Below are 144,179 nucleotides of genomic sequence, written 5' to 3'. Positions count from 1 at the left end.
AGCTCATTATCTATGGAACGTGTGCAAATGAACTAGATGGAGCCACAAAGCATGATGGGTGAAGTCAAACTACACCTACTTATCTCAGCAAGAAGTTATTTACATTTAATCCTAAACACAAACAAGGAATTGAAAGGCTATTCTGTAAAGTGAAATGACATGAACTTAGATAAAGCTTTTATGATAAGAATCTAAGTCATGTAAAATGCTGTATGTATTTTTGTGTGAAGTACTGTAGTTTCTACTGTATATGAGTAACAATAAGAAAACTAACAGGAAACAGATTGTATCTGTATTTATGATGTAGAAATATTAAGTATTATATATATATATACGTATATACAGTAGTGTTCAAAAAAATAGCAGTGGTTTTAAAAAAGTGAATAAAGCACAAAATCATTATGATAACTTTTATTTCCATAAATGCAAATGCACTGAAAATACTCCACTTTCAATTCTAATTCAAAACATTAACAAAATGTAGCCAGTTTGTGTTCATCCTTTACAGAAAGTTAAGAAAAATGAATATTAGGCTGTTTAAAAAAATAGCAGTGCCAGCATTTTTCTTTAAAAACTCAAAAAATTTATCTATAAACTGAAAAAAATGTTTGAGGTTTCACTTTACTTTAATATTTAACTAATAATAACTAATATTTAGTGGCATAACAGTTGTTTCTGAGATCTGTGTTGCATGGAGTCGACCAGCTTCTGGCTCCTCTGAACAGGTATCCAGTCCAGGATGATTACACTACATTCCACAGTTCTTCTGCAATTTTTGGGTTTTGCCTCAAAAAAAACGTGTTTCAGATGTCAGAACACAAGTTCTCTCTGGGATTGAAGTCAGGGGATTGGGCTGGCAACTCTATTACCTCAATCTTGTTTGTCTGAACCAGGATGGTTTGGGTCATTGTCATGTTGAAACACCCATTTTAAGGACATTGCTTCTTTGACATAGGGCAACATGATCTCCTCAAGTATTCTGATATATTTAAACTGATCCATGATCCCTCGTATGTGATAAATAGGCGTAACACCATGGTATGATAAACATCCCCATATCATCATTTTGTACCACCGTGCTTTACTACCTTCACAGTGTACTGTGGCTTGAATTCAGTGATTGGGGGTCGTCTGACATACTGTCTACGGCCACTAGACCCAAAAAGAACAATTTTGCTTTTACCAGTCCACAAAATGTTGAGCCATTTCTCTTTGGACCAGTCAATGTGTTCCTTGGCAGATTTGAACCCATTCAGGACACGTCTTTTTCTTAACAACGGGACTTTGAAAGGAGTTCTTGCTGGTAAATTGGCTTCACTTAATCATCTTCTGTACTCACTGCTAACTTCAGATGTTCCTTGATCTTTCTGGAGGTGATCATTGACTGAGTATTTGCTATTTTGGCTAATCTTCGATCCATTCGAACAGTAGTTCCATGCTTCCTTCTGCGTCTTTCAGGTTTTGGTTGTCACTTCAAGGCATTTGAGATCATTTTAGCTGAGCAGCCTAGAATTTGCTGCACTTCTCTGTATGTTTTTTCCTCCACAATCAACTTTTTAATAAAAGTACGCTGTTCATCAGAACAATGTCTGGAACAACCCATTTCACCCAGTATTTCAGAAGGAAATGCGCTATGACCAACCTGTGCGACATTTGCCCCCCTCCTACATTAAATAAGGGCCAAAATGGACACCCGTTCTTCTGCAGAATGAATGACTTCACCAATTAAACTCCTCACTGCTATTATTTTGAACAACCCACTTTCAATCAATGCTTCGATTACTCAGAATGAGTGGGATGCATGTCCTAATTGTTGGGTTTGTTTTGTTGTCATTACTCTACTACACTTTCAAGTAAATTTTTTGCTATGTAGAAATATCACTTCTACTAAAAACAGTGATTTATCAGGTTAATGGTGTTGGACTGCTATTTTTTTTAACACAACTGTATATATATATAAGAAATATTTTAAACACCTTCTACATTCTGAGCAGTGATACGAGCTCACTGAGGAAACATAAAGATTAATAAAGAGAAGGAAATAAAAACCTGAAAATAAGAGCTTTACCTTCCGTTCAAATCCTGTTAAAACAGCTGAGAATGAGAGCAGTTCATAACTACAGGAACACGGACTGTACTTGTACTCGGTCTGTTCACCTCCAGCAGCAACTGCCCCAACTTTATATGCAGTTGATTTGCATAACAACCGATCACCCGCCATTGCATAACAATGGAACCGGTGATCAGGTCCATATGCAATTCACAATTGGGGTAAATGTGTGTCTTTTTCCCCAATCATGTGTAAAAGACACACATGGCCATTGTCATTAATGGTCATTGTGAATTGCATATGGACCTGATCACCGGTTCCATTGTTATGCAATGGGCGGTGATCGGTCGTAAACATAAATAAAATTTAATTAAAAAACAAATCAAACAAAACCCTTTGAATGGGTAAAATAAATAGAGAAGAAAATGATGAACCTGAAATAAAAATGAAAACAATAGAAGTTGAACAATGCAAACTAAACCATTCTATAAACGTTTACTAGGAAAAGTGAAGGTGCAACCTAAAGCTAACACATACTAAGCTACAGCTTACAGCCACACCTGAATCAGATAAAGACAGACCATGGGAACCAGGTGATGATTGCAAGCAGGAAGAGCAAGGAATGATTTGTTTTTGAGGAACTAGGCTTCCACATATTTAATTGTTTGCTGAATAATGAAGGCAAACACAGAGTATCACATCATGGCCACAAGTTCTTTACTGATATTTTGGCAGTTTTGAACAGGAAATACAGACTACACAACAGTCTTAGACTACTAAGATTATGTATAAAGTTATAAAATTAGAATAAGTACAAATAATCATAAATACAGTAAAATTTTAAAAGTAGATGTATTGTGAGCTAGTGTGAAGAACGTTTGTTTCCAGATGTTCTCCTTGATTACATGAATTTGTTAAATCACCAGCACACTTAATTTAAAATAATTAAGTGTTGATTAACCAAACTAGGTATTGGATGATAACCACAAATAATATGAAACTATGCATTCACATACAGAAAAGTATACTTACTGTATTCATGTTGGTGGTTTTTATTCTAACATTAGTTTTTTTTCTGAGCAAATAAACTCTTACTTTTAAATAGTTTTATTTTTATAACTTTTAAAATCTTATTTTCTCAGGTGCCTAAAACGTTTGCACAGTACTGTATGTGTTTCACATTTCCTATTTAGTTGTTTGCTAGAAGACAGATTGAGAATAAAATATAATCACAATTATCTATCTATGTTTGCTTTTTTCTAGATATTGAGCAGTTGCTCAGTCTTAGACCGAGTTGAGGAACACAAAGGACTCGAGAGTGGACTTCCAATCCCAAAGACTACACCTGACCAACATGAGTTATACCCAAACAGTGGACCAGACTGGCAGCAATTCAACAGGAGGCAAAAAAAGGACTTGAGGGTGTGAGGAGTGCATCAACTCTGTTACGTTTGGAAAGCATGGCAAAGAAGAGGCTGGATAAATCCAAAGTAAATGGAATACTAAGTAAGTATCTTTTCTCATTTCATACTGAAGCAACCTTATATGTACACAGTGTGGGTAGCAGTCATTGCATTGTGGTCAGTATAGCCAGTATATTAGTGCTGTGGACTCTTAGGACTCATTTATAAAACCAATCACTGTACATAAGTTTATTTTCTACTGCAGCTTATACCATGATCTGTGGTAAACTGCATGGATGGGAACCAGTTAAGAAAGCCAAACTGAAGAAAGCCGTTATCAACAAATGTCGTATCAGGGCCAAGTCAAAGGCTTTATAAAGTAAGGGGAAAAAAGGACTCGAGGTGCTGAAACATATATGGACTAGATTTAAGATGATTTCACTTGTGAAGATGTGATGTGTGTTATGAACATAAGATTAAATTGATATTAGCTAAACATTTTAGACTGTTTTCTGAGGTGTTTATATGGTGTGAATAACTCAGTTGCTTTAGATTCTATCTGATTTATTATTGTAAGTTGTTTTGCTGGGAATATTGTGTTACTACTACTGTCAGCTGTATAACCCATTTATCTGTTGTATAATGATTGCAGTCCCACACTACATACTGCATTCTTGAATATTTGCTACTGTTCAGTTGTATTCAGTTGTACATTGAAGTTTCAGCACCTGAAATTGTACTTCAGCTGTTATTTCTGTAATATGTTATTTTTTTACATTAGCTCTGGCTGCCTCGACTGTGAAGAGACTCGTTGTAGAGTCTGATAGTGGTGGGTAAAAAAGATCATTAAAGATTTTATTGATTTTACTGTTTTCACTTCAAAAGAAAAGAACCAGATCCTGAACCAACCCCTATTTCTTCCCCTATGAGAATATAAAGGAGCAAAAATCAACAGCTAAAAAATTATGAATTTTTACACCTGGATTTTTACCCACAAATGCATGCACTGACTTAATAAAAGAAAAAGAAGTAAAAAAATAAATAAATAAAACAACAAAACCTTTTAAATGGATAAAAGACATTAAGGAGAATAAAACAGGCGAAGAAAATGATGAACCTGAAATAAAAGTACAAATGAAAATGAAAACAATAGAATTGTTACTCAAGTATTATTGTAACTCAGTTCATAATGTAATAATACAGACCCTGTAGCGGTGGTCTTGCTAAAAGAATCAAGAAACAGTCATTGGATAAAAGTTTGGGTTGTTCTCAAACATACCACATTTGTATGGTATAAAGTGAAATATATCTTCTGGAGAAAATAAACATTACGTTGTAATAAAATGTAATTTTAAAAATCAAATCTCTCACTCTATACAGGCTCATTGTGGAGGCAAATTGGTGGATAAGTGGGCGGGTCTAAACTGCTGTAGGCTGAATGAGCAGAGATAAACTGATATAGGCTGAATGAACGTACCACAATACAAATAACTATTTCTGTGAAATAATCTAATCCCCTCTGAAACCATCCACACGTATCTAAGTTCTGCTGTATTATTCCTCACCATGTGCTGGTTTCACTTTTAAACTTGTGTTTTAAAGCTCAGGAGAAGAATGTGAGAGGTGAGAATCAGCTTCTCCAGTCTAAAACACCTCATGTGGCATAATGTACTAAACAGCTGTCACGCTTGGAGCCTCAGGGTGATCCTGTGCTCCAGTGTGCCACGCCCTTCTCTCCCCAGTCTCCAATTAACTAATTAGCCCCAGCTGCTACTATTTAGGAGAGGCTCAGGGAAAGGCTGGTTGGAGATTATTGAGTGTAACTCTGTCTGTTTGCTCCTGGTAATTCTGTCTGTTTGCCCCTGGTAATTCTGTCTGTTTGCCCCTGGTAATTCTGTCTGTTTGCCCCTGGTAATTCTGTCTGTTTGCCCCTGGTAATTCTGTCTTTTTGCCCCTGGTAATTCTGTCTGTTTGCCCCTGGTAATTCTGTCTGTTTGCCCCTGGTAATTCTGTCTGTTTATGTTAGCCTGTTTAGTCTGTTCATGCCTTGTTTAGTCTGTTTAGTTCTTGTTTAGTTCTGTTCATTCCATGTTTCATCTGTTTAGTCCTTGTCTAGCCTGTTTAGTCATGTTTACCTGTGTAGCTTTGTTAGCTTGTTTAGGTTAGTCCCTGTTTAGCCCCTGTCTGTTAGCCTAGTCCTTGTTTGTTAGCCTGTGTGTACTAGCCTCCGTTTAGCCTTTGTTTAGTCCTGTTCAGTCTGTTTAGTCCTGTCCAGTCTGTTTAGTTCTGTTCAGTCTGTTTAGTCCTGTCAGTCTGTTTAGTCCTTTTAGTCTGTTTCGTCCTGTTCAGTCTGTTTCGTCCTGTTCAGTCTGTTTAGCCCTGTTCGTCTGTTTAGTCCTGTTCAGTCCTGTTCTGTCAGTTTAACCCTGTCTTGTCTTTATTATTAATAAATATAGTTTTTTCACACATCTCCGCGTTTGTGTCCGCCCCTCCTGTCCGTCTAGCCCACAAACCGTTACAACAGCCTAGGAACACCAAACGTCTCTCAGCTATTACTGCTCATAAGCGCTCGCTACTGCTGAAATGACCAACCTGTGGTTCAAAAGGAAAATGATCATTTTTATAATAAGATTTTTCTTATAACAGACTCGGGAAGAAAGAAGTTTAAGGTGAAAATGATCACATTTACCATTTTGTAATGTACACATTTTCTTTTTTAAGTTTTTAAATATTCAGTTTGTCTTTTATTTAATTTAATTTTAATATCTGAATCCATTTAGATGATAAATATTTAGAGAAAAGAAGAAATCAGGAAAGGGGGTAAATACTTTTTCACAGCACTGAATAAATGGTGGTTAATAAATTGAAAAAGAAAATCTTCATAAATGTCTCACAGATTCTAAAATCACCCAAACAGTTTAATGTTACACTTTCATGTAAATTTTACATTTAATTTGTTAAATCTGACAGTTTCACTTTTGATCTTAAACCAACTCTAAACCCCGGGTAGAGGGGCTGAGTGAACGTGGTCTGAACTCTGTGGAAGAGCTTCATTGTATCAGAGACGCTGTAGAAGGACAGAGTTCCTGCTTCATGATCCACATACACTCCTATTCTAGAGGAACTCGGCATTATGGGAATTTCAGTCTCTTTCTTATTGTGCCAGAATGAAAATCTGGATGGAGAACAGAACAATCTCCAGGACTGATCATTCCGTCCAAACGCACACTCATCACCACCTCCCTTCCTGCTGATGCTTTTATATGACACTGCTATATCAACCCCATCATTCCCACTCAGCTCAACCTCCCAGTAACAGCGTCCACTCACACTCTCTCTACACACAACCTGCCAGTAAAAATCAAATCTATCTGGATGATCAGGATACGACTGTAATGTTCCACTGCAGGTCACCACTTTGTTCTCCTCAGACAGAAGGAGGATTTTATTTACTGTGTTTGGATCCAGTGTGAACCGACAAACATCTGGAGAGGAAACACAAAATAAACCAATTAACATAGAAGAGAGAGAGAGAGAGAGAGAGAAAGAGAGAGAGTGTGTATAGTGTGTGTGTGTGTGTGTGTGTGTGCGTGTGACACTAAACAAACACTACAAATACAAATTAATACTCACAAATACTACTCAAACACACACCAATGCTACACAAACACACATGAACACTACACATACAAAATCACACATTACACAAACACTACACAAATACACACAAACACAAGTACACACAAACACAAGTACACACATACACATAAATACTACTCAAACACACATGCATGCTACAAAAAACACTACACATACACACAGACACTACACAATTACACACAAACGCTACACAAACACATAGAAACACTACATGTACACACAAGCACATTACACAAACACTACATAAACACACAAACACTGCACAATCACACAAACATTGCACAAATACAAACACTACACATACACACAAATACTACTTAAACACAAACTCATGAACATACAGTCACTGAACAGGCATACAGATACACTGCACAATCACACAAACACACAAATGCTACACAAACACTACACAAACATACACATACAATATACAAACACTGCACAACCTACAACATACACACCAATACTACTCAAACACACACAAATGCTACAAAAACACACAAACACTACACAGACATACACCAGCAACACACAATCCAACAACAAATACACAGTCATGCTAATAAAGGTCTTTGAATTGTGTGTGTGTGTGTGTGTGTGTGTGTGTGTGTTTCATTGTGTGTGTGCGCGCATGTATGGGAGTGTGTTTGTAACTGCTTATGTGCACGTGAGAGTGTGTGTAAGAGTGTGTAAGCATGTGTGTGAGTGGGTGTGTCTCTGTAACTGTGTCTGTGTAAATGTGTGTTTGTTTGTGTGTGTGTGTGTGTGTGTGTATTTCAGTGGTTTCTGTAACTAAAAGATTGGGACTCATAAAATCTCCTGGATCAATAATATGCAGACATCAGTTTAAATGATTGTTTTACTTGTTTCAACTTCATGACCTCTGAAGTTCTTGGTGATTTTAAATAACTATTGAAGAAAAGTACACGGAACAGTGGTCTTTAGCAAGGTCCCAAAATGTCCCTAATCCAAGGCATGATCACTGTCAGAACCACGTCACCACTGTCCAAACAAAAGTAATTGCAATACAGGTCCTTCTCAAAAAATTAGCATATTGTGATAAAGTTCATTATTTTCCATAATGTAATGATAAAAATTTAACTTTCATATATTTTAGATTCATTGCACACCAACTGAAATATTTCAGGTCTTTTATTGTTTTAATACTGATGATTTTGGCATACAGCTCATGAAAACCCAAAATTCCTATCTCAAAAAATTAGCATATCATGAAAAGGTTCTCTAAACGAGCTATTAACCTAATCATCTGAATCAACGAATTAACTCTAAACACCTGCAAAAGATTCCTGAGGCTTTTAAAAACTCCCAGCCTGGTTCATTACTCAAAACTGCAATCATGGGTAAGACTGCCGACCTGACTGCTGTCCAGAAGGCCATCATTGACACCCTCAAGCAAGAGGGTAAGACACAGAAAGAAATTTCTGAACGAATAGGCTGTTCCCAGAGTGCTGTATCAAGGCACCTCAGTGGGAAGTCTGTGGGAAGGAAAAAGTGTGGCAGAAAACGCTGCACAACGAGAAGAGGTGACCGGACCCTGAGGAAGATTGTGGAGAAGGGCCGATTCCAGACCTTGTGGGACCTGCGGAAGCAGTGGACTGAGTCTGGAGTAGAAACATCCAGAGCCACCGTGCACAGGCGTGTGCAGGAAATGGGCTACAGGTGCCGCATTCCCCAGGTCAAGCCACTTTTGAACCAGAAACAGCGGCAGAAGCGCCTGACCTGGGCTACAGAGAAGCAGCACTGGACTGTTGCTCAGTGGTCCAAAGTACTGTTTTCGGAAATCAAGGTGCCAGAGTCTGGAGGAAGACTGGGGAGAAGGAAATGCCAAAATGCCTGAAGTCCAGTGTCAAGTACCCACAGTCAGTGATGGTCTGGGGTGCCATGTCAGCTGCTGGTGTTGGTCCACTGTGTTTTATCAAGGGCAGGGTCAATGCAGCTAGCTATCAGGAGATTTTGGAGCACTTCATGCTTCCATCTGCTGAAAAGCTTTATGGAGATGAAGATTTCATTTTTCAGCACGACCTGGCACCTGCTCACAGTGCCAAAACCACTGGTGAATGGTTTACTGACCATGGTATTACTGTGCTCAATTGGCCTGCCAACTCTCCTGACCTGAACCCCATAGAGAATCTGTGGGATATTGTGAAGAGAAAGTTGAGAGACACAAGACCCAACACTCTGGATGAGCTTAAGGCCGCTATCGAAGCATCCTGGGCCTCCATAACACCTCAGCAGTGCCACAGGCTGATTGCCTCCATGCCACGCCGCATTGAAGCAGTCATTTCTGCAAAAGGATTCCCGACCAAGTATTGAGTGCATAACTGAACATAATTATTTGAAGGTTGACTTTTTTTGTATTAAAAACACTTTTCTTTTATTGGTCGGATGAAATATGCTAATTTTTTGAGATAGGAATTTTGGGTTTTCATGAGCTGTATGCCAAAATCATCAGTATTAAAACAATAAAAGACCTGAAATATTTCAGTTGGTGTGCAATGAATCTAAAATATATGAAAGTTAAATTTTTATCATTACATTATGGAAAATAATGAACTTTATCACAATATGCTAATTTTTTTAGAAGGACCTGTATATCAGTCTGGAAAAAGCTACAAAGCCAGTCCTAAGGTTTTAGGACTTCAGTGAACCACTGTAAGAACCATGATCTCCAAATGACACTTGGAACAGTTAAGATTGCTTCAAGAGCTCATCAATGTCTCATCAAGGAAAACATACAAGAACCCAGACAAACATTTAGGAAACGACAGGACCTGCTGACCTCAATTTAGATCTGATTTAATGATTCCAGTGTAAGAATTACAGTATGGACCCAATTATTATAGTTTTACCTAGCTGCACTCAATGGCATTATTATCATTATCAAGGTCTAAACCAGGGTGTCTCTCCCCAAAGTTGGTGAGAACATCTGGCTAATTTAGCATATGAAACAAGAAGAGCAGAGACAGCTCTTACAAGTTCTAACCAACTTAAAAGGATTATTATAATAATTGATTGACAGCCATTACAGACAGCTGGAACTGGCCTACACATGAAAGTGATTAAAGACAATTAGATCAATTAAAAGTGATGTGACGGTTCCATCTTGTCTGCACTCATTTTGATAATACTTGTGTACATGCTGTGTTCTTTAGTCACTAAAATGTAAAGTCCAGCTCCGCTGATCCCAAGTTAGACTTGTGTATCTTGCTACTGCTTCCTGTAATAAAGATTCAACATTTTCATCAAGTTTGGACAGGCATCCTTCCTCTTTTTTTTTCTTACGCCAGTCTTAGAAGGAGACTGAGCAAAAATAAAATGGGAGAGTCACGGGTAAAATCACTGTAAACTAAGAGGAACATAAAGCCTCGCCTCTCATTTACCAATATAAGAACCTTAATGACTCTCTTTTTGTACATGATGTTCTTTGAATTGATGAGTCAGAATTCTTATACTTGCAATGAAGCTAAAACAGCATTTTACAATAAAAACACAACAATTCCAAATAACAAGAGCAGATCTTTGTTCAAATAAATCTGAGGTAATAAAGTTTAGGTTTTGGACTTAATCAAATCTGGACTTAAACCAAACTGAGCTGTTGTAGTAAATCTGAACTAGTAAAGTGTGACAAATATGTAAAAATACTGATAACTGGGGGTGCAAATACTTTTTCACTGCACTGTGTATGTTTGTGTCCTTATCAGAAACTTACATTGTAGAAAATCTTTTCTGATTTCAGGTTCAGGAGGTGAAGTAATCCGGACTTTCATCACTGCAGAAAGAGTAACAGTACAATCACTAATCACAGTAAATAAATATTTGACATGTTCTCCCAGTGTTTGTCTAAAGTGACCTTAAGTCTGAGAAACTTAAGTGTTTTTCATTTAACCCTGGACTCATTGTGACCATGACCAGTACTGGGTTAATAAGTATATGAATTATGTTGTTAGATGTAAAATGTTCATGTTGGTGGATTTGATTTTTTTGTTTGATGTTTGAGTACCAAAGCATTTTGGAGACAATGGAACACTGAGGGCTTGAACTCACCTTCATCTGGTATCTTCTCACACTGCTCTTTCCAGAATTCTTCTACTTTCTCTCTCAGCTGAGATACAGACTTTGTAACATCATCAAATGAGAGGAAAGGCCCGATTGTGATGGCGGATGATTCTACAGATCCAGCAGGAGCCGAGAGAGACTGAAAATTCTACATCCAGACAGATAATGTTCACAGAGAAACAACAACATGATGATGAACCATAAATGATGGATGACAGACATGAGGCACAGAGTGATGTTTCACCAAATAACATTAACAGTATTTCATGATCTCTCGGAAAAGCTGATTCTGATTCTCACAATTTCTCAGAACCCCGAGTGTTACGACTTTATGGGTCATATTGTATTTTGTGTAGGAGGGTTTTCCCTATGTTACAGGTTTGTGGAAGATGCACGAAAATGCGCAAAGCTACCACCAGGGGGGAGACGCCTATAAAAAGGAGACCTCTGTAAAGACAGGAGAGGATGATTTTCTTGTGACTCTTAAGGGGATAGTTACAAGTTACCGCTGTAATTTATTACTTGGACTGGTGCAGCAATAATAGAATTATATTTAGTTCTGTTACCTGGAGGAAATGGACGGGATCCTCTGTGTGTGAAAGCTGTTCCAGTTCAGCATCTTTCCCCTTCAGCTCTACAATCTTCTGCTTCACCTGTTTGAGGACTTTTTCAGCTTGACTTACTTCTGCTGTCTCTCGATCTCTGATCAAATCTTTTAGCTCAGAGCATCTTCTGTTAATTGAGTTGATTAGTTCAGTACAGATCCTCTCAATGTTCTTCACTGCTGTCTGTGCAGAACACTGTTAGAAGATTCAGAAAGAGGAAACGTTTCTCACTCAGATATTTGTCCATCCTTCACATTTATATGTATCTACTGACCAGACTAAGACTTTCATCACTCATAGCTTGGTGATGGTGCTAAATGGCTTGATTTTTCATACCCTTCAAAATGTTACCATTATCATCATGTCCACATGATGCAGTATTTGATACTCTACTTCCCAAATATAAGAAAGTTCCAGTCTTCTACCTTCCACCTTAAACTCCAGCACTTCTTCAGTGTTCATCATCACTTTATCAGCATGTTATATTTCCTCACAGATTTTCGATACAACACACCTGCTCCTGTATGTCCTTAATTCAAAATGATATGTGTGGATTAAATCTAATAAAACCTAAAAACACCATATATACTGTAAAATGTGCTGGTGGTAGCATACTGTTACAGAATTTCTTTTGAGTGTCAGGAAACAGCAGCCTGGCCAGGACTGGGAAATTCAATGTAGTGATCTTCTCAAGTCTTTACCAGAAAGCTTATACAGTCATTTATGTTTAAGCATCTTGATTCAAAGCAACAATCTATAATCTTCTTGGGTGGCTCAGTCAAAGTCCTAATCTGATCTTATCACCCTTATAATTATCACAACCTCAGAATTGTTGTACAGCATCAATCAAAAACTAACCAGGCAGAATTTATAGATTTTTTTAAATTCATGAACAAAAATGCTCCATCACTTGCAAAGTTACCTGAGATATAAAATATCTCATTTTTAATGGAGATTGGTTTAATGGAGGAGAGTCGGACTGATCCTGAGAGCTTTTTTGTTTATAAAACTTACCTTGTGAGACTCCACAGCGTTTATCAGCTCACAAAGTTCCTTCTCTCTGTTCTGGATTTTCTCCTGGAATTTTCTCTGGATCTTGAGCAGCTCCTTCTACACAGAATAACAATTTTGAATTTACTTGTATTGTGAATGAGCACCACATAAACAATGTCATTGTAAATGCTAATCTGAAGCTGGGCCACCACCCAAAAATTGCAGTGAGGGGAAACAAGTAAATAACACTTTCATTTTTGTTATTTGTTTTATTAAAGGCTAAATCGGAAAAATCCACAGATCATTTATTTATGGTGTCTTGTTTTGTTTTGCTATCATTTTACTGTCAAACAATACTTGACCATGACTTGACAGCACATTCCAACGTGAAATAATTTATTTAATACTCTTGTTATTTATGTGTGGCTTAAATACCTGAACTTCATTAGGACAGATGTCCACATACTTTTGGCCATATAGTGGTTATGTTTGGGGGTGGAAACATCATGCTTTGGGGCTGTTTTTCTGCAAAGGGGACAGGACAACTGATCCGTGTTAAGGGAAGAATGAACGGGGCCATGTATCGTGAGATTTTAAGCCAAAACCTCCATCAGTGAGAGCATTGAAGATGGAACGTGGCTGGGTCTTCCAGCATGACAATGATCCCAAACACACCGCTCGGGCAACGAAGGAGTGGCTCCGTAAAAAGCATTTCAAGGTCCTGGAGTGGCCTAGCCAGTCTCCAGACCTCAACCCCATAGAAAATTTGTGGAGTCCGTGTTGCCCAGTGACAGCCCCAAAACATCACTGCTCTAGAGGAGATCTGCATGGAGGAATGGGCCAAAATACCAGCTACAGTGTGTGCAAACCTGGTGAAGACTTACAGGAAACGTTTGACCTCTGTCATTGCCAACAAAGGTTATGTTACAAAGTATTGAGTTGAACTTTTGTTATTGACCAAATACTTATTTTCCACCATAATTTACAAATAAATTCTTTACAAATCCTACAATGTGATTTCCTGGATTTTTTTTTCTCATTTTGTCTCTCATAGTTGAAGTGTACCTATGATGAAAATTACAGACCTCTCTCATCTTTCTAAGTAGGAGAACTTGCACAATCAGTGGCTGACTAAATACTTTTTGGCCCCACTGTATGTACAAAATATAAAGATATGTATAAAATATAAACAGAACTAATAAGTTGTTACTTGTTAAAGAGAGCTGTATAATATTTTTTACCTGTTTCTCTGTTCTTTCTGCTGCAGCTGATATTGTATCATGTCCCTTATGATCATCCATGGTACACAACACACAGATACACTGCTGATCAGTACGACAGTAAACCTCCAGAAGTTTATTATGCTGAGAGCAGATCTGATCCTGGATTCGCCTGGAGGCTTTAACCAGCTTGTGAGTCTTATAAACAGGAATTTGATAATGAGGCTGAAGATGAGTTTCACAGAAAGAGGCCAAACACACCAGACAGGATTTTACTGCTTTGTATTTTTTCCCAGTGCAGAAATCACACTCCACATCTTCAAGTCCAGAAGGAAATGAACCATGGGCTTCTCTCTTCTTCAGGTCCTCTACAACTTTTGCCAGAATAATGTTTTTCCTCACAACAGGTCTTGGAGTGAAGGTTTGTCTACACTGTGGACAGCTGTATGTTCCCTTATCATTCTCCTGATCCCAGCAGTTATTTATACACACCATACAGAAACTGTGTCCACATGATGTAGTTACTGGATCCTTCAGTGTTTCCAGACAGACTGAACAGCTGAACTCATCCTGAGTTACTGAAATTTTGGACTCAGCCATTTTTCTACGAAAAATCAACTTAAATTATCAACAAAACTACAAACACAGACACGGAACAGATCCACACTCGAACAGAACAGGATCAGATCAGTTTCACTTTTGCTGAACTAAAGGAGAGAGAGAGAGAGAGAGAGAGAGAGAGAATATTTTATTGTGACATCATCTTTTCAGTAAATGTTACAAAAGTATACATATCTCTCCATATATACACTTATTTACAAATAAATAAATAAATAATTAGATGTATAAGAGTCAAGTGATACTTAAATAAAAATAAATACAAATATTTTATAAAAGATTCTTAAGAACATCATATGGAAATTAAGCAAACTCTGCTGCAAAGAAAACTTCACCCTCTTATACTGAGCACACCACCTCCCCATGACACCACACTTGTTTAGAACAGTCCAGGTCATTCATGCTTTTATAGAATTTAAAGTCTATCATTATTCTTGTTTTTACTAGCCGTGCAAAGATTCTTTTTGCATCATAGTCTGTGTTTTGAGTTATTTCGTTCATTCGACTAATGTATATTGCAAATTTTGCTTGACCAAGGATGAAATTAATCAGCTGGCACTTGAACCTTTGGCCTCGACTGTATTTAAAACCGAGGATAAAAACCTGTGGTGTAAAAATAACATTAAAATGTGTAAACAAGCTCCGTAAAATTTCAAAAAGAGGATGTAACCTAAAACAATGGTTAAAAGCATGGAACACTGTTTCTCTTTGCTGGCAGAATGGGCACTTGTGTGAAATCTCAGGATTTAAAACAGATATAAAAAAAATTCCCAGAAACAATACCATACAGGATTCGCCACTGAAGGTCAGTAATTTTTTTTGGCCAGTGGTGGTTTGTAAAGAACCCTGCACTCTGGTTTTATATTTTCATTTAACCCCAGCTCAGTGCCCCATGGAGTGTCAACTTTTCCACCCAGTCTTTTTTTTATTGAGGGCCTTTACACAAGCTCTATACAAGAGCTTACCACTTACTCTTAGGTCACTTAGGTTTGGGGTGATGGCACATTTAGGGAATGAGTCTCCATCCCTGGGTTCGGTATCTTCTGCCTCATGGTCCTTCAGTAGTGTTAGTCTGTGAGTGATGATCTCCAATTTCTCAAGAGCTGTTGTGTTACATGTAGCGACCTCATTCCCAGTCGTGCTGCCAAATTCTCTCCATTAGTGAGTTCAGGTCCTGCAAGGCCCACCGGTGTAAGACACCGCCATCCGCCCACCGCTAGGGGGCGATCGCGCGCTACACCTAGGGCGAGTCAAGCTAATTGACATCACCTGGGCAGCACTTCTTAAAAGGGCTTTGCACGGCTCACTCGGCGCAGAGTCTTGTGTTAATCGTTGTTGCCAGACCTCGCCGGTAATTTTCTGTGGGTTTTCGTCGTAAAAGACATTTCCTCTTCTCTCTCTCGGGGAACAGTTTCCCCAAAACCCTTTCTCTGTTCCCTTCCTTAACGCCATTCAGGGTGTCCACGTTAGACGTTGAATGTTATTCCTTTTAAAAACCCTCACACCAGCGTTGAGGTTCCTTTTAGTTCCGGCCAAACTACCCGACGGCCAGCGGGTAGTTTGTTAGTTTTCTTTTCCTGGGTTTGCGCTCCTTTGTTTGTTTCTCTGAGTTTCCTTTGTTTCGCTTCCCGCCTGTTTGTAGGCGACTCCCTCGTCAAGCGATTCAGGTCGCGGTTTTCTCAGTTCGTTCCGCAGCATAGCGGTTAGAGTGACAGGCCCTCGCCCCGACGTCCGGGGATCGAGACTGCACGTCTTGTGTTTTCCTTTCTCAGATCGTGCTCGCCACCGATCTCATTTACTTTATCCCGTTTTTGTTTCTCTTCTTTTATCACACACTCAGTCCTCGTGTGTATATTCATATCCCGCAATATCTCAGTATCCGCCGCCTAGCGGACCTTCGCTTCATAAACGCTCAGTCACAAGCACTCATTACTCCTCCATAGCGCACGGGGATAAGCGCTGCGCATCCACGCCAGCGATCCCGGTTCAAACCCCGCTAACTGCGAAACTTATGATCTGCTTTTGAGTCCACCCAGTCGGTTGGTATAACAGCTGGGAATACAAAACTACACGAGATCACCGTGTCTCGTAACAACCGGTTTTCGGAGCATTGTAATTTCTGAAGATATCAGCTTTCAGGACAGAACGTGGGTGGTTTGAGTAACAATATTTATTCGAGCTCCATTGATGATTGGTTCTTAAGGAAGCCAGTAGTATAATGAACAGCTTTCTCTTTGCAAGTTAAAAAAATTTCATATTTTAAAGAAACCTGCATAAAATGCTGGTAATCCAGAAAAGTCTATTTTTTTTTACTATCCATTAAAAACAAAGTCCTGTCTATTCCTAGTCCCCTCACTGATTTTAAAATTCTGCATACAACAGTTCTCCACGAATTGGATGAAATACATTTTTACTGTAGGAATTTAAAATAATGGGATGGCAAACTTATCTAAAGTGTAAATTAGGTTGTGTTTAGATCAAATTTAAAGATTAATAAAATTAAGAAATCAAATTGTTATCAAGTGCCACCCATACAATCATGAAGAACACTTACTCTAGTACTCATAGTGTGATTTTGAGACAATTTCACTGAAGGAATTTGAAATAATCGAATGGCAAACTTATCTAAAGTGTCAATTCGGTTGTGTTTAGAACATTTAAAGTCCAATAAATATAGCAAATCAAAAAGTTATCAAGTGCCACCCATACTTTCATAAAGAACACTTACTCTAGTACTCACCATGTGATTTTGGGGCATATTTACTGTAGGAATTTGGAATAATGTGTATAATTATAAACTAATAATAAATAATACACTTTAACAGCCTTGGACAGACACTGCCAGAAAGCCACACCCACCAGCCTTTGGTGTTTTTCATAGTTGGCTTGTTGCTCAATTTAAGTTTCTGTCATTCAGGTGTAAAGTGTATTTTCAGTTGTGTACAGACCATATTTGAAGATTAATAAAATTAACAAGTCAAATTGTTATCAAGTGCCACCCCTACATTCATGAAGAACACTAACTCTAGTACTCACCATGTGATTTTGGGACATTTTTACTGTAGGAATTTAAAATAATGGGATGGCAAACTTATCTAAAGTGTAAATTAGGTTGTGTTTAGACCAAATTTGAAGATTAATAAAACTAAAAAATCAAATTGTTATCAAGTGCCACCCATACATTCATGGAGTACACTTAGTCTAGTACTAATGTTGTGAGCTTGGGACAATGTTACTGTAGGAATTTAAAATAATGGGGTGGCAAACTTATGTAAAGTGTCTATTCGGTTGTGTACACGTTTGAAGATCAATAAAATTAACAAATCAAATTGTTATCAAGTGCCACCAATACATTAATGAAAAACTTTGGTTTGGACTTCCAGGTCTTTACAAAACCATTTATGCAATGTTGTGATGCCATTACTCCAAATTTCAGCAGTAAAATTGTCTTCAAATCAAACCATGAGGGGGGGGGGGGGGGGGGGGGGGGGCGCTCAAGATCCCGAGGATGTAGGACGCTTTTCCCGGTCACTCCGTGTAGTTTTAATATAATTCGTACATTAATGCAGTATTTTATTTTTTTATTCGGCAAATGTTATTAAAGTGAAATATTTTACGTATCGCGGGTATATTTTGCGAGTTTGTGTCAACCATGTCGGGTGCTAAACCGAAAGCAGACGTGACTCGCGCAGGCCGCAACAAAGTTTTGCAAGCCACCAAAGCTGCTTCATCGGCAGCTCCGAATCTGGGTCAACTTCGGGATATGCTGGATTCATTAAAACATGACATTTGTGGAAGGATTGATTTTTTGGCGTCGGATCTCCGTGAAGAGGTTGCTTCGGTTCGAAATGAACTGAGGAGTGCAATTGAGCCCCTAAAACTCAAGATCAGCGCGCATGAACAATCTATTAAGGACCTGGAGCATGCATGCTCGGACCATAGTGGCAAGCTTACTGAAATCGAGGCTATGGTCAACACTTTGAAATCACAAATGGGTGTGTTAATGGACAAATGCGAGGACTTGGAGGGAAGATCTAGAAGAAATAACATCCGTCTAGTTGGATTACCAGAGGGCTTGGAAGGCCAACGCCCAACTAACTTCGTTGCACAGTTGTTAACGGATCTTCTTGGCCTAGACGAGGTGCCATTACTAGACAGAGCACACCGCATTTTGCGCCCAAAACCTAAAGTCGGTGACACACCACATCCTATTGTGATTAGGGTGCACTTTTTTCATATCCGAAATGAGATTCTACGGAGAGCCAGTGAAACCTCCCGTTCAACACCGTTACGGTACCAGAACAAAAATCTTTTCATTTTTCCTGACTATACTACTTCCATTGCTAAGAAACGGGCCACTTTTGGAGCAGTGAAACGGCAGCTGCACACATGTTCCGGCATCAAATTCGGATTATTGTATCCAGCTATTCTGAAGATTACTACATCAAATGGTACTTCACACATGTTTGATGACCCAAATGCTGCTATGGCCTTTGTCAATACCAACTTAAAAAGTACTGATCCGACATAGTGGAGGACGAAATGGCCAACTAGTCAGCTCAGGTACACTAAATGTACGTCATGATGCGGACCTGAACACACTAAGCCCTACTGTGAGTAAGAACTGCAATGTGTGATATATCTTCTGACTAAAGATTATTGAGATTATAATGTATGGTCTCAATATTATGAGTGATAGTGGTTATTATTGTTATTATTATAACCTTCGATATCACTTTACTTGTATTCCTAAACATGTTGTAAACCTAAGTTAAAATTTTACTGTATTGGTGAAACATACAGTATATGGTATGTTAAATATACTACATGTGAGTTTCTTTAGTTTTCAATGTTTAAGAAGTTAGACTTTTTCAGTATTAGATTAGGCGCGCGTCTCGTTTGGGGAGACGCTTCAGCACAGACTTGGGGGGGTAAGTTTATCGTTGTTATGTTTTTCTTGTTGTTTATTAAGTTTAACCCAGGCCACCACGTTTTAGGCTGTTTACATTGTTATGGTATTTTTGTTATTCCACACCCAGTGTATGACACTCATTACATCATATTTAGTGTCCAATAATGACTCATAGTGTATCTTCCTCCTCAGGAGGTGAGCTTAAATTCTGTAGTTGGAATTGTAGAGGACTAAATCACCCAATTAAAAGGAGTAAGGTGCTCTACGATCTACACCATTTAAGGGCTCAAATTGTTTATCTTCAAGAGACACACTTAAAACCATCTGACCATGCTAGGTTGAGAACAAGATGGATTGGGCAGGTATTTTACTCCTATTTTCAGGGGAAGTCGAGGGGGGTTACAATCCTGATCCACAAATCAATTAGTTTTACCTGTACTGATATTATAAGCGACCCAAATGGACGCTATATCTTTGTTATAGGACAGCTTTGTGGCACTCTGGTAATTCTGGCGAATATTTACGGGCCAAATTGGGACGATGACAATTTTTTCCAATTAGTCTTTTCTAAATTACCCATGCTTTCAACTCATTTTCTTATTTTAGGGGGGGATTTTACTTGTTGGCTTAATCCTACTTTAGACCGTTCTTCCACCAAGCACAGAGACCCGTTAATGTCAGCTAAAACCATACAATCTTTTATGAAGGAGTTCTCTGTTTCAGACCCCTGGCGCTTCCTTAATCCATTTGCAAAAGAATATTCTTTCTTCTCCCCAGTTCATCACAGCTTCACCCGTATCGACTATTTTCTGATAGATAATCGTCTAATCCCATCAGTACACTCTTGTTCATAAAATGCAATAGTCATATCAGATCATGCCCCAGTACTGATGGACTTACATTTTTTAAAACATAAATACACCCGCCCTCCCTGGCGTTTAAATGTACGTTTATTGTCTGACGAAAACTTTGTCAATTTTGTGTCCAAACAAATTGACGATTTTCTTGCTTTTAATAGAACTGATGGGATCTCCCCATCACTATTATGGGAGTCATTGAAAGCATATTTAAGGGGGCAGATTATCTCATATTAAGCTAATGAGCAGAAACAAAGGAAACAAAAATTATCAGTATTGGTCGAAGAAATTAGACAATTTGATGAAATTTACGCTTCCTCCCCATCCTCAGATACATATAAAAAACGCCTTTCTCTACAGCTGAATTTAATTTACTTTCCTCTCAGCAGGAGGAAGATCTTCTTTTAAAATCCAAATATACTCATTATGAACATGGAGACAAGGCAAGCAGGTTATTAGCTTATCAGTTGCGACAAGCGTCAGTGGCTTATCAGATCCCTCAAATACATACCGAATTAGGTGTTACGTCAGACCCCCAAAAAATAAATGATCAGTTTAGGGATTTTTATGCTTCTTTATACAAGTCGGAATTGGTAGCCGATTCATCATTCTTTGATAGATTTTTTAGTTCAATTGAAGTACCAAATGTGGATCACGGATTATCCAAAAAAATGGGGGAGCCAGTTACTATAGATGAGTTACGCCAAGCAGTTAATCTAATGCAGTCAGGCAAATGCCCAGGGCCGGACGGATATCCCGTTGAATTCTATAAGAAGCTCTTTAATAAATTAGGTAATATTCTGGTCGATGTATATAATGAATCTTTTCATTCATCTAAATTGCCCCCAACATTTTACATGGCCACTATTTCGTTAATCTTAAAATAAAACAAAGACCCTCTCTCCTGTGCTAGCTACCGCCCAATCAGCCTATTGCCTGTTGATTTCAAGCTACTGTCCAAACTTTTAGCCCTACGCCTTGAACCCGTGCTTCCCTCAATAATTTCCCCAGATCAGACTGGATTTATTCAAAATAGGCAGTACTTTTCTAATATTCATCGTCTTCTTAATGTGGTATATAATCCCCCTTCTGTAAAACTGCAAGAGGCTGTTATCTCGTTAGATGCAAAGAAAGCTTTTGATCGGGTGGAGTGGTTGCACCACGTGTTTTTTTACACATTAAAAAAGTTTGGTTTGGGCAAAAATTTTATTTCCTGGGTGAGACTGCTTTATGCTTCCCCATCGGCTTCAGTTAGAACTAACAATATATACTCAAAGCAGTTCCCCCTGCACCGTTCTACCCGACAGGGTTGCAATTTGAGTCCCTTGTTATTTGCCATTGTTATTGCACCCCTAGCCATAGCAATTCGGTCAGACCCTTACATAACAGGTATAATAAGAGAAGGGGTGGAGCAGAGAACTTCTTTATATGCAGATGACCTCCTCCATTTTTGGTTGCATCACAGGGCATCACATACCTGGGCATTCAGATTACATCAGAATTTGGGGATCTTTACAAGGCCAACTTTGAACCTTTGATTGGACGGCTGCGGGAAGATTTTAATCGTTGGTCATTACTACCTCTGTCCCTTGCAGCCAGGATCAATTCAGTTAAAATGCATTCCCTCCCAAAATTCCTTTATGTCTTCCAGTGCTTGCCTATCTTTCTTCCTCAATCCTTTTTTCAAAAAATTGACAGTCTTATTTTAGAATTTATCTGGAATAAGAAGACTTCTAGAATTGGCAAAAATATTTTGCAAAAATCCAAGTCTCAAGGAGGCCTAGCTCTGCCTAATTTCATGTTTTATTATTGGGCTGCCAATATTAGAATAATACAGTGTTGGCTACAGTTGGAGAAGTCACAACACTGTCCCACATGGATAACTTTGGAAGCAAATTCTTGTAGACCTGCTTCCCTGGCAGCACTCATTCATGCACCTATTAATTTTTCCTCTTTGCCTTTTACTAAAAAATATAACTGTTAAGTCTACTCTAAAAATTTGGAAACAATTTAAACGGTATTTTGGTTTGCAGACCTCTTCTTTTTTAGCTCCTGTATCTTCCAACCCATCATTTATTCCCTCTTTGATGGATGAAGTGTTCTCCTCCTGGTCCGCCCTGGGTATTAACATGCTAAAAGACCTATTTATTGAGGATATCTTTGCGTACTTCCAACAATTGTCAGAGAAATATTGTCTACCTACACAGCACTTCTTTAGGTATCTTCAGATTCGCAGCGATGTCCGTAGTATAAACTCAGTGTTTCCAAATCTCCCAGCAGCGGCCCCTATTGATTCTTTCCTGAAACCATTTTCGACCTTGTTCATTCATTATGCCCAACTTCATTATTAAAAACTAAAACTCTCTGGGAGGAGGATCTGGAATGTGTGATCTTAGAGGACATGTGGCAAAACATCCTAACTCGAGTTCACACTTCGTCTATTTGTGCAAAACTTGGACTGATTCAATGTAAAATTCTTTATCGTGCTCACATAACTAAGGTTAGACAATCCAAATTTGATCGTAATATTGACCCTACTTGTGACAGATGCAAACAGGCACCAGCCTCATATATACACATGTTTTGGACATGTCCCGCCTTACATGAATTCTGGTCTGAAATTTTTAACACCTTTTCCGGAACCATTGGGATTATTTTTGAACCTTCTGCTCTTACAGCTCTTTTTGGAATTCCTTCTCCCCCTTTACAGTTGACAAAATGTGAGGCTGATTTGGTTGCCTTTACAACTCTTTTGGCTAGGTGGCTTATTCTGTTGTGGTGGAAGCGGCCTACCTCACCCTCGTTTTCTTTGTGAATTAGGGAGATTTTTCATTTTGTTAAATTGGTACAAATTGGTCTCAAGTACAGTGAGAGGTTCTCTTTCTAGATTTAGGAACACTTGGGAGCCCTTTCTCAGATATGTGGAGCACCTGCAGTCTGTTAATTATCCAGAGTGACTTCCTAGTCCTCTGGTTTTAGCTAGTCTCTATCATGTAGTCATTTATTAGGATCTTTGTTTGGGATAATATACTGGTGTGGCACTAATATGAAACAGGCCAGGGTTTTGCTTTGTTTTTTGTTTTGTTTGTTTTGTTTAGTTTTTTCCTGTGTGTACCTAGTTATCTCACGTTTAATTGTGTAATTCTCAGGAAAACAGAGTCATATTGCATATTTATATTTATGCTTAACCGTTTCTTATTGTACAACACAATTTAAATTGCTGTAATATGTAATCTGAATAATTTCCTTTGTATCGTGTGAAAAAGCGAATGAATAAAACTGAGAAAAAAAAAAATCAAACCATGAGTACTAAAATACTAGTAAGTGTTCTTCATGAATGTAAGGGTGGTATTTAATAACAATTTGATTTGCATATTGTATTGTACTTAAAAATGTGGTGTTAACACAACCAAACATACACTTTACATAAATTTGCCATACGTTTACTCCAAATTCCTACAGTAAAATTATCTCAAAATCAACACGAGCACTACAGTAAGTGTTCATTATGGTTGTAGGAGTGTACTTTGATAACAATTTGATTTTATTGATCTTTCAAAAGTGGTCTGTACACAATAAAAAAACACTACATATGTTTACCATCCTATTACTCCAAATTCCCTAAGTAAAATTGTCTTAAAATTACATCATTAGTACTAGAGTAGGTGTTCTTCATGGTCATAGTGGTAGCATTTGATAATAATTTGATTGTCTTTTTTTATTGATTTTTAAATAGTGGTCTTAAAAACAACCAAATTGACACTTCACATAAGGTTGGCATCTGATTACTTAAAAATTCTACAATAAAAATGTGTTAAAATCACAAGATAAGTACTAAAGTAATTGTTCTTCATGATAAAAGGGGTGGCATTTGATAACAATTTGATTTATTGTCTTTATTGATCTGCAAAAAGCAATCTAAAAACTAATTTACACAAGTTTAGCATCCTATTATTTCAAATTCCTACAGTAAAATTGTCCCAAAATCACACAATGTGTGTGTTTGAAAACCTAGTGAGCTGCCTTGCTGTCTAACTGCCTACATAGGCAGCTGCCTCAGTAGAGAGGATTCTAATAAGTCAATGACTTATAAGTCAGGTTATTCGAACACACTACTTCGAAAACGGTTACATTCGCTGACAAGCCCAAACTTGCAAATAAAAACACGTGTGCAAGTTTATACAACTTTAAAATCAATAATAATTAATTTACATTTGAAAATAACTCAATTTGTTTCTCCGTTTTTATTATTTTTCTGTGAGAGAAGAGCTGCCACACTGAATGCTTGGATTGCCTTGATCACTAAGGACGCTTCCAATGCTCACTCGTTCTTGAGTCAAATTAAAATTGAAATTTTTAAAGCTTATTAAGGCATCTAGGATTTCGAACAGCTCATTCATGGGAGTGTGCGTAGGATGACGTAAAATGCTGCCTATGTAGAACACACCCAATGAGTAATAGTTTAAGTATTCTTCATTACTGTATGAGTGGCACTTTATAACCATTTTTTTTTTATTGATCTTCAAAAAATGGTCTAAACACAACCAAATGGTCTAAACACAACCAAATACTAAATACCAAATACTTGGCACTTGATAACAATTTGATTTGCTAATTTTATTGGAGTTTAAATGTAGTGTAAACACAACCGAATCGACATTTTACATAAGTTTGCCATTCCATTATTTCAAATTACTACAGTAAAATTGTCCCAAAATCACAGGATAAGTACTAGAGTAAGTGTACTTTAGAACTCTAGGGGTGGCACTTGATAACAATTTGATTTTAATTTTTATTGGTCTTCAAAATGGGATCTAAACACAACTGAATAGACAGTTTACACAAGTGTACCATCCCATTATTTTAAATTCCTACAGGAAAATTGTTCCAAACTCACAACATTAGTACTAGAGTAAGTGTTTTTATGAATGTATGGGTGGCACTTGATAACAATTTGATTTGCTAATTTTATTAGACTTTTAAATGTGGTCTAAACACAACCGAATAGACACTTTACACAAGTTTAAGATCCGATTACAACAAATTCCCACAGTAAAAACATCTGTAATGTATTTCATTAATAACAGAAGCAATGCTCTTCTTTAATGTAGTGGATTTTGTCAATACAGTAGATAATGTTTATTAAACTGTAACAGCTTTACAACAATTTGAACAACATAAAGTAACAATACACAGAAGTACAGAAGTGTGGAAATGTATAAACTCACCTGCGTTCATCAACTTCAATTATCAACACAACTACAAACACAGACAGAGAACAGATCCGCACTCAAACAGAACAGGTTATACTTGTGTACGTTACATAACAGTTACATGACGGGTACCGTCCCAACATAACTTGAGAGCACACCTTAAGTGAACTAATTCTAAACTAGCACTTACGTTAACACATCCAACTTGCTCTCATGTTACATGAATCACATATTTCAACATGTTACATTCCAAAAAAAACCTCTAAACTTTTGTAACTTCACCTTTGTTTTGTTAATTAACCTTTAATAAATAAATAAAATGAACAAGCTTGTTCTGTGAACCTTGTTTCCTTTATTTTACATCTCCTGTTTTTAATCCCTACATTACAATGAATATGCTAATGACCTTTAGTGGCAGTTATCAATCATGTCAAATACTTGAATATCAGTACATCCCCTTTTCTTTGTAGATATTGAACTAAACATTTCAACAATGTGTTAATGAATGCAATAATAAAAGAACAGATTGTAACAACATCCTTATCACATGACAATGCTACATTTTTCTTCTTGTAACAGTTAAACATTAACATCAATTGTTGTCTGAATTAACATCATGACACTAGAATCTTATTTCACACTTACAAATATAACTTATCAGGTTTTTTTAAGGTTCTTGTGGAGTGTCTTTCTGTGTTTCATATCTAATGTGAGAGTCAGTGTCTGTGCTGAAACTGTTGAGTTCAGATGATGTTGGGTATAACTCGACTCAGCATCATTAGTTTCTGTAAAAGTTTCATGTGTTTTTAGAATATAAGATAAGATAACACTTTATTGATCCCAAAGGAAATTGCAGTGTCACAGTACTTTACAAATTACACAAGGGACAGAGATTAGTCAACACAATTAGACATAACAGAACATAGGCAAAAGACAAGACATGGGCAAAAACAGCAGCATATGTAATTATTTCACTAAAGAGAAATATATACAGTGGGGGAAATAAGTATTTGATCCCCTGCTGATTTTGTAAGTTTACCCCCTTACAAAGACTTGAACAGTCTATAATTTTTATGGAAGGTTTATTTTAACAGAGAGAGACAGAATATCAACAAAAAATCCAGAAAAAAAACATTAAATAAAAGTTATAAATTAATTTGTATTTAATTAAGGGAAATAAGTATTTGATCCCCTACCAACCAGCAAGAATTCTGACCCCCACAGACGGGTTATGTGCCCATGAGGCACACAAATTAGTCTTGTCCCTGTATAAAAGACTCCTGTCACAGAATCAGTTTCTTCCGTTCAAATCTCTCGACCACCATGGGCAAGACCAAAGAGCTATCAAAGGACGTCAGGGACAAGATTGTAGACCTGCACAAGGCTGGAATGGGCTACAAGACCATCAGCAAGAAGCTTGATGAGAAAGAGACCACTGTTGGTACGATAATTCGAAAATGGAAGAAATACAAAATCATAGTCAATCACCCTCACTCTGGAGCTCCATGCAAGATCTCACCTGGTGGGGTAAGAATGATTCTGAGAAAGGTGAGGTCAGTCCAGAATTACACGGGAGGAGTAATTGATCTCAAGGGAGCTCAAGGCCCGTTTGTCAGTCGGAGCATAGGTCCTCATAACTGGTACAACTGCGGCCCCTGCTGGTTGACTGACGGCGCCTGCACAGGGCTGAGGAATAACATTGAGGGGGGTGTGACCCTCCGTGCGCAGTGTCTCTCTGTGTATGAACTCGGCTCGTGCAGGTGAAAAATGCAGGCTGTACTGATTGCGTGCCAGAGGGGGCGCAAGTCAGTTGAGTGGCGGCAAAGGGTCGAACCAGTATAGAGGACACAATCAGGGTAATTGGACACGACTACAATAGGGACAAAAAATTGGGGGAAAAAAGTGGGAAAAAATATATAATTAAAAAAAAAAAATCAGTCAACACTGTTCGGGCGGCAGAAGATCCGTAGTGTTCCTGGAATAAGGAGAGTCATTGTAAAGTCTTACTGCAGTGGGAAGAAAAGATCTCCACTGTAGTGTGGAGGGATGTGATGTATTGTCCATTATGGTAAGCAGCTTATTGAGTGTCCGTTTTTCTGCCACTTCCTCCAGACAATCCAGTTTGACTTCTACAACAGAGCCAGCCTTCTTAATTAGTTTGTTTATTTAGTTTATTGCACTTTTATTGCTGCTGTTGCCCCAGCACACAACAGCATAGAATATGGCACTAGCAACAACAGACCGGTAGAATGTCCATAGGAGTTTAGTGCACACTCCAAAGGACCTTAGTTTCCTCAGAAAGTACACACGACTCTGTTCTTTTCATGAACACTGCACAGGTGTTAAAACTCCAGGCCAGTTTGTTGTCCAAGTGCACACCCAGGTACTTGTGTCAACCACCTCCACTTCCGCTCCATTGATAGTGACTGGTAACAGGGGAGGTCTGAGTTTCCTGAAGTCCACCACCATCTCCTTCGTCTTATTGATGTTGAGCTGCAGTTTGTTCAGTGTACACCAGTCAACAAAGTCTGAAACCAGCTTCCTGTATTCAGCCTCCTGCCCATTCCTGATACACCCCACGATGGCCGTGTCATCCGAGTATTTCTGCAGATGGCATGTGCCAGAGTTGTATCTGAAATACGAGGTGTAGATGTTAAACAGGAATGGTGCTAATACAGTCCCCTGGGGAGCCCCCGTACTGCACATGGCCATGTCTGAAACGCAGCCCTGCAATCGCACAAACTGGGGTCGACCAGTCAGGTAGTCCATTACCCATGAGATGATAGACCCATCCACCTTCATCTGCCGAAGTTTCTCCCCAAGTAAGACAGGCTGTAAGGTGTTGAACGCACTGGAGAAATCAAAAAACATAATCCTCACAGTGCTGCCTGTAGTGGCCAGATGGGAGTACATTCTGTCCAGCAGATAGATAACAGCATCATCCACTCCAATGCAACGATTTCATCTGAGAAGTTGTCCTTCCTCAGTTTTAACAATGTATGACCTTAGAGTCACTTCCTGAAGAACAGTGGCTTTTTTTGTCCCAAGTCTCAGGACCTTTAATCCTGACTATGTCATTTATTGATAGTGGCTGAAGACATTTTGCAGACCAATCATAAGCTGTTTTCTGCTTGTATTTTAGTTGCTTGAGTTTTTGCTGTAACTCTGCACTTTGTTGTCTTTCTCTTGAGAAGAATAGTAGTGTGGTACTCTATAGCTGAGAGGTGAAGCTCTATAGCTGAGCAGCGCAAGATATGGGTCAGAGTTGCTATCAGCAGCCTTCTTGAGGAGTTGTTTGAGAATATGAACACCTTTTTTCTGCTTTGCCATTAGATTGGGCATACAAAGGGCTTGATGTGACATGCTGAAAGTCATAATGAATTGAAAACTCGTGCTACTCTTTGGAACTGAAGCATGGACTACTGTCACTTATTTGGAATCCCATGTCTTGCAAAGATGGATTTCACTTGTATAATGACAGAACCTGCTGTTGTGCTTGAAAGAAGTGCCATTTCAGGAAAGTTTGAATAATAATCAATGACAACTAGATAATCTTTTCCTTTCAGATGAACTAGATCCATTCCTACCTTCTCCTATGGTGCTGTTGGTAAGTCAGCTACCAGCATGGGCTCTTTTGTTTGTTTGTATCTGTGTTTTTAACATGTTTCACATTTGCTAATAAGCCTTTCAACATCCTGATTGATTACAGGCCAGTAAACAGTGTCTCTTGCTCGTCTCTTGCACTTCTCAACACCTACTGTAGATGACCTTCATGAATTCTCTTCAGCAAGTCATTCCACAAGCTTTGTGGTATTTCTGTTCAGTTTTGTCCATTTATTTACATTTTACATTTACATTTCCAGCATTTAGCAGACGCTCTTATCCAGAGCGACTTACAGAAGTGCTTCTATAGTGAACATTTCATTTCTCAAGTTTAGGTAAACAACAGTCGAAGAACACAAATCTGCTAAAACCTGTTAGAACCAAAGTGCTTTTTTTTTTTTTTTTTGAAATGGAAAAGAATGGAACAAAATGTTAGTAAATAAGTACAAGTAAGCCTAAGTGTTTAGTAAAAAGGTGGGTTTTTAATCGTTTTTTAAAGACAGCAAGAGACTCAGATGTTCGGACAGAGGAAGTTCATTCCACCACTTCGGCGCTAGAACAGAGAACAGCCTTGATGCTTGTCTTCCTTTAGTCCTGGATGGAGGCTCAAGTCGAGCGAGACTAGAGGCTCGGAGGTTGCGTGGTACAGAGCGGGGTTTGATTAGGCCACGAAGGTAGCTTGGGGCTGGTCCTTTTTTGGCTTTGTAGGCGAGCGTCAGTGTTTTAAACTGAATGCGTGCAGCTACAGGAAGCCAGTGAAGAAAACGTAGCAGTGGGGTGATGTGGCAGTGTTTGGGTTGGTTAAAAACCAGACGTGCAGCTGCATTTTGAATGAGCTGTAAGGGTTTAATCGTGGACATGGGAGCTCCTGCAAGGAGGGAGTTGCAGTAGTCCAACCGTGAGATTACAAGTGATTGCACCAGAATCTGGGTAGCTTCCCTGGAGAGAAATGGACGAATCTTCCTGATGTTGTACAGGAGGAACCGACACGCTCTATACCGACACGTTGGCTATATGAGGAGAGAATGTCAGCTGGTTATCAAGGACAACACCAAGACTTCTTACCTTATCAGATGGTCTGATCTGGGATTCATCCAGAGAAATTACTAGGTCCTGGGTTGGAGACTGATCTCCAGGAATGAGCAACATCTCTGTCTTGCTGGGATTAAGTTTCAGATGATGAGCCGACATCCATTGTGCGATATCTTGCAGACATGCTGAGATGCGAGCTGAGACTTGCGTGTCTGAAGGAGGAAATGACAGAACGAGCTGAGTGTCATCTGCATAGGTGTGGTAGGAGAAGCCATGGGAGGCTATGACCTTACCCAGAGAGCAGGTGTAGATAGAGAAAATAAGTGGGCCAGGTACAGAGCCCTGAGGAACACCGGTTGAGAGAGTGCATGGGGGAGATATGGATACCCTCCATGACACTTGGTAGGAGCACCCTTCCAGGTAGGAGGCCATTCATTGCCATGCTGAACCTGTTACTCCAAGGTTGGAGAGAGTGGACAGGAGAATGCCATGATTCACTGTATTGAAGGCTGCAGAGAGGTCAAGAAGAATAAGGACAGATGACAGTTTGGCTGCTTTGGCTGCATGAAGCTTCTCAGTAACAGCTACAAGTGCTGTTTCCGTAGAATGCGCTGCCTTGAAGCCAGACTGGTACGGATCGTGGAGATCATTCTGAGTGAGAAAGGCAGATAGTTGGTTATAAACAGCACGTTCAAGAATTTTGGATAGAAAAGAGAGGAGTGAGACAGGTCTGTAGTTGTTGATGTCTGTAGTGTCTAGTGTAGGTTTCTTAAGAAGGGGAATGACCTGAGCCTTCTTAAAAGCAGTAGGGACAACACCTGATGTCAGGGAGTTGTTGATGATGGGTGTGATGAAGGGGATTAGGTCCTGTGAGATGTCTTTGAGGATGGTGGATGGTATAGGGTCGAGTGTGCATGTAGTGGGATTGCTGGATGAGAGGAGCAGTGTAACCTCATCCATGGTGAGTGGGGTGAAGCTGGTGAGTGTGTTGGTGGGTTGAGGGTCAGTTGAAAGTGGGTCAGTCAGAGAGAAGGATTGATTGATTTTGTCAATCTTGTCCTGAAAGAATGTTGAAAAGTCAGTAGCAGTGAGAGAGGCAGAAGGGGGAGGAGGAGGAGGGTTTAGAAGAGAGGAAAAGATAGCATGAAGCTTTGTAAAAAGATGTTTTTGAGGGTCACGTCAGATGAGAACCTGGACAGCAGATCGTGGTAGGAGTGGAGATCAACACTGAGTTTAGATTTCCTCCAATTTCTCTCAGCTGCCCTTAATTCTCTTCTGTTGCTGTGCAGTGCATCTGAAAGCCAAGGAGCAGGGTGAGAAGGTTTTCCTCGTTTGAGGGTAGGAGGACAGAGCTGATCGAGGGATGTTGAAAGAGAAGAGAGTAGAGTATTAGTTGCGGAGTTGAGTGGAAGGGTAGCAAGCATGTCAGGTTTAGATAGTGAAGTTAGGATGGTGGAGATCAGCAGGGAGGGAGATAAAGAGTGAAGATTGGGGCGTGTTGTAAGGGTGAAAGTGTGGTTGGAGGTAGGAAGAGTTGGGAGACAGAGAGAGAAGGACACAAAGTGATGGTCAGAGAGGTGGAGTGGGGTGACAGTGAGGTCCAGAACAGAAGCTGGACGGCTGAAGACCAGGTCCAGAAGATTGCCTCCTTTGTGTGTCGGAGGGCTGTGGTTAAAGAGGAGGTCAAAAGATGAAAGAAGAGGAAGAAGACAGGAGGACTGAAGTGTAGGGAGATTAAAGTCACCAAGAAGAGTCAGAGGAGTTCCATCTGAAGGGAAGAAACTCAGAAGAACATCCAGCTCTTCTATGAAGTCTCCCAGTGTGCCAGGTGGTCTGTAAATGACAATGATGTGAAGAGTAATCGGAAAAGTAACAGTAATAGCGTGAAATTCAAAAGATGAAATGTTAAGGTGAGAAACATTCACAGTAGTGAATTGCCATTTCCTGGTCAGGAGCAAACCTGTACCACCACCCCTGCCAGATCCTCTCGGTGTATGAGAGAAGGTGTAGGCAGAGGATAAGGCTGCTGGTGTTGCTGAGTTCTCGGTGGTGATCCATGTCTCAGTCAGTGCCAGGAAGTCAAGGCTGTGAGAAAGTGCAAAAGCTGAGATAAAGTCAGCTTTCTGGACGGCTGATTGACTGTTCCAGACCCCACCTACCACCACTGTTTGAGACTGTTGCAACAGTTGGGGGTAGATGAGGTTGCTGGCGTTGCTGTTCCTATAATGTGCCCTCTGATGTCTGCAGGGTCTGTGAGATATAAGCACAGGAATGTTTGAGTAGCACATGCTGAGAAAAAAGTTTGATAGATCGAACAATGTCAGAGACTGATAGTACTTACCCAAGTTAGTTTAGATTAGTAGAAAAAAACCTAGTGATAGAGAAGAAGAGATTTAATTTTATACTAAGCTTAGCCCTGCCCCTCAATTCACAGCTAGACCTCTAACAATAGGCACCTGAAGCCACTTTAACCAATCAGCAAAACACAGATTAATGCATCAACAGACTATCTTTTAACAATAGTTAAATGCTACTTAAATGCTACTTCAATTCTAGCAATGTTAATAATCAAAGTTACAAAGATAGAGTCTAGAACAAGTTACAGCAAAAAATATTTTAACCAGAAGCTTACCTTACCCAGGAATACAAATGAACACTATAAAAGTTACAAGCACTGTGGGCCCATTTATGTAGCTTAGATCACCTCTGATGTTATAATACATTGGATATGAGCTCGCAGACCATCCATTTTGCATGTTCTCAATAACAGCTTGTTCCCGCTTTATGTTTTTATTAAGATCTTTAGGATCAATGCATAGTCTTAATCTCTATTTATCTTTCTGACACAAACCATGAAGTTCACCCAGTCTGTAGGTTCTTCTGTTTTCTTTATCACTCCAAGCATAATAATTTTATCGAGTTCCTTATTTAGTTTTGTTCTCTGTAGTGCAGGATGCATTTAGAACACTGCTTACCAAATACTGGATATTGTTTTGGAAGATGCTGGGAACCACACCGTTTGCAAGTAAACATTGCTTCTTTTTGTTTTACCCCTTTGTCTGAAAAGACTGCACCGCGGGCCGCTCCCTCATTTGCACTATTAATAAGTAAACCAGGCTTGTTGAATGTCTTTACATGCTGTACTGCTAGCTTGCTTGCTTGACATATTTTAATAGCTCCCTCCAGGGTTAACTCTGTTTCCCTTAATAGACGTTCTCTTATCTTTCTGTCACTGATGCCGAAAACAATCTGTTTTGTTTTCAACAAATTGAAGAGGAAAGTGTCACTTCTACAGAAGTTGAATTGTTCCAGTCTGGTCTGGGTCACCTCAAATATACAGTATAATAATCACTAAGACAAGTTGCAAGAATTTGTACAAATGGATTTATACACATAGATCGTATCTAGGAGCAGCGTCAGACAACAAGGCATCCACTGCCCTAGGATTTTTTCTTCACTCTGTGGAGGAACATGGTGTTCCAAAAAGGTTTGTGACTCAGCCTTTATCCATTAGTCTTTAGGCTGTGACATCCTTTAAAAATATTGCACCATCCCAAAATCTCATCCTTTCCCCAGATTTGTGAGAGGTATTGTCACAGTATGAACACTGTGATTTGAATGATTTGGTTGGTGTCTGGCTGCTGTGTTAAAACAGTCGCTATAGGGGGTGTCATGTGACCCTGCAAGAAATGGCTGTCTAAACATTCAAGGAACATAATGTAATGAGGCATTACGAGACAAAACATGCTAATGCGTACAACAAGCTATCAGAAGGGCCCATCAGTCAAATGAAAAGATTACCAAAGCAAGCTACGAAGTGGCTAAACATGGCTTTTACAAAAGGTGAGTTTATTACAGACTGTGTTATGAAAATAATGAAAAAATATTTGCCCAGAGAGGAAGACAGTTTGACATGAACATAACAGAAGAGATGCTTCACCTCCAAAGCCTTAAAGGCCAAACAAGAGCAACCGAATTAGTCCTTGCTGTTTGCTCAGCTGTTGATGAAATTAAAGTACCATGGAGTAAAGTTAGTGGGATTATTACAGATGCCGCATTTGCCATGGCTGGTAAGCAAAGTGGATTGTCCATGCTGATCTGTAACAAAGTCAGCGAAGAAGGAGACATTGCTATTAAACTTTATTGCATCATTAATCAGCAGGTCTTTGCACTAAACATCTAAGATTTTATCAAACCAGTGTTGCTCAACAGGTTAACGTCCAAAAACACCAGCATATTCACACAGGAGAGAAACCCTATCACCGCTCAGAGTTTTTTGCTAATGAAAGTAATCTTAAACTACATCAGCAAACTAACATAGAAAAACTACATCACTGTTAAAAGTGTGGAAAGTATTTTTATGCATTATTTTCTCTAACAACACCAGCACATTCACACAGGAGGTAAAGCTGTATGGTTTTCTTTGTCTAGAACTGTTCTACTTCAATTATTGAATATACATCATAGAATGAGTATGAATATTAATCATTAAAAGTAATGTGGTGAAATGTACCAACCTCAGATCTGAATCTGTTTTTGTTCATTATTCAGGTTTAATCTACTTTAATAAACACAGAACAACTTTTACTTTCAAGTGGAAGAATTTTACCCTGGTCTTTATGGTGTTTGCAAGAATTCTTCATATTATGAATGCTAAGTTTTCATAAATTAAGATGTGCAACAGTACAGGTTCATCGTTGTCCTATTTTTCCTTTTAAAATTCTCCACACATTCTCTCTAGGGGGCAGGTGAGGACTGCAGGCAGGCCAGTCCAGTACTCGTACCCTCTTCTTCCACAGCCACGCTTTTGTAATGTGTGCAGCAGGTGGTTTTGCATCGTCTTTTTGAAAAATGCTGGACGTCCCTGGAAAAGACGACGTCTTAAAGGCAGCACATGTTGCTCCAAGATCTCAATGTACTTTTCTGCATTAATGCTGCATCACAGAAGTGTTAATGACCTTTGCCAAGGGCACTGACACACCCCCATACCATGACAGACCCTGGTGCTGACACGCCCCATACCACGACAGACCGTGGTACTGACACGCCCCATACCATCACAGACCCTGGTACTGACACACCCCATACCATGACAGACCCTGGTACTGACACGCCCCCATACCATGACAGACCCTGGTACTGACACGCCCCATACCATGACAGACCCTGGTACTGACAAACCCCCATACCACGAAAGACCCTGGTACTGACACGCCCCATACCACGACAGACCGTGGTACTGACACGCCCCATACCATCACAGACCCTGGTACTGACACACCCCCATACCATGACAGACCCTGGTACTGACACGCCCCATACCATGACAGACCCTGGTACTGACAAACCCCCATACCACGAAAGACCCTGGTACTGACACGCCCCATACCACGACAGACCGTGGTACTGACACGCCCCATACCATCACAGACCCTGGTACTGACACACCCCATACCATCACAGACCCTGGTACTGACACGCCCCATACCATCACAGACCCTGGTACTGACACACCCCATACCATCACAGACCCTGGTACTGACACGCCCCATACCATCACACACCCTGGTACTGACACGCCCCATACCATGACAGACTCTGGTACTGACACAGCCCCATACCACAACAGACCCTGGCTTTGGAGACCTGAAGTGCTGAATCATCTGACCACAATAAACGTTTCCACTGTGTGATGGTCCATCCTAGATGCCTCTGAGCCCAGAGAAGTCGACGCCGGTTCTGGACATGGTTAACATGAGGCTTCTTTTTTGCACAGTAAAGTTTTAAGTATCATTTGTGCAGTAACTCTGTATTGTAGAGCTTGATAAAGGTTTGATAAACTCCCGATGATCATCTGATCATCTTTGTTCATCAGAGACTTTCCTGGATGCTGCTTTTGTACCAAACCATGATTACAATCACCTGTTTAAAAGCACATAATTATTTAGTTTTTTCACTTCATTAGTAGCCCTAAATTCCCCCTGTCCCAATTTTTTTTGGAAAGTGTTGCACGCCTAAAATGCAGGAATGGAGGTTTATTAATAAATGATATGATGTTGATCAGATAAACATGAAATATTTTATCAAATAAAAGTCAACATAAATGTAAGGAACACTGCATTTTTATTTGCATTTTCCATACTGTCCCAACTTTTTCTGATTTGGGGTTGTATTTTCTGTACCAGCATGACTGTGCCTGTGTACACAGTGAAACCGTGGTAAAGTTTTATAGTTTTATATTGGACATTCGCCTGACATTCGAGTTTCTTTCGACATGGTGGTGGTGTGTTAGTGTGTGTTGTGCTGGTATGAGTGGATCAGACACAGCAGCACTGCTGGAGTTTTTAAACACCTCACTGTCACTTTCACATCCAGCTAACAGCGCCCTGTGGGCAGCGTCCTGTGACCACTGATGTCAGTCTAGAAGATGACCAACTCAAACAGCAGCAATAGATGAGCGATCGTCTCTGACTTTACATCTACAAGGTGGACCGACTAGGTAGGAGTGTCTAATAGAGTGGACAGTGAGTGGACACGGTATTTAAAAACTCCAGCAGCGCTGCTGTGTCTTATCTACTCATGCCAGCACAACACACACGGACACACCACCACCATGTCAGAGTCACTGCAGTGCTCAGTCCTGAGTACTCTGTAGTGGTCCTGTGGGGGTTCTGTCAGTACAGTCAGTAATTGTAAAACTACAAAGTGCTTCTATATTGTAAGTGGAGCTGATAAAATGGTCAGTGAGTGTAGAAACAAGGAGGTGGTTTTAATGTTATGGCTGATTGGTGTATAACGCTTTATATTTAATGTTCCTTTGGGGGAGGGGGGTTATTGGGGGAAGGGAGTAGAAGGGGGTAGTGTTTTTATGACGCCTGCTGAAATCATACTCCCACCATGATCTCAGCACTGCAGAGTCTGAATCACACCTCATTTAATTTTACTAGCATGTCTTGGCGTGTACTTTGTGTTCTGAAAAGCATTTTGCCCTAGGCTCAACAGGAGGGTTTTTTGGAGGGTGGAGTAGAATTTTGGCAATGTTATTATGATGTTATTATACTCTCACTATGATTTCTGGGGTAACTGTCAGTTTCAAAGTTGTTTTGATTGTTACTAAGGAGAGTATAGTCGATGTAATCTCATCATGGTGGTAACTGAATGATAATCTTCAACTATTGTATCCTATTTCATGAAAAGCTGTACCAGCAAATTATTATCAAAGCATGTAGAATGTATTTAAATTATTTTTATTGTATAAATAAACTCAGATATAACTCAGAATAATATAATTTGGTAAAGTATTAATCTAATATATACGCCTGTCAGCCATAACATTAAAACCACCTCCTTGTTTCTACACTCACTGTCCATTTTATCAGCTCCACTTACTTATAGAAGCACGGTGGCTATGTGGGTAGCACTATCGCTTTACAGCAAGAAGGTCTTGGGTCCGATCCCCAGGTGGGGCGGTCCAGGTCCTTTCTGTGTTGAGTTTGCATGTTCTCCCTGTGTTTGCGTGGGTTTCCTCTGGGTGCTCTGGTTTCCTCCCACAGTCCAAAGACTTGCAAGTGATGTGAATTGGAGATACAAAATTTTCCATAATTGTGTCAGATATAACCTAGCAAACTGATGAATATTTTGTGGAAAAAAGGGCAAGACCTAAAACAATACTGAATACCATTTGAACTTGTACCTGTACCTCAGACTATGTGTTTCTATAGTAAAAACTGTGCCATACCAGGTGCTGTAAGCTTTTATCCACACACACACACACACACACATACGCGTTTTCATGTCAGATGGGGACCAATGTTATGAACATCACTTGCGGGGACCACCCTTTCTACAGCCTCTAGAGGGCTGAAAAAAATCAGGCACACTAAACAGATTTTTCTTAGCTCATACACGCGTTCAAACATCAGAATTTAAGAAGTCATGTCAGGACCGTGTTTAGTGGGGACTTAGAAAAATCTTATAAATATGACTAATGGGGACCTCATTTACATAATATTAGCATAAAACACACAAATGCCAATGTGATTAGTGGGGACCTTGCAAGAACATTGAGTTAATTACAATTCATTTATATTACCATTAAAGGGCATGTAATTATTTCAAGCTAATCTACAGATTATCTTACTTTTAAACAAAAAAGGTTTAATATACATCTATGTAAAATCAAAAGATGCAGTAATAGTCCATAAATCACATTAAAATGTTTAAATTTAGCTTAGCTTACTTGTTCATAGATTATGTAGTCTTTGCATAGAACATCTAGTGATGTGCATGTAGTCATCTCGACAACATAGCAAGATTTATGTTTGACATTTCTAGATTTACAGCCAATATCAGTGTAATTAAAAAAAAATATTAATAGATGAAGTTAAAGTCTATCTCTACTCATGTACAGTGGATTGGAAGAGTAGTAAATTATTGTCTGGATACTTTTTTAACTCAAATCAAACTATTTTATTTTTCACTGTTTAAGTGTTTCTTTCTTTAATTCTTTGTCATGAATTTTTTTGTACCACAGTGAACCACCCAGAATCAGCTACTACTCAATCACTGGACAATTATTACCACTAAAATAATGCTACTTATAAAACTATACAGGCATTAAAGACATTTAAATTGCAAAACTCAAGATTTAATTTTTAACATGCTTTCACCCTGTTCTTCAATGGTCAGTACCTCCACAGAGCAGGTATTATTTAGGCGGTGGATGATTCTCAGCACTGCAGTGACACTGACATGGTGGTGTTGTGTTAGTGTGTGTTGTGCTGGTATGAGTGGATCAGACACAGCAGCGCTGCTGGAGTTTTTAAATACCGTGTCCACTCACTGTCCACTCTATTAGACACTCCTACCTAGTTGGTCCACCTTGTAGATGTAAAGTCAGAGACGATCGCTCATCTATTGCTCCTGTTTGAGTCGGTCATCTTCTAGACCTTCATCAGTGGTCACAGGACGCTGCCCACGGGGGCTTTTGGCTGGATATTTTAGGTTGGTGGACTCTTCTCAGTCCAGCAGTGACAGTGCGGTGTTTAAAACTCCAGCAGCGCTGCTGTGTCTGATCCACTCATACCAGCACAACACACACTAACACACCACCACCATGTCAGTGTCACTGCAGTGCTGAGAATCATCCACCACCTAAATAATACCTGCTCTGTGGGGGTCCTGTGGGGGTCCTGACCATTGAAGAACAGAGTGAAAGCAGGTTAAAAAGTAAGTAGAGAAACGGATGGACTACAGTCAGTAATTGTAGAACTACAAAGTGCTTCTACAGTGGGGGAAATAAGTATTTGATCCCCTGCTGATTTTGTAAGTTTACCCCCTTACAAAAACTTGAACAGTCTATATTTTTTATGGAAGGTTTATTTTAACAGAGAGAGACAGAATATCAACAAAAAATCCAGAAAAAAAACATTAAATAAAAGTTATAAATTAATTTGTATTTAATTAAGTGAAATAAGTATTTGATCCCCTACCAACCAGCAAGAATTCTGACCCCCACAGACCGGTTATGTGCCCATGAGGCACACAAATTAGTCCTGTCCCTGTATAAGACTCCTGTCACAGAATCAGTTTCTTCTGTTCAAATCTCTCCACCACCATGGGCAAGACCAAAGAGCTATCAAAGGACGTCAGGGACAAGATTGTAGACCTGCACAAGGCTGGAATGGGCTACAAGACCATCAGCAAGAAGCTTGGTGAGAAAGAGACCACTGTTGGTGCGATAATTTGAAAATGGAAGAAATACAAGATCACAGTCAATCGCCCTCGCTCTGGAGCTCCATGCAAGATCTCACCTGGTGGGGTAAGAATGATTCTGAGAAAGGTGAGGTCAGTCCAGAATTACACGGGAGGAGCTTGTCAATGATCTCAAGGGAGCTGGGAGCACAGTCACCAAGAAAACCATTAGTAACACACTTCGCCGTAATGGATTGAGATCCTGCAGTGCCCGCAAAGTCCCTCTGCTCAAGAAGGCTCATGTACAGGCCCGTCTGAAGTTTGCCAATGAACACCTGAATGATTCAGAGAAAGCTTGGGAGAATGTGATATGGTCAGATGAGACCAAAATTGAGCTCTTTGGCATCAACTCCACTCGCCGTGTTTGGAGGCAGAGAAATGCCCGGTGGGGATGGTGTTCTTGGGGTCATATCCAGCATTTCTCTGCTCCCAGCTCCCTTGAGATCATTGACAAGCTCCTCCCGTGTAATTCTGGACTGACCTCACCTTTCTCAGAATCATTCTTACCCCACCAGGTGAGATCTTGCATGGAGCTCCAGAGCGAGGGCGATTGACTGTGATCTTGTATTTCTTCCATTTTCGAATGATCGCACCAACAGTGGTCTCTTTCTCACCAAGCTTCTTGCTGATGGTCTTGTAGCCCATTCCAGCCTTGTGCAGGTCTACAATCTTGTCCCTGACGTCCTTTGATAGCTCTTTGGTCTTGCCCATGGGGGTCGAGAGATTTGAACAGAAGAAACTGATTCTGTGACAGGAGTCTTTTATATAGGGACAGGACTAATTTGTGCGCCTCATGGGCACATAACCGGTCTGTGGGGGTCAGAATTCTTGCTGGTTGGTAGGGGATCAAATACTTATTTCCCTTAATTAAATACAAATTAATTTATAACTTTTATTTAATGTTTTTTTTTTTTTTTTTTTGATATTCTGTCTCTCTCTGTTAAAATAAACCTTCCATAAAAATTATAGACTGTTCAAGTCTTTGTAAGGGGGTAAACTTACAAAATCAGCAGGGGATCAAATACTTATTTCCCCCACTGTATATGGTAAGTTTTTCAGGATGAACTCAAGTTCATATGCGTGTGAAGGCAGGCGAGCGAATACTTTTGGCAATATAGTGTATTATTGACAGTTCAAAGAAAATCAATATATTGCAAAATGTTCAAATGCTTTTTAAAAAATAGCAAATAATTCTATTTCTGTTCAGTAGACCTTTATGACGTATGCATGTGTGTGTCTTGCTGAGACATGTGAATGCAAACAAAAACTGCAATATCAGAACATGTGAATGTAAACAAAAACTGCCATACCAGAGACTCAATGATCTTTAAACTATCTGTATTGCAATTTTCTTTTGTAGGCCGTAATACGATTATAAACATAGAATTTCAGATTTTGCCAGTCACGGTTCTTAGGAGCTTCTGGTTCAGCCCTTAAACACTTCTCACAGTCTCGCTGTGCTGGTACGATACAAGATGTGATGAAGCGATTCGTGTGCCATTCCACCGCCTGCACCTCTGTCTGCAGCCAAGGTGTTTTCTTCTTATGGGCAGTTTTACCTTTGCACTGTTTGTCCATTCTGCCATAGACAAAGATTATTAGGATCAAATTCTCATAATAGCTATAAATACACAGATCAGCCATAAAATTAAAACCCGCCTAATATTATGTAAGTCCCACTAGTGACACCTGTATAGCTCTGACCCATCGAAACATAAACTACACAAGACCAATGAGCCTTGGATGCACATGACCCTGACACCAAGCCTACTGTGGACCATTTTTGGTAGGTACTAACCACTGTTTACTGGGAACAACCCACAAGACCTGCTGTTTTGGAGATGCATCACAGACATCACAATTTGGTCCTTGTCAAAGTCACACAGTTCCTTACTGTTGCCCATTTTTCCTGCTGCCAAAACATCACCTTCGAGAACTGACTTTGACTGCGGCTTAATACATCCCACCACCTTTTTACAAGAGTACAGTAAGAAAGTAAACCCTCGAAATTACTTGATTCTACCATGAACACTCCATGGTCTACCATGGACCAGACTCAAGTACTAACCACTGCATACTGTTACACCCCAAACCTGCTGTTTTGGAGATGCTCTGACCCTGACCATTTTTCCTGCTTTAATTTGTCTGCAATTGTCCTACCTGAGCAGGCTACTGGCTTTAGTGTTTAATGTTTCAAAGTGGGTCTGTTTCTTGTAAGTAAGACTGACACTGTGTTACACTGTTTGATTAGGTTACACCATGAGTTATATTTTTAACAACACTGTGGCTTCCCACACAGAAGTCCCAGTCCCAAGCCCATATGCCCCCTAATAATATTTACATTCTATAAAAACACACTATAATGACGACAATTTATCCCCCTCACTTACAGTCTGTAGAATACACACAGGCATTAGTTAGCTAAGTAATCAAACAGTACTTAAACCCTTTATTCACTGGGACTTCAACAAAAGCAAGAAAGCAAAAACCAAATACAAAAAGTAAAATAAAATAATATACCATCAGGATCTAGCCCAATTTTATCCAAGTTCTTGCCATGAAACTCAGCTAATCTTCCTTGCTCAAGAGCCATTAGAACTTTGCTGATCTTTTGATATACACTGGATGTCTCTGGCTCAGTGAGTTCCACTGTCTGTGACTCGACATCATCAGACAAAATGACCTCTGACAGGCACAGCTTTCCAAAGGGTTTCAGGGAGAGGAAGAAACAGCTAGATTATATTCTCAACAGAGGAAACTACACTCACAATGCTGCAGTTATGGAGTCAGGACAGGGGAAACGTGTGCCCTTTACACAACCATGTAAAGAAACATTGGGAAATGACTTCACATACTTTTAACAGTATGTGTGAGAGCAGATGCGAGAAATGGGAAGGCTGGTTCACAATGCCAGAAAAGTCACCACCTTAAAAAAAATGGAAGACCTTATGAATCCAAAAAATTACATGGAGAGAGTCAAAGCTGTCAAGTTGACATGTGGGTATGACAGTGAAACAAACAAGTTTTTGACCCCATCATTAGCAAACAAACTTGGAAATATCCTGGTTAAAGTAAGCAAACTTTTAAAAGCTCAAGGTTTCATCTCAAACAACCAACATCTTGTGAAGAATGCCAGTGAGTTTCAAGACATCCATCGGGAAAAGTAGAATGAGCTGATATCAGCCACGGCATTGAAAAACTTTGCTGATCTTGGCGAGCTGTAGGGTCTTCTCAGGCAGTCGATAGAACTCACGATGGATTCTTATGTCATGTCCAAGAAAATTGGCAAGCTGGTCCATTTCTGTGTCTATCATGTTTAGCACAGTTGAAAGGGTTGCAGCATGCTTTCTCAGTTTGGTAGATGTCAGTGGGACTCTTTGCACCACACACCTTTGCAAAGCCACAGAGACGGTCTGATCCTCTGAAATGTGTCATAGCTTCTGGTCTTGCAAACATATAACCATTGTCTATTAACAAGGATCTCTAATGCACAAAACATTTTTGGAGTCAGAAGAATTGGAACTGGGCGACCACGTTTCCCCCCGACGACAATCCTTGAGAAGTGTCTGCAGAGCTTTTTTTCCTCTTCAGACAGTGCCCAGTCCACATCCTCATGGTGATCAGAAGTGTCTCTTGATAAAAATGCAGATAAGAGCATGCTGGCAACTTCTCCTTCCCTGAGAAGAGAATAACCTGAGCCAGGCACACCTTATTCAGCTCCATCCAGGCTTTTGCAGAGGGACTTTCCGAGAGTGAAATGTACCACTCATCTTGTACTTGACTGAGATATGCATGCATTTTTTGGATGTCTTCAGTAAAAGGCATGAGAGTCGGTACGTTCCACTTTGCTTACCTTATGTTCCTCAATGCCGTGGCTGATATTAGCTCATTCTACTTTTCCCGATGGATGTCTTACAACTCACTGGCATTCTTCACAAGATGTTGGTTGTTTGAGATGAAACCTTGAGCTTTTAAAAGTTTGCTTACTTTAATCAGGATATTTCCAAGTTTGTTTGCTAATGATGGGGTCAAAAACTTGTTTGTTTCACTGTCATACCCACATGTCAACTTGACAGTTTTGACTGTCTCCATGTAATTTTTTGGATTCATAAGATCTTCCATTTTCTTTAAGGTGGTGACTTTTCTGGCATTGTGAACCAGCCTTCCCATTTCTCGCATCTGCTCTCTCACATACTGTTGATTCTTGTCTAATTTCCCCTTTTGTTTAACAAGTGCTGCCCAACATCAAGTTTCCCCTGTCCTGACTCCATAACTGCAGCATTGTGAGCGTAGTGTCCTCTGTTGTGAATATAATCTAGCTGTTTCTTCCTCTCCCTGAAACCCTTTGGAAAGCTTAAGAGCTTTGGCCACATCGGGTTCATTTTCATGCACATGTTCGAGGTGCCTTGCCATCTTGGCATACGGCTTAGAGCAATACAAGCAGTAATGTTTTTTGTTGTACACTCTTCGTCCACCTCTTTTTTGACTTGCGCTAACAACTATTAGATCATTTATGTTCTTACTTGAACCAAGTTCTTCTTCTGCTCCAGTGGCTTCAGGTGTAAAGCTGTGCCCGTCAAAGGTCATTTTGTCTGATGTTGTGGAGTCACAGACAGTGGAACTGTCTGAGCCAGAGACATCCAGTGTATTGTGCTTTGTTTTTTGGTTTGGTTTAAGGCTAGTGTCAATGTCACTATCACAAGTCGTATCAGGTATGTAATCATCTGCACTTTCTGATGAAGAATCAAATAGCTCACTGGAATTGTCAAGATTTGTGTCTTTCATTTACAAAACAAGAAATCATAATAAGAAAAACTTTAATACTTAATCCTAAATTTAAAACTTAATTTATCAGTAAATTTACATATACAGTGGGGCCAAAAGTATTTAGTCAGCCACTGATTGCGCAGGTTCTCCTACTTAGACAAATGAGAGAGGTCTGTAATTTTCATCATAGCTACACTTCAACTATGAGAGACAAAATGAAAAAAAAAATCCAGGAAATCACATTGTAGGATTTTTAAAGAATTTAATTGTAAATTATGGTGGAAAATAAGTATTTGGTCAATAACAAAAGTTCAACTCAATACTTTGTAACATAACCTTTGTTGGCAATGACAGAGGTCAAACGTTTCCTGTAAGTCTTCACCAGGTTTGCACACACTGTAGCTGGTATTTTGGCCCATTCCTCCATGCAGATCTCCTCTAGAGCAGTGATGTTTTGGGGCTGTCGCTGGGCAACACGGACTCCACACATTTTCTATGGGGTTGAGGTCTGGAGACTGGCTAGGCCACTCCAGGACCTTGAAATGCTTTTTACGGAGCCACTCCTTCGTTGCCCGAGCGGTGTGTTTGGGATCATTGTCATGCTGGAAGACCCAGCCACGTTCCATCTTCAATGCTCTCACTGATGGAAGGAGGTTTTGGCTTAAAATCTCACGATACATGGCCCCGTTCATTCTTCCCTTAACACGGATCAGTCGTCCTGTCCCCTTTGCAGAAAAACAGCCCCAAAGCACGATGTTTCCACCCCCATGCTTCACAGTAGGTATGGTGTTCTTGGGATGCAACTCAGCATTCTTCTTCCTCCAAACACGACGAGTTGAGTTTTTACCAAAAAGTTCCATTTTGGTTTCATCTGACCACATGATATTCTCCCAATCCTCTTCTGGATCATCCATATGCTCTCTGGCAAACTTCAGACGGGCCTGGACATGTACTGGCTTAAGCAGGGGGGCACGCCTGGCACTGCAGGATTTGAGTCCCTCTCGGCGTAGTGTGTTACTGATGGTAGCCTTTGTTACTTTGGTCCCAGCTCTCTGCAGGTCATTCATCAGGTCCCTCCGTGTAGTTCTGGGATTTTTGCTCACCGTTCTCATGATCATTTTGACCGCACGGGATCGAGGGAGATTATCAATGGTCTTGTATGTCTTCCATTTTCTTACAATTGCTCCCACAGTTGATTTATTCACACCAACCTGCTTGCCTATTGTAGATTCACTCTTCCCAGCCTGGTGCAGGTCTACAATTTTCTTCCTGGTGTCCTTCGACAGCTCTTTGGTCTTGGCCATGGTTGAGTTTGGAGTCTGACTGTTTGAGGCTGTGGACAGGTGTCTTTTATACAGATAACGAGGTCAAAGCGGTAATACAGGTAACGAGTGGAGGACAGAAGAGCTTCTTAAAGAAGAAGTTACAGGTCTGTGAGAGCCAGAAATCTTGCTTGTTTGTTATTGACCAAATACTTATTTTCCACCATAATTTACGAATAAATTCTTTAAAAATCCTACAATGTGATTTCCTGGATTTTTTTTTCTAATTTTGTCTCTCATAGTTGAAGTGTACCTATGATGAAAAGTACAAACCTCTCTCATCTTTCTAAGTAGGAGAACCTGCACAATCAGTGGCTGACTAAATACTTTTTGGCCCCACTGTATGTTTGATGATCTCAAATACACAAGTACTTTTTTGTCATGTTTTTGTATTTTGGGTTTTTAGTTAATTAAAAGAATGTAATAAGTTAATTGTGATGATAATCTAGCAAGAATAATTGTTTATTGTGATGTATCTACAAGGTAAGTTCAAGGGGAACATATAGGGCAGATTTTAACTTTCACAGTGATTTTTTTCTTGGATAATTATCATTTTATTCTGAACACTTACGGCGTCCCCACAACACACCTTCAGTTAGTGTATGAGTAGAAACTGTGTGTAGAAACTGAACTAAACTGGTCCCCACAATGACTATAACATTGTGTGTGTGAAAGGTCCCCACAAGTGACTATTACATTGTGTGTGTGAAAGGTCCCCACAAGTAACTATAACATTGTGCGTGTATGTAACAGGTCCCCACAATGACTGTAACATTGTGTGTGTGTGTGTGAAAGGACCTTTCACACACACAATGTTACCATTCCTTGTGGGGACCTTTCACACACACAATGTTACAGTCATTGTGGGGACCAGTTTAGTTCAGTTTCTACACACAGTTTCTACTCATACACTAACTGAAGGTGTGTTGTGGGGACGTCGTAAGTGTTCAGAATAAAGTGATAATTATACAAGACAAAAATCCCTGTGAAAGTTAAAATCTGCCCTAAATGTTCCACTAGAACTTACCTTGTAGATACATCAAAATAAACAATTATTCTTGCTAGATTTACATCACAATTAACTTATTACATTCTTTTTACTGACTAAAAACCCAAAATACTAAAATATATGACAAAAGAGAGGCTGTAAAACTAAAAGTCAAGTAGTGGACATGCATGTACCTGTTGAGGAGTGCTGTTTGAAACAGAAGCATCATCCATCTGAGTCTTGGACAGGATAGAGGATTGGGAGTCGTCCTCCACCACGGCTCTAGCTGCAATGCTGGGTGTCTGTAAACACAATTTAAAATAACTATATCAAAAAACATGCACCAGACTTTAGAAAATAATTTTATAATAATAAAAAAATTATCTTTTGCCCAGTCAAGCAGTCTGTGTTCACACATATTAAATAAAACAGGCTTTGCGGGGACCTTTCACACACACAATGTTACAGTCATTGTGGGGACCAAGTCAGTTTCTACACACAGTTTGTACTCAGAAACTAACTGAAGGTGTGTTGTGGGGACGCCGTAAGTGTTCAGAATAAAGTGATAATTATACAAGACAAAAATCCCTGTGAAAGTTAAAATCTGCCCTATATGTTCCCCTAGAACCTACCTTGTAGATACATCACAATAAACAATTATTCTTACTAGATTATCATCACAATTAACTTATTACATTCTTTTAATTAATTAAAACCCCAAAATACTAAAATATATGACAAAAGAGAGCCTGTAGTTTTAACTTAAAGTGATGATGTGGATGTGCATGTACCTGTAGAGGAGTGCTGTTTAAAACAGAAGCATCATTCATCTTGGATCTTAGAGTCTTGGACAGGACAGAGGATTGGGAGTCGTCCTCCACCACGGCTCTAGCTGCAATGCTGGGCGTCTGTACAAATTTTAAATATTTATTTTTATTGGGCTCCCTTAAGTAATCACACAAATTAAACACTTTATGACAACTTTTAACAGAATGCCTGACTGGTCAATGTACCTGTTGGTCAGTTTTTTCCGTTGTGCTTCTGCATATGAACTTTTAAATGGCAGGACTTGCTGATATCTTCTACATTTATATCACTGGGTGCTTTTGTAGCCACCTGTAAACATATTTTCATAGATAATTAGACTTAATGCATTTGGTATTTTGGTTCTTTAAGCATTTTAATTTTTATTCTTATCCTGCAATATGAGCCAGTCTGTACACCATGTATTGTGCAACATACTCGTGTTCTCCATGAGCAGTCTTCACATTCATTTCAAACTGCAGAAAAAAACAACACAATTATTGTACTGGATTAAGTCTAGGTCTTTAAAGTTATTATTATATGCCTTATGCATATAATATGCATATAAAAAGTTTTTTAAAATATGAGGTGCAATTAAGCAACAATGCAAGAAAAAGGGACAAAAACTAAAATTATAATAATATATTATTTATATGTGTTATTTATTAGGGTTTTGCATTAATTATACAGTACAGTACAAATCTGTTTGTATATGGTGTGCATCTGCAGATACACTCTTGTTCAGAGTCTGGCCAAAAAGGTTAAATGTTATCTTAAAGTCCATTCGATCATGTTCATGTTGTTTATTAGGTTTGTGGGTATAAAACTTATCTTTACTTATTAGCGCATCACACTGGACTTAGAGACGCGTCTGCAGACGCGCACCAAACAACCTGTTCTGTAAACTACACACTGAAACGCGCTAGAAACCAACACAATACACACAGATTAGTTTTGTACAAATAAACATAAACTACTAACACTCGCTGTAGAACACATGTTGTAACGAAATCATTTATAATGTCCTTGTTAAAACGACATACTGAAGTTTTTTTCTCTGCCTGGCAGTAATACGCGTAAGAATGCCTGCTTTCACTTTTCCTGCCCAAACATTTAAGCATTTAATTTCATTTTGTAACAAACTTGCCTTACAGTTAAAGCTCCGAGTTCTACTTCTACCCACAGAACAGAGACTGAAAACCAGGTTCATTAGTGAAGTAATGCTACACCTGTTTCAAATTAAAGGCCCCAATGGAGACTGCAGCCACACACAGACATTTCAAACTAACAGTTTTCTGTCTTTTTAAGTTACCAAAAATTTGTTGTCATTTTTAAATTTATTTAATGGAAAATTAATATAAATATCTAAATATATCTAAAAACACGCAGTCATTGTTATTTAACCACTGCACTGTCACAGCCCAATTATAAACAAGAAGCTTTATTTGCACTCATTTACACCGATCAGCCATAACATTAAAACCACCTCCTTGTTTCTACACTCACTGTTCATTTTATCAGCTCCACTTACCATATAGAAGCACTTTGTAGTTCTACAATTACTGACTGTAGTTTATCTGTTTCTCTACATGCTTTGTTACCCCCTTTCATGCTGTTCTTTAATACATTTACATGTTCTTTAATAGCAGGACAGGTCAGGTTTTAATGTTATGGCTGGAGAAGGAGAAGAACTGGTATTAAAGAACAAATAACTATTCACTAACAGAACTAATTAACATAATTTGACGGTTGAACAATTGTTATACTGGTTTGACATGCAAATATGCTTACCTTGTGTTTAATTTTTGGTCCTCTATATAAGTTCTTAGCTTCTTAGCTGGTTTCTCCTGCATATAATCTTCTTTTTTTGTCCACTGTGTGAATATCCATCTTTAACACTAAAAATGTCTGAAATCGTTCCTAATGGGGACCAGGAAGTGGGTGGTTCCCAACCTTATTTGGAATCCGTGTGTGTGTGTGATTCCGGCTATAAAAAAAAGGGGGCGCAACTGAGCACAACCCACACACTCACACATTCACCGAAAAACATGCGTTTTGAGCCAATGCTAAAAACCACACAGGCACCATTAGTAGGCCTCCTGTATCCATTTAAAATAGGTTTCCTTTATGGGGACTAGACTTTAGGTCCCCACACTGCAAGAGGTCCCCACGACGTGACTGTGTAAACAGATTCATGTCCCCTCAATGTGATGAATACCAGTGCACACACACCCACCTTCACTCCAAACCTCCTGTTACACACTGACCCAGCGTCTTTTTCTTCATCAAAGCTACACAGTGAGACAAAGATCAGCTCATACTTTCATTCTTACTACAGTAAAACACACTGAACTGACTTTTAAAGTAAAGTTCAAAATGTTGTACAGACATCGTCGCCATCTAGTGGTGCTAGAAATAAATTACAGCTTGTTGCTTTGGTACAGATTTTATAATATATAAAAATTAGAGAGTGTTTATGGCTCTTCTGTCCCAAGTGTTTTTGTAACGTGTTGTAGACTGTTTTTGGTATACAGGAAAGAAAAGGACAAATGCAGGTGGAAAAGTGTTATTTGGCAACCAGCACTGTGTAAATATTGGACAGAACACACGATGGGATTTTTTAACTTGTTGGGTTGTGCAGTTTAACTATTGTGATGAGTTATTACAACAACCCAACAAAGTACACAGATCTCACACTTGTCAGAGACAATGTTTGAAGCCCAGGTCAATAGGACCTGGTAGTTAGAGAAGGATCACTTGTTTGTTAGTTCAAGTCCAACAGTGGGTGTGGCCCGTATGGGGATCGAACTCACGACCTTGGCGTTATTAGCACAACGCTCTAACCAACTGAGCTAACCGGCCGGTGTACAAGGGCAGGGCATATACCCACATACCCGATTCTACACCGACAGCCCTTCAGTTATGGAGCTGCCACACAGAAACGATGGAGAGCTTTACTGTTGTTCTCAAGTTCGTCTCGGCTGCTACTATCCTGAACAAGAATATGAAAAACCCATCCTGATGTGCTGATGTAAATGTAGGCAGATACTGTTATCTACAATATCCGGGTCTTCTCTGTCGGACACTGAGACTCTCTCAACCTCAGCAGCCCTCCTTGACATGTGGTCATTTTCCTGGAATAAAATACTGTTTTTAATTTCATATTTAAAATCTGTAGTTAACAGAATGCTACAATAGCTTAAACACAGTGGCACAAATGCAGGGTTTTCCCTGGGTTGTTGGCAGGCTTACGTGGTGTGGTCACTGGGCTTGGGCTTAGGTGGTGCCCAAGTTTTATAGGGAGTAGGGAAAGAGTAGGAAAACCTGAAATGTGTGTTAATAGACATTTCCTGAATAAATCATATAAACTTTGATCAACTGCCTCAGTTTCACAGCAATAATTTAAAGCACACATATCACCCATCATTCCAAAGAAAATGCTGGACCTCCACTATTTTAGGAGCAACTTGCAGGTTAACGTTCACATTTAATTAAGACGTGTATAAATAAGACATAAAAGGTGAATTGTCTTGGAGGAAATATTAAAAGCATTTATATTATCTGTACACTTAGAATTATAAAAAGTGATAGGTTTATTATAGTGCAGTTTAGCACTGTAACAACACTATAAACTAAGTAATTGTACCAGTCTTAACGTGTTACAAGTATTACTACACATTTAAAAAGAGCACAATCAATTACCGTCAGATAACAGACTGTTTATACTAATGGTTTAGTAACGTCCCAAGTAACTCATTTGAAGACATAATTCTGAGACCTGTGTTATTTTCGGCTTTCTAATATGGCCACTTATTTTTAATAACATTTCAGGCACAGTAAATATATTATTGTGTATTATTATAAACTGTTTAAGTTAATGACTTACCATCGAACTTCAGGGTTTAGCGCGCGCCGCTTCACCAACGTCTTTTTATCCATTTCTCACTTTCCAGATAAACAGTTTAACCGTTGATGAGATTTTCCGTCGTCAGATTCTTGTCCTTTAATAAATTCTGACTCAATAACACATGTAGCAGGAACTTTATCTTTAAGCAGATACACAGCGCGGACTTTAACAGACTCGTTTTTGAGAATTAAATCACTGAAACTGAGACTAAATTTGTATTTCCGCGGTTCACCTGACGCGAAGCTCGAGACGCTTGGTTGAAATAACGGTCTCAAATCAAGTGCGCATGTGCGCATGCCCAGATGTCCAGACTGACATGATGTCTGACATGATGTGTGTAGAAGAGAGGTTTGTGCAGAACAGGCAGAATAAAAGGTTATAAAGTCATCTGTCTGATGTAATATTGATGTAATGTAATATTTGTCCTGTCTGCATGAGGTTATTTGTATTTTTGTAATATTATAAATATGTAAATCTGTGCTGTATTCTTTTTTTATTGGAATATTGTTAATCATCTATTTTTTTTTAGATGTAAATAATGTCTTTTTGACATGTTTTTCATGTCATGTAATGAACTTACCCCCACACACATACATTTACACCCTTCATTCACATACATCCTTTAAATAATACATAAATATTATATACATTATTATTGTCTTGATATTTGTATATTGTCATTTACCTATATGACCATAGTTAAACTGTAAATTACTGTAAACATCAAACATTAGAAGAGGTGACTATGAACTATTCCTAGTTGAACTTTAAACTGTAAGTTGACTGAATTTCACAATTCAACAATATCATGTTTACAGTTGAACTGTAAACTTCACAGTCAATATTATTAAACACTGAAAAGGTTACCATGAACTTCGTGGTAACATGAGAGTCCACAGTTGTACTTATGGTCAAACTGTAAAAATGACAGTAGAACTGTGAACTTTTATGGTTCAACTGTAAACTTAAGTTTTACTGTAAACTTCACAGTCAATATTATTAAACACTGAAAAGGTTACCATGAACTTCATAGTGACATGAGAGTTCACAGTTGTACTCATGGTCAAACTGTAAAAGTGACAGTAGAACTGTGAACTTTTATGGTTCAACTGTAAACTTAACAGTTTTACTGTAAAACTTCACAGAACATTTTTTCCTGGGATGATTAGCGATTATATTTTGGGATGGAGCAGTCACATGTGGAACACTATAACACTACTAGTGCTATTATGATATTCAAGCTGGATGAATGGATGGAAATTAACATGTCATTTAAGGTGACTCTAAACTAGCACAAGCAATTGTGATGCTCTGTTGTACTGCACATGCGCTGAATGATACCATCCTGAAACTGCTAAAGTTTCTCAATCTTGGACCTCACACCAGGCCCCGAATAAAAGCAGTAAGGTCCCACCGAGATTTGAACTCGGATCGCTGGATTCAGAGTCCAGAGTGCTAACCATTACACCATGGAACCTTGACACCAAGAAAACTAAACGTAATGATTCACCATTTGCTGAGTAAATTAAACAAAAAAGAAAAATAAACACAACTTCAGACTTTACTTTTACATCTCAACTTATTTAAACTACATGATTGATATAATTGACTGAAATCAATAAAAAAACTGAAGTAATTTAGAAGTTTTAAACACTAAATAAAAGTAATTTTAGTTAAACATTGCCACCCAAGTATCAAAATCACAACAAAACGTTCCACTGTTGGAAAATGGCACTAAGTAAAAAATGACTTGCCACTTTTTTAGTTCTAATTTGGCATAGAGCAGTCATATGTGAAACACTATTTATTCTCTACTCAGCATTGATAACAGTGTTTTTACCTAAATAAAGCCAAGTTCCACCGAGATTTGAACTTGGATCACTGGATTCAGAATCCACAGTGCTAACCATTACACCATGGAAGCACAAAAGATAAACAATTCAGCACAAAGGTTAATAATTACACCATTAACTCCACATGTTTAACGTAGTGTTTATGGTATTTAAGCTGGATGAATAGATGGTAGTTAACATGTCAGACATCCCAAGTTGCAAAAACTCATTTCAGGGCAAAAAAAAGCTAAAACCCACTCCCACACAGCAAAGGATATGGGTGATAACCACATTTTTTGGAGCTGCTAACTGAACTGTGTACTAAAAGAAATTTAGACCGTGTAGAATAAAAGTATTAGGAAAGTATGAGGTTAAAAACATCAGCTTTTATTTATTCTTAAAAGAAAAATACATGAACCTCAGTCATCTCACACGAAGATCTGTTTTGCTCAACAACAGTAAAGCTCGCCATCTTTTCTGTGTGGCAGCTCCATAACTGAAGGGCTGTCAGTGTAGAATCGTGTTTGTGCGTACATGCCCTGTGCCTGCACCCTGGCTGGTTAGCTCAGTTGGTTTGAACGTGGTGCTAATAACGCCAAGGGCGTTGTTTAAAGCCCTGTGCGAGCCACACCCACTTTAGGACTTAAACTAACAAAGTGCTCTTCTTCTAACTAGCAGTTCCTATTGAGCGGGGCTTCAAACGTTGTCTCTGACAAGTGTGAGTTATTTTTAATGCCCCTCTCATTCAGGTCAGAAACATGTGATTATTGCAATTTGCCAAACTTAATTACCCTGCTGTAAAAGTTAGCAAGTCATGTGACCCATGTGTACCGTCCAATGAAACAGCTGTGCGCGTGTCTCTGTGGTGCAATCGGTTAGCGTGTTTGGCTGTTAACCGAAAGGTTGGTGTTTTGAGCCCACCCAGGGACGAGTGTCTTTTATTGCACAACCATGTCTTTTGATGAAACGGATATGAGACACAACAACAACGTGTAGTCCAACAGAAATATTGGAAATGAGCAACTGAAAAACATCCAGTAAACAACAGTCCTACAATCACAAATATCCACCTGATAAGTCACCGGAGACCGGCTGTCCAAAGTGGAAGAATGACCTTTTGGTTTCTGTAGACATTAAATAAAGATACTAACCCAACTTGGGCCTTGAACCCACGACCCTGAGATTAAGAGTCTCATGCTCTACCGACTGAGCTAGCCGGGCTTAAGCAGTGTATCAGGACAGACAGCTCATCGGTCAGACCATTAGAGAGATGTAGGTTTAATTCACTAACATCACGACCAGATTAAGAACTAATTCACAGTTTACAAACAAACTAAGTTCAAAATAATCAACAGACACAGACTTAGGCTGCGTCCGAAATCGCATACTTACTGAGTACGTACTAGATTGGAGGAAGTATGCACCACTCGGCCGGTAAAGAAGTACGTACTTTCAGTACAGAAGTGTGCAGTATGCACACAACACCCGTACGTACTACGTCCGCCATCTTACCAACGTCAAGTGACCATAGTTACAGACCGCATGCTCATTTCAAGCTCCACTCGCCAAAATTTTGGGTATTTATCGTCTTTATTTGCGCCACTTACTGATTAATCTATAGTCATGTATCCCGACTCCACACTGAGACGGCAGAGAGTAGTAAATCACAGAAAAGAACTAAGAAAGTTATTGATTTTTTACCTCAGAAATAATGTAAGTACTGCTAACCTCTTTAGCAACAGTATACTACATTACCATGATTAGACTACTACAATGAAATAAATGACAAAATGATAGATCTGACACAATAATTACAGTAGAATAATTTTTCGAAAATCGTCTGTGCACGACATTGTACACAAAATGAGTAGGGCTGTCAGAGGGCTCGTCAGGAGGATCATCACCCTACCAACTGGTGATGAACTAGAGTGTGTAGGATCCAAATGTTTTAGAGTGGCAGTTGGTGCTACTGATGGGTGCCACATTCGAATAAAACCCCCATCTGCCAATGCACAGTGCTACCTAAACAGGAAGCTGTTCCACTAAATTCAGCTTCAAGCCATCTGTGACCACCAGGGGAAGTTCAGAGACATTTTTGTTGGTTACCCTGGGGCGATTCATGATGCAAGGGTACTAAAGAACAGCCCTGTGTAAGAGGGCTAATACCCACCTGCAGGATGATACATTCTTGGGGATAAGGGTTATCCCTGCATTAATACACCCATCCGACTCCTGACCCCCTATCGAGAGCCTGTGCAGAACCCTGTACAGGCTCGTTTTAACAGCAAACTGTCCAAGGCCAGGAATGTGGTGGTAAAGGATTTTGGAATGATGAAGACAAGATGGCGTTACATTTTCTTTAAAGCCCTTGAGGTGAGCCCTGTCTTCGCCCCGGAGGTTGTTGCATGCTGTGCGGTGCTCCACAACCTCTGTATCACTCATGGAGACATCATTGAGCCAGAATTAACAGAGGTACATGTTGACCAACCAGAGCCTGTAATTAATGACATTACATCAGGTGAAGATGCAAGAAAGCATCTGGCTGCAGCTGTGTCAGCACCACAGCACAGCATACCAGCTCTTTATGAGCATGATTATGTTTAGAAAAATGTTTTGTTAATAGGTTCATGTTGTTTGTTTTTACGTTTTGTTCTACAGTTCTTGATTGACTCTTGACATTAACAGTTTATGCATTATTTAAAAGTAAAACTTTCTTAGCAAAATTTTCAATTTCTTGAATATTTTTTTAATTACAATTTCCAATTTTTACACTTTTTCAATTTTTAATTAAGGTTAAATGAAAAAGAAAATCCTTTATTTCCATTATTTGCCAACACATTTTCTTTCTCACAACATACAATAATACTACAACACTTTTTGATTTTCAACTATTTATTTTTTCATTAGAATCTCTAGGATTTTAATAAACCTTTCCTCTCTCACTCTTGCCTCCCTATCTCTCCTTTCCTCCCTCATTCTTGCTTCCTGGTCTCTCCTCTCCTCTCTCTCTCGCGTCTCTCACTCTTGCTTTTCCTCTCTTTGGCGCGCCTCTTGCTCTCTCTTCTCTCATTCTATTATTTCCCTTTCTCTTCTTTCCTCCCTCTCCTCAGCCTCTCTCCATCTTCTCTCCTCGTTCTCTGCTGCTTCTATCTCCCTCTTATTTTCCCTTTCTTCCATCTCTCTCAGATACGCAACTAAATCTTTCTCCCCTCATCTCTTTTTGGCTGGGGTTTCCATGCTTCTCGAGGATGGTGAAGCTTCAGCAGTATCCTGGCCAGATGAGGAAATAAGGGTCGCTGGGCTAATTGATGGTCTCCCACCTATTGCCTCATCCATATCCACATACCATTTCCAAGATGCTGCTGTTGCTTCACCACCCTCTGTACTTACCCCAGTAGGTGGACACTTAAGTTCCTACAAGATTCCTAAACACAGTACAAGGACCTTAACTTGTATTACAAATCTTTTCTGATATTTTTACTGAAGATCTTACCAACAAACGAAGCTTACTTTGTATTTTTGTTTGAGGTTCTCTCACTTCTTCTTTACATAAGTGGGAGTCACCTTCCCCTGCAGTTGGTTCTCCAACACAAAGGCTCTACAATATAATGCACATAACAGTTATTAATGTATATAGCATACACTGCTTCAAAAAAAGTTTGGTCATTAAAAGTTTTGAATGCTTTGAAAAAGTTTGCAAAACGTAAATACTAAAACTTGTCTTTATACCACCCTTTGTAATTAAAATTATGCATAAGATGTAACACAAATTTTGTTACGTCAAACAAACAGTTACTTACTCAAACCCTCGAACCGCTGCATTCTGTTTTCCAGTGAAGAGGGCCTGGTTGGCCACTCTCCACCGGATAAGATTTTTAGTGTCTTCATCAGACCCTGCAATATCAAACATTAGTTTTAAAAGGGATTTCTAATGTGACTGTGTAGCAACATTACAACAATCATGAATATTTAGCCTCAACAACCCCAAAGCTAGATATATCTACCTTCCTAAAGATAGTTTAGGATAGCCCATCACTAGCATTACAGATAAAATTAAATGAATCTATAGATAGATCATTTATTACAGCAGCTCAATATATATTAATGCAAAGTATTATAGTAAGCAAGTATTAAAGTATGCAAGTATTCAAATTTGAAAGTATTAAAATACAAAAGTATTAAGTACACATGGAATGTTGTACAACACTATGTAGTTAAATACATTGAATAAAGAGTAGTATATCGCTTTTATTGTCCTACCAGAATGACAACATTTGAAGCCCAGGTCAATAGGACCTGCTAGTTAGAGAAGGCTCACTTGTTTGTTAGTTTAAGTCCAAAAGGGGGTGCGGCCCGTATGGGGATCGAACCCACGACCTTGGCGTTATTAGCACCACGCTCTAACCAACTGAGCTAACCGGCCGACGTACAAAAGCAGGTCATATACCCACATACCCGATTCTACACTGACAGCCCTTCAGTTATGGACCTGCCACACAGAAACGATGGAGAGCTTTACTGTTGTTGAGCAGAACAGATCTTCGTGTGAGATGTGAAATGAAGCCAGAATTAAAGATGGTAGAAGAACAGGGTGATATTCTTACTTTCAGTGATTAAATTACTCAGGTTAGAAAGTCCTGATACACAGAACATGCTCACCTGACTTTCTCTCAGCCATGCTACCTTTAATCATTAAAAGGGGTGTGGCCCGTACGGGGATCGAACCCGCAATCTTGGCGTTATTAGCATCAAGCTCTAACCAACTGAGCTAACCGGCCAGTTCATCTGTTCTCTGTTTAGATCTTTGAACATAATTCTACACTAACCCCATTCAACCAGCGGCACAAAAACCATTTGAGATTCTGCACACTTTCAGTGAAGATCTGCAGAAATGAGCAGCTCCTAAACTGAATTTGTTTGTTATTGCACCAGAAATGCAGCAGTTTCATGTTATTTTAATGATCCGAGATCTCAGTCCTACTTCAGACATCTCTGTCTAGTCATTTCTTATGTTCAGACTTTCTTAATACACATCTAAGAGGTTTTGTGGGTTCTTATATGTGTGAACTATCTAAACTATACTGTATTGTGGTACATTCATTCAGCCTTCATCAGTTTATCTCTGCTCATTCAGCCTACAGCAGTTTAGACCCGCCCACTTAACCACCAATTTGCCTCCACAGTGAGCCTGTATAGAGAGAGAGATTTTATTTTTACAACGTGCAAATAAACAAATTACTTTAAAAAAAACAAAAACAATTTTGTACAGGAAACAAATATAACAGTAACATAAAAAAGTAAAGTGCAAATCATTCCCGATTAAAGTGCATAATGCTTTTCTACAACACCATGTTTTTACATTATTTTACCATGTTATGTCCTTATGTTGTCAAAATATAAAAAAAGTCTACTTTGGTCAACTTTTTTTGCTGAACAAAAACTGTAATAATGCATTGAAAACAAAACAAGACAGTAAAGATAAAGTCATATATCCACCATAAACCAAATATTTACGAATATCTTCTTCCCAAGATGATGCAAAATAAATCCAAAAAAAGTTGACCAAAGTAGACTTTGTAGGGTTCAAAGCTTATACGTCCACTTCAACTGAATCAGAGTTATTCCGTATAATGCAGTCCTTATCCATACCCTTAGTTAGTCCTTATTAAAGTTGAATGTCCTTTTTCAAAATCCATCAGTTAATAATGTGTAGTTGATTCCCGAACAAACTCCTTTTCTACAGAAGTAGTAATATTAATGCATTAGCAATGTAAATATACAAAGGAAATTAGCATATAGCATTAGCATCTACTTTCCATAATATTTCCAAAAAGAGAAATTATCCCAAGAATAATGATAATCAAAACGCAGTTTGCAGTACAGTAATCCCTCGCTATATCGCGCTTCGACTTTTGCGGCTTCACTCTATCGCGGATTTTATTTGCAAGCATGTCTAAATATAATTTGCGGATTCTTCGCTGGTTTGTGGATTTCTGCAGACAAGGGGTGTGTTCGAAAAGCTAGTGAGCTCTCTACATAGACGCATTTTACGTCATCCTGTGCGCGCTCCCGATTAGGTGGCTGTTCCAAATCTTAGATGCCTTAATATCCTCACTTCTTAACATTTCAACGTTATTTTCACTCAAGAATGAGTGAGCATCCGACGCTGCCTTAGTGATCAAGGCAATCCCAGAATTCATTGCGGGTCAGGCGCTCTTCTCTCACAGAAAAATAAACATGGCTGACTGTGCGGACAAACGAATGGAGTTCTTTTCAAACGTAAATAAAATATTACTGATTTTTAACTTGTATAAACTTTTACCGAGTGTTTTTATTTGCAAATTCGAGCTTGTCAGGAAATGTAACCGTTATCGTTACATGAAGGGAGATGTTATATTGATGTTAGCATGCTGTGCTACCTCAATCCATTGGTTTTAATGACAAGATGCTAAATGCTAAACCCGATGGAATCGGGTTATAAAAATAACCATATAAACACATGGTTTTTACTTCGCGGATTTTCACCTTTCGCGGAGGGTTCTGGAACGCAACCCCCGCGATCGAGGAGGGATTACTGTACTTACATCTAGGCATAAAACATCAAAGTTTCCTAGGAAAGGAGTCTTTAAATCTTCAAAAAGATAAAAAATGCAAAGCAGCACACCAAGTAGCAAACCGCTTTTGCTTCCATCAGGAAAATGCTGTGTCTACTTCTTTTCACAAAAGAAAACATGGGTAATTCCCTCTCTATTGCCCCCTAAGGGAGACCATGGGAACTGACCAAATGTAACTCTATGGTGTTAGCCACCATGCCTGTTACAGTATTATACTGTTTATTAGCCTGACTTAAGCAAGTCATGTGACCCTGACAGCTGTGCATGTGTCTCTGTGGCGCAATCGGTTAGCGCGTTCGGCTGTTAACCGAAAGGTTGGTGGTTCGAGCCCACCCAGGGACGAGTGCCTTTTATTGCACAACCATGTCTGATGATCAGACGATTAAACCTCAGTGTATATTATCTCATATAGAAATATGCTTTACATATGCTTTGCTTGATGGTAATAACTCTTAGTGAAGTCTTAATGAACAGTTAAAACATCAATTCAGGTTTAGTTCAATTGGGGGAAAATATTAACAGTAGCTCAACACGTACAAATCCTACAATCATTCCACAAAGTTCACAAACATGATTCAATGAGTGAAAACTTGAGGTTTGGAGCCTCTCTGGTGTGCAGACTGGTACTGTGTATCAGCACTACTTACTGTGTGCAGGACCTGAGTCGTATCTGCTCCAGTCACTGGTTGGCGGCATTTAGCTCAGTCAAGTGTAGATTTATGTAAAATAATGTAAAAACATGGTGTTGTAGAAAAGCATTACGCACTTTAATCGGGAATGTTTTGCACTTTACTTTTTTATGTTACTGTTATATTTGTTTCCTGTACAAAATTGTTTTTGTTTTTTTTAAAGTAATTTGTTTATTTGCACGTTGTAAAAATAAAATCTCTCTCTCTATACAGGCTCACTGTGGAGGCAAATTGGTGGTTAAGTGGGCGGGTCTAAACTGCTGTAGGCTGAATGAGCAGAGATAAACTGATGAAGGCTGAATGAATGTACCACAATACAGTATAGTTTAGATAGTTCACACATATAAGAACCCACAAAACCTCTTAGATGTTTATTAAGAAAGTCTGAACATAAGAAATGACTAGACAGAGATGTCTGAAGTAGGACTGAGATCTCGGATCATTAAAATAACATGAAACTGCTGCATTTCTGGTGCAATAACAACCAAATTCAGTTTAGGAGTCACTCATTTTTACAGATCTTCACTGAAAGTGTGCAGAATCTCAAATGGTTTTTGTGCTGCTGGTTAAATGGGGTTAGTGTAGAATTATGTACAAAGATCTAAACAGAGAACAGATGAACTGGCCGGTTAGCTCAGTTGGTTAGAGCATGGTGCTAATAACGCCAAGGTCACGGGTTCGATCCCCGTACGGGCCACACCCTCTTTAATGATTAAAGGTAGCATGGCTGAGAGAGAGTCAGGTGAGCATGTTCTGTGTATCAGGACTTTCTAACCTGAGTAATTTAATAACTGAAAGTAAGAATATCACCCTGTTCTTCTACCATCTTTAATTCTGGCTTCATTTCACATCTCACACGAAGATCTGTTCTGCTCAACAACAGTAAAGCTCTCCATCGTTTCTGTGTGGCAGCTCCATAACTGAAGGGCTGTCAGTGTAGAATCGGGTATGTGGGTATATGACCTGCCCTTGTACATCGGCTGGTTAGCTCAGTTGGTTAGAGTGTGGTGCTAATAATGCCAAGGTCATGGGTTTGATCCCCGTACGAGCCACACCCACTTTTGGACATAAACAAGTGATCCTATTCTAACTAGCAGGTCCTATTGACCTGGACTTCAAACGTTGTCTCGGACAAGTGTGAGATCTTTTTACTGCCCCTCTCATTCAGGTCAGAAACATGCCATTATTTCAATCTGCCAAACTTAATGACCCTTCTGTAAATGGTTTAATGTGCACACTGCTGCTACTGGCTTGTTCTTCTTTTCTACAATGTAAGTTCACACCTTCAAGTTCATGTTATTTGAGATCTCTACATAGATTTCTTCCTCATGTGCATAAAGACGCAGTTCAGTTTGAGTCGATTCACTAAGTTGATAGTACTCAGCAATGTGCCTTTAGAAGCTGAAGGAGTCGATTATTTTTGATGAAGTCAACATTTTATATGTTATACAAAATACTTAAAAGAGTCGGATCACTATCGTTAGCTGTCATTTAAAAAAAATTAATCGCAGGTCAATACAGAGACAAACCATCTCATCTAATACAAAATAGAATAAATAATGTATAACAGTTTAATGATGCACCATACATACAGTGAAGCAAAACACAAAACCCCTAAACTTGTAAAAAGCTTCACTTAAATAATAATAAAATGTCAAAAATACATCAAATCACCTAAATATTATCTACATAACACATACAGCAAAAACATGTGAATGTGGAAGCATGTGTGTGTATTGTGTATGTGTGTGTGTATGCTTATGAATATTAACAGAATTGATATGTATGTTAGACACGTATAGATACGTGAAGTGATGTAGACACACATATTAACTTCTTAGCAATAGTAATGATACACTATTTGGCAAAAATTATTTGGACATCTTACCATGAGGTTGTTGGACATCTCATTTTAAAAACAAACAGTTTTAAAATCAAGTGACTTCTGTCTGATCATTAGTGACTTGTGATCTGCTGAACAGGTGCACAAACATCAAATCATCTGCTTCAGAGCGACAAGGAGGGACGGGCCAACTGCATCCTGAACTTAGTGCAGTTTTCCAACAGTGGAACGTTTTGTTGTGATTTTGATACTTGGGTGGCGATGTTCAACTAAAATTACTTTTATTTAGTGTTTAAAACTTCTAAATTACCTCAGTTTTGTCAATTGATTTCAGTCAATTATATCAATCACATAAGTTTAAATCATTTGAGATGTAAAAGTAAACTCTGAAGTTGTGTATTTTTGCTTTATTTACTCAGCAAATGGTGAATCGTTACGTTTAGTTCTTGCAGTGTCAGGGTTCCATGGTGTAATGGTTAGAACTCTGGACTCTGAATCCAGCAATCCAAGTTCAAATCTCGGTGGGACCTTACTGCTTTTATTTGGGGGTCCAAGATCATTTGTGAGGTCCAAGATTGAGAAACATTAGCAGTTTCAGGATGGTAGCATTCAGCACATGTGCAGTACAACGGAGCATCACAATTGCTTGTGCTAGTTTAGAGTCACCTTAAATGACATGTTCATTTCCATCCATTCATCCAGCTTGAATATCATAATACCACTAGTAGTGTTATAGTGTTCCACATGTGACTGCTCCATCCCAAAATATAATCGCAAATCATTGTTTACAGCGCCATCTAACAGCCAACTTGCTCTTAAATAAATAATTATTAACTTTTTGGCTTTATTTACTCAGCAAATGGCAAGTTTCATTTGGGAGCCGGTGTGAGTTCCAAGGTTTAGAAACTTTAGCAGTATCAGGATGGTAGCATTCAGCGCATACGCAAGTACAACAGAGCGCTTGTGGGGTGTAGACCATGATTACTTGTGCTAGTTGTGTCGACCAAGCAGATCACCATTCAGGAAGGTATATCAGTGCCAAAATACGAGCCAGTTTGTTCAGTAAAACTTTATAAGCCAACAGCAGTGAATAAACTTAAGAGTCACCTTAGATTACATGTTAACTTTCATCTATCCATCCAGCTTAAATACCATAAACACTACGTACAAAATATGTGGAGCTATTCTTACTACAGTAAAACACACTGAACTGACTTTTAAAGTGAAGTTCAAAATGTTGTACAGAGATCGTTCCCATCTAGTGGTGCTAGATAAATTACAGCTTGTTGCTTGGGTACAGATTTGTGACATTATTATTAAATTGTTGTTGTTGTTGTTGTTGTGTTATTTTTTAACTGTTCATGTTTTTAAATGTAAAACCATAAGCAGCACCGTCTATAAATAAATGAATCTTGTGCTTCCAACTGAGATTTTTGTTTACATGAACAATGTCTGAAATCTGACGAGCCTGATTAGTTTGTAATATTTAAGATGATGAATGAACCTAAACACTTGCTTTTAAATTTTAAGTTTTTATTTATTTATTTTAGTTTCAATACAACGTGACACCGACAAGATAAAAAAAAAGTAAAAATAAAGTGTTCCAATCTTATCAGGTGGATATTTGTGCTTGTAGGACTGTTGTTTACTGGAAGTTTTCAGTTACATATTTCCACTATTCTGTGGAGTTACACATTGTTGTTGTGTCTCATATCCATTTGATCAACAGGCAGATTGTGCAATAAAAGACACTCACCCCTGGGTTGGCTCGAACCACCAACCTTTTCGGGAAAACAGCCAAACGTGCTAACCGATTGCGCCACAGAGACACACAAAAAGAGACATTTCATTGGATGGTACACACAAGTCACATGACTTGCTAACTTTTACAGCAGGGCATTTAATTTTGGCAAATTAAAATAATCACATGTTTGTGACCTGAATGAGAGGGGCATTAAAAAGACCCCAGGTCAATAGGACCTGCTAGATAGAGAAGGATCACTTGTTTGTTAGTTTAAATACAAAGGTGGGTGTGGCCAGTACAGGGACCGAACCTGCGACCTTGGTGTTATTAGCACCACACTCTAACCAACTGAGCTAACTGGCCTATGTACAAGGGCAGGGCATATACCCACATACCCGATTCTACACTGACAGCCTTTCAGTTAAGGACCTGCCACACAGAAACGATGGAGAGCTTTACTGTTGGTCTCAAGTTCGTCTCGGCTGTAGTAGAGGAGACTTAATGAATGAATTCAGTTTAAATATTAATTTAAAAAAACCTTTCCAGTCGTACCTCCACACTAACCAAAACACTCAATCTGTAAAAGAAAGATACGTGCATGAAAGTGATGAGGTTCTAAAATTTTCTAATGTTGCGCTCACTATTAAAAGTTAAAAGTATTGGGGTGTACCAGTACTAGGGTGTGTCATGGTATGGGGTGTGTCAGTACCAGTACCAGGGTGTGTCATGGAATGGGGTGTGTCAGTACAAGTACCAGGGTGTGTCATGGTATGGGGGTGTGTCAGTACCAGTACCAGGGTGTGTCATGGTATGGGGTGTGTCAGTACAAGTACCAGGGTGTGTCATGGAATGGGGTGTGTCAGTACAAGTACCAGGGTGTGTCATGGTATGGGGGTGTGTCAGTACCAGTACCAGGGTGTGTCATGGTATGGGGTATGTCAGTACCAGTACCAGGGTGTGTATGGGGTGTGTCAGTACAAGTACCAGGGTGTGTCATGGTATGGGGGTGTGTCAGTAACAGTACCAGGGTGTGTCATGGTATGGGGTGTGTCAGTACAAGTACCAGGGTGTGTCATGGTATGGGGTGTGTCAGTACCAGTACCAGGGTGTGTCATGGTATGGGGGTGTGTCAGTACCAGGGTGTATCATGGTATGGGGGTGTGTCAGTGTGACGCTGCCTCGCCGAACCCTAGGTGTAGGGACACGAAGTCAGCGGGTAGCAATGACCGTTTGGCAAGGAAGCAGGGTAGACACAGCAGGTAGGTTTTTAGTGAGCATTTTATTTACTGTGCGTGAAAACCAATACAAACAAAAAAACTGTACAAAACGGAACTCAAACATGGTTTTAAACAAAATCCTGACTAATGCAGTTCAGGTTCTTTACAGACTGACTAGACACCAACCTCAATATCAGGTGGGTCCTCTCGCAGCCAGCCCCCCTCTCCCGTATACCTTTCCCCCTCACCTTTTAGCAGTTAAACTCCTCCCCCCTTCTAATGGAATAAACCATTTCTCCTTTAACTAGGGGGAGAACAACTAAAACAACAAAAAAAAACTAATGTTACACCAAACAATAACAAACATACAAAACAAAACTTAAACAAATGTCGACATTACATGTTAATTGCACAATAATTAATTAATAAAAATATCCTTTTACTTTCCCCAGCCTTACCCATATCACCACCTCCCACCCTGAGGTAGCTGAGGGCCCTTCAGCTCTCCCCAGAGCACACTTACACTCCCGCTGGTACATGGATTAAGGTAAGTATAACAGGTAAGTATGATAGGTATGTAGGACAGGTAAGCATAAAAGGTAAGTATGACAGGTAAGTATAACTGGGGATGAAGACAACAGCTGTCTTCATCACCCCCCCCCCCCATAACATCGTCACTACTCGCCGTGACGAGACAGAAAGTCCGCAGTGGTGTTCTGAGATCCCTTACGATATCGCACCTCAAATTTAAACTGTTGCAAGGACAAATACCACCGTGTAATTCTGGCGTTCGTGTCTCTCATGTTCGCTATCCACTGCAGTGATCTGTGGTCAGTCTCTAAAACAAACTCAGTCCCTATCAGGTAGTACCTGAGCGAATCCAATGCCCACTTTATAGCCAACGCTTCCTTCTCCACAGTGGAGTAATTCAACTCCCTCGGAAACAACTTCCGACTAATGTAGAGAATGGGCTTAAGATCACCGTCCTTCTTCTGCAGCAACACTGCCCCAAGTCCGCGTCCTGATGCATCAGTTTGCACCACAAATTGTTTACTGAAGTCAGGGCTGTGCAAAACCGATTCACTACACAAACAGTCTTTCAAGTACTGGAACGCTGCCTCACATTCTGCAGTCCACTTGGTTTTTTGTGGCATATCCTTCTTGATCAAGTCTGTTAAAACTGCTGCTCTTTTGGAGAAATTAGGGATAAAACGGCGGTACCATTCTGCGAGACCCAAGAAGGATCTAACCCTTCTTTTCGTGGTCGGTGCCGGACACCTCTTCACTGCTTCCACCTTGTCAACCTGAGGCCGGACGACCCCACCTCCCAGGACATATCCCAGGTAGGAAACTGTCCCTTTCGCCAGGTGACACTTGCTGGAATTCACAGTGAGACCTGCCTTGCTAATGTGCTGGAGTACCTCTCCGACATGTTGCACATGCTGATCCCATGACTCGCTGAAAATGACCACATCGTCAATGTAAGCTGCCGCAAAGTCTTCCGTGCCCTTCAGGAAACCGTCCATCAGTCTTTGAAAAGTTGCCGCTGCCCCATGGAGACCAAACGGCATAACCAAAAAATGGTATAGTCCTGAAGGAACTCGAAAGGCTGTAAGTTTCCTAACTTCTGGACTCAGTGGAACTTGCCAGTAGCCTTTACAGAGGTCTAGTGTGGTTAAAAACTCAGCCTTTCCCAGCCTTTCAATTAGCTCATCAGCTCTGGGCATCGGGTACGGATCAAAGGCTGAAACTGCATTCAGTTTTGAAAAGTCTATACAAAATCTAAGTCCTCCATCCTTTTTCGGAACGAGAACCACGGGACTACACCATTCACTAGATGAAGGTTCAATCACCCCCATCTGAAGCATAGCCTCCACCTCTTTTTTTAGATCCGGGACCAGACGTGCAGGAACTCGACAGTTAGTCTGACGAATTGGTTCATTTTTCAGCAGCCTGATGTTATGCTGGACTTTGTCTGTTCTGCCAGGGTCTGCCCTGAAAAGACCTGACGGGATGACTGTAGCTAACTCCTCACACTGCCTCCAGTTAAGATGAGTCAGATCGGGTGCTGTGTTTGTACTACTGACCGTGGGGAAGTACTGCTCTGAGTTCTCTTCCTCTTCGCGCACAGCTCGCACCCATAGCTGCTCAGACATGTCTCCGTTCCGTTCTTTCCATGCCTTTAGCATGTTAATATGGAAAGTCTGTTTCTTCTTTTTCCTGTCTGGAAGTGACAGTTCATAGGTCGTCTTGTCGACCCTTCTTAGCACGTCATATGGCCCATGCCACTTGGCCAAGAGACTGGTGTCTGATGTGGGTAGAAGAACAAGGGCTTTCTCTCCAGGCCTGAGCTCTCTGTCCTTTGCCCTCCGGTCGTACCAAGTCTTTTGTCGGTGCTGTGCCTTTATCACGTTCTCCCGAACCAATTCTGTGGTCTTTGCCATGGTTTCTCTCATTTTATGCACATGAGAGAGAACATTGAGTCCTTGCCCAATACTGTCGCCTTCCCAGGCTTCTTTGAGGACATCTAGTGGCCCTCTAACGTCTCTGCCATACAGAAGATGGAAAGGTGAGAATCCAGTGGATGCCTGCGGAACTTCTCTATATGCAAACAGAACATATGGTAACCATATGTCCCAGTCAGTTCCCACCTCACAGACGAAACGGCGCAGCATGGACTTCAGGGTTTGGATAAAGCGCTCGGTGAGGCCGTCAGTTTGTGGATGGTATGGCGTGGTTGTAATGCCCCTCACCCCTAAAAGCTTAAAAACCTCCTTGAGCTGCTTAGATGTAAAATTAGATCCCTGATCGGTTAAAACCTCCTTCGGTATCCCTACCCTGGATATGAGCTGAATCAAAGCGTTGACAACTTGCCTTGTCTTCACCTTTCTCAAAGCAAAAGCCTCTGGATACCTCGTAGCATAGTCACAAATAATTAAAATGTAGCGGTTGCCACTACGGCTCCTAGGAAGAGGACCTGCTACATCCATAGCAATGCGAGAAAATGGAACATCTACAATGGGTAGGCTAATCAAAGGGACCTTGCTTGCATTTTTCGCTGGGGCCGTAAGCTGACATTCTGGACAGGAGCTACAATACTTCACCACATCTTGGTACTGACCTGGCCAGTAAAATCTGCTAACGATTCTATTCAATGTTTTAGCTATACCCAAATGCCCAGCCCATGGCTCTGAGTGCCCAAGCTTTAGCACCTGCTGCCGTAAATTTTGGGTACCACTAGCTGTTCATGGCTTCCCTTAACCCTGTACAGGATGTTGTCTTTAATAAAGAAATGTGTGTCACCTCTATCAGTGCCATTAGTGCACTTTGAAAATGCAGTTTTAAGTGTGGGGTCACTAGTCTGCTGCTCTGCTATGTCAGACACCGGCTGCTGTAAATCCAGATCCACTGGAGCAATATTCTCCACCAAAGGTGTACCCTTAACCTTCTCCTGTCTCCTAATGGCCTTGGGTTTGCTCTTTTTAGAGACTTCACAGAAAGGGAGTTCCCTCAGCAATGCCACCTTATCCTGCACCACTTGTTTGGATTGCGCTCGAGTCATTACCAATACTTCAGCCTCAGTCTGCTTCTGCATTAGGAGATCTACCAGTATAGGAATATCTCTGCCCAAGATTACTGCATAGGGAGCCTTTTGCATGATGCCTACCTTAAGCAGGTAAGGTTGACCATTAACCTCCAAGCTAACCTCCGCTGTAGGATAAATCTGCTCATCCCCATGTATGCATTTAACTCTAAGCTCACCGGAATACTCAACCGGTATATCAGAAAGACATTCTGCCAATACCAGAGTCTAACTAGCACCTGTGTCAAGCAAAGCTTTACACGTCCTGCCTCCAACCTTGACTGATAGAACCACGTCCTTGCTGTCATTTTTAGATTTAAAACTTTCTGCCTTTTCAGGGGAATAGCACAGTTGGTTAATGCTACTACGCAGCTTAGGACAAGCATTAGCTTTATGACCAGTCTGGTTGCAATTGTAACACCTGATAACTTTGTCTATACTACGGTTAGCATTGCCAGGTTTAGCCTTAATGTCTGTACTATGCCAGCGACTCTGAGTAGATGATCTAAAAACCTGGGGTCTCAAACCACTGCCATAACAATCCACAAACTTACCCTGTTCGCCACTGGACCGAGGCTTGCTCTGCTCTCCCAGCTTGAAACTGCCTTCCGACTGTCTGGCTGCAACATACGCTTCTGCTAGGGTGATGGCTTGGTCAGCTGAAGCAGGGCTGCGTTCAATAATCCAGCTGCGGAGTTCAGGATTTACCATCTTGAGGTATTGTTCTAAGATAATGGTGTCCCCAATCTGCTCTTTGGTCTTTTCTCGAGGAACCACCCACTTCTGGTACAGTCCCTTCAATCTGGTGTACAATTCCCTTGGCGTTTCATCAATTTCCACAGCAACGTCTCGGAAACGCTGTCTATAAGTCTCTTTGTTAATTTCGTACTTTCTCAGTACTGCACTTTTAATTTTTTGATAGTCACAAGCATCATCAGCGTCCATAGCAACATATGCAGCTCTAGCTTTACCTTCCAGAAGAGGGATCAGATGAAAAGCCCAACTTCCTTCAGGCCACTGCGCCGCTTGTGCTTAACGTTCAAAAGTAGTCAGGAAATGTTCAATGTCGTCCGTTTCCTTTAATACTGGCAGTCTGGGAGCAGGCCAAACCAACTGTGAAAGCTCTCCGTCATCTCGCACCAACTTGATGCTCTCCGACGCTGACTGTGAGCTCCGCAGAATCCTTGCCTGCGATTGACCACTCGGCTGCACCATCCCAGTGTATTCGGACGCCGCCGCAGGATGACTCCTCTGCATCTGCCCCTGCAATAGTCCGAACTGGTGTTGAAGAGACCGCCATCGCTGGTCCTGACGCGCTGCATGAGCTCATCTTTGCTGCGCTGCTCCGTGATGAACCCCCGGGGTAGCTCATACACTTGCTCCAAGCTCGCCGGTGTGCTCCCCACGGTAAATTCATCCGCTGCCGCAGAAGACTGGCTCGGTTCACTCGTGCTGTCCCTCTGTACTTCCGTGAGTGAAGTTGCTGCTTTTTTCGGAGGCATATTTCCAGCAGTCCAATGCCTCCAATGCCTCTGCCGCTTTTTGTTACAGTTATTTCAGCTCATGGGCGCAGCCATCTTTGTTTAAGGCCGCCGCACGCTCTGTACCATCGCTCCGTGTGGCTCACACTGACGTCGCCATCTTTGTTTTGCCCACCGTTCGTTACACGTGCGCCATCCGCTCACCGCCAAACACCGCCGTTGCCTCTTTTACGCCGTCTCCTTGGCGCTTAACAAACGCTGTCGAGGTAAAACTCCGCTGCCACCATTTTGTGACGCTGCCTCGCCGAACCCTAGGTGTAGGGACACGAAGTCAGCGGGTAGCAATGACCGTGTGGCAAGGAAGCAGGGTAGACACAGCAGGTAGGTTTTTAGTGAGCGTTTTATTTACTGTGCGTGAAAACCAATACAAACAAAAAAACTGTACAAAACGGAAATCAAACGTGGTTTTAAACAAAATCCTGACTAATGCAGTTCAGGTTCTTTACAGACTGACTAGACGCCAACCTCAATATCAGGTGGGTCCTCTCGCAGCCAGCCCCCCTCTCCCGTATACCTTTCCCCCTCACCTTTTAGCAGTTAAACTCCTCCCCCCTTCTAATGGAATAAACCATTTCTCCTTTAACTAGGGGGAGAACAACTAAAACAACAAAAAAAAACTAATGTTACACCAAACAATAACAAACATACAAAACAAAACTTAAACAAATGTCGACATTACATTTTAAGCAATTGCACAATAATTAATTAATAAAAATATCCTTTTACTTTCCCCAGCCTTACCCATATCACCACCTCCCACCCTGAGGTAGCTGAGGGCCCTTCAGCTCTCCCCAGAGCACACTTACACTCCCGCTGGTACATGGATTAAGGTAAGTATAACAGGTAAGTATGATAGGTATGTAGGACAGGTAAGCATAAAAGGTAAGTATGACAGGTAAGTATAACTGGGGATGAAGACAACAGCTGTCTTCATCACAGTCAGTACCAGGGTGTGTCATGGTATGGGGGTGTGTCAGTACCAGGGTGTATCATGGTATGGGGGTGTGTCAGTACCAGGGTGTGTCATGGTATGGGGTGTGTCAGTACCAGTACCAGAGTGTGTCATGGTATGAGGTGTGTCAGTACCAGGGTGTGTCACACACACACTTATACCTAGGGTACCCCATTATCCCGAGGACATGGGGAGAACATGCAAACTTCACCCGGGAATCGAACCCAGTCGTACCTCCACACAAACCAAAACACTCAATCTGTAAAAGAAAGATACGTGCATGAAAGTGATGAGGTTCTAAAATTTTCTAATGTTGCGCTCACTATTAAAAGTTAAAAGTATTGGGGTGTACCAGTACTAGGGTGTGTCATGGTATGGGGTGTGTCAGTACTAGTACCAGGGTGTGTCATGGAATGGGGTGTGTCAGTACAAGTACCAGGGTGTGTCATGGTATGGGGTGTGTCAGTACAAGTACCAGGGTGTGTCATGGTATGGGGGTGTGTCAGTAACAGTACCAGGGTGTGTCATGGTATGGGGGTGTGTCAGTAACAGTACCAGGGTGTGTCATGGTATGGGGTGTGTCAGTACCAGTACCAGGGTGTGTCATGGTATGGGGGTGTGTCAGTACCAGTGTGTATCATGGTATGGGGGTGTGTCAGTACCAGGGTGTGTCATGGTATGGGGGTGTGTCAGTACCATGGTGTGTCATGGTATGGGGGTGTGTCAATACGAGGGTGTATCATGGTATGGGGGTGTGTCAGTACCAGGGTGTGTCATGGTATGGGGGTGTGTCAGTACCATGGTGTGTCATGGTATGGGGGTGTGTCAATACGAGGGTGTATCATGGTATGAGGGTGTGTCAGTACCAGTACCATGGTGTGTCATGGTATGGGGGTGTGTCAATACGAGGGTGTATCATGATATGGGGGTGTGTCAGTACCAGGGTGTGTCATGGTATGGGGGTGTGTCAATACGAGGGTGTGTCATGGTCCACATGTTTTATCTAATTATAGGCCAATTTCAAACCTTCCTTTTGTCTCAAAGATATTAGAAAAAGTCGTTTCCAAACAGCTATGTTCTTATTTGAATGAAAATTGTATTCATGAAAAATTTCAATCAGGATTTAGACCCAACCATAGTACCGAAACTGCATTAATTAGAGTAGTTAACGAGTTGTTAATGTCTTCTGATAATGGATGTGTCTCTTTTCTTGTTCTATTAGATCCTAGTGCAGCGTTTGATACGGTCGATCATAACATTTTACTAGAGAGGCTAGAAAATACAGTAGGTGTTAAAGGACTCGCACTCTCTTGGTTTCAATCATATCTGACTGACCGCTCTCAATTCGTTTATGTAAATAATAAATGCTCGGAAACTACAAAAGTAAACTGTGGTGTTCCACAGCGGTCGGTACTGGGACCCCTATTATTTACACTCTATATGCTTCCGCTAGGTGAAATTATTCATAAACATGGCATAAAATTTCACTGCTATGCGGATGACACACAGCTGTATATATCAGCCAAACCAAATGATACCGACACAATCAGTAAAATAGAAGATTGTGTAAACTACATAAAAAACTGGATGTCGTGTAATTTTCTTTTACTTAATTCAGATAAAACTGAGGTTTTACTTGTTGGCTCTAAAGCTGCAAGAGACAAGTTGTCTAACCTGGTGCTAAACCTAAACACTTTCTCTGTTCCTCCCAGCCCAGATGTAAAAAACTTAGGTGTCACAATTGATTCAGATCTCTCCTTTGATGCACACGTTAATAATATTACTAGAGTTGCTTTCTATCATTTGCGTAATATCTCTAAAATAAGAAATATACTATCTCCTAATGACGCCGAAAAACTGATCCATGCGTTTATAACTTCTCGGTTAGATTATTGTAATGCTCTTCTAATTGGATGCTCTGGTAGATCCATAAACAAACTCCAGTTAGTTCAAAATGCAGCAGCTCGAGTGCTAACTAGAACTAGAAAATTTGATCATATTACTCCTGTTCTATCGTCTCTACACTGGCTGCCAGTTAAATTCCGCATTGAATACAAAATACTTTTACTAACCTATAAAGCGCTAGATGGTCTGGCTCCACAGTATCTGAGTGAACTTATTAATCACTACAATCCAGCGCGTCCACTTCGCTCACAAGATGCAGGGTTACTTATAGTTCCTAAAATTAAAAAGACCACAGCTGGTGGAAGAGCATTTTCTTACAAAGCTCCACAACTTTGGAATAATCTTCCTGCCTCTGTTAGGGATTCGGACACAGTCTCAATGTTTAAGTCTAGACTGAAAACATATTTATTTTCTCAGGCTTTTGATTAATATAGACAAAGGTGCAGAGCTTGGGGGTTCTTGGTCATAGAAACTTGTGGTGATCAGGGATGTTGGGTTGCTGTCGTTCTGCCTCTCCTGTCCGATCACTCCGGTTTGGGTAGGAGAGGTGGGCGCTGACGTCCTGTGAAAGCCTTCATGACCTTGTTACCTGCTCGCTCTCCCTTTTAGTTATGCTGTAATAATTAGGGCTGCCGGAGTCTAAAACTCTCTGTAAAACTGTTTTACTCAACTAGCATTGTACATTATTAACTACATTCTTTGTTGTTTTACTCCAAGGGCATTCTGATGGAAACATGTTTACCCGCCGAGGTTAAGGATTAAAGTCGAGACTGAGAACTGGGCTAGACCTGTCCGAGGGTATTCTAGTGGGAACCTGTTTACATGCCAAGTTTAAGGATTAAAGTCGAGACTGCCATGGCGACGACACTGTTCCTGCCAGATGTGACGGGTCTGGAGTAATTTCCACCAAGAATGACAAGAAATCACTACAGACTTTATTGAAGACTAGAGCGAATAACAACTATTATTTAATTATTTATTTATCTATTTATTACCAGTTATAACTTTTAGTTCATTTAATTCTGTGTTTATATGCTTTGTGTAAATTATGTATTTATTTAAAGTTTCCTCCAGACCACCCAAGAAGGATGGGCCCTGTTGAGTCTGGTTCCTCTCAAGGTTTCTTCCTGTAATTTTCAGGGAGTTTTTCCTTGCCACAGTCGCCCTCGGCTTGCTCAACAGGGGTTTTTGTATCTATTGGTCATGGATTTTGTAAAGTTGCTTTGTGACAATGTCTATTGTAAAAAGCGCTATATAAATAAATTTGACTTGACTTGACTTGACTCATGGTATGAGGGTGTGTCAGTACCAGTACCAGGGTGTGTCATGGTATGGGGGTGTGTCAGTACCAGGGTGTGTCATGGTATGGGGGTGTGTCAGTACCAGGGTGTGTCATGGTATGGGGGTGTGTCAATACGAGGGTGTGTCATGGTATGAGGTGTGTCAGTACCAGGGTGTGTCACACACACACTTATACCTAGGGTACCCCATTATCCCCAGGACATGGGGAGAACATGCAAACTTCACCCGGGAATCGAACCCAGGACCCTCCAGAAGCCGTCCCACAGTGGAAATCAAGTCAGTATATGTGCAGTCACATGAATCCAGTCATGCCCATATATGGTAAAGGTAAATTCACTCTGCTCCCTCGGAACGCTGTGACATCACAATGTGGACCTGTGCTCTTCAGGAGCAGCATTTTGATTTTCTCCTCATTTACGATGGCTGCTTCTCTGAGACAGAGGTTTCTGCGTGTGCTGTGTTGCGGGGAGCCTCCCCGGGCGTCCTCCAGGGGCGACCCGGGTCACGGGGGTGGCACAGGGGCCCAGGAAGCGCTCCTGATGGAGGGGTTTCTGTTTAAGAGGACCAGGAGTGTGTTTAAAACCTGGAACAGGTCTGTACACTGATGCTTATGTATCTATTAGGAATTCTATATATATATTAGGAATAATTATCAATATTATGTATAAACAATATTATATATATACACTCAATATTATATATACTGTATATATATATGATGTGTTTGATCTCTGCAGGCGGTGGTTCATCATACAAAACGATCAGCTTCTCTACAAGAAGAGGTTTAAGGTAGGTCACGACTTTACATGATCTAAATCAGCTCTCTCCTGGACTCTGTGAAATACCCATAATGCACTGCAGTCTTACGCCCCTCATAATTCAGGTGCATCACAGCAGAGGTCAACTTCTGTGCCGGGATGCGCCCCTAATCACCCCCGTCGTGTTTAAGTCTGGGACGATTTCACCGGCGTTTATATCATCGACTGTATAAATAAAAAGGTTTTATGTTCTATTCCCCCAGCGTGACTTCACGGTGCTGGCGGAAGACCTGCAGCGCTGTTCGGTCCAGAGCTGCGAGGACGCCGGGCGACGCTTCTGCTTCCGGGTGGTCACGCCCACAAGGTAAGTCCAGATCTATAATGATCAGAGATAGACAGACAGACAGACAGACAGACAGATGATCAATAGACAGACAGACATGGTCAATATACAGATAGATAGGCAGACGGACAGATAGACAGACAGATAGATGATCAGTAGACAGACACACATATTAGACAAATAGATAGTCAGACAGACAGATAGAAAGACAGACAGGCAGATAGATAGATGATCAATAGACAGACAATAGATAGATAGACAAGATTATTGATAGACAGACAGACAGATAGATGATCAATAGACAGATAGACACGCTAGATAGACATATGGATAGACAGACAAACAAATATTAGACAGACAAATGGATAGTCAGACAGAAAGATAGATGATCAATAGACAGACATACAGATTATCAATAAACAGACAGACAGATGCTAGATAGACAGATAGACAAGAAGACAGATTATAGATGAATAGATAATCAATAGACAGACAATTGATAGACAGGATGATTGAAAGTAAAATAGATAGACAGACTGCAAGATAGATGATCAATAGACATACAGACAGATGATCAATAAGCAGACAGACAGATAGATGCTAGATAGACAGAAAGATAGATTATAGATAAGTAGATAACTGATAGACAGACAGATAGATGATCAATAGACAGATCAATAGACATACTATTTATTTATGTGTCTATCCATCTGTCTGTATGAATGTCTGTCTATCTATCTGTTTATTTATCTACTCAATCTGTCTATCTGCATCCTATATAATCTGTATCTATCCCCGTGTGTGTACAGGAGCTGTACGTTCCAGGCCGACTGTGAGGCAGGTAGACGGGCGTGGATCAGCGCCATTCAGAACCTGACTGAGAGAGAAGAAGAAACAGTCGAGAGCGAGGTGAATTATCATCACCACTATAATCCGGGAGGGGAGGGGAGGGGTTCGGTTCTCGTCTCTGTAACACCAGTTTAATGTGTCTGAATCAGAAGGGGTACGAGGACGATTCGAAATCAGACTCCAGTGAGACGTTATTGGACAGGGAGATTCAGTTGGAGGACTCACAGGAACCGCGGGCGTCTTCTGAAGCTCCAGGTAACCTTAACACCACCACATTCGAGTCCCACACTATTGAACTCTAGTGACTATATATTTAACCCTTGGGGTTCGTAGGTGGGATCAGTTGTGAAATCGTCTGTGATGCTCCCAATAACAAGGGTGAGTACGCCGAACCTTTATTTGGACCCTTATTTTTGGTCCACATGACACATGAAGCATCATTGGTGATACTTGGGTTAAAGATGCTGAAGAAGAACCCACTGAAGGAGACCCCGGTAAAGGAGAAACTGATAAAGGAGAAACCACTAAAGGAGAACCCACTGAAGGAGACCCAGCTAAAGAAGAAACTGCTAAAGGAGAACCCACTGAAGGAGACCCCGCTAAAGAAGAAACTGCTAAAGGAGAACCCACTGAAGGAGAACCCGCTAAAGAAGAAACTGCTAAAGGAGAACCCACAGAAGGAGACCCCGCTGAAGAAGAAACTGCTAAAGGACAACCCGCTGAAGGAGAACCCACTGAAAGAGAACCCGGTGAAGGAGAAACCGCTAAAGGAGAAACCGCCGATGGAGGACGTGAAGAGGAGAAGACGACTGACACGAACCCGGACAGCTTTGAGAGCCGATACACCGTCGGAGAGCTGCTGGGAAAGGGAGGCTGCGGTTCGGTCTACGAAGGCGTCCGTAAGGTGGACGGGAACCAGGTCAGTGTCAGTTTGTTGTGTTGATCCTCCCCTGGGTCCTCCTATGGCTCCAGATACCTGTGATGACCTTCCAGGACCTTATAGGTTCACGTAGACTTTCGAGTAACACCCTGGCCCCCTGAATTCCCTTTGTTCCCAATCTATGGATCCTCCCCAGGATCCTCCCTACAACCTACCGCGACATTATTAAGACAAACCCGGGATGCACACTAAGAAGGTCTGAGTCCCTGGTGATACCGGATACCACAGGATGCCTTCGAATGTCTCGTGGAGTCCACGTGTCGGCGGTCAGAGTTACTCCTGAAGAAGGTCTTGTTTTGTGATCTGGCTTCCCAGACTTGAACCCTGTGGAGCGCCTCGAGCAAGTGCAGTCAGCACGGCTCCAGACACCCGTGGAGACCTACCAGGACCTTCTCGAGTCTCTTCCAACCCTTGCATTAAAAATCCACTAATGATCGTTTACTTGTATTTGTTTAGGTTGCCATGAAATACGTGGTGAAGGATGAGCACCTCAGATTTACCAGGATTGTAAGTGACTTTACCTTTCAGATGAAGTAAATACCGTATAGACTGGATACACATTAAATCATTTGTTCTTGTCTCTTCTACCATCAGCCCGGCGAGACAGAGTTGCTCCCCGTCGAGGTGGCCCTGATGCGCATGGTGTCCAGGCCGCCCGCCAGCCCGTACGTGCTGAAGCTCCTGGAGTGGTTCGACACGCCCGAGCGCTGCATCCTGATCCTGGAGCGGCCCGTCCCCTGCGTAGACCTCTACCAGCTGATGCTCAAGACGGGCAGGCTGAGGATGCAGTTCGCCCGGCATGTAATGCGGCAGGTTGTCCTGGCGGTGCTCCACTGCCGGGATCGCGGTGTCTTGCACAGGGACATTAAGCGCCAGAATGTCCTTCTGAACACGGAGACGCTGGAGGTGAAGCTGATCGACTTCGGATGCGGCGACCTGTTGAAGGACACTCCGTACTACACGTATTCAGGTAACTGTGCACCAATGAGGGACGGGTACTTTGGTTTGGACTTTGGGTACTAGTTTGTCCTCTTTGTTCGTGTAGGCACGTGGGAATACTCACCACCCGAGTGGATAACCAAGCAGAAGTACTATGGCTGCCCTGCGACCGTCTGGAGTCTGGGCGTACTGCTGTTTTTCTTGGTTTGTGGACGCCTGCCATTTCGGTCTAAGAAGGAGATCACCAAAGGGCGTCTAGTGTTCAAACCTGGTGTTTCTGATGGTAAGGAAATACATACATTAAGACCTGCACATATGCTAACTAGGCATAACATTATGACCACTGACAGGTGAAGTGACTCTATCAAGGAGCGAATCGTGATGGATAGATGACTGGGTCAGAGCATCTCCAAATCTGCAGCTCTTGTGGGGTGGTCCAGGGAGGGTAGAGTGGTAAACCAGCGACAGGGTCATGGGCAGCCAAGGCTCGCTGATGCATGTGTGGCCCGATCCAACAGACAAGCTCCTGTAGCTCAAAGGTAGCAGCAGACCAGTCAGGAAGCCCATGGTGACCCCTGTCCACGTTGCTTACCTGGGGGAACACATGGCACCAGGATGCACTATGGGAAGAAGTTCTGCCAACATTCTGCTGGGAAACTGGGTTGGGTCACTCTGACACGTAGCTCCTACCTAAGCATTTGAGGACCACATCCACCCTTCCATGGATTCCCCAGATCTCGATTCAACCGAGCGTCCGTAAGATGTGCTGGACAAATGAGTCCGATCAATGGAGGCCACGTTATTAGGAAGGTGGTCATAATGTTATGCCTAATCGGTGTATTTTCTTCAGATCTAAACACTGTATGATTTGAATCTGCATTGTCGCACTCGCCAGCCTGCTGCCATCTGATCGAACAATGCCTCAAGAAGAAGCCCAGCAAGCGCCTCACCATTGGGCAGATCCTTCTGCACAGGTGGTTTGATGAGTAACCCGAAGACTAGGTCCAGACGGTGTAGATCTTTAACCGTACAGGTTTCTGAAGGCTTCTGCTAATGGTAAAAACAATCAAACCTTTTACGATTTGAGCTTTTTTCCAGGACTAAGAAGGTTCGAGATCTCTGGGAGGTCTTTCTGGGTGAGTAGGAGATGATGAAGGTTTGAAATCTATGCCAGGGTTAAGTCTCTATTCACAGGACCTCACCGGACCTCCATGAATTCATGATAGTGTAACGGTAGACCTCTATAAATTAACATCTCCAACCTTTCAGGGCTGGATTGTGTCTAATTGCATTTCTTGCTTGTTTTCTCGGCGCAGGTCAATGAGCATCTCGATCCGGAAGACGAGGAGATTCTTCTTACAGTTACCAGCAGCTTCTTTGTTTATTAAACAAGTAAATTGTTCAATAAAGACGTGAACTGTACCGTCGTCTGTGTGTCTGTGTGTTATTAGCATGTTTTTAGGCATCTGTGTGCACACACTTTGATAGGACACCCAAAGGACAGGTATGATACCGCTTGAGATGCGTCTTCAATTGGATTAAGTGGACATGATTGGGGATCCCAGACACCGGATTATACGGGTCCCACAGTCCACAGTGGCCATAAGGTCAAAGGAATCGTCTGCAGACCTCGGAGGCATAGATCTGGGCAAGGGTACGGACCACCAACATCCATAAATGGAAAAAGTCTGGCCTGGCCAGGAGGTGAGCAGGAACCTCCGGCGTATCCTGATGGAGACATGAGAACTTCACCCAGAAGATCACCTAGAGGTCTCTCGGACCACGAGAAACAAGTCACTTCTGGAGGAGACCAGGCACCCGGCTAATGCCGCACCTACTGTGAAGCATGGTGGTGGCAGTCCTGATAGAGGGGAAGATGAATGCAGCTGATCCGTCCTGCGGTGCTTATATATTTTATGTATTTGTATTAAACAGCACTGAAACACACTCATGTTAGGACGACCTTTTGAGGTTTTCAGTGTATTTCACTGTGCACATTTTTTGAAAGTAAAATTGTTTTATTCCATTTATTTTTGTTGATTTAAAATAACACTATTAAACCTACATCTCTCTGATGGTCTGACCGATGAGCTGTCTGTTCTGACATGCTGCGTAAGCCTGGCTAGCTCAGTCGGTAGAGCATGAGACTCTTAATCTCAGGGTCATGCATTCGAGCCCCACGTGGGGTGAGTATGTTCATTTAACAGCTCCAGAAACCAAAAGAACGTTCTTCCACTTTGAAGTTTGACAAATTGAATTAATGGCATGTTTCTGACTTGAATGAGAGGGGCATTAAAAAGATCTCACACTTGTCAGAGACAACGTATGAAGCCCAGGTTAATAGGACCTGCTAGTTAGAGAAGGATCACTTGTTTGTTAGTTTAAGTACAAAAGTGATAGTGGCCTGAACGGGGATGTGTGTATTTTGTGGCGCAATCGGTTAGCGCGCTCGGCTGTTAACCAAAAGGTTGGTGGTTCGAGCCCACCCAGGGACGAGTGTCTTTTATTGCACAACCTGCCTGTTGGTCAAACGGATATGAGACACAACAATGTGTAGTCCAACAGAACAGTGGAAATAAGTAACTGAAAAACTTTCAGTAAACAACAGTCCTACAAGCACAAACATCCACCTGATAAGTCACCGGAGACCGGCTGTACAAAGTGGAAGAACGTACTTTTGGTTTCTGTAGATGTTAAATGAAGATACCCACCCAACATGAGGCTTGAACCCATGACCCATGAGCTAGCCAGGCTTAAGCCTCTTTTCAGAACAGACAGCTCATCGATCAGACCATCAGAGAGATGTAGGTTTAATTCACTAACATCACGACCAGATTAAGAACTAATTCACAGTTTACAAACAAACACAATTCAGAATAAGCAACAGAAACAGACACAAACTTACTGTCACTTTTAAACTACTACACAATTACTGAACCCGTTCCATTATGCTTTAAACCTCAGTGTATATAATCTGGAAACAGATGTCGTATCTGCTCCAGTCGCTGGTTGGTGGCATTAAGCTCAGTCAAGAACTTTAAAAAATATATAGTTTAGATAGTTCACACATATAAGAACCCACAAAACCTCTTAGATGTGTATTATGAAAGTCTGTTTCAGCTGGTTGAATGGGGTCAGTGTAGAATTATGTATAAAGATCTAAAGAACAAGCAGGAGAACTGGCCGGTTAGCTCAGTTGGTTAGCGCGTGGTGCTAATAACGGCAAGGTTGCGGGTTTGATCCCTGTATGGGCCACACCCACTTTTGGACATAAACTAACAAACAAGTGATGCTTCTCTAACTAGCAGGTCCTATTGATCTGGGTTTCAAACGTTGTCTCTAACAAGTGTGAGATCTGTTTTACTGCCCCTCTCATTCAAGTCAGAAACATGCCATTATTTCTATTAGCCAAACTTAATGACCCTTCTGTAAATGGTTTAATGTGCACACTGCTGCTACTGGCTTGTTTTTCTTTTCTACAATGTAACTTCATACCTTCAGGTTCATGTTATTTGAGATCTCTACATAGATTTCTTCCTCATGTGCAGAAAGACGCAGTTCAGTTTGAGTCGATTCACTAAGTTGATAGTACTCAGCAATGGAAGCTGAGGGAGTCGATTATTTTTGATGAAGTCAACATTTTATATGTTATACAAAATACTTAAAAGAGTCGGATCACTATCGTTAGCTGTCATTTAAAAATGAATCGGGGGTCAATACAGAGACAAACCATCTCATCTAATATAAAATAAAATTAAATAATGTATAACAGTTTAATGATGCACCATACATACAGTGAAGCAAAACACAAAACCCCTGAACTTGTAAAAAGCTTCACTTAAATAATAATAAAATGTCAAAAATACATCAAATCACCTAAATATTATCTACATAACACATACAGCAAAAACAAGTGAATGTGGAAGCATGTGTGTGTATTGTGTATGTGTGTGTGTGTGTGTGTGTGTATTGTGTATGTGTGTGTGTGTGTGTGCATGTTTATGAATATTAACAGAATTGATACGTATGTTAGACACATATAGATACATGAAGTGATGTAGACACACATAACTCCTCAGCAATAATAATGATACACTATGTGGCAAAACCATGAGCTTGTTGGACATCTCATTTCAAAAACAAACAGTATTAAAATCAAGTGACTTCTGTGTGATCATTAGTGACTTGTGATCTGCTGAACAGGTGCACAAACATCAAATCATCTGCTTCAGAGCGACAAGCAGGGACGGGCCAACTGCATCCTGAACTTAATGTAATTTTCCAACAGTGGAACTTTTTGTTGTGATTTTGATACTTGGGTGGCAATGTTTAACTAAAATTACTTTTATTTAGTGTTTAAAACTTCTAAATTACCTCAGTTTTGTCAATTGATTTCAGTCAATTATATCAATCACATAAGTTTAAATCACTTGAGATGTTAAAGTAAAGTCTGAAGTTGTGTATTTTGACTTTATTTACTCAGCAAATGGCGAATCATTACGTTTAGTTTTTGTGGTGTCAGGGATCCATGGTGTAATGGTTAGCACTCTGGACTCTGAATCCAGTGATCTGAGTTCAAATCTCGGTGGGACCTTACTACTTTTATTTGGGGTGTGAGGTCCAAGATTGAGAAACATTAGCAGTTTCAAGATGGTAGCATTCAGCGCATGTACAGTACAACAGAGCATCACAATTGCTTGTGCTAGTTTAGAGTCACCTTAAATGACATGTTAATTTCCATCCATTCATCCAGCTTGAATATCATAATAGCACTAGTAGTGTTATAGTGTTCCACATGTAACTGCTCCATCCCAAAATATAATCGCAAATCATTGATTACAGCGCCATCTAACAGCTAACTTGCTCTTAAATAAATAATTATTAACTTTTTGGCTTTATTTACTCAGCAAATGGCAAGTTTCATTTGGGAGCCGGTGTGAGTTCCAAGGTTTAGAAACTTTAGCAGTTTCAGGATGGTAGCGTTCAGCACATGCACAAGTACAACAGAGCGCTTGTGGGGTGTAGACCACGATTACTTGTGCTAGTTGTGTAAACCAAGCAGATAACCATTCAGGAAGGTATATCAGTGCCAAAATACGAGCCAGTTTGTTCAGTAACCTTTATAAGCCAACAGCAGCGAATAAACTTAAGTCACCTTAGATTACATGTTAACTTCCATCTATCCATCCAGCTTAAATACCATAAACACTACGTACAAAACATGTGGAGCTATTCTTACTACAGTAAAACACACTGAACTAACTTTTAAAGTGAAGTTCAAAATGTTGTACAGAGATCGTTCCCATCTAGTGGTGCTAGATAAATGACAGTTTGTTGCTTGGGTACATTATTATTAAATTGTTGTTGTTGTCTTTGTTGTTATTTTTTAACTGTTCATGTTTTAAAGTGTAAAACCATAAGCAGCACCGTCTATAAATAAATGAATCTTGTGCTTCCACTTGAGATTTTTGTTTACGTGAACAATGTCTGAAATTTGACGAGCTTGATTAGTTTGTAATATGTGTTAAGATGATGAATGAACCTAAACACTTGCTTTTTAATTTTAAGTTTTTATTTATTTATTTTAGTTTTAATACAACGTGACACCGGCAAGATTAAGAAAGCAAAAATAAAGTGTCCCAAGTGTTTTTGTAACATGTTGTAGACCTGCAATGGTGACTGTTTTTGGTACACAGGAAAGAAAAGGCCGAATGCAAGTGAAAAGGTGTTATCTGGCAACCCAGCACTGTGTAAATATTGGACAGAACACGCGATGGGTTATTTTAACTTGTTGGGTTGTGCAGTTTAACCATTGTGCTGGATTAAATACGTGTAAGAAAATACAGCATTAAAGCATAATCTCAATAAAATATGCTACAATTTAACACTATAATACAATACAATACAGCGACAGTAAGTCTGTGTCTGTTTCTGTTACTTATTCTGAATTGTGTTTGTTTGTAAACTGTGAATTAGTTATGTTGTGTCGTGGATCTTTTGTTAGAATCTATCCGAATTTATCCGGAGGCAAGGTGACGATCTTTAAAAGTTTTATTCAGAAAAGGTTGGTTCGTCCTCCAGGTCACAGCAGCTGCGTTCTGGAGCCTCTCCGTGAAGAAATGCAACAGACCACGAGTAGAGTGTGCAGCTGTTATTTATAGTTTACCACCACCCCCTAGTGGCCAGGTGTAGTACTACTCCATTTAAGGTATGCCTTTTGTTCCAGGCTTCCACTCAGTAAGTTCTAACTGGTTTTATGCCACGTGGCGGTTTGGAACAACTCCAATCACATTCCTTGAATACCAAAATGTTTTAGACCAATATTGTAATGCCCAATAATAATTTATATTATAACAGTTCTTAATCTGGTCGTGATGTTAGTGAATTAAACCTACATCTCTCTGATGATCTGACCGATAAGCTGTCTGTTCTGACATGCTGCTTAAGCCTGGCTAGCTCAGTCGGTAGAGCACGAGACTCTTAATCTCAGGGTCGTGGGTTCGAGCCCCACGTTGGGTGACTATCTTCATTTGATGTCTATGGACAGCTGGTCTTTGGTGACTTATCAGGTGGATATTTGTGCTTGTAGGACTGTTGTTTACTGGCTGTTTTCAGTTACTTATTTCCACTATTCTGTGGGACTACACATTCTTGTGGTGTCTCATATCCGTTTGATCAACAGGCAGGTTGTGCAATAAAAGACACTCGTCCCTGGGTGGGCTCGAACCACCAACCTTTCGGTTAACAGCCGAACGCGCTAACCAATTGCACCACAGAGACACAGACACAGCTTTTTTATTGGACACACGAGTCACATGACTTGCTAACGTTTACAGAAGGTTAATTAAGCTTGGCAAATTGAAATAATGGCATGTTTCTGACTTGAATGAGAGGGGCCTTAATAAAAAGATCTCACACTTGTCAGAGACAACGTTTGAAGCCCAGGTCAACATGATCTGCTAGTTAGAGAAGGCTCACTTGTTTGTTAGTTTAAGTCCAAAACTGGGTGTGGCCCGTACGGGGATCTAACCCCCGACGTTGGCGTTATTAGCACCACGCTCTAACCAACTGAGCTAACCGTCCGATGTCCCAGGGCAGGGCATATACCCACATACCCGATTCTACACTGACAGCCCTTCAGTTATGGACCTGCCACACAGAAACGATGGAGAGCTTTACTGTTGTTGAGCAGAACAGATCTTCGTGTGAGATGACTGAGGTTCATGCATTTTTCTTTTAAGAATAAATAAAAGCTGATGCTTTTAACCTCATACTTTTATAATACTTTTATTTTACACCATCTAAATTTGATGACAAGCATTTACAAAGGTCATGCCACGTTCATTAGGTGAAATTAAGCCAGAATTAAAGATGGTAGAAGAACAGGGTGGTATTCTTACTTACAGTGATTAAATTATTCAGGTTAGAAAGTCCTGATACACAGCACATGCTCACCTGACTCTCTCATCCATGCTACCATCAATCATTAAAGAGAGTGTGGCCCGCACAGGGATCGAACCCGCGACCTTGGCGTTATTAGCACCACGCTCTAACCAACTGAGCTAACCGGCCATTCATCTATTCACTTTAGATCTTTGTACATAATTCTACACTAACTCCGTTCAACCAGCTGCATGGCAGCACAAAAACCATTAGAGATTCTGCACACTTACAGTGAAGATCTGCAGAAATGAGCAGCTCCTAAACTGAATTTGGTTGTTACTGCACCAGAAATGCAGCAGTTTCATGTTATTTTAATTATCCGAGATCTTAGTCCTGCTTCAGACATCACTGTCTAGTCATTTCTTATGTTCAGACTTTCTTAATACACATCTAAGAGGTTTTGTGGGTTCTTATATGTGTGTTCTGTTTAAACAGCCAATGAGAACACAAGATACGGTGTGAGGGGAAACGCAGGGGAGGAGTGTAAAAAGGTGGAACAGGGGCGTAATATAGTTTATATCAGAATACATCAGCACACACACAAGTTTTAAAGTATTTCTGACCTTATTGTTCTCTACAAAACACCCATGCTGCATTGCAAAAAATATTTTTTAACCTCCAACTCACTATAGAACAATCCAAGCAAAATCCACTCAGATTCATTCATTTTTTCTTTTTGATTTTACGCTGCACATCAGCGCACAAACTTTGATCTCTCGCTACTTGTTGATGTGTATTTTTGGACGTGGTATCATTAAACCCCTCGTCACATCTCACGTTTGTTTTTGTGACAAAATGTAGTTTGGGAGAGCAGAGAAGCTCACCTGCGATTCCAGTTGGTGATAGGTGGTGTAGTGTGTGACCCCCTATCACAGATCAGTCGTGTAGTGTGAAATACACACAGACTTGAAATACTCCCAATTACAAGAGATCCAGTCATGTAGTGTGAACTGTACAGCAACCTGAACAACTGGAAAGTCATGTAGTGTAAGCTTGGCATAAGTAGGTAGCACTGTTTCCTCACAGCAAGAGGATCCTGAAATAAACAGTAGCAAGTCATGTGACTCGTGTGTATGAAATAGCCATGCACGTGTCTCTGTGGCGCAATCGGTTAGCGCGTTCGGCTGTTAAACGAAAGGTTGGTGGTTCGAACCCACCCAGAGATGTGTTCCTTTTATTGCACAACCTGCCTGTTGATCAAACGGATATGAGACACAACAACAATGTGTAGTACTACAGAATAGTGGGAATAAGTAACTGAAAACAGCCAGTAAACAACAGTCCTACCAGCACAAATATCCACCTGATAAGTCACCGGAGACCGACTGTCTGAAGTGAAAGAACGTTCTTTTGGTTTCAGTAGATGTTAGATGAAGACACTCGCCCAATGTGGGGCTCGAAACCACGACCCTGAGATTAAGAGTCTCATGCTCTACCGACTGAGCTAGTAGGGCTTAAGCAGCATGTCAGAACAGACAGCTCATCGATCAGACCATCAGAGAGATGTAGGTTTAATTCACTAACATCACGACCAGATTAAGAACTAATTCACAGTTTACAAACAAACACAATTCTAAATATAACAATAAGAACTAAATGTAAAAGTGTAAGTTAGTCGTATGGAGCTAATTTAGTGCCAAAACTTCGCAAATAAACAGAACGTGTTCTGTAAATATGATACGATTTGCAAACAAACACAACACGATCTACAAATAAAAAACACTATTTGTAAACAAACACAACACGATCTACAAATAAAAAGCACGACTATCTAACGCACACAATGTGATTTACAAATACAAACGCTGTTCCGCAAATGTCGTTCGTGAATCACGTGACTTTTGGCTGCACTGTTCTGGCGCTTGTGTCACTTTTGTCAGATTTTCTCACAAATACATCCCGACTCGTACAAATGCATCGCACCTGAGCAGTAGGGGCCGCGGTGGGTCCACGTTACAACATGTGAATGAGCGAGAAGAAGCCACTGTTCATTTATCCGAGCATTTGTCTATAATTCTGTGCTACTTTTGCCTGCTTTATTTCTGCTAGCGGTTAGTTAGTTTAAATTTTTATGGTTATAGTTAAAGTGTTTTTCATACAACTAGGGAAGCCAATCGTTTTTAAATAGCTATCTGTGACCCTAACATTACGGAACATTGCAGTTAAGTAGAAGGTTGGGTCTAATAAAGTTCATTACTGACTAAATGTGTTGAGCATTTTTTACGTTATCTTGTACTTAACTGTTTTTATAAGTAAAACAATTTTTGTTGCTGCTCCCTTGCCAGTTCTGTTCTAATTATTTTTCCTTATTCCATGTTCTATCTATCTATCTATCTATCTGTCTGTCTGTCTCTCTCTCTCTCTCTATATATATATATATATATATATATACAGTGTATCACGAAAGTGAGTACACCCCTCACATTTCTGCAAATATTTCATTATATCTTTTCATGGGACAACACTATAGACATGAAACTTGGATATAACTTAGAGTAGTCAGTGTACAGCTTGTATAGCAGTGTAGATTTACTGTCTTCTGAAAATAACTCAACACACAGCCATTAATGTCTAAATAGCTGGCAACATAAGTGAGTACACCCCACAGTGAACATGTTCAAATTGTGCCCAAATGTGTCGTTGTCCCTCCCTGGTGTCATGTGTCAAGGTCCCAGGTGTAAATGGGGAGCAGGGCTGTTAAATTTGGTGTTTTGGGTACAATTCTCTCATACTGGCCACTGGATATTCAACATGGCACCTCATGGCACCTCATGGCAAAGAACTCTCTGAGGATGTGAGAAATAGAATTGTTGCTCTCCACAAAGATGGCCTGGGCTATAAGAAGATTGCTAACACCCTGAAACTGAGCTACAGCATGGTGGCCAAGGCCATACAGCGGTTTTCCAGGACAGGTTCCACTCGGAACAGGCTTCGCCAGGGTCGACCAAAGAAGTTGAGTCCACGTGTTCGGCGTCATATCCAGAGGTTAGCTTTAAAAAATAGACACATGAGTGCTGCCAGCATTGCTGCAGAGGTTGAAGATGTGGGAGGTCAGCCTGTCAGTGCTCAGACCATACGCCGCACACTGCATCAACTCGGTCTGCATGGTCGTCATCCCAGAAGGAAGCTGACGCACAAGAAAGCCCGCAAACAGTTTGCTGAAGACAAGCAGTCCAAGAACATGGATTACTGGAATGCCCTGTGGTCTGACGAGACCAAGATAAACTTGTTTGGCTCAGATGGTGTCCAGCATGTGTGGCGGCGCCCTGGTGAGAAGTACCAAGACAACTGTATCTTGCCTACAGTCAAGCATGGTGGTGGTAGCATCATGGTCTTGGGCTGCATGAGTGTTGCTGGCACTGGGGAGCTGCAGTTCATTGAGGGAAACATGAATTACAACATGTACTGTGACATTCTGAAACAGAGCATGATCCCCTCCCTTCGAAAACTGGGCCTCATGGCAGTTTTCCAACAGGATAACGACCCCAAACACAACCTCCAAGATGACAACTGCCTTGCTGAGGAAGCTGAAGGTAAAGGTGATGGACTAAACCCAATTGAGCACCTGTGGCGCATCCTCAAGTGGAAGGTGGAGGAGTTCAAGGTGTCTAACATCCACCAGCTCCGTGATGTCATCATGGAGGAGTGAAGAGGATTCCAGTAGCAACCTGTGCAGCTCTGGTGAATTCCATGCCCAGGAGGGTTAAGGCAGTGCTGGATAATAATGGTGGTCACACAAAATATTGACACTTTGGGCACAATTTGGACATGTTCACTGTGGGGTGTACTCACTTATGTTGCCAGCCATTTAGACATTAATGGCTGTGTGTTGAGTTATTTTCAGAAGACAGTAAATCTACACTGCTATACAAGTTGTACACTTACTACTCTAAGTTATATCTAAGTTTTATTTCTATAATGTTGTCCCATGAAAAGATATAATAAAATATTTGCAGAAATGTGAGGGGTGTACTCACTTTTGTGATACACTGTATATATATATATATAAACATTTTCATTTATATAATGTGCTCTACATGACTGCCATTGTTTTGAAAACACATTTCAATTCGTTGCTCTTTATTTAAACTCATTTTTAGGGTATCTGAAATACAGGGTGGGCCATAAGTTTCCATACATATGCTTTTTTTTTTAAACATTTTATTTTTTATATTTCAGATACCATAAAAAATGCGTTTGAATAAAGAGCAACGAATTGAAATGTGTTTTCAAAGCGATGGCAGTCATGTAGAGCATATTATATGAATAAAAATGTTTTTTATAAATATATATATATATTTTTATGTATGGAAACTTATGACCCACCCTGTAGATTAGCGGTGCTTTAGGTGGGCTGAGGCGTAGTCATGGTAACAAAAAATAAACAGTGGCCACATGTCATGTCAGTCCCGCTGAGCTGTGTGTATGAGCAGCGCTGTACCAGCGTGTACTGTGTGTGATCGAGCGCTCCTGATCTAGACTCTCTGTTAGAATGAATACTGACACACCTGAAAACACAGTTTGTTTATAGTCCACCGTAAAAAATATTCAGACGCTAGAACATTGGTTCCGCGCTTAATTTCAGTCGGGCGTGACCCCCTAGACATGCCTCTGCGCCCCCCAGGGGGGGCGCGCCCCACACTTTGAGAAACACTGCCTTATACTAAAGGAGCGACTCGGTTCTTTTAGTTCATTTCAAAGAGTCGTTCAGTAGAATCGGTTCGTTCGGGAACGACTCATCCCTCATCACAGTAACTGTAATGTCATTACAAATATGTAACTGTAACGCGTTACATGACTTCGTTACAGATAAAAAGTAATCACGTGACTGTACCGCGTTCCCCCCAACACTGTAGCTGAGAGATACAGGGCTAATGGAGATGTTTTACTGCTAAGCTGCTGTTCAACTCCAGTCCAGTTGGTGGCGCTGGTGCGTCTTAAGTTGTTCTGCCAACCGCCATTAAACATCATAAGAAGAACAAGAAGCTGCTGTGTTTGTACTGAAGAGCCTCATCTGTAAGTAAAATATGTATTTAATTATAACCCTTATATTTAATTATAACCACATTCTAATTAATAATAAAACTAGAGTTCATAATAAAACATCACTGTGAGGATTTGAGGAGCTTTAACTCCAGTTTTATTTAAACACACAAACTATTAGCTGCTCCGCTAACTGTTAGCATCACACATGATTCAGTACTGATGAACCGATTCATTGAACCGATGAATCAGTGGATTGTAACGGATTCAGAGTTTATTCATTATTAAATCTCACATTTTTATATAAACGCGTCACATTTTCAGCTTTGTTTACAGTTTGTAATGTTTGATAGAAACAGCGAGTTCTTGTAGCTTTGTTTACAGGTTGTTTTACAGGTTTATAGTAAAAGTTAAAAGTATTAGTACAGCACTGTTATTGGGAGTGGATGAGAAACTAGATGTAAAGAACATCAGACTTCATCATTTCACTTTGGGCCACAAAACCACTTCCACCAAACTCAAAGGGTTGTTTCCCAGACAGGGATTAAGGCTTATAGTCCAGGACTACATTTAGCTTTAAATAGAGAATCTCCATTCAAAATGCTGTGTAGTCTAGGACTAGGCTTAATCCCTGTCTGTGAAACCAACCCAAAACGTTCTATTAGAAGTCTTTTCTGTCTGATGCTGCTCAGTCCCACAATAGTTTCAACATTTTCACTCTGTTTACAGCCTCACAGCATTAAAAATAAACAGTTAAAACAGTCTGAAAGAGTATTCCTGGATTTCTCTTTAATAGGGAATAAAGTAAATTTGTCTATCTGTCTGTCTGTCTGTCTGTCTGTCTGTCTGTCAGATCTTTTAATAATGCAGTCAGCAGAAGAGGGACACGTCACCCCCATAGATCTACAAAATGAAGGATTCCAAGAGAAACTAATAAAAAAGGAGGAGGAAGAAGATGGAAGTTACTTCTGTAAGTAAATGTGGAGCAATTTGCCATGTTAGTACAGTACAGTGTGGTTAGTATAGTAGAAATAATAAGAGAATAGTGGATAGTGGGATTAGAACCTGTACTGTACCGTACTGTCCTGTGTAGAAGTGCTGATACTTCCAGTCTGGATTAAATCTAAGTAGTATTTATTTGTGGTAACTAAACCCACAACCTTCAGTTTCCTCCAGTTGTTGAGTTTCTTCTTCACATATTGATGAATTTCAGGTGAAGGATCTTTAATCCCTGTGGAACACGTCACCTCTGAGGAACACCTCACCCCAGAGGACCAACAGTGTGGAGGTTTCCAGATGAAGCCTGTGAAGAAGGAAGAACCTTCAGATAAAGATGAACTCAGTAAGTAAAAATAACATTTATTATTGAATTTATTTGTGTCTATCACTAATACTAACACTAACAGCACCACTAAACCCTCACAGTCACACAAACGACTCTAATCTCTATTTACACAAATAAAGAAAACCGTCGAGCCCAACTTGTGAGAATCTGTTCAGCCATGATAATAGAGACAGCAGCTGATCTGGTGTTAAGAACCACACAAACTACAATAATAATAATAGTAATAAGTTTAACTTATATAGCGTCTTTCACCAAACTCAGGATCGATGTACAATGACAAAACAAACATAACAGAAGGGATCGATTATACATAGATTTCAAGAAGAAAAATGTAAGTATTGTGTATAGAGAAATTCACAGAGAGAAGAGATCCAGCAAAGAGTCGAGCAGAGAGTTCTAGAGTGCCTCCCATAGTGGACAACCTAAAGAAATGAATCATTCATGATGCATCATGGTACAGGACTTTATCATCAGATCTCAATTTAACATTTACTAACAATCTTTATTATTTATAATGTTATGAATGTATTTATTATTTATAATGTTATAAATGTATTTGATTATTTATAATGTTATAAATGTATTTGATTATTTATAATGTTATAAATGTATTTATTATTTATAATGTTATAAATGTATTTGATTATTTATAATGTTATAAATGTATTTGATTATTTATAATGTTATAAATGTATTTGATTATTTATAATGTTATAAATGTATTTGATTATTTATAATGTTATAAATGTATTGTATTATTTATAATGTTATAAATGTATTTATTATTTATAATGTTATAAATGTATTGTATTATTTATAATGTTATAAATGTATTTATTATTTATAATGTTATAAATGTATTTGATTATTTATAATGTTATAAATGTATTTGATTATTTATAATGTTATAAATGTATTTGATTATTTATAATGTTATAAATGTATTTATTATTTATAATGTTATAAATGTATTTGATTATTTATAATGTTATAAATGTATTTGATTATTTATAATGTTATAAATGTATTTGATTATTTATAATGTATAAATGTATTGTATTATTTATAATGTTATAAATGTATTTATTATTTATAATGTTATAAATGTATTTGATTATTTATAATGTTATAAATGTATTGTATTATTTATAATGTTATAAATGTATTTATTATTTATAATGTTATAAATGTATATGATTATTTATAATGTTATAAATGTATTTATTATTTATAATGTTATAAATGTATTTATTATTTATAATGTTATAAATGTATTTGATTATTTATAATGTTATAAATGTATTTGATTATTTATAATGTTATAAATGTATTGTATTATTTATAATGTTATAAATGTATTTATTATTTATAATGTTATAAATGTATTTGATTATTTATAATGTTATAAATGTATTTGATTATTTATAATGTTATAAATGTATTGTATTATTTATAATGTTATAAATGTATTTATTATTTATAATGTTATAAATTTATTTGATTATTTATAATGTTATAAATATATTTATTATTTATAATGTTATAAATATATATTATTATTTATAATGTTATAAATGTATTTGATTATTTATAATGTTATAAATGTATTTGATTATTTATAATGTTATAAATGTATTTGATTATTTATAATGTTATAAATGTATTTGATTATTTATAATGTTATAAATGTATTTGATTATTTATAATGTTATAAATGTATTTGATTATTTATAATGTTATAAATGTATTTGGTTATTTATAATGTTATAAATGTATTTGGTTATTTATAATGTTATAAATGTATTTGGTTATTTATAATGTTATAAATGTATTTGATTATTTATAATGTTATAAATGTATTTGGTTATTTATAATGTTATAAATGTATTTGGTTATTTATAATGTTATAAATGTATTTGATTATTTATAATGTTATAAATGTATTTGATTATTTATAATGTTATAAATGTATTTGATTATTTATAATGTTATAAATGTATTTGGTTATTTATAATGTTATCAATGTATTTGGTTATTTATAATGTTATAAATGTATTTGGTTATTTATAATGTTATAAATGTATTTGATTATTTATATTGTTATAAATGTATTTGATTATTTATAATGTTATAAATGTATTTGATTATTTATAATGTTATAAATGTATTTTATTATTTATAATGTTATAAATGTATTTGATTATTTATAATGATATAAATGTATTTGATTATTTATAATGTTATAAATGTATTTGATTATTTATAATGTTATAAATGTATTTGATTATTTATAATGATATAAATGTATTTGATTATTTATAATGTTATAAATGTATATTATTATTTATAATGTTATAAATGTATTTGATTATTTTCTGCTTCAGAACTGAACAAGGATTTCTGCTGCTCCTCGTGTCCACGTTCCTCTACAACCCAAAATCACCTCCACAATCACATCAAGAGCTGCAACCATGATAAATATGAGACTCTGGTGAAGATTAAGACTGAACATGAGGATCTGACGCCCACCAGAAGCTCCAGTAATCAGCAAACGTCCTCTGGTACTGTCAGCATTAACACCTCTCTCAGTCCCACACAGGAAGAAGGAAACGTCTGCTCACAGTGTGGGAAGAGCTTCAGATGCCTGAGTGCTCTTAAAATACACCAGCGCATTCACACTGGAGAGAAACCGTATCAGTGCTCACAATGTGGTAAGAGCTTCAGTACCCAGGGTGCTCTCAAAATACACCAGCGCATTCACACTGGAGAGAAACCGTATCAGTGCTCACAGTGTGGAAAGAGGTTTATTACACAGGGTAATTGCAAAATACACCAGCGCATTCACACTGAAGAAAAGCCGTATCAGTGCTCACAGTGTAGGAAGAGTTTTACTACAGAGAGTAATCTTAAACAACACCAGCACATTCACACTGGAGTGAAACCGTATCAGTGCTTACAGTGTGGAAAGAGTTTTAATTGTCAAAGTTATCTCAAACAACACCAGCACATTCACACTGGAGTGAAACCATTTCAGTGCTCACAGTGTGAGAAGAGTTTTAATAAACAGAGTAAACTCAAAATACACCAGCGCATTCACACTGGAGAGAAACCGTATCAGTGCTCACAGTGTGTGAAGAGTTTAATTACACAGGGTAAACTTAAAATCCACCAGCGCATTCACACTGGAGAGAAACCGTATCAGTGCTCACAGTGTGGGAAGAGTTTTAATACACAGAGTAAACTCAAAATCCACCAGCGCATTCACACTGGAGAAAAACCGTATCAGTGCTCACAGTGTGGAAAGAGTTTTAATGGACAGAGTGGTCTGAAAAGACACCAGCGCATTCACACTGGAGATAAACCATATCAGTGCTTACAGTGTGGAAAGAGTTTTAATACAAAGAGTGAGTTTAAAATACACCAGCACATTCACAGTGGAGAAAAACCATATCAGTGCTTACAGTGTGGAAAGAGTTTTATTACCCAGAGTAATCTCAAAATACACCAGCGCATTCACACTGGAGAGAAACCGTATCAGTGCTCACATTGTGAAAAGAGTTTTAATCAAAAGAGTAATCTCAAAAAACACCAGCGCATTCACACTGGATAGAAACTGTATCAGTGCTCACAGTGTGTAAAGAGTTTTGAAAGACAGAGTGATCTGAAAATACACCAGCGCATTCACACTGGAGAGAAACCATATCAGTGTGGGAAGAGTTTTATTTATCAAAGTGATCTGAAAAGACACCAGTGCATTCACACTGGAGTGAAACCGTATCAGTGCTCACAGTGTGAGAAGAGATTTAATCAACAGAGTAATCTCAAAAAACACCAGCGCATTCACATTTTACAGAAAGGATGCTCACAGTGTTGGAGCTGCTTTGCTCATTTATCAGCACCTAGACACAAGTGTGACTCATCAGATTGTACCAAACAAGCAAAAATATAAAATATATTGAGTGAGTGTTGGGGAGAAATGGTTGGCAATGAATGAATTATACTGTGTAATTAACAGGTAATTAATTACACCGTAAACATGAGTAAGTAAATAGTAATAATAAAAGTATAAATCTTTAGGTTAAACTATTACTGGGAAATATTGTGATTATCTATAGTGGAGTGAATGGTGGTTAGAACCAGGAGGTTTAGAGCCTGATGTAAGTGAATGCTATCAGTTAATAGTTGAAGTGAATAAAAAAAAATGTATTGGATCGGCTAGCATATATTGGTGTTAGTAATACTGTGCTTGATTATTTTTCTTCATACATTTCTAGACATGTACAGTATGTTCACAGTCACTCCTGTTTCTAGTGGTGTCCCTCAGGGCTCTGTCCTGGGAACTATACCTGTCCATTGTGCTCACGACTACGCTTCCTCCTCCATCTCTCTCTGATTGTCTAATAGAATTAAGAACATGGTTCTCTTACAATTTTCTCACATTAAATGCTGATAAAACTGAAATTCTTCTCATAGGTAGAAAATCTCCTCTCTCTAAATCTAACAAATTCTCAGTGATGATGAAGAACTCAGTCGTCTCTCCTTCCACTCACAATCTTTCATTTCATGCACATATTAATAATATCACACGATCCGCTTATTTCCATTTACGTAACATAAATCGTCTGCGTCCATTCCTTTCTCCTAGAAGTGCACTCTAAAAAATGATTCATGGTGTTAGTAAATAAAACATAATAAAACAAGTCAATTCAACATAAAAAAATATGTTTGTTACATTTTTTTGAAATTGTAAGTTCAGACAAATTTAAAATGTATTTTTGGTTTGGATGAATTTTTTAATCCTTTTTGAATGCAAAATTTTGCATCAGCACAACAACGGACAAATTTTGAGTTGAACCAACGAAAATATTCGCGCCGCCGGAACTAAGAAAAAAAGAGCAATTGTGCACAGCTCTCCTCTTCCCCCCCTCCTCATTATGGAGACGGACGTATTCGCATTTTCCGCTTGTACCTGCTATTACAAGGGACTGTTTTCATACTGAGAGTAAGTCTATCACCCTTTATAAACGTCATATTTCAGAGTAGATAAGTAGATTATTATAGCTCGCTAGCAGGTCTGTCGTTACAGGAGGCTTAGCTAAGCTAGGTTAAGCCAGCTTGAAGTTCAGTCAGAGGGAGCCAGTGTCAATGTCTAAGACACAAAGAAAAAGTAATATTAATACGGGTTTCTGTTAGGAGATTTAAATGTTTTAGCTCGAACTGCTGAATAAACGACTCTATCGCTTGTCGCTGATGAGGTTCGTTGTAGCAATCCGTTAACTCTAGCTAGATTATTATTTTCACAGGCTACGTATAACTATTTGCAAGGGGGTTCTTCTTTAAAATTGTATTTCCAACTGTACATATTTTTGTGTGTATTTTGTGCTGCATCTAGCTAGCTTTGCACCAAGCTATGGCTGTGTTTCGCACAATTGATAATTATGCGTAAGAATTATTTAGCATGTAGTGCTAGCTAGCTAACGTATAGCTAGTTACGTTGGCTGACAAGGAAAAGGGCGCCATTTTAGTTGAGCTAAAGTGTACAATATATGGCGATTGCCCATTTCATGTTGGTTGGTTTGATGTTAAAATACAGAAAAATTAGTCAAACATTTAGAAATGCATTGGTGCTGTAAAATTTGCAAATTTAAAACCACAAATAAGACTGAGCTCTTAAAGCATTATAGGCTACGGCATTGGCATAGTGGTCAAACCTTGCCCTGTCTTTACTGGGAATGTTACTGCTCATTTAGAACATGGGGCAGCCTTAAAACGCATGTGTCAAGAGACCATTCGACACAATTAAAACGAAAGTGTTAGCATTTAAATGTCCAAGTTGTACATTAAATACCATTTCCACAGAAAAGGAGTTCTTTGAGCACATTGGTCACCATTTAAAAAAGCAAGAAACTATCACGTGTGTTTGAGAATTGTCACTTCAGAACAAACATTTATGGGACATATGCATCGCACAGAAGCCGGAAACACAATCCTCACTCGTTGAGAGACATCAAGGGTGAGTTTTTACAGAGGAAAATAGTGAACCCTTTAAATACAGGGGACGATCTTGATGAAGATGATGATGCAGATGATGATGATGATCAGAGTGCAGAGGTGGCTGGAGTAGAGGCTGAAAATGAAACGAGAGAACTACCCAACTTGATTGAAAAGAACCTAAATAAATTGGAAAGTTTATTTAATGTACCTAATAGGTGTATTGATGAAGTGGTGGAAGAACTAAATTTCATTTCTCGTTCAGCTTCAGGTCTTGTTATAAGAGAGATTTTACAGTCATGTTTAAACAAGCACAGTTGTCAGGTAGATGGTCGAATAATTTCAGAGATTGTGACACAAATCTGTGAATCCAATCCTATTAGCTTAGCACTGGGGACTGATGGCCCTCTCTCCACTTCCTACAAACGAAGGGAGTATTTTAAAGAGCATTTCTCAGTGGTGGAGCCCATTGAATATGTGCTTAATGACCGTGAGCGGAGAAGCTTCCAGTATGTACCTATTCTGAGGTCCTTACGTGAGGTTTTGAACAAGAAAGAGATCCAGGACTTCATCCTTAACAGTGGGAAAGAAGTACAAGCCGGCACTGAAGCACAGTACAAGTCTTTTCAGGATGGCACATACTTTAAAGCCAACAAACTGTTATCAAGATATGACCCAGCCATAAGTCTCATGTTATTTGTAGATGATTTTGAAATCTGCAATCCACTTGGAACATCCAGGAAAAAGCACAAAATTACTGCTCTGTACTGGGTTTTAGCAAATGTGCCACCTTTGCTCACTCACATCAATCTACTTATCGATTCTCTGCAAGACAGATGATATAAAACGATTTGGATATAGTGCAGTGTTAGAGCCCCTACTGAAAGATCTTGTGACCCTAGAAGAAGAAGGAATTTACATATCTTCTTTAAGCAGACAGGTCAAAGGTACTGTGTTTTGTGTCGTTGCAGACAACCTTGGCGCTCATTCTATTGGAGGATTCGTTGAAAGCTTCTCTAGTTCACATTGCTGTCGGTTCTGTCTTGGAGAAAGGTCACAGTTCAAGGTAATTGAAGTTAGAACAGGAGCATTTTCTCCTAGGACAAAAGAAGACCACAGAGTCCATATCCAGACTGCACAGGAGTCTACTGGTGTGTCTAATTGATTTGGAGTAAAGAGACAGTGTCCACTAACAGAAAAGCTACAACATTTTGATGTGTTAACAGGCTACCCACCTGATTTGTTACATGACCTTTTCGAAGGTATTGTACCAATGGAGTTAGCCTTGTGCCTTGATGCTTTAATTAGAGCAAAGTATTTCACTCTTGAATAACTGAACAAATTAATCAGAGATTTCCCATATAGGTGGGCAGATAAAAAGGATGCACCACAGCCGGTTCCTCTAAATTTTGCTTCAAAAAGAACTGTCAGTGGGAATGCCCATGAAAACTGGACTTTGCTGTGCCTCCTTCCCCTCATTGCTGGAGCAAAAATACCAGAGTGTGAGCCAATATGGCAGGTTCTTTTGAACCTCAAGGAGATAGTTGAACTGGTTCTGTCTCCAGTTCATACTGAGGAGACTATTTGTTTTTTAGACAGTAAAATTTCAGAGCATCGGCACAGATTCCTTGAAGCCTTCCCCCAGAGTGGTCTTATTCCGAAACATCATTTTGTAGAACACTATTCACAGCTGATTAGGAATTTTGGTCCACTTGTGTCATTTTGGACAATACGTTTTGAAGCAAAACACAGCTTTTTTTAAACGTGTTGTTAGACATACCCACAGCTTTCGAAACATCTTGCTGTCTCTCTCAGTGAAACATCAGTTAATGGTTGCATTTCATTTGCATGAAAGTAATATCGAGCCTTCTATACGGGTAACCAAGCTGTCAACAGTGGATTTGAGTGTTCTGAAGGAAGACATTAAGGAAGCATTGGAAAGAAGATTTCCTGGTGAGTCATGTGTTCAGATGGCTAACACAGTGTGTTACTATGGCACTACTTACTCAATTGGAATGATCCTGGCTAATGGTTCGACAGGTGGACTACCAGATTTTGGAGAGGTAATTCAGATTGTTGTTGTTAAAGGAAAACTTGCATTCATTGTAAAATGTTTGAATGCTTGGTACGTGGAACATCTGTCAAGCTACGAACTTGAAAACACCAGAACAGTTAAAGTTCTTAATCCATCGGAGTTGTCTGACATATTCCCTTTAGCAGCATATATAATCGAAGGGAAACGTTTTGTGACTCTAAAGCACTTCATTTACTTACCATAAATGGCTCAGTAGTCCACCTTCGATGTATCTGATTCATGCTAGTGATGTAAGGAATTTTCACTGGGCTCACACCCATTTATTGTGAAATGCTTAAAATGTCATATGTGGCAAATAAATTCAGTTATTACATGCACTCAAACTATAGTTGGAAATAACTTAAGGAGTTGTTTTCTGACGAGAGCCTGGCTTTGGACTAAATTTCCCCTTTAACAGAGAAACTCCATTCAGAATATTGTGTAGTTCAGGGCTAGAACAAGAACAAGAAACATACAGTAAATCCAGATGTTTTATTGTGGGCTCTGCAAAACTCGGCCTTGTTAACACTACATAACAAAAAATAAATGTAAGTTGGTTTAAAAATAGACTCTACACTCTAGTTTAAAACAAGATTTTGATGTTGATTCAGCAGTTACTGTACTTTAGTGATTGTTTTTCACACACATACACACACACACACTTGAAATTTCAGTTTCTCTGGTTTTACTTTTTCTGGGAACATTTTTGTTAAATATTTCTTAGTAAAACCAGAGTGATAAATTTTTATGTACTTTGATGTAATCTGTTATGTCTTTTTAGTTTGATGCTGCAATGTCTCAGCCTGCTAAACTTCGGATCATACTTCAAGACCATGACATTCGTAGACTGGAGTTACCTTCTGGAATCCCCGATACTGTAGACGAACTTCATTCTCTTGTGCAACAGACATTTCAGATTGAGGGTAGTTTCACTTTGCATTTTAAAGATGCTGATTTTGGAGAAATTTTTCTCCAAAATTCAGTATGTGATGTCAAGGACAAAGACACACTTAAGGTGGTCCATGTTTTTGAATCCCCCATGGTCATCTTGACTAATCTGGACAGCTCCTGCCCAAGTGGAACAGAAAGTGCCATTTATCCTCAATCTGACAGTTGCTCATCTGGATCCCAAGATACAGTGATTCTCTCATCACCTGAGCATATGACACACCGCTCTCAGTGCTGGCCTGTGGAATTTACAATACCTCGTTTCGCCTACAACACAGAACTTGTGCTTGCATCAGGTAATGAGGCTTTCGAGAAGGAGGGAATTCTTCTGAGTCCTACCGCAATTCTTCCTGATATGCTTGAGAAGTTGGCCGAAACCATTTATCAGTATGTTGCCTATCCTACAAGTGTGCAATTAAACCATGTTGCAGAAGCATTGATTCAAAAACATCCTTGTCTGAGAGAACCAGGTTCATTTAACAGATGTTATGGATGGCAGCAGAGACTGAAATATAAAATAGCTAATTACAGATGCAAACTTCGAACACTTGGGTGCCCTGAGCTTGTAGTGAACTCTCTGAAAAAGAAGCGAGCACATGAGATGGCAGCTGCAAAAAATGTAAAGAAGCCAAGAAAGGCAGAGGTGAATTACTTGCCGCCTCACCCACAAGGAGAAACAGAAGAAAGTTTGGAGCAAGTCAGACTGGACCTCTTGAGTGAAGTAAAGAAGAGGACTAACTCTAATATCATCAGTGAGAAAATGGCAAGGACATTCTCCATTCGCAGACAGGAAGTTGTCAACCTAGCCCCACATGTCGATGTTTTCAAAGAACGCTGGCCTGCCCTTTTTGATGTCATCCAGGTGAGTGCCTTAATGGAATACCTTACTAGTTCTCAACCCTAGTCCTACAATAGTCTCTTGTTTTGCACATTTGAGTGTTTTCTGGTGGGAAAACACAAAAAATGCATGGCAGAGAGTACTCCAGGACCAGGATTGACAGCCACAGGAATAGTTGATGGGTATGTTTAGTGTTAAGTGAAAGCATGTTTTATTGTGTGCCCTACAGATACGTGAAGAGTTCAAGAGAATAACCACAATCAACCTTGAGGCATCTTTCATGGCGAAGCTTGATCAGTACTGCCCAAAACTGATGAACTTGGTGTCATCAAGAGGAGGGGCTGCAAAAATGAAGATTCAGCAAATAAAGGACACACTTCTTGAGGTATTCTTATCATTCTAATCTTAGAATAGAAAAAAATGGAGATTGAGCTAATTGAGCTAATGCTTGAATGAATAAACTGTGTTTGTTACATTGTACACATTTGGTCCGGTTAGTTCTGGTTTCACACTGCAGTTTAGTGAGCAGACTAAAGAACTTTACTACACCCTGTCATCATCAGCTACGTGGGCTGCGTCTTTCTATACTTCATATAAATTGGTTTGTAGAATGTTATGAGTTCAGCAAGTTGCTTTGATGTTGTGACAAATTCTAGCTCTGTCAGAATCCGACTCCCCTTCGCTGGCATGCGCACCCCACAACAGAATTGAGTGTAACAGATTATCCTCAGATTCCTTTTATCTCTGTGTATAAATAAGGGTTAATCTACAGTTACAGTAAATAAATGAATTCCCACTGCAAGCGTTTGTGTCCATATTGCTGTGCGGCACGCCTGCACGCCAAGGGGAGTCAGATTTCACCAGTTCTTTTTCCTCTGGTTTGTTTAAAGACTGTCTCAGCTTCCTGTAATTGGCTAGGCGAACCTGACCATGGTTTAGTAGATCCGGACCAAGACCACCTCTTTTGGTCAGACCAAACTCTGGTCCTTTGTTCCAGACCATGGTTTGTGGCCCCTTTCACACCTGACACTTTGGTTCGGACCAAACTGAAAAGTCAGAAAGTCCGGACCAAAGGAGGTAGGTGTGAAAGCTCCTTTAGTAATAAGTCTAGCTGTCACAAGTCCACTCGTATCCTATGAAGTCCTGTCACCATTTCCCAGGATTGATGTTATCTGACTTTTTTCTTTACCAGCAATTCAACCCTGACTCGTCATCGATTGTAGTGCAACGTTATTCTTTTTCAAATTAATTATATGTTTAACATGTTTTTCAGGATAACACGATTGAAAGACGCAGAGAAGTTGCAATCCGTTGCATGGTGGTTTACCTCGGTGAAAAGGAAGAGGATCTCTTCAAGGAATACTTGGTGGGCAAAATGAAATTGCTGTCTACTTTTAAACACTACACTAACTACAGCAATATTGAAACTGAAATATTGGGTCTGAATTTTTCTATAAGGATGCTGAAGCTCTGAACAGACATCTTGCTGGGGAGGTGATGAAGATCATGGTTAACAAAGCTGCCAGTACATCTGACCCAGCCAGTGCCACTATCGTGATAGAGGGAACAGAAGTCCTGAGGGGACTGGATCTACCAAGGGCTTGTGCCTTGCTGATGGGTCTTATATATGCCCTTAATCTCAGCTACCCAAGACAACTGAGGCATACCTTTGAAGTTTTTCAAAAGTTACTCCTCGAACTGGATGGACTGAAAGCTAGTCCAAAAGTAATGTCTCTTAAACAAAAGCTGCTCTCATAAAATATAAGAATTGTTGAAGTGTAGATGTACTGTGAACACATCTGACTGTTCTGTTCTCAAAATAAAAACTGTACATACTTTACTGCAAAGTAAGACTATTCATTTTGTCTAAACTTGGCAGTGATTAATAGTTTTGTTACATACTGATTTCTAATGAAAGAATACAATACATGCTTAAAATCCAGTCCAGTTCAGTTCAATGGACCTTTTATGTATATGTTGAACTAAGATGACTAAATATTGTTGAGTTGCTGTATGGTGAGTATTGTTGATTCAAGAGATGGTTTAACTATGTAACCTTGCCCAAGCATTTTTAAATGAAGGGTAAAAGGGGTTTACTTCAGTAATGTTGTCTGTTAACACATGTCCTCTGATCTACAAGAGAACAGTTTGGTGGGTTCAATGCCTTCTTTGCAAATTGCACAGAGTAGGTTTTTTTTGGTTTTTTAATTTTGGTGTAAGAGACATGTGAATTATCTGACACAGCAAATTTGCCAGTGTTAAATCAATGCTGTTGGTGTTAAATTAAGATTAACTTAAATTCTGACACTCAGTGTTAATTTAATAGTGTTTATTTACCACTGGCAAATATGCTGTGCAGTGTTTGGTTCTCAAAACCTAAATGTTTGTATAATGCATATTCACTGCACTGGTATGTTCTGTTAACAGCTGTGTTCTGATCCACAAGATAACTTGCACAGAGCAGATTTATTTTTATTTTATTTTTTTGTCAAGCATCTATTCTTAAGACAGTTTTGCTCTCAAATTCAAATTGTTTGTAGGATTGTTTAATCCTTTGTTTCGCTACACTTGCTGTATCCAGCATTTTCACTTCTTTTAACAGCTGTTATCAGCTAGAATATTTTATTTTGTACTATGCAGATTTTTATTATTGTGCAACAGTTTTTATGCACCACTTTCAAACCAATAATAAAAGGTGGTGGTCTTTATTTGCCCTAATATCTGGAAAATCTTGTATTAATTGGGTAGGCTCAAATTAATGGAGATTTTTAAAGTTTAATTAAATTACGTTGGTAGAACTTAATTTAGTTGTGTTTATCAAAAAAAACAATGAGATTAATATTAAGTAGGTTCAAATCAATCAATCTTTATAATGTTCAATAAAATTATGTTAGTGGAACTTAATTTAGTTGTGTTTATCAAACAAAACAATGGGATTAATATTAAGTGAAACAACTTTAAAAAGTTAAGTTAGTCCAACAATGAAAGGCTCATAGCTTTTACTCAAAAACATTCTAGTTGGGATTACTTAAAAAGATACATGCAAATTGTTACATCAATTTTTTAAAGTAGATCCAGTATATTATTTTTTAGAGTGTGCTGATGTTCTTGTTCATGCCCTGGTCACATCTCGAATTGATTATTGTAACTCTCTCCTTTTTGGTCTACCTCATATGGGAGCTAGAGCTTTTAGCTACTCTGCCCCACATCTCTGGAACTATCTCCCTCCTGACATTCGCACCATTGATTTAATCCCTAGTTTCAAAACATATTAAAACGTATTACTTTAAACTCGCCTACCCTTAATCTGTGTAATTAATTACTGTGGTGTTAAAAAAAAATAGCAGTCCAACACCATTAACTTGATAAATCACTGTTTTTAGTAGAAGTGATATTTCTACATAGCAAAAAATTTACTTGAAAGTATAGTAGAGTAATGAAAACAAAACAAACCCAACAATTAGGACATGCATCCCACTCATTCTGAGTAATTGAAGCATTGATTGAAAGGGGGTTGTTCAAAATAATAGCAGTGAGGAGTTCAATTGGTGAAGTCATTCATTCTGCAGAAGAACGGGTGTCAATTCTGGCCCTTATTTAAGGTAGGAGGGTGGCAAATGTTGCACAGCTTGGTCATAGCACATTTCCTTTTGAAATACTGGGTAAAATGGGTTGTTCCAGACATTGTTCTGATGAACAGCGTACTTTGATTAAAAAGTTGATTGTAGAGGGAAAAAACATACAGAAAAGTGCAGCAAATTATTGGCTGCTCAGCTAAAATGCCTTAAAGTGACAACCAAAACCTGAAAGACGCAGAAGGAAGCGTGGAACTACTGTTCGAATGGATCAGAGAATAGCCAGAATGGCAAAGGCTCAGCCAATGATCACCAACAGAAAGATCAAGGAACATTTGAAGTTACCAGTGAGTACAGAAGATGATTAGTGAAGCCAATTTACCAGCAAAAACTCCTGCAAAGTCCCGTTGTTAAGATAAAGACGTGTCCTGAATGGGTTCAAATCTGCCAAGGAACACCTTGACTGGTCCAAAGAGAAATGGCTCAACATTTGTGGACTGATGAAAGCAAAATTGTTCTTTTTGGGTCTAGTGGCCGTAGACAGTATGTCAGACGACCCTCGAGCACTAAATTCAAGCCACAGTACACTGTGAAGACAGTAAAGCATGGTGGTACAAAATGATGAAATTGGGATGTTTTTCATACCATGGTGTTATGCCTATTTATCACATATGAGGGATCATGGATCAGTTTAAATATATCAGAATACTTGAGGAGATCATGTTGCCCTGTCGAAGAAGAAATGTCCTTAAAATGGGTGTTTCAACATGACAATGACCCAAAACATCTTGGTTACAGACAAACAAGATTGAGGTAATAGAGTGACCAGCCCAATCTCCTGACTTCAATTCCATAGAGAACTTGTGTTCTGATATCTGAAACACGTTTTTTTTAAGGCAAAACCCAAAAATTGCAGAAGAACTGTGGAATGTAGTGTAATCATCCTGGACTGGAATACCTGTTCAGAGGTGCCAGAAGTTGGTTGACTCCATGCAACACAGATCTCGAAAACAATTGTTATGCCACTGAATATTAGTTCAGTAATTTAAAGTAAAGTGAAACCTCAAACATTTTTTCATGTTATAGATACATTTTTTTAGTTTTTAAAGAAAAATGCTGGCACTGCTATTTTTTTGAACAGCCTAATATTCATTTTTCTTAACTTTCTGTAAAGGATTAACACAAACTGACTAAATGTTGTTAATGTTTTGATTTAGAATTGAATACAGTATTTTCAGTGCGTTTGCATTTATGGAAATAAAAGTTATTATAATGATTTTGTGCTTTATTCACTTTTTTAAAGTCACTGCTATTTTTTTGAACACTACAGTACTGTATGTACTTGAGAGTTTTGAAAGGCGCCCATAAATAAAATGTATTAATATTTTTATATGTTGGCACAGATGTTACTTATACTTGTTTTTCACACATTTTCATAGTTTGGCTTATACAGAGGTGGAAAGTAACAAATTACATTTAGTCGTGTTACTGTAATTAAGTAGTTTTTTTGTGTACTTGTACTTTTTAAAGTAGATTTTACAACCTGTAATTTTACTTTTACTTAAGTATGTTTTGTATTAAGGTTTGTAATTTGCTACATTTTAAATAACTTTCGTTTAAAAAAAATAAAAAAAATAAAACAAAAGTCGACATCAAACCTACTTGTACTTGTACCGTTGCAGTCGTAGTTGCAATTGAACTATTACGGGACGCGTTTTGTTCCGTATTTTTATCAGTGGGAGAGAAATGCTGCAGACTAGACTGAGACAGGGTGATGTGTATGAAACAGAAGGAAACTGCTGCTACCGTGGGAATTAGAAAGTGTTTAGTTATTATTTTAAGTAGTGTTCACTTTTAATCTTGGTGACGCTGTGTGTGCGCAGGTTTATCAGCATAACAACCTGTTTATTACTCCACTGTTTAGTAGCGCAGTGGGCAGAGCGTGTATTTTTCTGCCCTAGATTCGAGTCCAGCTAAGGGCGTAACTAAAGCAACTGGGGTGGGCGTTGCTCCTCCTGGATTTTCTCACTGCCCGTCTAAGCAACACAGCCAGAACCGGGGCTGCATATCAGTGTGTCAGTGTCACTGGATCATTAAGCTCCACTTGGCTACAACTATTAAGATTTTGGAGTGTATATGTGGGAATTTGTGCACGTCCGGATGTGACAAAAATGCAGAGGTTTTATCTTAAGTTAAGTTGAGGTCAGGGCTCTGTGACACTGGAGTTCCTTTCAATCAACTGTTCTTCATGTAAAACAGGAAAGGACCTTCCCTAAACTGTTGCGCTTTGTGTAAATCATTGATTTACTACACCTGGGAGAGTCCTGACACTTACAGTACAGGTATGTCCGGGTGGTGTATTTTAGAAAGTGGTGCATCAGCGACATCTAGAGTTTACATGCGGTACCGCTCAGAAATATAAAGAACACTCGCTCTGTTAATAACAGTGCTGCTGAGTCCTAGTGCCGTATAGTTCACCTTAAAATAAATGCCAATCACAACCACCAATAAAATAAAAATATTAGTTTAGCATTACGTGCAAAATTAAGAAAGCTTTAAAAAACACAAATAAGGGGATAAAAAAGCGTGTGAGGAATACATGAGAGTAACAAATATAAAAAAAGGTGAGTTCAGGGCTTTTGCCAGTTTTAATAGAGACTATCGGCCTCGTCTCAAATGACCCCTACTCCCTACTTAGTGCACTACTTAGAATAAACATTGTACAGAAGTTACGTTAAATATAACTTTTTATTGCTGGTTAAAAACTTCACCACCTTAATTGAACTTTAATTAAAATAATTTAGCAGGAGAAATAACTAACATTGCATAAAGGCTTTCACAAAGCATGAACAAATTGAGACGCGTCCTGAAGCAGCTGAGGTAAACACTACAGACTCCTCTATACTACCTGATTACAGTTTTACCTCACTCACTTTTAATTACTTCATTGTCTTTATTCTTTTACACTATTGTAAATTGTTCCCCAGCAATTCAGGGTCAGACACCTGGTACATTGTGAAATTAAGGAAATACATAATTAAAGTATACTGTAAAAATATGAACATTTATAACCAGAACATATAAAAGATAACATACAAAGACTTCCATTCAATATTTAAGTATCTCCAAATGAATACTGTGTTTTTAATTCATCCTGATCATGGATGCTTTAGCATGTGGTGACTTTTATTCACACTCATCTTATACACCGATCAGCCATAACATTATGTCCATTTAATCAGCTCCACTTACCATGTAGAAGCACTTTGTAGTTCTACAATTACTGACCGTAGTCTATCTGTTTCTCTACATGCTTTGTTAACCCCCTTTCACCCTGTTCTTCAATGGTCAGGACCCTCACAGGACCACCACAGAGCAGGTACTATTTGGGTAGTGGATCATTCTCAGCACTGCAGTGACACTGACATGGTGGTGGTGTGTTATTGTGTGTTGAGCTGGTATGAGTGGATCAGACACAGCAGCGCTGCTGGAGTTTTTAAATACCGTGTCCACTCACTGTCCACTCTATTAGACACTCCTACCTAGTTGGTCCATCTTGTAGATGTAAAGTCAGAGACGATCGCTCATCTATTGCTGCTGTTTGAGTTGATCATCTTCTAGACCTTCATCAGTGGTCACAGGACGCTGCCCATGGGCACTGTTGGCTGGATAGTTCTGGTTGGTGGACAATTCTCAGTCCAGCAGTGACAGTGAGGTGTTTAAAAACTCCAGCAGGGCTGGACACGCCTCGCTATTGAAGTGGAAGATAAACCCACACTCCTGCAAGAATGGAAATAGTAAGTAAGTACAATGTTTTTATAAAGCTATAAAACTACTTCCACTGACCAAAGTATTGTCAGAGACAACATTTGAAGCCCAGGTCAATAGGACCTGCTAGTTATAGAAGGCTCACTTGTTTGTTAATTTAAGTCCAAGAGTGGGTGTGGCCCGTACGGGGATCGAACCCGCGACCTTGGCGTTATTAGCCCCACACTCTAACCAACTGAGCTAGCCGGCCATTACATTTATTTTCTTTAGATCTTTGTACATAATTCTACACTGACCTCATTCAACCAGCTGAAACAGACTTTCATAATACACATCTAAGAGGTTTTGTGGGTTCTTATATGTGTGAACTATCTAAACTATATATTTCTTAAAGTTCTTGACTGAGCTTAATGCCGCCAACCAGTGACTGGAGCAGATACGACTCAGGTCCTGCATGCAGTAAGTAGTGCTGATACACAGTACCAGCCTGCACACCAGAGAGGCTCCAAACATCAAGTTTTCACTCATTAAATCATGTTTGTGAACTTTGTGGAATGAATGTAGGATTTGTACGTGTAGATTCTGGGTTTTAGGAAGTTGAGCTACTGTTAATATTTTTTCCCAGTTGAATTAAAAACAACCTGAATTAATGTTTTAATTGTTGTGTAGTAGTTTAAAAGTAACAGTAAGCTTGTGTCTGTTTCTGTTACTTATTCTGAATTGTGTTTGTTTGTAAACTGTGAATTAGTTCTTAATCTGGTCGTGATGTTAGTGAATTAAACCTACATCTCTCTGATGGTCTGACCGATGAGCTGTCTGTTCTGACATGCTGCTTAAGCCCGGTTAGCTCAGTTGGTAGAGCATGAGACTCTTAATCTCAGGGTCGTGGGTTCGAGCCCCATGTTGGGCAAGTGTCTTCATTTAACATCTACTAAAAACCAAAAGAACGTTCTTCCACTTTGGACACCCGGCCTCCAGTAACTTATCTGGTGGATATTTGTGCTTGTAGGGCTGTTGTTTACTGGACGTTTTCAGTTACTTATTTCCACTATTCTGTGAGACTACACGTTGTTGTTGTGTCTCATATCCGTTTGATCAACAGGCAGGTTGTGCAATAAAAGGCGCTCGTCCCTGGGTGGGCTCGAACCACCAACCTTTTGGTTAACAGCCAAACGCGCTAACCGATTGCGCCACAGAGACACGTGCACACGTCCATTAGACCGTATACATGGGTTTACAGAAGGGCAATTAAGTTTGGCTAATTAAAATAATGGCATGTTTCTGACTTCAATGAGAGGGGCATTAAAAAGATCTCACACTTGTCAGAGACACAGTTTGAAGCCCAGATCAATAGGACCTGCTAGTTAGAGTAGGCTCACTTGTTTGTTAGTTAAAGTCCAAAAAGGGGTGTGGCCTGTACGGGGATCAAACCCGCTACCTTGGCGTTATTAGCACCACGCTTTAACCAACTGAGCTAACCGGCCAGTGGTTAATGGTAGGGCATATACCCACATACCCGATTCTACACTGACAGCCCTTCAGTTATGGACCTGCCACACAGAAACGATGGAGAGCTTTACTGTTGTTGATCTGAACAGATCTTCGTGTGAGATGACTGAGGTTCATGTATTTTTCTTTTAAGAATAAATAAAGGTTGATGCTGTAACCTCATACTTTCCTAATACTTTTATTCTACACGGTCTACATTTCTTTTTTGTCTTCTGCCATGTGCAGTGCAAGAAGTCACTAAATTACACAGCAGCTCTTTTTATTTATTTATTTTTTCCATTGACAGAATTGATTGTAACCATTTATAAAGATCATGCCACGTTCATTAGGTGAAATAAAGCCAGAATTAAAGATGGCAGAAAAACAGGGTGGTATTCTTACTTTCAGAGATCAAATTACTCAGGTTAGGAAGTCCTGATACACAGCACATGCTCACCTGGCACTCTCTCAGCCATTCTACTTTTAATCGTTAAAGACAGTGTGGCCCTTATGGGGGTCGAACCCACGACCTTGGCGTTATTAGCACCATGCTCTAACCAACTGAGCTAACCAGCCAGTTCATCTATTCTCTTTAGATCTTTGTACATAATTCTAGACTAACCCCATTCAACCAGCTACAGGGGTTGGACAATGAAACTGAAACACCTGTCATTTTAGTGTGGGAGGTTTCATGGCTAAATTGGACCAGTCTGGTGGCCAATTGCACCTGGCATCTTCGTTTTTGTCATCTCTCCCTCCGCCGTCTTCATCGCCTTCCGTTGGGTGTGGTCTCAAGTTCGTCTTGGCTGTAGGAGAGGAGACTTACTGAGTGAATTCAGTTTCAATAATAATTTAAAAAATACGTACCCATGATGATTTACCAGGTCGTTTGTTACAGTTTCCTTTCCAGTCGTACCTCCAGAAAAACCAAAACAATCAGTCTGTAAAAGAAAGACACGTGCATGAATGTGATGAGGTTCTAAGATCTCTGAATATAATCCTGATCATCCCTAATGAACCCAAATGTAATTCATACAGCACATTCACTGCACTATACTGCACACCCAACATACTGACACTCACTGTCACCCTTATACTGCACCTCTATCTGTTACTGCACCACAGTCAGTATACATACTGTAACTAGGGATGCACCGATCCGATATTCAGATCGGATATCAGTGCCGATATTACCAAAATGAGATGGATCGGATATCGGATAATTAGGCCGATCCATGGGCCGATATGCTGCCTCAGTAGAGAGAATTCTAATAAGTCAATATTATTCGAACGCTCTACTTAGCGCTTCCATTGGGTTTCGCGTTTAGCATCTTGCCATTAAAACCAATGAATTGAGGTAGCACCAGTGGCGGCTGGTCAATACGGGGCGCAGGGGCCGCCCCCCTTAAAATTATTAAGATGTTAAAACAAGCTAATTATATACTGCAAAATAGTTATGAAATTAATTAGTCTGTTTATCTAATGGTCTAATTAACTGTTTGTCTAATGGTCATGATAGCATTTTTAAAATAAATAAATATTTGTATGTAATTGTTTACATCGTGCACACGTCCCATGCGCGGGGCGCCGGTCTAATGAGTGTCTATGTGCGTGCATAAACTTTTGACAAGCACGTGGTCTGAGGCTGCTCTTTAATTGGTTGTTTTAAATTTTCCACACCGTACACACCCACTCTTATTAGAAGTGTGTCACTATTAGCTTTTTTTTTTTAAACGCCGTGTGATTGGACAATCCCCGAGTCGACTCATTAACTGATTCATTCAGCTGCGGCTGCTCAGCTCGGTTCACATTAAACAGTTAGTTGCAGATTGGAGCAGCATTTCTTCCAAAATGAGAGATAATTCAGTCTTGTCTTTACAAAAAAACGCTTCACTTGAAGAAAAAAAGTAAAAAAGGGCAAAATTCATGTTCAAATAGTGCTACTTTTAAAGGCTTGTTTTTTTTATTGTTTCGTTTTTAATTTGTTTTGTTTGCGCGCCCCTCAAATTTTTTAGCACCAGCCGCCACTGGGTAGCACAGCATGCTAACGTCGTCAATATAACATCTCCCTTCAGGTACCGATAACGGTTACATTTCCTGACAAGTCCGAACTTGCAAATAAAAACACTCGGTACAAGTTTACAAGGTTAAAAATCAGTAATATTTTATTAACGTTTGATAATAACTCCATTCGTTTGTCCGCTCCATCAGCCATGTTTATTTTTCTGTGAGAGAAAGAGAGAAGATTTGGAACAGCCTCCTCCTCGGGAGCGCGCACAGGATGACGTAAAATGCGTACAGCGCGCACTAGCTTTTCGAACACACCCATTATGTTGAATTGCACTAGATGTTTGCTTGTTTACAGTGTTTGATTACTGATTGTATTGTACTAAGGTATTCGTTTATTCTCAGGTTCTTCCGCTGCTAGATTTTGAATGACTGTTTACACTACATATTTAAAAAATAAGATTAATTACTGTTTGTGTAACTACTTCAGTTTCAGCTGATACATTTAATTTATTTTAAAATATTTTAAGAAGTTTGCCTTTTTTATTTTGAATTTGAATGCTGTGCCAAGGTCCTGCACAATTGTTTATTATTTTATTGCCAAATAAATAGCAGTTCAGTACATTTATATCTGTGTTAATTATATTTTGTTTTGCAAACTAAGTAATGTTAGCATCAATCCTGATGCCTTAAGTCTTTCCCACATGATAAAGTATACAGTTTATTAATTCAACAATGGTATTGGATCGGTATCGGGTATCGACCGATATGCAAAGTATATGTATCAGAACTGAAAAAGTCGGTGCATCCCTAACTGTAACCAAACGTATTCAGATACTTTACACCACACACACACACACTTTCTAATGTTGTTCTCAGGAATAATAATTAAAAAAAAAGATAATTTAGGGGTTTTTTCTGCTCTTTAACATAGTAAAGGGCCACTTAAGAACTAGGGGTGGGTTTATAAAATCGATTTTTCGATTCGAATCGATCTTTATTTGAACAATCCGATATCGATTCATATAAACGCGAGATCGATCTTTTTAAATGAGCCCCTTTTTACGGTGCACATGGAAATCTGTTACCCCTTTAATTTCGCGTGACCAGCCAGTGTTTTTTCATGCAACGAGATCTGACCTGCACATCAGTTCAGCATGGCAGAAGCTCAAGTTATGACCACTACACAACTTTTTGCACTGATTTTACAGTGCTGGATTCGGGAGGAACTCGGTGTTCGATCTGCGATCAAAACTCGCCTCTCAATCACTGTGTGAAACAGCGAGGAAACACGGGAGAGGTTGTAAACAGGTGGTGGAGCGCAATATAGTTTATATCAGAATACATCAGCACACGAGTTTTACAGTATTTCTGACCTGATCGTTCTCTACAAAACTAAATATTTATTAACCTCCAACTCACTATAGAACAAGCCATGCTGCTCGTGTTGCCAAATCCACTCAGATTTATTTATTTAATCAGCGCACAAACTTTGATCTCTGGCTACTTGTTGATGTGCATGTTTGGACGTGGTATCATTAAACCTTTCATCACTTCTCACGTGTGTTTTCGTGACAAAACGTAGTTTTGGAGAGCAGAGAAGCTCGCCTGTGATTCCCCCTGGTGATAGATGGTGTAGTGTAAAACCCCCCCATCGCCGATCAGTCGTGTAGTGTGAACATTACAGCGACCAGGTGTTAATCAGAGTGTCGTGTAGTGTAAACTTGGCATAAGCTGTTCAACAGCCAGGTGTATGTTTACATTACATTTACAATGTTGTAGCGTGTCAGACATATAAAATAATAATAAAAAATGAATGTTACTGTTTTCTGTTTTGGATTAATTATTTATGTAAACAAAATACACAAATATTTTTAATAATGACTGTTCTTTGTATTGAATTATCACATTCGTTCTCTGAACATCTTTACATATTTAAACAAAACCTGTTAATGTAACTCAAATATGCATAAATGTGTTGAATCGAAATCGAATCAAATCGAATCGGAAATCGAATCGAATCGGGACATTGTGAATCGAATCGAATCGATCCAGGAAATTAGTGGCGATACCCAGCCCTATTATTCACTACAATAAACAATTAATTAAACAAGGATTTTAAGTGAAATATGAAAAACAAAACCATATCTTTTTTACACATCTGCTACATTCTCCTCCCCTTCACTAAAATCCTGATCAGTTACTACCAGAATATGCATTTAAAACGTCATGATACCTCTCAAGCAATTGGACTAATTTTTCCTTGCCTACAAGGTCTGTGGAGCAGGAGTCAATGTCAATGTCACCAAGTCCAGCATCTTGGAGTCTTTGTTTGAGATCTGAAAGACCCATTGTTGGAGTCTGCTGGCATGGTGAAATCACTTCAGTTTGGCTCACTCCTTGGAAAAGCTCAAAATCCTCCACAGCTAAACAAGGCGACACATCAGCTAATTTAGTGTTTCTCTTCAGGGTAACTGGCTGATCAGAGAAATTGGTGACCTTCATGGGGATCCATCCGTCACCCCATAATGGTGTAACAATGCGCCCAACCATAATGTGTCGCGGCATGGCTTTGGAAGATGTGGGCTCAATAACAACTGTGCTCCCTGGAGACATGGGAACATTGCCTGGGAGTTTTCCACGAAGTAGGTGTTCTTGTTTTCCCAATAAAGTAACAGCTTGTTGGAGTCCCACCTTACTAGGTAACTCATTGCCTCGCCATTGGCATGTGTTTGCCATGAGATCCAAAAACTGTTCACATTCGTCAGAGGAATGTACACCACTGTTGGAAATGAGACACCAATAATCATTATTTTCTTTCATCTGATGCATGAGAAATTGAATCACATTTGTGCCTAATATTAATTCATCCTTCTGTCCTGGCACAACAAGAACTGCCACAACTAGCTTTCCCCATATACTTTTAACTCAGTTTCATACATGCATTTTGGTCTGATAAGTTTACCCCCACATCCAACTAAGACTATATTTTCAGTCAGTGGCTTTGGTTCTGGCAATACATTTTTATTTAGCATCCTTGCTTCAGCCTCTTCACTAAAGGTGCACGCCATAGACCCAGAATCGAGCATCCCTCGTACTTGAAATTTGTTATTTACACTAACTGGTGCATAAAACAACTCATCAAATGACTCAACTCTCTGCACATTCTGCACTATAACTTTAGCACCTACTGGTGCCTGAGTGCATGCATTCTGATAGCATTGTTCAAGGTCACTGAGGGGTGATTCAAATTTACCCACACTTTCCCCTCCAGAGTGCAGGCTTTCTAGTTTAAAGACTGTGACTCTTGGGAAGATGGTGGAAAAGCTTGGCTTGAAACAACATTAGCACAATTCTTTTTGATGTGACCTGGCTGAAAGCAGCTCAGACATAGATGGTGTCGTCTGCAATGAGCAAGAGTAGAGTGTTCACTAGATCTACAGACCTTGCATGGTTTTGCTGGTGGCTGAGGTGAGCTGAAGGGCTTTGCTGCAATTTGATTATTTTGTGTAAGCGCTCGATCAAGAAGGCTTACAAGTGCTCTCATGCAGTCATCCTCAACTGGTGGAGTAGGTGTGGCAGTAGTGGCAGCGTGTACAATCGATTCTGCTGAGTAGTTGCTGGGCACAATTACAGTTGGTTCAGGAGTCTGTACATGAACAATTGCATGTTTCACATGACTGGGACGTTTGGGCTTAGTGAGTGTCTGTTCTCTCAGCTCGGACTGATAGCGGTCAAGGTGTTCTTGTATGTCACTTGCTGTCCATTTATTTGGTGCCTTGAACTTGAAAACGGCAGAAACAAACATCATTGCAACTTCATGGCATGGGTCTTCTATTTGTCGTCCCAGCCTCCTCAGAGCCTCTTCTGCTGCATCCACAGCCTTATTTAAACGAACCCAGTACTCAATAGGATTTTCTCCCACCGCTGGTACTGTACCATAAAAGTCAGCTAAAGGCATGCATGAATATTTAATATCACTAAAGTGTTGTTTTAACACATTGAAGATTACTTTAGGATCATCACTAGGCTTTAACAAGGAGTTACTGCGAAGTGTTATCCTTACAATGTCCTTAGCTTTACCCATTAATCTAGAGAGTATCTCTTGAAACTGCTCTGCTAGTGGTACACTTCGCTTTCTTAAATAAGTTTGCATAAGCTCCTCCCATTCAAGTATAGTGAACTTATCAGAATCATCTCCCCAAAAAACAGGGGGTTCCCTAACGTCACTCTGCATAACCGATCTAACACCTGTCAAATTCAGTGAGTGTGTGTCTGTGGGTGACTGACTTGTATTTACAGACTGAGTTTGTGCAAAATTATCACTGTTCTCCCCACAAACCTCTTTTTGCTGAGCTGACATTAGTGTTTGGCCTACCTGATGGGCAATGTGTGTTATGAGATTGTGTAAAGCTGGATCATTAAGATCTGTTAAAACTGAATGTGAAGTATTGGGACCTTTGTCGGCAACATCATCAACTATTCGAGTAGAGCAAAATGCAGGTGAGGCTACACTTATTTTGCTCCTATCTGCAACTGGTGTAAATGGCACCCCACTAAGGTATCTGCCTCTACCCAACCCAAAACTAGATGTGTTCTCATCCATGGAACGAACCTTGTCTTTCTCCATAACATACGTCATTTCTGTATTCTATACTTTTCAAACAACGTTAAATAAATGCTAAACAGTAAACAGTTTAGACAGTAGAAAAAATATCAAAGTACTAAATACAATATTTACAGTTCACCAAGTGCATTTACTCTGTGCTGTGAAAGAAGGCAACTTAGCTGTCTCAGTTCAATAATGCTGGTTGATGCAAATCAGCAGCTCCTGGCGACCAAGCTGACGCTGATCCACTGTGCGAAGATCCACTGTAGACGGATCTGATGCAACAGGATCCGGGTCACGGCACCACATGTAGCCGGTGTGTACTTGTTGGTGAGATTCGCATTCAAATACACCTCCGTGAAGCTGGCCCCCCATGTGGTCAAAAATGGAATATACATATTATTATTCGTTTGTGCTGCGTTTGTGCTGGTTTGTGCCGTAGGAATCATCATGTGCTGGCACAGTTTTAGAGAAATTAAGCATTATATTTAATTACCTGTGACGTCACTCAGCCCCCCATCAGAGCCCAAAATGCACCAAAAGCATCTCATTCATTTGTGCTCCGTTTGTGCTGGTTTGTGCTGCTAAAAGAAACATTTGTGCTTTTTTAATTCTAAAGTTATAAAGCTATAAATATTACACCTGTGACGTCACCAGCCCCCCATTAACGTCCAAATTGCATCAAAAGCATCTCATTCGTTTGTGCTCCGTTTGTGCTGGTTTGTGCTGCTAAGAGAAATATTTGTGCTTTTTTAATTCTAAAGTTGTAAAGCTATAAATATTACACCTGTGACGTCACCAGCCCCCCATTAACGTCCAAATTGCATCAAAAGCATCTCATTCGTTTGTGCTCCGTTTGTGCTGGTTTGTGCTGCTAAAAGAAATATTTGTGCTTTTTTAATTCTAAAGTTATAAAGCTATAAATATTACACCTGTGACGTCACCAGCCCCCCATTAACGTCCAAATTGCATCAAAAGCATCTCATTCGTTTGTGCTCCGTTTGTGCTGGTTTGTGCTGCTAAAAGAAATATTTGTGCTTTTTTAATTCTAAAGTTATTACGCTATAAATATTACACCTGTGACGTCACCAGCCCCCCATTAACGTCCAAATTGCATCAAAAGCATCTCATTTGTTTGTGCTCCATTTGTGCTGGTTTGTGCTGCTAAAAGAAACATTTGTGCTTTTTTAATTCTCAAGTTATAGGCTAAATAATATTTTTTTTTATAAATTGAGGACATTTAGCCCATTAAAATGTTTAAACTGCATCAAAACCCTCTCATTTGTTTGACATAATTTTGTTTGACGTCATCTCATCTGGGTGGCGTCATTGGATGTGGATTCCACTTTGCACAGATATGTCAAAGCACTCAGCCATACTGCGTATCCTCTCCAATATCCTCTTGAAACTGAACACGCAGTTTTAACACTAGCCTCTCGATCCCCCGCTCCCCTGTTGTGAGCCACTTAGTACCCATTATCATGGTAATGACCCACAGCCTGTCTACACACAAACACCTATCATCCCCCTCTGCCCTAATTTTACAGACAGGACTGAGTTGCAGGTCTGTGAGAGCCAGAGATCTTGCTTGTTTGTGGGTGACCAAATACTTATTTTCCAGTTATTAGCTTTTTTAGTTTATTGCTTTCTTAGATCAATAGACCACTGAAGTCGTGCGTCATTCTGTAGTCCTCGTTATGCCCATATTTGGAGACCTGGGTCTAAGCGCGATTTCCAATGGGAAAAATTAACAGGGTTTTCAGAAAATCAACTCTAACGCATCCTGTGCTAAATAAACATGTTCAGAACCCTTTACATTTTGTCCTGTGTACATTTTTCTCCTGTACATCACAAGTTCAGAGTTTGGTCAGACCATAACAAGGCTTAGTTTCCCACCACCTTTGTGGCACATGTAATCTAGCCATATTGAGACTTTCCTGCCTGTAGTGGAATTATTTAGGAAAAGGTAACTCACAGGTTTGCTGGGATAAACGTTGGGGGTGGGTTGAATAGTGTGTTATCTGCTAGCATTTGCATGACAAAAGAGGACTGATAGCGCTCTAATGGTTGTGTAGAAGGAGGGGTTTGTCCTCAGAATCTCAGATTTTTAGTCAAGCTAGTGTTAATTGGTTTTCATGTTTTAACTGATATTCCTGCAATATACACAACTTATGGTGATCAGCAAATGGTTTGCTAGACTGTGGGAAATTGATCAGGTTTTCATGGTTGGGGCAATGGATTCCCATATGTGTATCACTGTAATCACACTGTAAAGAAGTAACCCCAAAGCATCCTCGGCTCATTAACATTGTTTGTACTACTACTACTGCAGCATCCACTTACAAACCACAAAAATATATAACCCTCACCATATAATGTTATATTAGTCATTAAGGTTATACTTGTTTATCCATCTCCCTGTGCAACTTTGTCAGTTCTGTTAGGTCTTCACACATCTGCATACTTTACACATTTATACTTTCCATCATGCTGCCCTGCATATTTATTGTATTAAGATGCACTGCCTTGTCTAATTACACTGCACTCATTCATTTTCTTTGTACTTTCCCTTTCACTAGACAGCATGCTGCACCAAAACCTTGGCAGAATGTCATTCTGCTCCACTATACACCACATTACCACGTTATTATAAAGACCTACCTTTCAATTACGCTCACTGGCCAGTAAATTGGGCTTCAACAACCCAAAACATTATTTTTATGCAAGCTTTATTAAAAAAAAAACACACATATGAGAAAGACCATTGTCCTAGCAACAAAAAGTTGATAGTCACGTTTGACTAAGGTCTGAGCATACTTTTCTTTTGGCCTCTGCTCAGGCGACTGTTGGAAGAGACATTCCAGGAAAGAGTTTTTATAGCGCATAAACACATCATTCTCATTTTAAGGTAATTTATTGCTTCTAATAAAACCCTGTGATAGTCCTCTGAGAATTTCATCATATTAATGACATTTAAAACAAGATTGGACAGTTCTGTGAAAAATATAAAACAAACATATGCTGTACATACACATTAAGAGGCAAGTGCCAATGTTCTGGCACATGGTCTCATATCCTAAATAAGGATATCTGGAACATGACCAGAATAGCCTGCACACTTAGTGTGCAAATGAGAGCAAAAGTGTACCCACACAGTGCCTCTAAGTGCATTGACATCACTGGTCACTGTACTGAGTGCAATGCAAAATTGTGCATTTCCAGTGAGAGTCTACCAGAGGTGAGCACACCAGCTGTGCTAGGATGCAGAACTGATTACATTGATGACAGTCTTCATACTGGAAAGGCAAAGCACATGCTATCTGGAGAGAAAAGACTGCCGGTCTCTGAAGAACTCTGGCAGGGTAAAAAACTGTGGCAAGCCACAGAGGCTTACAGGATAATGCCACTCGGTAACCCAGATCCTACCCACCTACCAAGCCTGAGTACATTAAGAAAAGCCAAACAAGAGAGAGGGGATAGGGAGGTAGGACACAAACACCCCATCCTTTCCCCCTCATCTAATAAAATACAGTGTTCTTCATAGGGGAAGTATTCATGACATCAGCCTTGACAATTTTTTTATGTCAACATTGGACCCCCTCTAACCAACTAGTCTACAAAATACTAGTAAAGACTCAAGTGTAAGTTTTGATGCTACAGGTACAGTAGTCAAAAGGCTCACTAGACCAACATAAACATCAGGACATATGTTTCCATATCAAGGAGTTCTGTCCTCTTCTATTCACATCCCAGTGGTGCAAATGCTGTCTGAGCGGCATAACATTAACGCCATATCAAACTGGGTCTCTGAATGGCTTAGAGGAGGAGCATCTGTACCAAAAGAAGTTGTTTCTGATTTCTCTCTTGCATTACTTGGTGGTCTTGTTAAGGCCTTTACTCCTTACTCTGGTTTGAAGACCTATATAAATAGAATAACAAAGACATTAGAACTATAAAACAAAGCATGAAATTTTGCTGTGACAAAACTTTTTTAAGCTATGTTACATTTAGATTTTTCACACTACCCCCTCCTGTGGTGAGTCTGTAGGTAGAATATACTTGTTGAAGGCCCACAAGCATTTAAAACCTTTGAAATAACATTAACATTTGGAATTCACAAATCAATTTAGCTGTGTAACATGTATGGAATAATGTTATAGATAACATTTTAACATTTAAAAGTTTAAAGGTTTTTAATGGTAATTTGATTATAATAAATTTTACTCTGTGATGCAATTTTAACATAGGGGCTAAGTGTCCTCACTTATTAAAAAAATAAAAAGAGAATTTAGCCTATAACTTGAGAATTAAAACAGCACAAATGTTTCTTTTAGCAGCACAAACCAGCACAAACGGAGCACAAACGAATGAGATGCTTTTGATGCAATTTGGACGTTAATGGGGGGGCTGGTGACGTCACGGGTGTAATATTTATAGCTTTATAACTTTAGAATTAAAAAAGCACAAATATTTCTTTCAGCAGCACAAACCAGCACAAATGGAGCACAAATGAATGAGATGCTTTTGATGCAATTTGGGCTCTGATGGGGGGCTGAGTGACGTCACAGGTAATTAAATATAATGCTTAATTTCTCTAAAACGGTGCCAGCACAAACGATGATTCCTACGGCACAAACCAGCACAAACGAATAATAATATTTATATTCCATTTTTGACCACATGGGGGGCCAGCTTCACGGAGGTGACTGTAGAAACTGTTGCCTTGGAAAGCAACGGAAACAAAGAAACAAGTCGATTAATTAGAATTACTTTTACTACATTAATACCACAATAATATTAAACTCTTCACCTAGTAATAAAAACATTAAATTCACTTCACGTCTAAGTGAGAATCTGAATTAAAAAACATCAGGATAAAATACTTATAAATACTGCAGATATTAATAATTAAATAACTATAAATAACTTGATATAAATAAAGATATAAGAGATCTGACTTTCTCAACATCAGTCCTGCACCAAGCAAATCTAATCCAGTTCATGACAGGACTAATAATTAGCATAAAGCTATTTTAAACAGTCTGAATATATTAACCTGATAATATTAAATAACATAATAAAATAAAAATAACAACAAATGCAGCATAAATGTAAAAGAAACAAACAAGAAAACCCTTTACCTTCCTGTTAGAATCCTGGCAGCCACTTTAACAAAGCTGGTGTCTCCAGCAGGTCGTTTCTAATGAAGAACGTGCAGAAGATCCTTCTTACCAAGTGACTCAGCTACAAGTCTAGAGTTTAGTCCTTAAATAGAGCTGAGGACAAAGACCCAAGACCAGTTAAAAACTCTGCATTGGTCAATCATCAGCCAACTATTCACACCTTCTTGTGTGAAGTACTAGCTCATTATCTATGGAAGGTGTGCAAATGAACTAGATGGAGCCACAGAGCATGATGGGTGAAGTCAAACTACACCTACAGGGGTTGGACAAAATAACTGAAACACCTGTCATTTTAGTGTGGGAGGTTTCATGGCTAAATTGGACCAGTCTGGTGGCCAATCTTCATTAATTGCACATTGCACCAGTAAGAGCAGAGTGTGAAGGTTCAATTAGCAGGGTAAGAGCACAGTTTTGCTCAAAATATTGCAATGCACACAACATTATGGGTGACATACCAGAGTTCAAAAGAGGACAAATTGTTGGTGCACGTCTTGCTGGCGCATCTGTGACCAAGACAGCAAGTCTTTGTGATGTATCAAGAGCCACGGTATCCAGGGTAATGTCAGCATACCACCAAGAAGGACAAACCACATCCAACAGGATTAACTGTGGACGCAAGAGGAAGCTGTCTGAAAGGGATGTTCGGGTGCTAACCCGGATTGTATCCAAAAAACATAAAACCACGGCTGCCCAAATCACGGCAGAATTAAATGTGCACCTCAACTCTCCTGTTTCCACCAGAACTGTCCGTCGGGAGCTCCACAGGGTCAATATACACGGCTGGGCTGCTATAGCCAAACCTTTGGTCACTCGTGCCAATGCCAAACGTCGGTTTCAATGGTGCAAGGAGCGCAAATCTTGGGCTGTGGACAATGTGAAACATGTATTGTTCTCTGATGAGTCCACCTTTACTGTTTTCCCCACATCCGGGAGAGTTACGGTGTGGAGAAGCCCCAAAGAAGCGTACCACCCAGACTGTTGCATGCCCAGAGTGAAGCATGGGGGTGGATCAGTGATGGTTTGGGCTGCCATATCATGGCATTCCCTTGGCCCAATACTTGTGCTAGATGGGCGCGTCACTGCCAAGGACTACCGAACCATTCTGGAGGACCATGTGCATCCAATGGCGGTGCCGTGTATCAGGATGACAATGCACCAATACACACAGCAAGACTGGTGAAAGATTGGTTTGATGAACATGAAAGTGAAGTTGAACATCTCCCATGGCCTGCACAGTCACCAGATCTAAATGTTATTGAGCCACTTTGGGGTGTTTTGGAGAAGCGAGTCAGGAAACGTTTTCCTCCACCAGCATCACGTAGTGACCTGGCCACTATCCTGCAAGAAGAATGGCTTAAAATCCCTCTGACCACTGTGCAGGACTTGTATATGTCATTTCCAAGACGAATTGACGCTGTATTGGCCGCAAAAGGAGGCCCTACACCATACTAATAAATTATTGTGGTCTAAAACCAGGTGTTTCAGTTATTTTGTCCAACCCCTGTATTTATCTCAGCAGAGAAGTTATTTACATTTAATCCTAAACACAAACAAGGAATTGAAAGGCTATTCTGTAAAGTGAAATGACATGAACTTAGATAAAGCTTTTATGATAAGAATCTAAGTCATGTAAAATGCTGTATGTATATTTGTGTGACTTTGTTCACATGCTAAAACTAGCAGACCTTGTTCATAGGTATGTGAGCGCAAATCCTCATTAAAAACATTTTGTACAGTTTGCAATGAAAGCTTTTAGACAGCCGTGACACATTTTGAAAGTAGCCCAATTTTCAACCATGACTGAATTTTTTAAACAAGCCCAATTTGGCTGGAAATCGCGAGAGTTGCCAGGTTCAGCAAAATTATCCAGCCTAATGTCTGGTCTAAAATCCACCCTGAAGCTGAAACTAGCCCAGAATCCAGGGTGTCACAGATATTGGTGAAATGGCAAATAAACGATCAGTACTACTAGTGAATCTTTTATTATTGTTAATAATATAGTTTCATTTTACATTACGATTGATACTTTTTTATGATGTATTTTGTTTACATTGGTATTACAGCTAGTAATATTTTATCATTTTATAATCGTTTTAGATCTCATAAAAGAACATTTAATAGTAACACTTTAAATACTAAAAGGTCTAAATTTTACTTCTACTCTTTTCTGTTCTTTCCTCTCCTCTCCAATCTTCTTTATTAATGATTTAGTCTTTTTATTCTGTTATGATTTATGAATAGAATTTCAGGGTACATGAAGAACTATTGTGAATTATTACCCACCCAGTCCTTTACATCCACTTTCTATTGTCACTCCAGCTCAAGCCTACATACAAATACATGGACCGTGAGTTTAGTCCCATTTAACAACCGTGGACACATTTGCTGACATCAGATTCAAAACCAAACTCTCATCACACAGAGGACTCGGATGGAATTTACAGTTTAACAAATACATTTATTCATCAATAAAGAAACACTTGGTCACCTCCATGATAAGAAAACACCTGAATTACCACAATAGTATTTATTTATTTTTAAATGTAATTTTAAAACATGTCAGTGCAGTCTGTATTAGGATTTATATGAACTGGGTTTTATGCACTAGAAGATGGTGGGAAAATTAAACGTAAATATGAGTATTTCTTTTAACAAAGGAGTTTAGCTACCACTAATTTGGTCTATAGATAAACACAAAGAACAAAGACTCATGATGATAGGACAATGCAACACTGTTAAGTCCACAGCCCTCCATTCACACCTTCTCATGTACATTCTGGTTGAGGACGGTTCATTATTTGCTAAGTGGAAATCATCTAAAGACTAGAATTTTGGAGTGTAGACCTAGAAATGTTAAAGTAAGAGGCTATTAATTTATAAAAACTTAGCAAACACCATAAAGACCAGGGTAAAATGCTTCCACTTGAAAGTAAAAGTTGTTCTGTGTTTATTAAAGTAGATTAAACTTGAATAAAGAATAAAAACAGATTCAGATCTGAGGTTGGTACATTACACCACATTACATTTGATGATTAATGATCATATTCATACCATCATGTACATTTGATAATTGAAGTAGAACAGTTCTAGAAAAAGAAAACCATACAGCTTTACCTCCTGTGTGAATGCGCTGGTGTTGTTAGAAAGAATAATGCACAAGAATACTTTCTACACTTTTAACAGTGATGTCGTTTTTCCATGTGAGTTTGTTGATGTCGTTTAAGATTATTTTCATGAGTAAAAAACTTTCCACACTCTGAGCAGAGATACGGCTTCTCTCCTGTGTGAACACGCTGGTGTATTTTAAGGTCACTACTTTGAATAAAACTCTTTCCACACTCTGAGCAGTAATATGGTTTCTGTCCTGTGTGAACACGCTGGTGTACTTTAAGGGTATTACTTTGAGTAAAACTCTTTCCACACTCAGTGCAGTGATACGGTTTCTCTCCTGTGTGAATACGCTGGTGTTGTTGGAGTTTACTCCATCGAGTAAAACTCTTTCCACACTCAGTGCAGTGATACGGCTTTTCTCCTGTGTGAACACGCTGGTGTACTTTAAGATCACTACTTTGAGTAAAACTCTTTCCACACTCAGTGCAGTTATACGGTTTCTCTCCTGTGTGAATACGCTGGTGTTTTTGAAGGGCACTGTGTTCAGCAAAACTGTTTCCACACTCTGAGCAGTGATATGGTTTCTCTCCTGTGTGAACACGCTGGTGTACTTTAAGAACATTACTGTAAGCAAAACTCTTCCCACACTCCAAGCAGTGATACGGTTTCTCTCCTGTGTGAATACGCTGGTGTTGTTTGAAATTACTCTGCTTAGTAAAACTCTTCCCACACTCTGAGCAGTGATGAAAGTTCTTCATGCTTATGCTTTGATAAGACTGTAGAAACTTGGAAAGCAACAGAAACGAAGAATCAAGTCAATTAATACTTTTACTACATTAATACCACAATAATATTAAACTCTTCACCTAGTAATAAAAACTTTAAATTCACTTCATGTCTAAGTGAGAATCTGAATTCAAAGAACATCAGGATAAAATACTTATAAATACTGCAGATATTAATAATTAAATAACTATAAATAACTTGATATAAACAAAGATATAAGAGATCTGACTTTCTCAACATCAGTCCTGCACCAAGCAAATCTAATCCAGTTCATGACAGGACTAATAATTAGCTCACAAGTGTAAATCTTTGGTGTGCTGGGAGTAAAAAAGGCTTCATAAATCACCACAATTATGAGCATAAAGCTATTTTAAACAGTCTGAATATATTAACCTGATAATATTAAATAACATAATAAAATAAAAAGCACAACAAATGCAACATAAATGTAAAAGAAACAAACAAGAAAACCCTTTACCTTCCTGTTAGAATCCTGGCAGCCACTTTAACAAAGCTAGTGTCTCCAGCAGGTCGTTTCTAATGAAGAACGTGCAGAAGATCCTTCTTACCAAGTGACTCAGCTACAGGTCTAGAGTTTAGTCCTTAAATAGGGCTGAGGACAAAGACCCAAGACGAGTTCAAAACTCTGCATTGGTCAATCATCAGCCAACTATTCACACCTTCTTGTGTGAAGTACTAGCTCATTATCTATGGAACGTGTGCAAATGAACTAGATGGAGCCACAAAGCATGATGGGTGAAGTCAAACTACACCTATTTATCTGAGCAGAGAAGTTATTTACATTTAACACTAGAAGTCCCAGAGAGGGGTCATTTAACATTTCTACCTTTGGAACCCAGAGACGGGTCGAATGACCTGAAGGATTTTAGCTAACATCCTATAATCACCGTCTTTTGTTCTGCAAATAAGGCCATTACTGTCGCACCACAGGAGGTTGTTGTTTTCCATTGAGTTTAGCCATTTAGTTTCTAGTTAGTTCTATTCAGTTTATTGTATTTGATAATATAAAGACTATACATATTGTATTTAGTTTAGTTTTATTTGAGCAAAAAAGCACTGAAACAATGAATCATTTTTTATATATTTTAAATAGAGAATTAGAAATTTTAGAGCAAGGTACAGCTGTGAGTAATGACCAGAAGCATTTGTGTCTAAGTCAAGAGGACTGAAATTTCAGTGTGAAAAAATATACAAAAGAACAACTGTTATTTGTTTCCATGCTTTTTATTTTTGTTATAAAAATAATAAAAAAAAATACAAGGAATAAAACAATTCCACACATATTTACAATAGGCTGCAGTGGGGGGCTGCGTGTGTGTGTGTGTGAGTGGCATGTCCTTCTTGTGTGACTAGCATTTCAGCACTCACTCAGCAGTCTGTCTGCACTGTCGGAACATACCTGGCACTGCCTGGGTATGTCCCTGGTACATTAGCCACACGTGTATTTGTAGCAGTCAACACATCTCTCAGTTGCACAATTGTTCGTGCATCGATGGTTGACCTGACACTTCGCCCTTTTGCCAGGGCTGGGTGTGGAAGGTTGTTGCCGAAGGAGTTTCTCCTTGCGTGCCTTCTTTTCACTCACATGAGTCACCTAACTCTTTTGCAAGCTCAACCAGGAAGTCCACCCATCTCTCCTGCACCCCAGTGCATGCCTGATAAAGAACATGCGCATTCAGTGCTGCCATGTCAATCATGTTGTAGAACACGGCGACTAGCCATCTCCGTGTTCCTGCACGCACGCTGTACTCCCGCACCATTTGGTCCATTACATCCACACCGCACTTTGTGTGGTTGTATTGTGTGACCGTGTTTGGCTTCCTTTTGTTGGTATCCTCAGTCTCAACCACGCTGTGCATGCTGCTGAGAATGTAGACGGTTTCTTTTGAACAAAATAGGTGAAGCAGTCACCTATTTATCCCCCACAGCACAAAAGGCTGCATGCAAATTTGCTAAGGTGTTAGCAACCTTATGCATATCCCCTGCACAACAATGCAGCTGGGGGGTGGGCAGACACACTCAGGAGCAGCTTACATTCTTTTGCTTACACTCTTTTACAAGACCTTTGTTGAGGTGGATCAACACAATTAATTTGTTTAGTTTTTTGTCTGTCATTTTGAACCCACTTCTTTCACATCTTTTTTTTAAAGAAAAACATAAATAAATTATTTTAGAAAAACTTGAAAACTTGAAACAGATTGTATGTTTTGCAAACTATATGTACATTTGGCAAAATGACCTGGATAATGCAGCACAACATCACGGATCAGCAGCAAAAGGTCACATCTCTCCCAAAACACTTCATGTGTGCTTCAAAACTAAATGTGTGTTTTATACAAATTGTCAGTTCCCTCAAAATGCAAAGTCTCTTGACCTGTGTTTCACATGGTGTTTTGAGGATGTCATCTCGGTTAGAAATTGATTTTTTAGGTAAAATTTATTGATTTATATGGTAAAACTTTTTGACTTATAACTGTACTTAAAAAGCTGACTTTTGGATGGAAAAAGCCATTACATAATGTCTGGCTAATTCTCTGTACAGAACATTTAGGAACAGGGAACTGAAACTGATCTTTGTGAAGACCCAGGACTCTGTGTCTTGCCAAAATGTACAGGGGTACAGAAAAAGATTTTGTATGCTTCAGCATTTTGTGCAAAAGACAGTGCACACACATAAGCATTTTTGACGTGATCAGGAATTAATGAAGGTATAAAACTAAAGAGTGACCAGAGGTGGGGGCTCTTTTTGCTTTTCTCTCCTGAGAAGCTTCAGAAGACTTGTCTGGATCCGAAGGAAGACTTCGACGTAAACTTACTTATATTCATATTAATAAATCATCATTATTATTTGACTTAATCTTGAATTTTGGTATTTTTTGTCATTGACACCAAAAAAAGTAAAAGATCTGTCTTTAAGGCCATTGGCTCAGAAAGGCCAGGTTTTTAGTCCTTTTCAAGTATTAGACAGACGTTAGTGTGAATTCAGCTCTACTCCCCCCTGCAGATTCCTCAGGCAATGGCCACATTTACAAATGAAAGGATGCTAATTGGAGCCATCAGAGTCGTCAGTTCGGACTAAGGGTCATTTGACCCTCTTTCGGGACTTCAGGGGGGAGCTCGAAATTTCTGGGACTTCTAGTGTTAATCCTAAACACAAACAAGGAATTGAAAGGCTATTCTGTAAAGTGAAATGACATGAACTTAGATAAAGCTTTTATGATAAGAATCTAAGTCATGTAAAATGCTGTATGTATATTTGTGTGAATTAGTTTCTACTGTATATGAGGAACAATAAGAAAACTATAAGAGGAAACACCCACCTATAGATTTATCTGTATTTATGGTGTAGAAATATTTACTGTGTACTTGTGTGTCTGTGAACTGTTTGATTTACTACTGCGGTCAAGCCTCCACTTCAAAATGCTCAGTCAAATCAGCTCCCACATTGTTTGTGAAGATGTGCGTATACTGAACATTACAGTAAAAGCGTCTGGTGGAACTATTTAGGATAGAATTTCAGGCTTTAAAATAAAAGGTTTGGTAATAACTGGACATTATGATTTTACTTTAAATTTAAAGTCAACTAAAACATAATCTAAGCTCATTCCTGTTTTAATTTAGATTGTTATTAAATGGAATAATCTTGATTACATGAATTGTTATTGTTATTAAAAGGAATTCTCTTGTTTCCACAGAACAATTCCGCATCATAATGATAGTACACAACATGTACTGTAGGTTACAAATACATTCTAGAAATGTGACGATTTAAAAGGCCTTTAATTGTAAAGTTTAAGGGTACCAGGGGTGGGCAATTAAATTTACCAAGGGGCCACATAAGAAACTGGGACTGTTGTGGAGTGCCAGACCAATAAGGTGAACTTAATTCTGCTCAATATTAATTTTATCTGTTTATTTATATTTTCAGCATTTAGCAGATATCTTTATCCAAAGTGATTTACAATATAGTTACAGTATACAGTCTAAGCAATTGAGGGTTATGGGCCTTGCTCAAGGGTCCAACAGCAGCAACCTGGCTGTGGTGGGGTTTGAACCAGCAACCTTCTAATTACTAGTCCAGTACCTTAACCACTAAGCTACGACTGCCCACTCTTTATGAAAAGCAGTAGATTGTACAGTTCTAATAAGCTGTTAATGTTTAGATGTTACAATCAGAAAATTAGAAGTAGGCAGAGTAAAAATTTTCTTATATTTCTGTTTAGTATCGTAACAGCGATTTAGAGCCTAAATTCTGATCCTTAACCAGCGTTACACCTGACTTCAGTTAATAAATACTTCAGAAGTTCATGTCTTGTTAAAAACTCCTTCTGTTCACATTACGGTGAAGCTGGAAACACTCGCACACACGTAAATCCAAACTTACGGTAATTTAAAGATTTAGCGCTCCCGTCAAAATCAATCCTGTTGTAATGCATGTTTGATGTACGTTTATTTACATCTAATTTTTAATTGCCACGAACCTCATGCGGGCCGGATGTAAAATGACGATTATAAAATAGCTGTAATACCAATGTAAACAAAATACATCACAAAAAATATCAATCGGAATGTAAAATGAAACTATATTATTATTAATAATAAAAGATTCACTAGTAGTACTGATCGTTCATTTGTCATTTCACCAATATCTGTGACACCCTGGATTCTGGGCTAGTTTCAGCTTCAGGGTTGATTTTAGACCAGGCTGAACCTGGCAACTCTCGCGATTTTCCTGCCAAATTTGGCTACTTTCAAAATGTGTCACGGCTGTCTAAAAGCTTTCATTACAAACCGTACAAAATGTTTTTAATGAGGATTTGCGCTTACATACCTATAAACAAGGTCTGCTAGTTTTAGCATGTGAAGGGCGGGTTTAGACAGACTTTGAGCTGGATATTTGTGCTGGACTTGGCATCCCTGGGTAGAGTTAAATTGTTTGGCGTTGGTTCCAGTCGATGCTGGAGGCAATCAGACAGAGTACAAGTACAGTCTGTGTTCCTGTAGTTATGAACTGCTCTCATTCTCAGCTGTTTGAACAGGATTTGAACGGAAGGTAAAGCTTTTATTTTCAGGTTTTGTTTCCTTCCCTTTATTAATCTTTATGTTTCCTCAGTGAGCTCGTATCACTGCTCAGAATGTAGAAAGTGCTTCAGTAAATCCAACAGTTCACATATTTTTACACCATAAATACAGATAAATCTATAGGTGGGTGTTTCCTCTTCTAGTTTTCTTATTGTTCCTCATATACAGTAGAAACTAATTCACACAAATATACATACAGCATTTTACATGACTTAGATTCTTATCATAAAAGCTTTATCTAAGTTCATGTCATGTCACTTTACAGAATAGCCTTTCAATTCCTTGTTTGTGTTTAGGATTAAATGTAAATAACTTCTCTGCTCAGATAAATAGGTGTAGTTTGACTTTACCCATCATGCTTTGTGGCTCCATCTACTTCATTTGCACACGTTCCATAATGAGCTAGTACTTCACACAAGAAGGTGTGAATGGTTGGCTGATGATTGACCAATGCAGAGTTTTTAACTGGTCTTGGGTCTTTGTCCTCAGCTCTATTTAACGACTAAACTCTAGACTTGTAGCTGAGTCACTTGGTAAGAAGGTTCTTCTGCACGTTCTTCATTAGAAACGTCCTGCTGGAGACACCAGCTTTGTTAAAGTGGCTGCCAGGATTCTAACAGGAAGGTAAAGGGTTTTTTATATTTAGTTTATTTTACATTTATGTTGCATTTGTTGTTCTTTTTATTTTATTATGTTATTTAATATTATCAGGTTAATATATTCAGACTGTTTAAAATAGATTTATGCTCATAATTGTGGTGATTTATGAAACCTTTTTTACTCCCAGCACACCAAAGATTTACACTTGTGAGCTAATTATTAGTCCTGTCATGAACTGGATTAGATTTGCTTGGTGCAGGACTGATGTTGAGAAAGTCAGATCTCTTATATCTTTATTTATATCAAGTTATTTATAGTTATTTAATTATTAATATCTGCAGTATTTATAAGTATTTTATCCTGATGTTCTTTGAATTCAGATTCTCACTTAGATGTGAAGTGAATTTAATGTTTTTATTACTTATTGTGGTATTAATGTAATAATAATGCTAATGGATAATGCTAATAGTAATGCTAATGAATTGACCTCTTATTTTGTTTCTGTTGCTTTTCAAGGAAACAGTTTCTACAGTCTTATCAAAGCATAAACATGAACTTTGAAGAGTTTTACTACGCAGAGTAATCTCCAACGACACCAGCGTATTCACACAGGAGAGAAGTCATATCACTGCTCAGAGTGTGGAAACAGTTTTTCACGTCAGAGTATGCTCCAAAATTACCAGCGCATTCACACAGGAGAGAAGCCATATCAGTGTTCAGAGTGTGGAAAGAGTTTCACTCAAAGTAGTGACCTTAAAGTACACCAGCGTATTCACACAGGAGAGAAACCGTATAACTGCACTGAGTGTGGAAAGAGTTTTGCTGAACATGGTACCCTTCAAAAACACCAGCGTATTCACACAGGAGAGAGGTCGTATCACCGTTCACTGTCTAAAAAACAAACTTTAGTGAAAGGAATATCCTTTAAGTACACCACACCAGCGCATTCACATAAGAGAACGACCCATATTGCTGCTTATAGTGCGGATGAAGTTTTACTAGAAGCAGCATTTTTAATAGACACCAGTACGGTCACACAGAAGTTACATTTTTGTGACTGAAATCGTGTTTCATTTTCAAATATCCACTAGAACTGTTCTACTTCAATTATCAAATGTACATGATGGTGTGAATATGATTACACCACATTACATTTAATGATAAATAATGTACCAACCTCAGATCCGAATCTGTTTTTGTTCATTATTCAGGTTTAATCTACTTTAATAAACACAGAACAACTTTTACTCTCAAGTGGAAGAATTTTACCCTGGTCTTTATGGTGTTTGCACAAATTCTTCATATTATGAATGCTAAGTTTTCATACATGAATAGCCTCTTACTTTAACACTTCTAGATCTACATTCCAAAATCATAGTCTTTAGATGATTTCCACTCAGCAAATAATGAACCGTCCTCAACCAGAATGTACATGAGAAGGTGTGAATGGAGGGCTGTGGACAATGAACAGTGTTGCATTGTTCTATCATCATGAGTCTTTGTTTATTTGTGTTTATCTATAGACCAAATTAGTGGTAGCTAAACTCCTTTGTTAAAAGAAATACTCATATTTACATTTAATTATCCCACCATCTTCTAGTACATAAAACCCAGTTCATATAAATCCTAGTGAAAAGCTTGAATCCAGATGATTTGTTGTGGTGTTTTTGTACTAAATGCAGGTGAAAGAGGATCAGCAGCAGCAGCTGAGCGGTGTGTGTGTGAGTACAAAATGTTGTACAGACATCATCGTTATCTAGTGATGCTAGAAATAAAAATACATTAAAATAAGTGAAATGTTTATTTCGTACTTTGGTTTTATATTATTTGTACAAACATTTGTTTTATGCAACTTTAAACCTGTAATAAATGATGAACATTTTAAATGTGTCTTTATTTGCTTTAACTAAGCTAAAGTTTTTAACAGGGACAAAAATGACAGTTTGTGTAGCAGGGCTGGACACGCCTCACTATTGAAGTGGAAGGTAAACCCACACTCCTGCAAGAATGGAAATAGTAAGTAAGTACAATGTTTTTATAAAGCTATAAAACTACTTCCACTGACCAAAGTACACAGCATTCATATGAATTAACAAAACACAGACCTCAAATAACATGAACCTGAAGGTGTGAACTTACATTGTAGAAAAGAAAAACAAGCCAATAGCAGCAGCGTGCACATTAAACTATTTACAGAAGGGTCATTAAGTTTGGCAAATTGAAATAATGGCATGTTTCTGACCTGAATGAGAGGAACATTAAAAAGATTTCACACTTGTCAGAGACAACGTTTGAAGCCCAGGTCAACAGGACCTGCTAGTTAGAGAAGGTTCACTTGTTTGTTAGTTAAAGTCCAAAAGAGGGTGTTGCCAGTACGGGGATCAAATCCGCGACCTTGGCGTTATTAGCACCACGCTCTAACCAACTGAGCTAACCGGCCAGTTCATCTAATCTCTGTAGATCTTTGTACATAATTCTACACTGACCCTATTCATCCTATCTGAGTGTGTTTTACAATGACATTACTGTCTGTAGCTACAGACATGTTACCATCAGGACAGTGCTTCAGGAGTTTTGACAGGTTCATGATCCGGTTTATTTGCTGTTACACTCTCAGAGTCACTCTAAAGACCTGTTATTAACAATATCCTTGAGTAAACATCGTTTTTCAGTCTATATTGTCTAAGGAGCACAACTATGGAGGTAAATATGTAGCAAAAGTTTTGCACCTGTGAAAACGAAATCTGTAAAAATGTGTACCTGTAAAAAAAAATCTGTAACTGTGAAAACGATTTGTACCTGTAAAAAATACATTTGTAACTGTAAAAATAATCTGTAACATTTTTATCTGTAAAAATAAATCTGTAACTGTAAAAAAGATTTGTACCTGTAAAAAATAAATGTGTACTTTTATTTTCGATGTGAGAATAAAAACATTGCAGCACAGTTTCAAATCTGCCCGCCACGAGTTTTGCTACAAATATCTCAGTCAGCGTGTTGCAAAACTGATCTGTACCTGTAGCTGCAGGGGCGGGGCTTAGGGGCGCAGGGGGCGGGACTACTGGGGAGATAGACGTAATTACCGACCAATCAAAAGAGCTGGTTTTTAGCGCAGCAAGAAGCGTGTCAATCACAAAGTTTCAGTGTAGTTGGATCAGAACATCATAACTCACGTTATAACGTCCTTATTAGTGTTGCTGTGTGTATTATGTTGGATGTTGCCTGCGTGTTGTCTGCTAGTTAATGTGTTAATGCGTTTAACCCTGCTAGTTTTATAGTGGACATATTGGACACTCGGCCTGACATTCGAGTTTCTTTCATCTCGTTCTCGGCTAATAAACATTCAAAAGCGAATAAACCTGCACGAACTGCCTCTGCAGTAAACAAAGCACAAACTACAATCTAATATGTTTTTATTGTTATGTTTATTTAACGCTATTTCGTGATTGTGAGCTTTATCTGCCTTGAAAAGCCAAGGGAGCCTCTCAAAAGTGCATAAAGCCAGATTATAGTTCTGTATTACCTAGTGACATGTACCATTCACCACAACTGTATTAAGTCCTACAGTACCGGTACAGTCAAATACATATCGTGTAAAAGAAATCTAAACGTACATTTTAATGTAATAAGCAATGTAGTGACATGCACCACCTACTACCCCTAAATTACAGGAAAAAAGCTCTAGTGTGGGTATAGTAATAAAGAATAAAATATAAACGTAGAAATATAACATAGAAACGTACATTTTTATACAAAAAAGATTGTAGTAGTTACCATGTCACTTGCACTACTCACTATTTTACATAATAGTCTTACAGCAGTGATAAATCATACAAAGTCCTACAGCATGAGTATAATAATAAAGAATGAAATATATAAAATTTTCATTGCAATTTACATTGCTTATTACATTAAAATGTACATTTAGATTTCTTTTACACGGTATGTATTTGACTGTACCGGTACTGTAGGATTTAATACAGTTGTGGTGAATGGTACATGTCACTAGGTAATACAGAACTATAACCTGGTTTTATGCACTTTTGAGAGGCTCCCTTGGCTTTTCAAGGCAGATAAAGCTCACAATCATGAAATAGCGTTAAATAAAAATAAACAGAAAGACTTTTAAAAACATATTAGATTGTAGTTTGTGCTTTGTTTACTGCAGAGTCAGTTCGTGCAGGTTTATTCGTTTTTGAAAGTTTATTAGACGAGAACGAGATGAAAAAAACTCGAATGTCAGGCCGAGTGTCCAATATGCACTGTAAAAAGGAGACTGTGAAATGTACAGTAACTTGCTGGCAGCAATTAGCCGGTAAGTTGCTGTAATAAATTTTACAGTACACATACTGCAAATTTAATTACAGTAACTATAAAGTACTGTAATATTTATTACAGTAATAATCACAGTACTGTAGCTCTTATTACAGTAATTTCACATTACTGTAACCTATTACAGCAGTAATCACTTTACTGTAATTGTTATCACAGTCTTTTAATTACAGCAAATATCAGACTACTTTAAAGGCATTACAGCATTTAACACTAAAATAATATTCGAAAAATAACTATACACTGTAAAAATTAAGACACTTTGTAACAAAAAAATATTTATTGAATTTCAACATTTTAAAACATGTTTTTGATAAATTCATATTTTTGTAAACACTGCTGTTCTAAAGAAAACCATAAAAATGTGCAAGTGCTTTGTTTTACATTTGCTAGAATCCACATCTTGGGCTAAAGTTTTCTTTCCTGCACTGTAAAGATAAAACAAGGAATTACTGTTACTGCTGTAGAAATTTATATACAAGACTGGAGACTATGACAGTTTTGTTAATTCCTAACCTCCCATTAGAGATATTACATTAATAAACACATTCTACTATTAAAAATGTGCTGTTTAAAATTCTTACCTGTTTTGGTAATGTTATGCACGCTGGCTCTCTAGTGTATTAGAGAGCTATTTATCCCCCACAGCACAAAAGGCTGCATGCAAATTTGCTAAGGTGTTAGCAACCTTATGCATATCCCCTGCACAACAATGCAGCTGGGGGGTGGGCAGACACACTCAGGAGCAGCTTACATTCTTTTGCTTACACTCTTTTACAAGACCTTTGTTGAGGTGGATCAACACAATTAATTTGTTTAGTTTTTTGTCTGTCATTTTGAACCCACTTCTTTCACATCTTTTTTTTAAAGAAAAACATAAATAAATTATTTTAGAAAAACTTGAAAACTTGAAACAGATTGTATGTTTTGCAAACTATATGTACATTTGGCAAAATGACCTGGATAATGCAGCACAACATCACGGATCAGCAGCAAAAGGTCACATCTCTCCCAAAACACTTCATGTGTGCTTCAAAACTAAATGTGTGTTTTATACAAATTGTCAGTTCCCTCAAAATGCAAAGTCTCTTGACCTGTGTTTCACATGGTGTTTTGAGGATGTCATCTCGGTTAGAAATTGATTTTTTAGGTAAAATTTATTGATTTATATGGTAAAACTTTTTGACTTATAACTGTACTTAAAAAGCTGACTTTTGGATGGAAAAAGCCATTACATAATGTCTGGCTAATTCTCTGTACAGAACATTTAGGAACAGGGAACTGAAACTGATCTTTGTGAAGACCCAGGACTCTGTGTCTTGCCAAAATGTACAGGGGTACAGAAAAAGATTTTGTATGCTTCAGCATTTTGTGCAAAAGACAGTGCACACACATAAGCATTTTTGACGTGATCAGGAATTAATGAAGGTATAAAACTAAAGAGTGACCAGAGGTGGGGGCTCTTTTTGCTTTTCTCTCCTGAGAAGCTTCAGAAGACTTGTCTGGATCCGAAGGAAGACTTCGACGTAAACTTACTTATATTCATATTAATAAATCATCATTATTATTTGACTTAATCTTGAATTTTGGTATTTTTTGTCATTGACACCAAAAAAAGTAAAAGATCTGTCTTTAAGGCCATTGGCTCAGAAAGGCCAGGTTTTTAGTCCTTTTCAAGTATTAGACAGACGTTAGTGTGAATTCAGCTCTACTCCCCCCTGCAGATTCCTCAGGCAATGGCCACATTTACAAATGAAAGGATGCTAATTGGAGCCATCAGAGTCGTCAGTTCGGACTAAGGGTCATTTGACCCTCTTTCGGGACTTCAGGGGGGAGCTCGAAATTTCTGGGACTTCTAGTGTTAATCCTAAACACAAACAAGGAATTGAAAGGCTATTCTGTAAAGTGAAATGACATGAACTTAGATAAAGCTTTTATGATAAGAATCTAAGTCATGTAAAATGCTGTATGTATATTTGTGTGAATTAGTTTCTACTGTATATGAGGAACAATAAGAAAACTATAAGAGGAAACACCCACCTATAGATTTATCTGTATTTATGGTGTAGAAATATTTACTGTGTACTTGTGTGTCTGTGAACTGTTTGATTTACTACTGCGGTCAAGCCTCCACTTCAAAATGCTCAGTCAAATCAGCTCCCACATTGTTTGTGAAGATGTGCGTATACTGAACATTACAGTAAAAGCGTCTGGTGGAACTATTTAGGATAGAATTTCAGGCTTTAAAATAAAAGGTTTGGTAATAACTGGACATTATGATTTTACTTTAAATTTAAAGTCAACTAAAACATAATCTAAGCTCATTCCTGTTTTAATTTAGATTGTTATTAAATGGAATAATCTTGATTACATGAATTGTTATTGTTATTAAAAGGAATTCTCTTGTTTCCACAGAACAATTCCGCATCATAATGATAGTACACAACATGTACTGTAGGTTACAAATACATTCTAGAAATGTGACGATTTAAAAGGCCTTTAATTGTAAAGTTTAAGGGTACCAGGGGTGGGCAATTAAATTTACCAAGGGGCCACATAAGAAACTGGGACTGTTGTGGAGTGCCGGACCAATAAGGTGAACTTAATTCTGCTCAATATTAATTTTATCTGTTTATTTATATTTTCAGCATTTAGCAGATATCTTTATCCAAAGTGATTTACAATATAGTTACAGTATACAGTCTAAGCAATTGAGGGTTATGGGCCTTGCTCAAGGGTCCAACAGCAGCAACCTGGCTGTGGTGGGGTTTGAACCAGCAACCTTCTAATTACTAGTCCAGTACCTTAACCACTAAGCTACGACTGCCCACTCTTTATGAAAAGCAGTAGATTGTACAGTTCTAATAAGCTGTTAATGTTTAGATGTTACAATCAGAAAATTAGAAGTAGGCAGAGTAAAAATTTTCTTATATTTCTGTTTAGTATCGTAACAGCGATTTAGAGCCTAAATTCTGATCCTTAACCAGCGTTACACCTGACTTCAGTTAATAAATACTTCAGAAGTTCATGTCTTGTTAAAAACTCCTTCTGTTCACATTACGGTGAAGCTGGAAACACTCGCACACACGTAAATCCAAACTTACGGTAATTTAAAGATTTAGCGCTCCCGTCAAAATCAATCCTGTTGTAATGCATGTTTGATGTACGTTTATTTACATCTAATTTTTAATTGCCACGAACCTCATGCGGGCCGGATGTAAAATGACGATTATAAAATAGCTGTAATACCAATGTAAACAAAATACATCACAAAAAATATCAATCGGAATGTAAAATGAAACTATATTATTATTAATAATAAAAGATTCACTAGTAGTACTGATCGTTCATTTGTCATTTCACCAATATCTGTGACACCCTGGATTCTGGGCTAGTTTCAGCTTCAGGGTTGATTTTAGACCAGGCTGAACCTGGCAACTCTCGCGATTTTCCTGCCAAATTTGGCTACTTTCAAAATGTGTCACGGCTGTCTAAAAGCTTTCATTACAAACCGTACAAAATGTTTTTAATGAGGATTTGCGCTTACATACCTATAAACAAGGTCTGCTAGTTTTAGCATGTGAAGGGCGGGTTTAGACAGACTTTGAGCTGGATATTTGTGCTGGACTTGGCATCCCTGGGTAGAGTTAAATTGTTTGGCGTTGGTTCCAGTCGATGCTGGAGGCAATCAGACAGAGTACAAGTACAGTCTGTGTTCCTGTAGTTATGAACTGCTCTCATTCTCAGCTGTTTGAACAGGATTTGAACGGAAGGTAAAGCTTTTATTTTCAGGTTTTGTTTCCTTCCCTTTATTAATCTTTATGTTTCCTCAGTGAGCTCGTATCACTGCTCAGAATGTAGAAAGTGCTTCAGTAAATCCAACAGTTCACATATTTTTACACCATAAATACAGATAAATCTATAGGTGGGTGTTTCCTCTTCTAGTTTTCTTATTGTTCCTCATATACAGTAGAAACTAATTCACACAAATATACATACAGCATTTTACATGACTTAGATTCTTATCATAAAAGCTTTATCTAAGTTCATGTCATGTCACTTTACAGAATAGCCTTTCAATTCCTTGTTTGTGTTTAGGATTAAATGTAAATAACTTCTCTGCTCAGATAAATAGGTGTAGTTTGACTTTACCCATCATGCTTTGTGGCTCCATCTACTTCATTTGCACACGTTCCATAATGAGCTAGTACTTCACACAAGAAGGTGTGAATGGTTGGCTGATGATTGACCAATGCAGAGTTTTTAACTGGTCTTGGGTCTTTGTCCTCAGCTCTATTTAACGACTAAACTCTAGACTTGTAGCTGAGTCACTTGGTAAGAAGGTTCTTCTGCACGTTCTTCATTAGAAACGTCCTGCTGGAGACACCAGCTTTGTTAAAGTGGCTGCCAGGATTCTAACAGGAAGGTAAAGGGTTTTTTATATTTAGTTTATTTTACATTTATGTTGCATTTGTTGTTCTTTTTATTTTATTATGTTATTTAATATTATCAGGTTAATATATTCAGACTGTTTAAAATAGATTTATGCTCATAATTGTGGTGATTTATGAAACCTTTTTTACTCCCAGCACACCAAAGATTTACACTTGTGAGCTAATTATTAGTCCTGTCATGAACTGGATTAGATTTGCTTGGTGCAGGACTGATGTTGAGAAAGTCAGATCTCTTATATCTTTATTTATATCAAGTTATTTATAGTTATTTAATTATTAATATCTGCAGTATTTATAAGTATTTTATCCTGATGTTCTTTGAATTCAGATTCTCACTTAGATGTGAAGTGAATTTAATGTTTTTATTACTTATTGTGGTATTAATGTAATAATAATGCTAATGGATAATGCTAATAGTAATGCTAATGAATTGACCTCTTATTTTGTTTCTGTTGCTTTTCAAGGAAACAGTTTCTACAGTCTTATCAAAGCATAAACATGAACTTTGAAGAGTTTTACTACGCAGAGTAATCTCCAACGACACCAGCGTATTCACACAGGAGAGAAGTCATATCACTGCTCAGAGTGTGGAAACAGTTTTTCACGTCAGAGTATGCTCCAAAATTACCAGCGCATTCACACAGGAGAGAAGCCATATCAGTGTTCAGAGTGTGGAAAGAGTTTCACTCAAAGTAGTGACCTTAAAGTACACCAGCGTATTCACACAGGAGAGAAACCGTATAACTGCACTGAGTGTGGAAAGAGTTTTGCTGAACATGGTACCCTTCAAAAACACCAGCGTATTCACACAGGAGAGAGGTCGTATCACCGTTCACTGTCTAAAAAACAAACTTTAGTGAAAGGAATATCCTTTAAGTACACCACACCAGCGCATTCACATAAGAGAACGACCCATATTGCTGCTTATAGTGCGGATGAAGTTTTACTAGAAGCAGCATTTTTAATAGACACCAGTACGGTCACACAGAAGTTACATTTTTGTGACTGAAATCGTGTTTCATTTTCAAATATCCACTAGAACTGTTCTACTTCAATTATCAAATGTACATGATGGTGTGAATATGATTACACCACATTACATTTAATGATAAATAATGTACCAACCTCAGATCCGAATCTGTTTTTGTTCATTATTCAGGTTTAATCTACTTTAATAAACACAGAACAACTTTTACTCTCAAGTGGAAGAATTTTACCCTGGTCTTTATGGTGTTTGCACAAATTCTTCATATTATGAATGCTAAGTTTTCATACATGAATAGCCTCTTACTTTAACACTTCTAGATCTACATTCCAAAATCATAGTCTTTAGATGATTTCCACTCAGCAAATAATGAACCGTCCTCAACCAGAATGTACATGAGAAGGTGTGAATGGAGGGCTGTGGACAATGAACAGTGTTGCATTGTTCTATCATCATGAGTCTTTGTTTATTTGTGTTTATCTATAGACCAAATTAGTGGTAGCTAAACTCCTTTGTTAAAAGAAATACTCATATTTACATTTAATTATCCCACCATCTTCTAGTACATAAAACCCAGTTCATATAAATCCTAGTGAAAAGCTTGAATCCAGATGATTTGTTGTGGTGTTTTTGTACTAAATGCAGGTGAAAGAGGATCAGCAGCAGCAGCTGAGCGGTGTGTGTGTGAGTACAAAATGTTGTACAGACATCATCGTTATCTAGTGATGCTAGAAATAAAAATACATTAAAATAAGTGAAATGTTTATTTCGTACTTTGGTTTTATATTATTTGTACAAACATTTGTTTTATGCAACTTTAAACCTGTAATAAATGATGAACATTTTAAATGTGTCTTTATTTGCTTTAACTAAGCTAAAGTTTTTAACAGGGACAAAAATGACAGTTTGTGTAGCAGGGCTGGACACGCCTCACTATTGAAGTGGAAGGTAAACCCACACTCCTGCAAGAATGGAAATAGTAAGTAAGTACAATGTTTTTATAAAGCTATAAAACTACTTCCACTGACCAAAGTACACAGCATTCATATGAATTAACAAAACACAGACCTCAAATAACATGAACCTGAAGGTGTGAACTTACATTGTAGAAAAGAAAAACAAGCCAATAGCAGCAGCGTGCACATTAAACTATTTACAGAAGGGTCATTAAGTTTGGCAAATTGAAATAATGGCATGTTTCTGACCTGAATGAGAGGAACATTAAAAAGATTTCACACTTGTCAGAGACAACGTTTGAAGCCCAGGTCAACAGGACCTGCTAGTTAGAGAAGGTTCACTTGTTTGTTAGTTAAAGTCCAAAAGAGGGTGTTGCCAGTACGGGGATCAAATCCGCGACCTTGGCGTTATTAGCACCACGCTCTAACCAACTGAGCTAACCGGCCAGTTCATCTAATCTCTGTAGATCTTTGTACATAATTCTACACTGACCCTATTCATCCTATCTGAGTGTGTTTTACAATGACATTACTGTCTGTAGCTACAGACATGTTACCATCAGGACAGTGCTTCAGGAGTTTTGACAGGTTCATGATCCGGTTTATTTGCTGTTACACTCTCAGAGTCACTCTAAAGACCTGTTATTAACAATATCCTTGAGTAAACATCGTTTTTCAGTCTATATTGTCTAAGGAGCACAACTATGGAGGTAAATATGTAGCAAAAGTTTTGCACCTGTGAAAACGAAATCTGTAAAAATGTGT

General features: G+C 39.1%; 3 protein-coding genes, 1 long non-coding RNA gene and 7 other non-coding genes across 13 annotated transcripts; 5 read left to right on the top strand and 6 right to left on the bottom strand.

The window, feature by feature from the left end:
* Positions 1-6,367: 6,367 nt before the first annotated feature.
* Positions 6,368-14,608, bottom strand: LOC134326691 (tripartite motif-containing protein 16-like). The gene is made up of 6 exons (XM_063008874.1): positions 14,030-14,608; positions 12,810-12,905; positions 11,757-11,990; positions 11,179-11,338; positions 10,844-10,903; positions 6,368-6,938 (listed from the first exon to the last, which is right to left on the bottom strand). Exons 1-6 carry the CDS (start codon positions 14,606-14,608, stop codon positions 6,403-6,405), a joined length of 1,665 nt encoding a protein of 554 aa, XP_062864944.1. The 3' UTR covers positions 6,368-6,402.
* A 26,709-nt stretch (positions 14,609-41,317) lies between these two features.
* Positions 41,318-49,687, bottom strand: LOC134326896 (uncharacterized). 3 transcript variants are annotated; one of them, XR_010014630.1, is made up of 6 exons: positions 49,669-49,687; positions 48,316-48,353; positions 48,087-48,189; positions 47,865-47,981; positions 47,268-47,375; positions 41,318-41,575 (listed from the first exon to the last, which is right to left on the bottom strand). It is a non-coding gene; the product is annotated as an uncharacterized LOC134326896 (long non-coding RNA). The 3 variants fall into 3 exon arrangements; XR_010014628.1 differs by lacking the exon at positions 49,669-49,687 and adding an exon at positions 49,030-49,099; XR_010014629.1 differs by lacking the exon at positions 49,669-49,687 and adding an exon at positions 48,859-48,963.
* A 3,502-nt stretch (positions 49,688-53,189) lies between these two features.
* Positions 53,190-53,261, bottom strand: trnaq-cug (transfer RNA glutamine (anticodon CUG)). The gene has a single exon. It is a non-coding gene; the product is annotated as a tRNA-Gln (tRNA).
* Positions 53,262-57,965: 4,704 nt separating this feature from the next.
* trnai-aau (transfer RNA isoleucine (anticodon AAU)) lies at positions 57,966-58,039 on the bottom strand. Its single transcript has one exon. It is a non-coding gene; the product is annotated as a tRNA-Ile (tRNA).
* A 2,459-nt stretch (positions 58,040-60,498) lies between these two features.
* Positions 60,499-60,572, top strand: trnan-guu (transfer RNA asparagine (anticodon GUU)). Its single transcript has one exon. It is a non-coding gene; the product is annotated as a tRNA-Asn (tRNA).
* Positions 60,573-61,542: 970 nt separating this feature from the next.
* trnai-aau (transfer RNA isoleucine (anticodon AAU)) lies at positions 61,543-61,616 on the top strand. Its single transcript has one exon. It is a non-coding gene; the product is annotated as a tRNA-Ile (tRNA).
* A 13,809-nt stretch (positions 61,617-75,425) lies between these two features.
* Positions 75,426-80,257, top strand: LOC134326179 (serine/threonine-protein kinase pim-1-like). Its single transcript, XM_063008374.1, has 11 exons — positions 75,426-75,578; positions 77,011-77,016; positions 77,106-77,211; positions 77,290-77,334; positions 77,418-77,881; positions 78,353-78,403; positions 78,491-78,866; positions 78,942-79,118; positions 79,731-79,809; positions 79,934-80,062; positions 80,152-80,257. Exons 1-10 carry the CDS (start codon positions 75,426-75,428, stop codon positions 79,977-79,979), a joined length of 1,503 nt encoding a protein of 500 aa, XP_062864444.1. The 3' UTR covers positions 79,980-80,062; positions 80,152-80,257.
* Positions 80,258-83,357: 3,100 nt separating this feature from the next.
* Positions 83,358-83,429, top strand: trnaq-cug (transfer RNA glutamine (anticodon CUG)). Its single transcript has one exon. It is a non-coding gene; the product is annotated as a tRNA-Gln (tRNA).
* A 2,112-nt stretch (positions 83,430-85,541) lies between these two features.
* On the bottom strand, positions 85,542-85,615 carry trnan-guu (transfer RNA asparagine (anticodon GUU)). Its single transcript has one exon. It is a non-coding gene; the product is annotated as a tRNA-Asn (tRNA).
* A 13,510-nt stretch (positions 85,616-99,125) lies between these two features.
* LOC134326579 (sterile alpha motif domain-containing protein 3-like) lies at positions 99,126-104,284 on the top strand. The gene is made up of 5 exons (XM_063008746.1): positions 99,126-99,663; positions 101,453-102,481; positions 102,687-102,842; positions 103,731-103,823; positions 103,916-104,284. Exons 1-5 carry the CDS (start codon positions 99,379-99,381, stop codon positions 104,213-104,215), a joined length of 1,863 nt encoding a protein of 620 aa, XP_062864816.1. The 5' UTR covers positions 99,126-99,378; the 3' UTR covers positions 104,216-104,284.
* Positions 104,285-110,926: 6,642 nt separating this feature from the next.
* trnan-guu (transfer RNA asparagine (anticodon GUU)) lies at positions 110,927-111,000 on the bottom strand. The gene has a single exon. It is a non-coding gene; the product is annotated as a tRNA-Asn (tRNA).
* Positions 111,001-144,179: the final 33,179 nt, after the last annotated feature.

The sequence above is a fragment of the Trichomycterus rosablanca genome, chromosome 14, assembly GCF_030014385.1.
Source record: "Trichomycterus rosablanca isolate fTriRos1 chromosome 14, fTriRos1.hap1, whole genome shotgun sequence".
Classification (NCBI taxonomy): domain Eukaryota; kingdom Metazoa; phylum Chordata; class Actinopteri; order Siluriformes; family Trichomycteridae; genus Trichomycterus; species Trichomycterus rosablanca.
The sequence above is the reverse complement of the archived record's forward strand: the minus strand, read 5'-3'. Positions and strand labels throughout refer to the sequence as shown.

Excerpts from the sequence above, each read along its gene's own strand:
- LOC134326691 (XM_063008874.1), bottom strand. The coding sequence starts at position 14,608 with ATGGCTGAGTCCAAAATTTCAGTAACTCAGGATGAGTTCAGCTGTTCA. Across the intron at positions 11,991-12,809 it reads ACGCTGTGGAGTCTCACAAG|TGTTCTGCACAGACAGCAGT; the intron begins GTAAGTTTTATA and ends ATCTTCTAACAG. Across the intron at positions 10,904-11,178 it reads TGAGAAGATACCAGATGAAG|TGATGAAAGTCCGGATTACT; the intron begins GTGAGTTCAAGC and ends CTCTTTCTGCAG.
- LOC134326179 (XM_063008374.1), top strand. The coding sequence starts at position 75,426 with ATGGCTGCTTCTCTGAGACAGAGGTTTCTGCGTGTGCTGTGTTGCGGG. Across the intron at positions 77,212-77,289 it reads GGCGTCTTCTGAAGCTCCAG|GTGGGATCAGTTGTGAAATC; the intron begins GTAACCTTAACA and ends TGGGGTTCGTAG. Across the intron at positions 78,404-78,490 it reads ACCTCAGATTTACCAGGATT|CCCGGCGAGACAGAGTTGCT; the intron begins GTAAGTGACTTT and ends TTCTACCATCAG.
- LOC134326579 (XM_063008746.1), top strand. The coding sequence starts at position 99,379 with ATGTGCCACCTTTGCTCACTCACATCAATCTACTTATCGATTCTCTGC. Across the intron at positions 99,664-101,452 it reads GAGAAAGGTCACAGTTCAAG|TTTGATGCTGCAATGTCTCA; the intron begins GTAATTGAAGTT and ends ATGTCTTTTTAG. Across the intron at positions 103,824-103,915 it reads ATCTCTTCAAGGAATACTTG|GATGCTGAAGCTCTGAACAG; the intron begins GTGGGCAAAATG and ends TTTTTCTATAAG.